This window comes from Mastigoproctus giganteus, chromosome 12, assembly GCF_048544385.1.
Source record: "Mastigoproctus giganteus isolate SK-2022 chromosome 12, ASM4854438v1, whole genome shotgun sequence".
NCBI lineage: Eukaryota > Metazoa > Arthropoda > Arachnida > Uropygi > Thelyphonidae > Mastigoproctus > Mastigoproctus giganteus.
The window spans coordinates 6,070,144-6,186,352 of NC_143586.1; the positions used below are offsets into that span (position 1 = coordinate 6,070,144).

General features: G+C 36.7%; 1 protein-coding gene across 1 annotated transcript; it reads left to right on the top strand.

Annotated features, from left to right (window-relative positions):
- The first annotated feature begins 11,956 nt into the window (after positions 1-11,956).
- Positions 11,957-88,151, top strand: Cox10 (Cytochrome c oxidase assembly factor 10). The gene is made up of 7 exons (XM_090386592.1): positions 11,957-12,050; positions 16,956-17,103; positions 29,713-30,325; positions 47,748-47,872; positions 57,432-57,502; positions 69,948-70,180; positions 87,742-88,151. The coding sequence occupies exons 2-7, from the start codon at positions 17,002-17,004 to the stop codon at positions 88,149-88,151; spliced, it is 1,554 nt and encodes a 517-aa protein (XP_090242718.1). The 5' UTR covers positions 11,957-12,050; positions 16,956-17,001.
- Positions 88,152-116,209: the final 28,058 nt, after the last annotated feature.

The window sequence follows — 116,209 nt, forward strand, 5'->3', positions numbered from 1 at the left end:
TAGGATATTAATTGATATTTAAATAATAATAATAATGTGGTAACTGAAAGTCTGAGGCCTTTAAAAGAAAGAAAGAAAGGGTTTAGCAGTTTTTAAAAGTTTATGCAAAGTTACTGTCAAAACACATCAATTTATTGGGAATGAAAACATCACAGCAATCATTTAATTATAACATAAACCTTCAATTATTTTCATTATTAAAAAAAAATATATATATGTGCTAGTTAAATATTTTAGAAAATAATGTCTAGAGGTTTTTAAATTAAAAAGATTATTTAAAAATTATTGCGAATTATGAAAATTAATTGGAGACATTATTATTATTTTTTTTTAATTAAGAACAGGTCTCTAATTGAACTATTCTTCCTTGTATAATTGATTTCATTTTGTTAGAATCATTCAAGAAAATTCACTCATTTGGAACAAAGTTTGTTATTTCTTAAAGGAAGGACTGGGTTTCAAACTGTTTAGTATTTGTTTACTTAGTGGTATTATAGCAATATAGGTAATCATATCATAATGATGCGTAAAATTATTTTAAAATAAATTACATTTAACAACAGCAAAAACTGATTTCTTATTTCATTTGGATTTCGATAATTTTTTTTATTAATACAGTGGATTCTGGTTATTTGAGCTACCGGTTAATCGGGGCAGCTGTTTATTTGGGGCAAATCTTAAAAAACAAAAACCAATCAAGAAAATAGCCAGGGTTTACGTCACTTAATTGGCACAGCATGCTGTTTAATCAGGGCAGGAGATATTACCCTACGATTGTCTCCGACGGTACCACGTGGTTCGGTCGAAATTCTGGAGGTCAACCATAAAACAATTAGCAGTCACCTGTTTATTGGGCTTTTCTGTTAGTGAAATCCATCATAAATGGGCAGTAAACTCGATCTTACTGAATTTGCGATAATACCGACAGCTGGAATTCTGTGGGTTATTATGGCAAAATGTGTTTACACTTCCATGAAATCTTCAATCATATAAAAAAATAAATTTTCAGATCTTCTCTTCATTCCTATTTTTAAAGCTTTGTAACTCGTTACTCCGTTCTCACTTGCACGTATCGTGTTACTTGCAATTTGTGTGTGCTGTGGTCTTTGTTATTGATTGCTTATCTTTTTACTGTTTTAAATTTTAACCCCCACCCACAAATGTCAAACAGAAATGTCAACTAGTTCGTATGTACATATTACAGTACGTGTTAATTATTCCGATTATCACATATATTCTTCATGATATCACATATCATTTAATTTTTTAATTGGTAAGGTAATAAAGGGAAAATTTGTGCTTAATATATCTTTACTTTTATAGCCTGCGGATAATATTCCTCCTATTTTCTCTAATTAGAATCGCTGTTTAATAGGATTAAAATTCAATTCACAAACGTGATCACAATGACTGGTGCTTACTACACATCATATAGTGAACGGTACTTTACTATGGTGAGTTTGTCATAATGTGATTTGATTGTACAGTGAACTAATTGTAAAGGGGGGGTACATTGTATTTTTAACTATTTACGTGAAACTTCGGATAATTGGGGCAGCCCCTTAATCGGGCCAAAATGCACTAGTCCCGATGTGTCCCAAATAACTGGAATGGACTGTATTAAACTACTTTTCAGAATCAAAAATTTTCCATTTAAAATATTTTTGAAATCTGTTTTTTCATCTATGAGTGAGTTATCTATTTGTTATGAACACTAGCTTTGTTACAGGGCCACTTCTAACTATATAAACAGCTTAAGGTTTGTATTTATTTATTTTTATCAACCACCTTACAGAAAAAATTCCAACCTTGGTGGAAACTATACAGATATTATGTGCAAATATGAGAAAAAAAAATCCTTCAAAGAGATATGGAAATTATGCCTGTAATTAAATTAGTTTCTTTTAAAATTGTAAATTAACATGTAGAAACTCAGAATAAAATGACACACTGCAGTGAGTCAATACCTACCAAAATTGATTTGTTAACATTTGTTTCTTCAGCTTCAATTAGTAAATAATCTGTGGCAAATCTGTAAGCTTAAGTGTGTTGCTCTTAAAAAATTGAGTTTAATTATATTCAGTTATAGAAAATTTAGTCTTGGATATACATAACTAGCTGTACAATGAAATTTGTAATACCTAGCAATCTAGAGTCATGAATACTTTCCGTTATTAATTTATTCATCAGACTAAGAGAAATTAAACCAGTTTTTTCATCTCAATTCATATGATAGGGGAATGCCATATCATCTCAATTAATATGCCACCCTCCCAACTTAAACCATAAAAATTTAACCATGTTCTTTCAAACTTTTTTTCAATATCATTTATGAGTTCAATCCTGTATGGAGATCAGGCAGGAAAGTAGAAATTACATTATTTTATCCACTTTCAACGTGAACTTAATACCTGTAAAATTGAAGATTTTTGTTTAATTTTATGGCGATCTTTATAAGTTATGCATACATATTTGTCCTGCTATCTGTGTAAGCATGTAGTTTAGAATTACTTTTTCAATCATAACTATGTCACATGAAAATTCCAAACAGTAGAGGCCCGGAGCAAAACACTGCAAATCCTACCCAGAGTCGCTATGTATCTGTGAGGTGCCTTTGTGCAAAGAATTATTGTTGTCCACCAAAAAAACCTAATAAATAATTCTTGACAGTAATTTTAATATATTTCGTAATAAACAATGAATATGTAACAAAATGCATTTTGGAATTAATATTTGTAGAAGAATAAGAGAAATTCTCCCCCGATGGTATTCTCCACCTTGTCACGGTGGGGGGGGCTTGCGTGTCCCGATGACCCAGAGAGCTAAGTTGGCGGTAGCTTAGCTACTGGTAGGGCCTCCCAAGCCGGACAGGTCAAAGGGTAGGGGCCAGACTAAGAGAGATACCCCGGCCGTCCAGGTTGGGGGTTGCTGCAACGGGCTAGCTCCTAGTTCAGTGTAAAAAATACACAAATGCTAAATGACCTACAAGTGAAAATGGACTGCACTTTCGGAAACAACTCGCCAAACAGAAAAGGACTATGATTTTGGGATGCTGGAATATTCAAGGCCTTTCAAATAAAAGAAACTTTCTTTAGGATGAACTGCAAAAATTCAATTTAGACATCGTGTTATCAGAGACAGAAAAAGGGATGTGGAGAGGAAATAATGGGAGAATACTACCATATTTGGAGTGGAGTTGATAAAAGTGAAAAAGCAGGATTTTCTATTGCTGTTAAAAAGAAATTGAGACACAACAAAAACGCAATTTATTAATGAAAGAATGATCTCATTGGAACTGAAAATATACGGGAGAGAAATATGTATTTTTGGAATATATGCCCTGACTAATGACACCTTGAAGGATGAATTTTGCGAGGATCTGAGAGAACTAATAGAAAAAATTCCTAAGAACAAAGATATTTCTAATGGGAGATTTCAATGCAAGAGTAGGAACTGAACAAAATAGCAAAGTTATTGGAAGATTTGGAGAGAAAGAGAGGAATGACAACGGAGATAGACTATGCAATCATTGTGAACAGTTCGACTTGAGAATAAAGAACACATTTTTCCAATAAAAGGATATCCATAAATATACTTGGTCACAGGAGACAAGACAAATTAGATCAGTTATAGATTACATTATTTCAAAACATTCAGGAACATGTATTGAAAGATGTCAGAGTTTATAGAGGAGCTGAATGTAGATCTGACCATTTTCTTGTTAAAACAACACTGAGGTGGAACTGGATTAACAAAATGTGTGGACAACCAACAATGCAGGGAAGGAGAAATGCTACAAGTGGATCAATTTAACATTGACATACTCCTGGACGACAGCATTAGAAACAACTTCACCCAAAGACTGGATGCTACAATTAACATAGAGATAAAAGGTAATACTGAAGAAATCTACGAATATTTAAAAAATACTGTTAAAAAAATAGCTCATGAAATCCTAGGGAAAAAGAAGAGCCAAGGACCAAAAAAGACCTGGATTACAGAGAAAGTAAGAGCTGCTGTAGAGGAAAAGAAACTTGCATTTCCGAAATGGTTGGGTGATAAGAATGATGCATATAGGAACATTTATGTTGAAAAAAAGAAAATAGCCAATCGGTTGGTAGTAGAAGCGAAAAATGAAGAATGGCAAAGTAAATATGCAATTATTAATAGTAAATTGGGCTTCAAGCAATCAGTGGAATCGTGGAAGGTCCTTAAAGACCTGAGAAAACAATAAACAATGCTGGTTTGCAATTAATACCTTTGAAAGACTGGACGGAGTAATATAAAGGACTTTTAAAAGAAGACCGGGAAAAGTTCAAGACGATGGAGGATTTTGGTGTAGAAGACTCGGGTTTAAAAGTTTCTGTTAGGGAAGTGGAACTCCTGCTAAAGGAAGGAAGGAAGGAATGGCAAATAACCTGGACCTGGAGGAGTTTACATGGAACTTCTGAAATATGGAGGAAGAGGAGTGGCTGTTCTGATACAAAAACTGTTAAATAGCGTACTGAGAGGAGAAATACCGAAAGAAATGATAACAGGATATATTACATCAATTTATAAGAAGGGCGATCGGAAAAGCTGATCAAATTACAGAGGAATATGCGTCCTGAACCCGCTGTTAAAGATCCTTGGAAAATGGATCAGGAACCATTTAGAACCCCGAATCGAAGTATCAGAAGAACAAAGTGCTTTTTCAGCTGGGAGGTCATGTATAGATCATATCTCAACAGTACGACAGATCCTTGAAAAATGCCAATCAAAAGGAAAAAAAATCTTTATGATTTTCATTGACCTGGAAAAGGCATATGACAGTGTTCCAAGAAAACACTTATGAGAAGCACTGAAAGAGGCAAATATTGATGGACAACTGATTAACATTATTAAGGCAATTTAAAGGAATAATAGATGCAGAATTAAAGTGGGATCAGCTTTGTCACCTGAATTCCACACTTCAAAAGGCTTATTACAAGATGGTTGCATGTCACCAGCACTTTTCAAAATTTATATCGACATCTGCCTAAGATCCTGGTCAAAAAAATGTAATAAAATGGAATTGCCGATTAATAAGAACACCTATATTCACAATTTACTTTTTGCAGATGATCAGGTAGTGATAGCACAAGACTTAGAAGATGCAAAGTATGCATGTCGTCAATTGTTTGAGGAATATAAACAATGGGGTCTAAAAATCAATTTTAGCAAGACTGAAATGTTGTCTTCAGGGCAAGGATATGTTCTAAATATTCCAGGTTTTAAAATCAAACAAGTCGATAAATTCAAATATTTGCGATCAATCTTACAAAGTGATGGATCATCCCAAGCGAGATCAATAAGAGAATTACAGACGGCAGAAAGGCTATTGGCATGTTAAACTCTGTTCTGTGGAGCAAAAATATCCTAAATAAAACAAAGAAACTTATATTTCAAACGATTGTTCAAAGTCTTCTATTGTATGGAGCGGAAACCTGGACATTGAATAGGCGAGCAGAAAACAAATTTCTCTCCACAGAAATGGATTTTTGGAGACGCTCAGCAGGAACTTCTAGAAGAGACAGAAAACGGAATGAAGACATAAGGGAAAAAATGGAAGCGAAAAAGACTATTATTGACACCATCAAAGAAAATCGTCTAACATGGTATGGACATGTAAAACGGATGCAAGTAAACAGATATCCAAAGGCTATCCTGGAATGGATACCTCCTGGAAGAAGGAGAAGAGGAGGACATGGATGGATGGAGTACGGGAGTGCATGATAGCCCGAGGCTTAACCGGCCAAGACACCTTGAACCGCACTTTATGGCGGGAAAATTCCTAACAAGAAATAACTTTTAGGCTGAGGAAACCCATTGTAAATGGAAACACTCCTCTTGAAGAAGATAAGAGAAATTGACCTCAATATGATAGGTAGAACACTTCCGTATGATACTTTCCAGAAATTAAAACAAATAAGATTAACGCAATATGATTACAATAAAAACTCAATTTAAACATTAAAAAAGTAATTAAAAGTTCGAAAAACGAAATTAATTAACGTAAATTTAGAAAAACGATTTTTCTAATTTACTTTATTTTAATTTTTTGAATTTTTAACATTTTTGAATTTATTTTTTTTACTGTAATCTGTAATTATTTTGCATTAATCTTTTGTTTGTTTTAATTTCTGGAGAGTATCATACAGAGTGTTCTACGTACCATATTGAAGTAAATTTCTCTTATTCTTCTACAAATGTTGATATTAATGTAGAATGTATTGAGTATCATAGCTACAAATTTTGGAATTAAAAAAACAAGCCATATTCTAACACTTTAAAATGAAAAAATAAATGGCTTTTTTTCATAATGTTTATCCTATCATTATACAACCACTCCCTGACTTACGTAAGGGTTGTGTTCCACAGAACTACAAACCAAAGCAACTAAGCAAACCCTTAGCCATAATTATGAGAGCATCCTTGGACTCAGGGGAGGTCCCCACGGACTGGAGATGTGCAAATGTATTCCCAATTCACAAAGAGGGATCGAAGGGTGACACGAGTAATTACAGACCAGTTAGTTTAACTTCTGTTCCGGGTAAAAGAATGGAGTCACTGGTTAAAGATACATTGCAGGATCATCTAGACAAGACTGCAGCAATAATTCAGGCATAGCATGGGTTTGTTAAGGGAAAGTCTTGTCTGACAAATTTGATAGGATATTATGATGTGGTTACAAAGGAACTGGATGCAAAAAATAATTTTGTTATCACATACAGTGGTGCCTAGCAATTTGACATACCGCAATTCGACAGTAGGATTTCGCGGGCCGATGCAAACGCTACATGATATTGCACGATAGAATTCTTTGCTGGATACGTAGCTGCGTTTAACGTTATAAATAACGCTAAATAGTGACGGTTTCTTCATACATTTTAACCAATGGTATTAAAGAGCGGGAGTAACATTTAACCAATGATAGATAAAGCGGGATTAGATCCTACAACCTTTCAGCTACGTTAGCCGCTCTCAAAGATAGCTACAGGTATGCCGTCAGTTCTTCCTTAGTTATGAGACAACATTATCTCGTTAATAATCGTAGTCTGAGTTCATGTTTGCTCGAGTTTTTTGTGTTAATTTATAATTCTGCATTTCTCATAAAGTAAAAAATTTTGCTTTGGCAGTTATTTTTTGAGTGAAATTTGATAATGGGTCCAAAGAGAAGTGAACAGCATAATAATTCTGGAAAGAAATACACTTGGTTCAGCATAGAAAAGAAGAAAGAAATTCAGAAAGGTAGAACAATTACAGATGTAGCTCTATGGCGTTGCTAGGTCAACCGTGGCAACTTTTTGGCAACAAAGAGACAAGATTATAGGTGCTAGGGTGTTTGCTGGAGCAATAAAATTTCTGACCGAAACAGATCTTTAACAATGAAGAAATGGAAAAGCTGCTCCTTACCTGGATTAGAGAAAGACAGATGAAAGGAGATCCAGTAACTCAGGCAATTATCTGTGAGAAGGCTAGGTTAATTTTTGAAGAATTGCAGAAGAAAATTCCAGGACATATCTCAGATCAAACTGATGACTTCAAGGCAAGTCTTTGAATTATAAGATAATCACATTATCTTATGACTCTTGTGTGTGACATTCTGGGAGAAAAAAAGGTCTAAGTACAAATCCTGTTGATTGTGAAATTTCTAATGGGCATTTTCATTCCATGACTGAGTTGGTCATGAACAAGGACAGTAAGATGTTTATTCCCCAGAAACTCTGGTTTTTCATACAATAAAATGGGCAAACTGTCCAGGAACACAAGCAATTTATGGACAATAATACACATAGGTGAATGATGGTATTGCTATTATTTTCTCTGATATTTCTAGATATGAAATACACACTTGAGACATGGTGGATCTTAAAACAGTTTTTCAAAAAAAAAGCATCATTCTCTTGAAGCTACTGGGCAACATTAAATAAATTTTTCAAATCACTGATCTATTTGGAAACTAATCATATAGATTATTTTTTGAAGACATTTCTTGCACTCATTTGTTACGTGAAACACTGCAAGTTTTCAGTTCATAAAACATAACTATATCATGAATGTCACTTTCATTTTGATTTTTATCAGGCAGTTTTAAATGTAAATCTTTGCAGGGTTTTGTCTATTCTTAATTTATTTGTTATGAATAATGTGAAATATTTCACTGTGTGCTTTTAATTAACAACTAACTTTTTTTTTTTTTGAACAATGCATCTAGAAGAAGCGAATCATTCTCTAAAATATCATTTGCTTAGCAGAATTGATAATATTATCCAAAGTTTGATCTATTCTGTGCTCTTTAAAGTGATTTGAAACATTTTCGAGATGCTTAATAACTGTGTACACAAAATTTAGGGTCCTACATCATTTTACTTATATAAAGTTATATATTGTTATATATTTTGAATAAAGTTTCAATTTAGTTCCATTCAATTTTAGTTAGTAATCTAATTACTAAAGGGGGAAATTATGTGATTACAAAAGGTGATATTGTTGTACACGTTGGTACTAATGATATTAAGAGTAGGAGAATGGCAGAATTACTTAACAAGTATAGGTCATTGTTGAAAAAAAAAAGCTGTGAATTAGGGTTCAATTGGAAAGTGTCTGCAATTCTGCCCAGACACGATAGGAGGGAGTATATGATGAGAGCCTTGTCGATCAATTCGGCCCTGGAAAGATTGTGCAAGGCCCAAATGATAGAATGTTTTTCAGCCTGGTCTGTACACGTTAACAGGAGAGACTGCTTCTACAGGGATGAGATACACTTAAATAGAAATGATGCAAGGATATTTGCTGATGCTATTGAGGCAGTGTTGGTGGGTCAGAAAACTGCTACCTTCGGGGGAGACAAGGACTAATAGATTAACAGTAGCCACTGGCAGAGGTGAAAGTGATTCTTGCACCGCTTCTATTGGAATGAGCAGCAGCCTGGAAAACAAGGTGCAGGGTATTTCAGAGACTGCTGGGTATTATTGCAGTACAAGTAAACACATGGGTTGTGTTAGGGTAACTAAGAGTAGAAACAGGTGCATGTATACGTGCATGTACACCAATGCTAGGAGTTTGGTAAATAAATTTGATGAATTTGAGGTATTGCTCAGAACATCAAAGGCAGATATTGTTGGGATATCAGAGACATGGTGTCACGCAGATATAAAGAATGCAGAACTAAAATTTGGGAATAACAATGTGGACAGGATAGGAAGGGAGGAGGGGTTATACTATTACTTAAGAAGCACACAAAATCCAAGGAAGTGAAGCCAGCCGACATCGCAGGACAGTACAGTGTGAAGTCAGTTTGGTGTGACATAAACGTTGGGAGATTAAAATTGAGAGTAGGAGTGTGCTATAGGCCTAATGACTCTGATGAGTATAATGAGAAACTGTACAGGGAAATAGAGTGGGCCAATAAATCAGAGAGTCTTATAATGGGAGATTTTAATTTCTCAGATATTGACTTGAATTTGTGGTTTGGTCACCACACAATAGCAAGGCTTTTGTGGATTTATAGGATGATTGTTTTCTACATCAGCATGTTCGGGAGGCAACTAGAGGGAGTAATATTCTTGATCTGATTATCAGTAGTGATTCTTCATGCATTACGAATCTGCAGATAAAGGAACCACTAGGTGACAGTGATCACAGTATGCTGGATCGGATTTACTCAAAGAGGTAACTACCATTAGGGTTAAAGGGAAGAGTTTTTCCTTTCGTAAAGGCGACTACGGTGGTCTGAGACAGTATTTAAATTCTATACGGTGGGAACAACTGATGATGTTGCCAACAGCAAATTCAAAATGGGAAGCATTCAAAGAATTTATCTTGGAAGCTACAAGGCTTTACATACCAACTAAGACATATTGTTCAAGGTTTAGGCCTAAATGGATGTCAGACGATCTAATGAGACATATGGCATGTGACTGTATCATAGTATCGAATCAAATTGGTCAGGCAAGACTTTCCCTTAACAAAACCATCCTGTGTCCGAGCAATAACTGAAATCTTGTCTAGATGATCCTGCAGTGCTTCTTTGACCAGTGCCTCCATTAATTTTTTGGAACAGAAGTTAAACTCACAGGTCTATAATTACTTGTGTCAGCCTTTGATCCTCCTTCGTGAATTGGCGTCACATTTGCACATCTCCAGTCTATGGGTACCTACCCTGAGTGCAAAGAAGCTGTCATAATTATGGCTACGGGTTTGCTTACTTCCTTTGCTGCCTCCTTTAATGTAACTGATAGATCCCATCCACCCAGGGTGCCTTTTTTATGTTTATCCTCAACAATTTCTCCTCCACTTTCCTCTCAGTTATTACAAAATCGTCTAGCTCACTGCCAGAGTTTAACTCACCTCTGGCTTTCCCCTCCCTGAATAACTCCTCGTGGGTGAATGTAGATGCAAAATACTCATTTAGTTTGTTAGCCACTGAGCAAGATCATCAACAGTTGAACCATCAATATCCAGTGGACCAATCTGATTCATCTCTTTCCTTCTGGAGTTTACATTGATAAAGAACTCTTTGTTGTTTTTCTTTGCATCCTTTGCCGAGGATTTCTCATAATCTGCCTTTGCCTTCCTAATCTCTTTTGTGACTTGGTTACAGACCAGCTTATATCTATCATAGGCTTCCATGTCAGCCATTAATTTATATGTATCCCATGTATTTTTCTTCTCTGCCATATGTCTCATTAGTTCCTCTGACATCCATTTAGGCCTAAATCTTGAACAATATTTGTTGAAGGTTTAGGTTCACGGTTCAAACCTTGCACACCTGACCTCCGAAACGATCCAACATATCACTGCGGGATGTAAGGTGATCACCCAGACTGAATACACTCATAGACACGACCCCGTAGCCAGGATAATACATCAGAAGCTAGCAAGGAAATACCAGTTGGTCGAAGAACGTGTACCGTTCTAAAAGTATGAACCCCAGTCAGTACTAGAACTCCAACCCACAAGCTGTACTGGGACTGCGCCATAATAACGGATAGGACAATCCTGCACAACAGACCGGACATAACCCTTGTGGACAAGAAAGAAAGGACTACCTATCTGTTTGACATAGCGGTACCCAATACTGGCAACCTGCAGAAAACCCATGGGGAAAAAAATCAGGACGTACGCGAACCGAAGACAGGCGATCAGAGAGATGTGGCATTTTCAACAAATAACGACCATCCCGATCATCGTGTCAACCACACGTATGGTGCCAAAGACCCTACATAACAGCCTAGCAACAATAGGTCTCCCAGTGAACACCTACAAGGATCTCCAGAAAGTAGTAATCCTGAACACCTGTAGGACAGTCAGAGAGTTCCTCGACCAACAGTAACACCAGACATAACAACAACCACCCTGTGTACTTGGTAGGAATACCCGTCACGAGGGAACCCCCAATCAGGGAGAAATAATATAAGAGAGCATCAATAATAATAATAATGTCTTATTTCATTTACTCTAGTCCTTCAGTTCCAAAAAAAAAAAAAAAAACCCTCTGAACTTAAAAATAAATATTTAATTAGTTTTCGGCATTGCATTATTTTACTTTTTTTCATGTTTTCTATATGAGCAAGCTTTATTTTACTATTTCATAATTTTTAATTTCATCCTCTCTTGTTAGTATTGATAACAATATTTATAGGCAGTTCATCCCATTTTCATTTGTGTACGGTGCAAAAAGTTGATCTTCTCACAAGGTCATGAGTAGTTTTGCGGTTGTTGGGTTTAGCCGGTGAAATTTGTAAGCAATGGGTGGGAAATGCAGAATTAAAAAATATTCATTTATCAATTGATATTTTTTAAGTATAAGAAGTGATCTAACTGTATCAAACAGTAGTAGCCTTTAGTGAAAATGCACTGCTAGGCCTTTAACACTAATTATATTTTACCTACTCTAAATTCGCGTAGCAGTCACATTTCTTTCATAATTTTAAAATTTTTATGCTTTCATTAAGAGATATGCAATGATTGTGAAGTGCCTTATAAACTTCGAAAAAATCGTCTTTTACTTGATTTTTTCTGCATACGTAAGTATTTTTAATTACTTGAGGAACAAGGTATGAACATAATTTTAAATCGGTACAGACGACGTGCGAACCATGTGAGTGATAATTGTTTTTCACAGCTGCAATAGAGGCAGAGTCCTGTTTCTTATTTTTTTCTTAAGCTGATTGCAAATTTTTCTAATACCCTTTTAAGGCAAGCTGGAAATAGCGGATTTCTTTCAATATCGCTTGATTTTATTAGCTAATTATATCTGGTGTTTAATGATTTAGAGTACATTTAATCATATATGGTTAAATGCTCTCTGGTCAACGGAGACCTTGCTGTGAATTCCGCATAGATTGGTTTTACTAATGGGAGCGATTTCTAAATGAAAATTAAAATAAAACCCAGGACAAAAATAAATTCTAAAAAAAAAAAAAATACTGATTACTTCCCTCTAGCAAAAGTTGCAAGAAAGTGAATAAATAAATAAATACATTTTCTGTTTATACCTCAGACGATCAATACGGTCAGAGCAGAACTGACAACCTAATCTAACCAGTGTATATAAAATAAACGAATGCCCTGTAACTAGTGTTATATATATTATACTATGTATATAATCATTATCACATTGATCGTATATTATTACATTGTTTAAATCATTAGTATTTTTCATATTCTTTCAGCATCATCCTACTTTATAGTTCTGCTTTCCTTTTTTTAGTACTTTTAGTTTGGCATGCTGCACGGTGGAACACTTCAACTTAATATTCTGATATCACATATTTTTATATATATTAAAGTTAAAATATAATATTTTAAGTGACACTTTTTGTTTATTATTATTATTATTATTATTATTATTAGCCATGTGGTGCAAGGAAGCCTGAGACTTATGCTGCACCAGCCAAAAAAAAAAAAAAAAAAAATTCCCGAGTTACCCTGAGAGAGAGAGAGAGAGAGAGAATAAAAGCAGAAAGGAATCACCAAGAAAGAGAAGAATGATAATATACAGCTCAGGACCCTGGGTTTGCCAAGCCCATACTCACCAGATGTGAGCCCCTGGGGTTATATATCAAGTGAAAGTAAGTTATGGACACCTTCACTCCTATGCTGCTAACACCAGGGGCTCACATCTGGTGAGTATGGGTTTGGCAAACCCAGGGTCCTGAGCTGGATATCATCATTCTTCTCTTTTCTTGGTGATTCTCCTTCTACTTCTGACTCTCTCTCTCTCTCACACAGGGTAATTCAGAATTTTTTTTTTTTTTTTTTTCTTTTTTGGCTGGTGCAGCATAAGCCTCAGGCTTCCTTGCACCATATGGCTAATGACAATAATAAAATAATAAACATCCACCCATACAGTAATCATTATCATAAACTATTTCTACTGATATATATAACTCATATAATTCATGTTTAATAAAGGTACATAAATATACACTGGTTAAGTTAGACTTGTAACTTATATTAGGAGGGTATATTAACAGGATACATACATTTATATTTTTGTCACGTGCATTTTATATATTTATTTGCCCAATACGCATTTATATAAGATTCTTTTGTCAGTATTGAATTCTCAGTCAAGACAGAAGACAATTTATTTTTTTACATTTAATGTTTGTTGGACATGAAAAAGCTTGTTCACAGAGGTAAGAAGTTGAACATTGGAGTAAAATGTTCACTGCTTTTGTTGAGATTACATGATACTCTTTTCTATTGAAATCCAAAACATGAAGTACAGAATGTTTTCTTTTCTACTCTGTATGCTGGTGTTCACGCTGTTTAAGTACTGATATATATATACCTACTTAGTGGGCTGGTTTCAGCCTCCATTTTGTATTGTCAAGAAAATTAGAAAAACTATTGCCTTATACTATGGGATTATCACCTCCTTATCCCTGCTAGAAAAGTTTCTGTATATCATTGACAAAACTCCATGAGCTATCCTAGCAGCATTTGCACTGGTCAGAGAACTCCATATCTGACTGCACAATTATCACCAGGGCTTTTTCATTTTCCACTTACTCTGAGTGGTGTACCACACATTTGGTTTGTTATTCGAGGGCTACTGCTACCCATATGCAATACTGAGCATTTTTCAGTGTTCAACTTGTTTTCATTTCTCCCTATCTGCCTAACTTTTCTAGATTCTGTTGCAGTAGTAGACCATCATTACTGTCATTAACCATCCTGCCAACCTCTGTATCATCTGCAAACTTGAACATTAAGCCTGATATGCCTTCATCAATATCATTAATAAATATAGAAAACAACAATGGGCCAACACTTAACACTGGGAGACTCCACTAATAACATTAGTCCACGAAGAGCAGTGTCCATTGATTACCACTTTGTCTTCTCCCACTCAACCATCCCTTTATTCATAGCAGCAAATTGCCCTTAATGCCACAGTGCTTCAATTTGTACAGCAGTCTTCCATGTGCAGCAGTATGAAAAACTTTCCTGAAATCCAAGAGTATGATATCAAAATTAATTTTTTGCATCCAGTTCCTTTGCAACCACTTCAGGGTGTCCAATAAAAGTGGTCAGACAAGATTTCCACTGAATAAACCCATGCTGTGTCTGAACTATAACTGGGGTCTTGTCTAGTTGATCCTGCAATGCTTCCTTCACCAGTGACTCCATTATTTTCCCCTGTGAACAGAATTTAAACTAACAGGTCTGTAATTACTCATGTCACTCTTTGATTCACCTTTGTGAATTTGGGATACATTTCCACACTCTAGTCCATGGGGACCTTCCCTGAATCCAGTGATATTCTCATAATGATGGCTAAGGGTTTGATTACTTCCTTTGCTTCCTCCTTTAATATAACTGGATAGATCCCATCCACCCTGGGTGCCTTCTTATGTTTAACTTTTGTTTGATAAATGTCTGGCTTCCACTTCCCTACAGAATTCCTCATGTGCAAATGTAGATGCAGAATACTCATTTAGTTTGTCAGCTACCTGAGCAGGATCATCAACAGTTGAACCATCAATATCAAGTGGACCAATCTGATTCAACAGTTTCCTTGTAGAGTTTACTTAAGTAAAACCTTTTCACCATTAGATATATTTTTATTTGAATGTTAATGTTTTAGACATGAATAGTGTTTATCTTTTACTGCTTTTAGCCGTCAGACTAAGCCCTACACTTAGTCAGATACTATATGGGTGTAATTGTCTTTAGCTGGTTTAACATGTTTAGTTTTATTCGAAATATACTCTTTTATTACATATACTTTTAGTACTTATTTATATAAGATTCATACCTCTTTTGACAATTCATTTATAATTCTGTTCTTGAAATAGTGACCCATTTTCATGGGTCATTGTAATATTTTATAGTCTTTGTATCTTTTACTATTCTTATATCTGTTTTTCATTCATTAATTGTTGTTGGTGCATTATAGTCTATGTTGCTGATGTGCTAGTAAACTCCAGACTAAATTCAGTAACTACCACCCACCAGTGGATGTACAAGCCAAAGCTAAACAGGTCCACCTTCATAGCCGAGAAGTAGAAATATTGAACATACTGTATCAACTGTGGTCTAGGATAAAGTCACTTGCATTCAGACCTTAGTCTGAGGGGTCAGTTTGGAAACTTGGAGACAGCCGCCCGAGAACAACAGTTGAGAAAGTGGTACAGTCCCCATATGGCTACCACTGACACAACTTGAAGGACAGGACCACCCAGCCCAAACAACTGGAAGCACTTCTGCACATGTGCTAGGGCTCCTCCGTAGCCAGGTGGGAAGGAGCAGCAGCAGTGCGTAGCACACGCTTCTTGATTAGACTGGGGTTCGAGTCCATCACCACCAAATACGGAGGATGCGGAAAGGTAAAGGGAATGGCCACCGCATATTCCTGGAGCAATATGGCCTTAGTTGCTAATACTCCTAAAAACCAAATAACAAACAACAAACAAACACATGTGCTAGTGACCACCCAGGAAGGAAGTAAGAGCCAACAAGTGCATCATCAAAATGAATACGTTCATGTGAATATACTCTAGTAAACCAAATTAGAAACCGGTACGATAATGTACAGGATGGGCCTTCACACCAAGTGGTTAGTTTGCAGGTCCATCTGTTCCCTACTGTTCGGGTTGCAGAACAGCCCAGATGTGGATCATTGGCATGAAGAACCTGATAGCACCTGCAGTCTTGTAAAAAATTAAGCAGGATAAGCCAACTATAGAGAATGAATATGGAGACAGCTGAAACAGATAGAGGAGGAACAGCAAATACAGAAGTATTTACAGTTCTTCCTTTCGAATTTGGCTCTATCCAGTACAGCTGAAGTGGAAAGAGACAAGGTTGCAATATTCAGATTAGAAGGCGCTAGCAGAATTCGAGGGACTGGACCCCACAACGATCCACACCATACCAAAGTAGAGACCCAACAGAATCCTGTGGCAAGTTAAAGACCCATTAGGTGAAGAAAGTTATAATAATCTGTTTTCTTTTTATGCAGTCATTTAAATTCAGTATGAAGTGATAGGGACAATGATTGCTAAAAATTTTATACAAGCAGGCACACAGTGAACTTCCATTCAGTATACCATATTTGCCAGACAGTATGATACACCCAAAGTTTAGAAAGAGAATTTTGGAAAAAAAAGAAATGCAAAATATATGCACTATTTTATTGTATATATTTGAAATAAAATTCACAATTAAAGGTATGATTGTTTTAGTTGAAGGAGAACCAAAATATATTTTAGCTGGTAGAACACTTTCAATTTGAAGCTAATGGTATATGAAAACTTTTGTCTTGTACCCAGCCATTTGTTAGGAATATAAATTTATAACAAATTAAAACTATTGTACTGCACAAAACAAACACCTAGTGAAGAATTCAGCTTTTTTTATTATAGTATGAAAATTAAATAACTATTTCACATAAAATATATATATTTTATATTCCATAGACCTTGCATCATGCTGCCTTTGAAGCTCAGGATTTCTAGTTGATAAATGTCATCATTTTTGGTGCTGCCATTAAAACAGCCCTTTGTGGTGAAAACAAGGGGTTGTATCAAATACTATAAGTTCATTACAAAACAATCTCTAAGAGAGGTAAGAAAAAGGATTAGATATGCATATATGTATGAAAAGATAACATGGTTTTTTACTTTTAATTTTACTGAAAGGATATGTACATATAATCTAATAGTAAATATGCAAAAGGTTTTATTAACTTTAATTCACTCCTCATAATTATTGATACATATAATCTTTATTATATTTTCAGTAGGTACATCCATGAAATACACTGATCCTTCCTGGTCTTGGCATCTCAGAATTAAAAAAAAAAAAAAAAAAAGTCCAGGGAGAATCCAGTTCTAGACAATAATATGATGTACAAGTGCAATCATTACACTACAGCACCATGCAGTGGCAGATTCAGGGTGGGTGCATGTGCCCCCCCCCTGTCATTTTTCGGAGAATATACATCAATCGTTTAAATTCCCTTTACCTACAAAAAAAAAAAAATATTTTTTCATTGTTAACATAGGATTTTGTCTATTTTTGCATTGTGGCTCAGCTATTTTCAGCTGACTACAGTTGGCAACACTGATGCTGATGTGATCGCCATTCTACTTCATGGCATCATGCAGTTTGGTTGTGCGTAATGTTTATTTCAAAGTAATGCAGACTTTAGCTGTGTGCCTGTGTCCGCCAGTCACATTATGTTTGAGTGTCATATTTGTTTTGTTCTGTGCATTATTTTGTGCACAAACAAGGCACAAAATGGTGCCCCTCCTGTCATTTTTTTCTGCATCTACCACTGGCATTATCCCTGTACAAACCATACAAAAAAAAAAATGTTTTCTGTTTTAATTTCTTATATTTGCTAAATTATTTCACTTAAAAGGATCATTTCTGATATTACAGCACTTGTGAAAAGAACTGTATTTGCCATGAATGGGCTTGCTTGATGGAAATATATATTTTTTTCCTTTTGACTCCCAATAAACATGAAGGTTTGGTATAAAAGTGGCCTTGATGGACTTGCATGTTGTCGTCATGAATGACCGATCCAACATTTTCAGCAGTGAAATCGCATGCTGTACTGTGCATCTTTCTGGATGCAAAGGTATCTTCATGACTAATATAAGGATTTTCTATGGTCATGACATGCATATTTTGTTTTTTGATGTCCATTTAAGTGAACAAAATGTCAGCTATACTTGTAGATGATATAGCTCATGTTCTTAATGCATCATACAGCAATTTTTATGCAATACTTTACTTGTACAGAACCATCAGCAGGATTAAAAACATGCAGATGGAATATGTTATGTGAGGTAATGCAGTATTCTCAAAAGCTGAACTCCAAATGGGTTTTTCTTTTGAACGTAATAAATAATTATTGTACATTTCTTCTCTGTTCTGTGACAAAGCTTCAGCTATTAATCAGGAGAATACTTTATGTAGTGAAATAGATACTAATGTATTTTACTCAACATTAATTGATATTAATTATAATAATTGATTAATTGACATTAATTGATGTTAATATGGTGGCCACTGTGCCAATCAGGTGTAGATTGCCAGATGTCCTTTATTTCAAAGGACAATCCTTTATTTTAGCCAAACTGTCCTTGTCCTTTATTGAAATGAGAAAGGATGCAATTTGTCCTTTATTTTCATTTTTCAATGCCTGTGCCTTGTAATGGCAGTGGCAGATTTCTGCAGGCGTAGGAGGTGTATACTTCAAACCCCCCCATGTGCAGGGCCCCCAGACTGACAAAAAATTACAATTTGGTTTCAAAGCTTTAACAGGGATATGTTAAAAAACCCCTCAAATGCAAAATCCACGACTGAGAAATGAATCATAAAGAGATAATCTTAACCTATTCTAGCCTCTCTGGCTCATATATGTAGTTTCACAAGCACCATGCACTTAACTGCATATTTCTTGTTGAAATTATATTTTTTGACAAAGTATAAAAACTTCCACCTTATGTGGCCATGATCTAATTTTCACAAAAATTGTGCGACTGGTAGGCAATTAATAAAATCATAGGTATCGGAAAAATCACTTTTTATAATATGGAGTTCAGTGACTTTGTTTAAACTGTTTTTCCTATAACTTTACAAAGAAAAATTTATCAATTTCATTTATATGGTTATAGGAACCTACATATTTCATGTTATATACAAACATATTTCATTTTTAAGCCATCAAAAATGTAATTTCCCCCAAAAAAAAAGAAGAGCCTTTGTTCTTATAACAAAAATTGGGAGCAAGAATACGAATGGCTAGCTTCAACAAATGATCCTCATGAGGCGAGATGTCTCCTCTGTACTTAAAGTTGGTTATATGAGCATCTTAGCAGTTACTCAGCATAAAGACTCACAAGCTCATAAATCAGCAAATTCTTCAAATCTTGATAGGTTTCTTGTAAAAAAGAATATGAAAGAAGAGGATTTAGTTACTGCAGCAGAAATAACTCATATTTATCATTCAATTAAGCATCACCATTCTTTTAACTCATTAGATTGTAGCATGAATTGAACTCTAAACTTTAAAATTATTCAAAAATGGCACCAAAAATATCAGGTGGAAGAACTAAATCTGCTGCCATTGTTTGTTATGTTTTAGGTAAAAATGCATTGCAAATTATTTTGGGTGGTTTAAAACTTTATGATCCACCATTATTTTTTTGTTTAGAGATTGATGCTTCTAATAGAAAGAATACGAAAATGTTTCCTTTGTCAGTTCAGTACTTCAACAAAGAATATGTTCCTACAAACTATTTAGTTGATTTTTTTGAAAATGTTGATGAGAGTGCAGATGGAATGTTTGAGTGCCTAAAAAAATTCAATGAGTAATTTAGGATTGGATATGCAAAGGGTATCTAATTTCAGTGCAGACAATGCAAACTATAATTTTGGGAGTAATAAATCCTTATTCCAAAATATTAAGAAATTAAATGAAGACATAATTAAAGCAAACTGCCATGCTCACATTATTCATAATTTAGCTAAATAATATTTATTTATATACTTTCTGTAATTTAGATATTGATATAGAAAATATTGTCTTGAAAATATATGGTCATTTTTCTGTTTCAGCTAAAAAAAAGGATAACCTTAAAGAATTTAAGGTTATCCCTTCATGAGTTTGCCGAAACAGAGTTTAAAGAAATTTTAAAGCACTTATTTTAAAGCACTTAACTAGATGACTTTCTTTACAACCATGTATAGAGCAAATTTTGTTTTTATGGAAGGCTTTGAGCCTTTATTTCGTAAGCAAACCAAAAGACTGTTTCTGCTGCATGCCTCTTCTATAGATATTTCCAAGGGCATTGTTCTTCTGAATTGGCTTCTATAATTCCCGCTCTCTCTTTCAAAACAGTCCGAACACGTGCCGCCACAAGCCAACATCCATTTACTGTCCAACTTCAAACTCACAGAGCCAACTTTTCATCTTCCTCATTTATTCATTCAACTGCCGTTTTTCTGGAACAACCTTCCTTCATATGTATTTCCTGAAAATTACAGTCTACAGAAGTTCAAGTCCAATGTCAACAAATATCTTCTTTCATCTTCTCAACCTCCAACCCAAGCATGGTACTAAGTACTGTAGGTTCTAATTCCTCTCGTATTTGGGGTTTACATAAAAAAAAAAAAAAAAAAGAATCAAAATCCATATCCTTCCCCATAGAAAGCCATGGTTTACCATTAAATATTTTAAATTCTAAATTAAACTAAAATTTGTAAATATTTATAGTCAATATGAAAACTATAATTTTTAAACCAAAATCTAAAAAATATAAACAAAATGTTTAATTATTAACTAAAAAATCATTCAATTTTCCTTTTTTTTGGGTGGAAGGGGGTGGAGTGAGAGTTGGTGAGTCAAAGGATAATGAGTCCTCATTATCCTTTAATTAATGTTTAAAAATCTGAAATATTTCCTTGGTTTCTAAATGTAGACGACTTATTGCAATAGTTTTTTTCAGTGAATTTCACAGCATTTCCAAAATAGTTAAATATGTGCATCTTGTCTGGTGTGGTGGTTGTGCTACCACCTGTGCAACTACAGTAGAGTGTTGATTATCTGGAATAATTGATGTCAGACCTCTTCCGGATGGTCAAATTTTCCAGATAATCAAACAAAATTTTCCAGTAAGATTAAATAAATTTAATCTTACCTTACGATTAAATTAAGATTAATTAAATAAAAAAAAAATTATAAACCAATCTCAGAAAACAGAAACATCCATCCAGGCATTTTTATGATTTTTATACAAAACAGGAAAATTAGAAAGATTTTTAAATGCTCTCGTTTTTTTTCTATTTACTGTTAACGAGCATGGACAATGTGCGTCCCAGTGGCATTTGCACACACACAGCAATTGTAACTCGCTCTTTTCTCATCTTAAAACTTGGTGCAGGCATTTCTATTTTAGTGGCTGGGGTTTTTCTCTGTAATGATTTCTATAAGTCCGTCTCATCAACATTATAAACGTTTTCTTTCTCTTAATTTGCTATAACTGAAGCAAACTTACTTCTCAGAGGACACCACTGCTGATTTGTCTGCAGAAAGTTTCTCTCCTTGAATATCTAGTTCACGTATACCCTTGTCTTAGTTTTTCAGCCAACTTGTGCTTGTCTTAGTTTTTCAGCCAACTTGTGCTTGTCTTAAAATCTTCATTACCTATTAATTTTCAATTAAAATCCAATGTTTTTTCACCCAATATTGGGCCAGACTTGTTCACTTAAACTTTGCTTCTGAAGAAACCACAAAGTACACACTCTAAAGCATTTTAGGAAATCTCTTTGGAGAGATTTCCTAAGTTTTCACTTATTAGAATCGAAATTCAATTTGCAAACATGACCACTATAACCGGAGCCTACTGTACTACCCTCAATAAAAAAAAAAAAAAAAAAAGAATGAAAGATCAGCCTTTCAAATTGTTCCAGATAACTGATATTCTACTGTATTTAAGTGAAGAGTGGCATTAAACTTGATTGTCAGTGACATCACTATGAACTTTCGAATTCCATGCTTGTTTTCAGTTCAGGGTATACTTCTCACACAAGTGTTTTTGAATGATTTGTTTTTTGCATAAATAAAGGCGAGAACATGAAATGCATTCAGTGAAGAAGTTTACTATTCTGTGGGAAGTGAGGTGGGTATGATGATTCAAGTGTGGAATAATGTAAAGCATACCAAATTTGAAATAAATTTGAAAATGGAAGTGAGTAATAGTATCTAATACATGTGTATATACATATATTATTTAAAAAACAATTTTTTTTAAGTATTTGTACCCATTTTTTAAAATGTGTACACTTACAAAAGTGTATGAAAGTGTACTTGACCTTTTTTAAGTTTTTTGATTTTTTGAATTTTTAAAATTCAAATGGCATTTTTTAAATATTTGATTTATTAAAAAAGTGACATATCTTTTCAGCAAACAGAATTCAAAAAATCCAAAACTTTTCCAGAAATAATAATAATAAAAAAAAAGCACTTGTCACATGCGATGCTACAGTGTTTGCTACACTTTGGGGTGCTATCACTGCTATATTAAAATACATTAATTCGTATTTTGTATTTTGTGGATATAATTAATTGAAGCATAATTAAAATAAATTTGCAAATTAGTTGTATTCGTGTTGCCATTGGTTGCTTCTATCTGGTGGCCACTTTCCTGAACTTCCCAATCTACAAATGATTGGAATCAGTTTTTACAGCTGAATGTGTTTCCAAACCACAGTCCATGGTGTGATAGGACTGTATAAATTTCTTTTTATAATAGTGTGAAGTATTTTTGCATATAATTTTGCGTAATGTTGTGACTTCAGTAATAATTTTGAAATGTACGTATACTGCACAAGTGCAGTGGCTGCGTGCTAAAATATTTTTCAAGATTATTTGTATATTTTATTTCTTTTATTATTATATATTTTTAGATTAAAAAGGCCACTCTATTGATTTGATTGAGACATCCTAGCACTTACTGATACTTGGCATCAAAATTCTACTGATAATAACCCTCCACTTTTGCCATATAATACAGTCCATTCCGGTTATTTGGGACACATCGGGACTAGTGCATTTTGGCCCAATTAAGTGGATGCCCCAATTATCCGAAGTTTCACGTAAATAGTTAAAAATACAATGTACCCCCCTTTACAATTGGTTCACTGTACAATCAAATCATGTTACGACGAACTCAACATAGTAAAGTACCATTTGCTATACGATGTGCAGTAAGCGCCGGTCATTGTGATCACGTTTATGAATTGAATTTTAATTCTATTAAACAGCGATTCTTATTAGCGAAAATAGGAGGAATATTATCCACAGGCTATAAAAGCAAAGATATATTAAGCACAAATTTACCCTTTATTACCTTACCAATTAAAAAATTAAATGATATGTGAAAATCAGAAGAATATACATGATAATCGAATAATTAATACATACTGTAATATGTACATACGAACTAGTTGACATTTCTGTCCACTGACATTTGTGGGTGGGGATTAAAATTTAAAACAAACAATAAAAAGATAAGCAATCAATAACAAAGAACACGGCACACACAAATTGCAAGTAACACAATACGCGCAAGTGAGAACAGAGTAACGAGTTATAAAGCTTTAAAAATAGGAATGAAGAGAAGATCTGAAAATTAATTTTTTTATATGATTGAAGATTTCATGGAAGTGTAAACACATTTTGCCATAATAACCCACAGAATTCCAGCTGTTGGTATTATCGCAAATTCAGTAAGATCGAGTTTACTGTCCGTTTATGATAGATTTCACTAACAGAAAAGCCCAATAAACAGGTGAGTGCTAATTGTTTTTATTGTTTTATGGTAGTGACTTCCAGAATTTCAACCGAACCATGTGGTACCGTCGGAGACAATCGTAGGGTAATCTCCAGTGCTGCGGTCTCCTGCCCCAATTAAACGGCATGCTGTCCCAATTAAGCGAAGTAAACCCTGGCTATTTTCTCGATTGGTTTCTGTTTTTTAAGATTTGCCCCAAATAACCGGAATCCACTGTATTTGTAAACTATTTATTATTTTAATTGCATATTCATTGAATTATATTGTATAGGGCATGTATAAAGTCTGGAACCATTATAAACATAGATTTAATTTAAAGTTTATTTTCTTTTTTTTTCCTGGTTAATGTTGCCCATGTATAATAATCATGTTAGGCTTATAATAGTGCACAGAAATTGCCTTGTTTTGAGGATATAAAGGGGTGGACACAGAGAAATAGCAGCAGAGTTCAGTAACCATCATCTAGAAAAAAAAAAAATCCCATATCTGAATTTGTAGTAGTAAAACTTTTGTTAAAAATTTAAAGAAATGGGTTCAGTTACTGATAAACCTCATTCTGGTCATCCCATCATTCAAGAACTAATCATGGCAAAGGTTATTTACAGTTGAAAGTTTATTCTTTAAAAATTACAGACTTGCAGCATCTTAAGGATAGACTAGTACAGATACTTGGATCTATCAATGCTGATATGTGGGAAAATATTAGCATTAGCAAAGGCACATGATGCAAGAAAGCAAGCTTATATAGCATCAGCCAAAAAAAAAAAAAAAAAAACCCTTATTTCACCCATCCACTCGCTCCAAATGTTTGTCAAGTTCTGCGTGGAATCTATTTAAGCTATCAACTTCTACAACGACAGATGGAAGTTTGTTCCAGCAATCAATCACCCGCTGGCTAAAGGCAAACATCCACACATCTATCCTACAACCATCTTTCCTCAATTTGAATTTATGCCCTCTTAGGCGATTATTTTGAGCAAGAGGAAGAATATCGTCATTGAGCATGCCCAAACCATTCAAGGCTTTATACACCTGAATCAGATCACCTCACAGATGCCTAGTCTCCAGACACTGTAATTTATCATTAGTGCCAACGTGTACAACAATATCACCCTTTGTGCCCTTAAAAGATGATATCTGCTCTACGGCATCAACCTTTGTCCCTGGCAGACATGCCTTTTTGCACAATATGTTCCTGTTTCCCTGACAGTAGTCACGTATAATATTCCTTTGGAACCAACACATTCTGCCTTGGGGGTTGCCATTGTGTTGCATGATGTCCAAGTGATGCTCTGGCATTGATGTGGGCAGTTGAGAGCTTGATGGGCCCTTCAATTAAATCCTTTGAGGGCATCCACCCAGTCATTCAAGCTCTCATATAAGCCCATAACAATGCACGTGACTTCCTCACACTCCTTGCATCGCACACACACAAAGACATTCCCTGTTTTAAGAAACACATAAAATCTAAGGAAGTGCATCCAATTGATGTTGGTGGACAATGCAATGTTGAGTCTGTTTGGTGTGACATAAGTACTGGGAAAGGAAAACATGTTGTATTGTGTACAAAAATGTTTTGAAATTAGTGGTGGTCACTCTGACCACAGGTATTGAAACTAAAATGTTTACATTGATTTCAGACTTTATGGATGCTATATTTTAGTATTTCTTATGGTACTCAGAAACTCCAGTATCTGATCTCGAAAGATAAAAGCAGATATTTTCTCTAAAGATAGTTTCAACTTCATTAATATTTAATATATTATTAACTGTGATTATATTAGCATTATAGCAGTAAGTAGTGTGAAAATCATCCATTACTATTTAACTTTCACTTATTTTAACTTATTATTTCACTTCTTGTAACTCACTGTCTAACTTTCACTTATTGTATCTTACTGCCAAAAGTAGTAATATGTGGACTAGGATAAAAAATCCAACCAAAAAAATAAAAAAAGTAAATAAATTAAAAAAAACTCATAAAAATAATAAATAAATAAAAAAATTTCCATTAAAAAATTTATATATAAAACAATTTTTAAGCATTTTTAAGTATAAATATTTTTATAAACATTAGAGTTTTCATTTCATTACATGCTATTGCTTCTTATAATTTTGAAATACAGTCAGAGCTTTTTTGTAAATATTTATTTTATTTTAATTTGTAAATATTTTAATTACAGTAAATACTTATTCTCATGGTTGGTGTATGAGCTGATTTATGCTAAAATATGAATTTGCCCAACCTCAGAGGCCTTTTTCAGGATATCAAAAACTACAGATATGTGGTTATCCTTTATAAAACTATTGTTCTGCCAATCCTTGGAATTCAGTTCACCCATCTGGAATCCTCACACAAAGACTTTAACTAACAAAATTGAAGCAGTCCAAAAAAATTTTCTTCGTTACCTAACGTACCACAATCCTCTATTCTTTTACTCAGTGTATTATGAATTGCTGTGTGATTACTTTCATCTGAGGCCTCTGTGCACCAGAAGAGTTACTGCTGAGATCACCCTTCTAGCCAAATTAATCATTGGAACTTGTGAAGCATCTGATATCCTTAGCAAAATCAACTTCAGTGCTCCTTGTAGACAAGTCAGGAACCTTACACCGTTTCGCCTTGACTCTGCCACCACGGACTTTATGAAGTTCAGTCCACTGAACAGAAACAGCAAATCAACCTCTCATTGACTTCTTTGACAACTTCCAGTCACTGATGAACTCCATCCACAAGTTTGCCTCTTCTCTTAAACTGCAAAGTGACTAGCTCTGATCTAATTATTGTAGTTTATTAGTATTATGTGTTTTATTATTTTTCTATTCTCTAACTGATTAATATTACTTGTTTTACTGTAACTTAACTTAATGCAGTCCTCTTTTGTACATATGATTTTAATGTTTGAATCTATATAAATGTTTATCTTCCTGTTGGATTTCATATTATTGTTATTATGTTTATTGTTCTGATCTCAGATACACTGTTAATGGTTACTTGTTGTGTATCTTGTTATTAATAAAAAAATAATAATAAAAATAAAAATAGATTAAATGTAATTTTTAATGCAGTATTGTTAGTTTTAGAAAGTCTATGCATGATTTGCATGTATTGTTGCACAAGCCTTGTGAATGTGATTGTTTGTAAAGAAATATCTGTATCTAGAGAGAAAAGGGACTTAAAAAAAGTAGTATGGAAGAAGAGTAATAAACTAAATGGCTAAGTTACAGAACGTAAACTGATAGTTTTAGCATTCTATAAAGTTATCTTAATTAATTGATAAGGAGATAATTATATTTACTTTTCATGTCTATTAATCATGGAAAATTAAAAATAATCATTTGATTTAAGAAAAAAAATTGAACATGCCTGAAACGAACTCAGTGTGCTCAATAACTAACTTGTTTTTTTGAATTGCTGTCAAATAAAATGCTTATTTAAAGGTGTGAAATGTGGCAGAAACAAAAAAAAATAAATAAATAAAAGACAAAACAATAGATTACCTTTCTCCTAGTGGCAAACATACCTAGCACAGATAAGGTTCCTGTTTAATCAGTGGGAAAATCCAGAAGCCCCATTGCTTGATATGTTTGAAGCCATTGCAGACTATGTATTGAGAAAACCAAAATGTTCTTGGATGTCATCTAAAATCTATGAAGAATGGATCAGAGACTTAAATGACAAGGTGAGTGAGAAGAATAAAAAAAAAATTGCTGTTTCTGGATAACTGCTTCCCTCACTGCCAGTGAATGGTCTTTGTGAAATCACTGCAGGGTATCTGCAGTATAGTGTGACATCTGTTCTTCCACTACTCGATGAAGGTACAATCCAGAGCTTTGAAGAAAAACTATCAAAGAATGCTTAAACAAAATTTTGCTTTTTCTCTAAAGCAAAAAAATGCAAAATGGGAAGCTGCATGCATACTGCCTATTTATGTGTTTCAGTATGAGATGAAATGGAAAAAAAAAAAGGTTATTACCAACTGCTTCAAATATGCTGGATTTATCACTTGGAGTGATACAACAAATGATGCTTCACATGCTTCTTCCTCTGTTAATTGCAAAGAACAGGCCAGTTATAGTGAAGAAAGTTTTGAGGATATGCATCATCACCTAAATTAGACAGGAAACATGTTTTGAATACTATGTTTAAGAGAATACAGAAATTGGTGTTTCTAGGTATGCACAAATGAAGAGGTTTTGGGTTCCACATATGTCATTACAGGCATAATGGAACCTGAAATTTGTAGTGATTAAGAGAGGAACCTACTATGGTTGAGCAAGAAGTTTCATTTGAAGGGCTCTCATCAGGGGTTAAAACTTGTACATAATTTTTTTCGAGCATAGCCTAAATATGAAAGTGAATAAACTGCTTTCATGCATGGCTTATTCACTATTCATAATTGTCTTTTAAAACCTGCTCTGCCACTGAAACAGAATGTTTGGACACATTATTTTGAAATCTGAAACCAATTCCCCTGTCTATAGTGAGGCCTTTATATATATGTAAGTGTGCACACATATACATAGATACTGTATATAGTAATTACTGTATACATATGTACAATTGTAGATAGTAATCACTGTAAATATGTAATTTACAAATTAATCTTCCCTCACTGCCAAGTGAATGGTCTGTGTGAAATCACTGTAGGGTACCTGCAGTATAGTGTGTGACATCTGTTCTTCCACTACTGTACAATCTATCCAAAATATACAATTTTCATTTTCTTGCTTAATACTGTAGTACATATTATGAAATAGATTATACTATGTTGTATCAGTAGAATTAAATTAAATGTTCAAACATTGTTCTTTTTTGAACTATCGATAAAATTATTTGTCATTTCCTGGAAGGGTGCTATAAAGAGCTTCAACTGTGTTATGTTTTGTTATACTGTACTTGCAGTACTGTATTTTAAAAACTTGCCATATAGTTCTCCCTCTAGAAGAGTGTTAGCTGACCTGCAGTATATGCTGCTTATGTCAGTGACAGACACAAAAAAAAATTTTATTGTATGTTTATTTTCAATCTGGATTATTGTCAGAAATTATGACCAGAGTTTCAACGTGACAGTTTCAGTGTAAATATCAAAGAATGCTTAAACAAAATTTTACTTGTTTAAGCATTCCTTGTGGCCTGTAACCATAGTCTATACATATTTACTACCTTTTAGTGTTTGTTTAGTGAAAGTATGTAGGATTGTTAATGAGCTCGTGACATCAGTTCTGTAAGTACAAAAAAAAAGTTATATGAAATTTAATTTATAAACATAATCTTTTCTGGATTTTTGTTATTTCAAGCATTTAACATAAAATTCCATTTCATAGTTGGAATAGGGAGATTATTGATTTTTTTTAAGAACTTTACCTAAAATTTTTGGCATGGTATGTTTTTGTTTTTGCAGTAGTCTCCCCTGCATCTCTGAAGGGGGAAGGTGAACCTTTTATGCCACCCAAGACAAACTGAATTTGCCTTAGGTGGCATGCAATGCATTTCCACCATAATATGTGGCATGTTGCAGGAAAAGGTTGCTCATTAATTCTCTAGAATATAATAAAGGAATTGTGAAAAGGAATGGACATTAAAGTATTGTTTCGTATGAAGGTAAGCAGGATAAAATCATATTTGAGCTTCCTGCTTGAAGCACATATGTAAGCTGCCATCTTGCAGAACTCAAACAAATAAACAGTAAGATGCAAAAGAACCAAAAATGCTGAGACATTAACTTTAATGTCTCACAGCAGTTAATGTTACATTTTATAATTAGCTATAATTTTTTCCTCTGCTTATTTTAGTACATCCGCTTTGGTAAATATGATATTTCTTTTGTGAGTAAAGCTGAGTCCATTATTTTCTTTAATTTAGTGTAACAGTGCAACTCCAAAAATTGTCGTGAAAAGAGAAGCTGTTTCTGTTGCATCTGGAGCTGTAGTCCCATCTTCAGTGACAGAAGATATTAATACTTGTTCACATCAGAATGCCAAAGAATATGTGGAACATGTATCACCTCATCACAAACTTCATTCTTCAACTGAAATCCAGGAAAATTTAAGCAAACCCAAAATGGTCTCCGATTCAAATTATCCTTCCGTCCACCTAACAGATATTTTGAACTCTCTTGCACATGATATCCCTAATGAAGATCAACCCCTCTTTTTCATTCGAAAAGCACATAGAATTGTTGATTTCAATAGCTTAAAAAGGTTAGCAGATGATCCCCATCTAACTTTTCACTCTGGCAAATCAACGTATGTAACAGGATCAAGATTTCCTACTGTAGATTGTAACCAGTTTCCTCAGCAGCAAGTAAATAACACTGTAGAGAGAGAAGAGTATAATAGTAACGTGACAGATAAAAATAAAAAATTAGTTCTTATAAATACTGTAAACCCATCTGGTCTTCAGTGGCACGAGGAAACCATTGAGTTAAAATTTCTGCCATCATATTATAAGAGGCTTTCAAAATTCCGGCTTACAGGTAAGAAAAAATATATATTTTTTATTTTTGTTTTAATTATTTATTAAAATTCATTTTATTTTGAAAATTCAGTGGAAGTGTTGTAATTCATCATGCAGGAAAACTAATTATAAACTGTAGTCTCCCCATTTCTCTATGCACAAATTGGATGAATTGAAAATTGTAATAATTGGAAAGTAAAGTAAAGTAACTTGCATTAATTTTAAGATCAAAAAGCAGCCATTATTTCCCTCTGGATCTTTCACCAGAATTCTGAGTGGATGTAATTGAAAAATGACAATTCAATGTAGATGTTGCAGTCTTGTGGTCCATATTATCCTGAAGAATTGTAGCAATAGATCCAGGGGAAATATCATTTGCTGCCTTTTTGATTTTTAAATCTACGTAAGTTATTTTAACTTTCCAGTTATCATCATTTTCAGTGTTTAAAGCAGCATTTCTCACACTTTCTGAGCCCATGCCTCCCTTGACCTGTACAATTTTCCCGGCACCTCCCTTGAAGTAAAACATCCATAATTATGCAATTTCTAGTTCTCTGGCAAAACTAGAGTTTCTCCTATTGTGTGTGGTGTTTTGCATTTTGCGATTCTTTAAGAAACTTGTTACGATGCTAGCAATGCATTTGATGGAACAGAAACTATTTTTTTGAACATTTGCTTTTGTTTATTAAACTCATCTAATTAAATTAATTTAATCTAATTTTAATTCTATGGGCTTACCAATGTATTCAGAATGCATAGTTTTAAGGTGCCGTTTTAATTTGCCTGGTCTCATGCTATCTGCAGCCAAAACTTTTGTACAGAACAAACACATTGGTTTTTCCAAGCCATCTATAATAACACTTGTGAATCCTAATGATAAATAGGATTATGATGAATCATATTTTCTTGTCTTGGGAGTTCTACCTCTTTGTTCCGTGTTGCTTGTATTCCCTCTACCTTTACTTGTATCAGCATCAGTATCTTCATTATTAGTGGATTTTCTCTTGTAACCAGTCAAAAATTTATCCATTTGTCTAAAAATATTAGGATTAAATTTGTATTCAACTTATATATTCAAATTCAGCATTATATTCAACAATTTATATTCATATTTATATTATATTCAACTACTGCTCATCTCAGATGCCCAAATTATTCGCTGTATGATTCCTTTCGCCTCAAAGGTGGTACTTGTACATATGTCCGTTCTGATATTCCCTGTCAGGGACTTGGAAATTTGGAATCCCCTCTCTTTGATCTTCTCTGACTTAAAATCTCTCTACCTCATTGTGTCAAATTCATCTGTTGTCTCTACCGTTCTCCCAACTCCACTAATCACTTGGAGCTCTTTGACTTCCTCTTTTTGCAACTTGACTTTCTCCAGTCGAACTTTCCTAACAGTGAGGTAATTTTCCTTGGTGATTTTAATGTTCACAACTCCAGCTGGCTTCCGTTTTCTAGTCACACCGACCCAGCTGGTCGAGATGGTGAGGCTTTTGCAATTACTAATGACCTTGTACAGATTGTTCATTTACCTACAAGAATACTGGACAATCCTAATCATACAGCTAACACGCTTGATCTTTTTCTCACAAACAACCCTTCTAAGTACGCTGTCGAAATGAGAGGTCCTTTAGGCACTTCAGATCACAACTTGGTGATTGTCTCTTCTCCAATGGAACCTTTATCTCATGGCTATTCCCAACCTCGTGTTGTTTGGCATTGCAAGAATGCAAAATGGGATGACCCGCGAGATTTCTTTTCCTTGGTCGGATTACTGTTTCAAAAGTTCTGATGTCAGCGTTTGCTCAGATCGTGTCAGTGAAATTATTCTTGCACGAATGAAATCCTTTATCCCACACTCCACTTTAAAATCTCGTCCTTTATCTAAACCTTGGTTTTCCAATAAATGTGCTAAGACTGTTCAAAAAGAAGAATGTTGCATATTGTAATTGATTTGTTTCTAATTCTTCAGTTTCATTTTCTGTCTACACCAAAGCTCGCAACAAATGTAAAGCCGTTATTAATCAGTCCAAACTAGAGTTTGAACAGGCTAAGAGTAGAAAACTTGCTTCTTGCCCTAATGGTAGCCAAGCATTCTGGTCTCTTGCCAAAGCTATTGGCCGCAACTTTTGCACATCTCTGCTCTTACCTCTGTCCAAACCAGATTGTTCTGTTGTCACTTCAGCTAAGGATAAAGCTGATCTGTTAGCATCCCATTTTTCTTCCGACTCATGTATTAATGACCTTGGTAAAACAGCTGCCACCATTTCCAACACGCTCCATTCAATGCCTCCTGTGGTCTTCTGTCAAAAGGATGTCAGAAGGATTTTGATGAATCTTGATGCTAAGAAAGCTCCTGTTCCCGATGGTATTTCTCCACTTGTTCTCAAAACCTGTTCTACTGAACTTACTCCTGTTCTATGTCGCCTTTTTTCATTTTCTTATTCCAAAGGTGTTTTTCCTTCTGCTTGGAAATTTGTTCATATCCAGCCAGTTCCCAAAAAGGGTGACAAATCCCTCCCATCCAATTATCATCCCATTGCAATTACTTCTACTCTTTCTAAAGTAATGGAGAAATCAATTAACCGCCAACTCTTAAACTACCCAGAAACCTTCCATCTGATCAACGATCACCAGTATGGATTCCGTCAGTGTCGATCCATTGATATTCTGGCTTATGTTACCCATTTATGGACTAATTGAATGGAAAGGTTTGGTGAAACACAAGTAGTTGCTCTTGACATCTCAAATGCTTTCGATTGTGTTTGGCATAAAGGTCTTCTAAACAAGTTTCCATCTTATGGTTTGCCAACTGTTTTTAGTAATTGGTTATCCAGTTTTCTCTCTGATCGCTCACTGAGGGTGATGGTAGATGGCTCTCTGTCTTCTAACTTCTCCACTAATGCCGGTGTCCCCCAAGTTTTAGTTCTTTCCCCCACTCTTTTCCTCTTGTATATTAATGACCTTCTTCCATTGACTGGAAATCCCATCCATAGTTTTGCCAATGATAGCACATTGCATTCCACTTTCCATTTTGATAAACCTTGTGCTGCTCAATCAGCTTCAACTTCTTGAAAATCTGCCACCAATTCCTTAAATGCTGATCTTCAGGTAATTCTCCAGTGGGGCAAAGACAACTTAGTTGATTTCAGTCCTTCTAAAACTCAGTCTTGTCTTATATCTCGCAAAAAGGATTCTTCTACTCCTATGCTTATCTTTAGTGACACTCCGATTTCTAGGCGAAATGATATCTCTTTTGGGGATTACCCTGACTTCTAATCTCTCTTGGCACAAGCACATTGCAAATATTGCTTCCTCTGCATCTAAAAAACTTAGTTTTCTCTTTCGCTCTCAGCATTACCTTTCTTCCAAGCAGCTGCCAACTCTGTATAAATCGCAAATCCACCCTGCCATGGAATAATATTCCCACATCTGGGGTGGTGCCCCCAAAACCTCTCTCAGGCTTCTTGATTCCATTCAGAAGAGGGCAGTTAGGTTAATTAATGATCAATCTCTAACAGGGTCTCTCCACTTGTTGTCTCATAGAGGTATTGTTTCTGCTGCATGCATCTTCTACAGATACTTCCACGGGAACTGTTCTTCTGAATTGGCTTCTATAATTTCCACTCTCTCTTTCAAAACAGTCCGAACACGTGCCGCCACCAGCCAACATCCGTTTACTGTCCAACTTCAAACTCCAGAACCAACTTTTCATCTTCCTCGCCCCTCGACGTGGGCACCTGTACGTGGTGAGGGGACCTCCCAGTGACGCTGCTGGACTTCCAGACTAGCATCACTGGGATCCAACGCCCACAGCCTAGGTTCCGGGCTTACATCAATGGAATCCGGCGTGTTTGCCGTGCGCTGCGACCCGTGGAAATTCGGAAAGGGGGATCCTGGTGGTTGAGGGGCCCAGCTTCAATACACCACTTTGGCCCCTGCTTCGACAAGACGGGTGGTCCTGGAAGGCCCGGCTAGGATCAATCGGCTAGTAGGTTCGCCTGCGAGGGTCAACCGTGTCAATGCCACGCCCCTACCCTCATGGTCCGAGGGACAGGATTCAGGCTGGCGGCGGTGCGGGTATAGTGTCTGGGTAGCCCTGGCGTTCCACTCCCGAGCGCATTTATTGCATGCCGGGTAGTGGGCGTCCCTTTGGGCTCCGTGGTGGGTGGGGAGCCCGGGCACTGAACAATAAAATAAACTCTATGAATCCTGAGAAACTTACTTCTTCAGGGGCCCCAACCCGGTCCCTATCTGAAAATTTAGACGGAGAATCAGATAGCATTATTGCTAATAAGAGGCAGCGAACTGAATTACCATCAGGTCCTATCCCGCGGTTTTTAATCATGCACTCCACCAATGAAAAACCGATTGGAAAAATGTCACCTTTCTTTATACAGAAAGGATTAGATGGGTTAGCAGGTTCTCCCAAATCAGTTAAGAGGCTCCGCTCTGGAGACCTTTTAATTGAAACTAAAAATGACAGGCAATCTGAACATCTCCTCCGAACAACATCAATCGGAGGAATCCCTATAACGGTGACACCACACAGAACACTCAATTCATCGAGAGGTGTCATTTCGGAGTGGGACCTTCTCGACGTATACGAGGAGGAAATCTGCTCCGAATTAAAACCACAGGGAGTCATTGCCGTCAAGAGAATCACTGCGCGAAGGGATGGAAAAATTGTTAAAACCAGGAGCGTTATCCTGACTTTTAACACTCCTAAACCTCCTGATGAGATTAAAGCTGGATACATCAACTGTTCAGTGCGTCCATACATTCCGAACCCTTTACGGTGTTTCAAATGCCAGAAGTATGGACATTCTCAAATGGCCTGCCGTGGAGTCCTTGCATGCGCTCGATGCGGTGCAAAGGACCATGAAACAACAGCATGTTCAGCCCCAAAACCCACCTGTATTAACTGTGAGGGAGAACACCCGGCCTACTCAAGAGCATGCCAGAGGTGGAAAGAAGAAAAAGAAATACAGCGGCTGAAGGCAGAGCTAAACATTTCGTACCAGGAGGCAAGGAAAGCGGTGAAACCGCTCAACATCAACAAGCCTACCTACGCCCAGAAGGTAGCAGGGAGGTGTTCCATCGGAACACAGACGGACATGTCCATCCCTCCAAAGGAGTCTTTCACTCCCATCGCGCGTTATCTGTTAAGTCCGCAAAAACCTGCACAGAAGGACCAATCAACTGCCACTCCTGTATCGGTACCTCCTAATGCTCCTAAAGTAACAAAGGCAATCACCAAAGAAAAAAATAAGAAAGGTGAAGTACCTCCTACTTCCCAAGAAAACATGGAGGTCGAACAGAAGGAGGTACCCGAAGAGTCAGTCTTGGAACTCTTTGCGGAGGAGGAAATGGACACGGGACAGCGTCCATTCTTCCCCAAAAAAGATAAATCCAAGACTGACAAAAGTAAGCCCTCAGCACCTCGGAAGCCGCCTGATGGACCCACCAAGCCAAAATAATGGCTAAATTCCTACAATGGAATTGTCGTGGATTCCGGCGAAATATAGATGACATCAAGGCCCTCCTGCAAAAGCACGAGCCAGTTTGCTTTTGCTTGCAGGAGACATATCTAAAGGCAAATGATGATCCCACCATGCACAACATCACAGTTTTTCGAAAGGATAGAATTGCGGATGGCTCTGTACATGGGGGAGTGGCTATCCTGGTGGGTAACCAGACCCCAGTGCAGCCCTTGCTAATTACAACCAGCATAGAGGCTGTTGCAATTCGCCTTTCAGTGGGATTCTTATTAACTGTATGCTCTATTTATTTGCCACCTGGGACTGACATCTCCCAGGCAGACCTTGATGATCTTCTAACGCAGCTGCCTCCCCCTTTCTTACTTCTTGGGGATTTTAATGGACATAACACCCTGTGGGGTAGTGCTAACATCAATGGAAGGGGACGAGTCATAGAGCATATGCTCAATGACAATGACCTTTCCCTTCTAAATACTGGAACAAACACCTTTTTCCACATGCCTACCCGTACTTTTTCTGCCATTGATCTCTCTATCTGCTCCCCTTCTCTACTCCCTTCACTCACCTGGGAAGTGGAGGAGAATCCATACGGTAGTGATCACTTCCCCGTGATAACCTTGCTACACAGTGGGAGACCATGTCTTCCCTTCAGGCTACCGCGGTGGAAGATTGATCAGGCTGACTGGACTGCCTTCCAACATCAGGCAAATTTTGATCTTAGTACAGTCAGTCAAGAGCCTATCAATGATGCAGTTAAGTACATCACAGAAACTGTTGTCCAAGCAGCTGCTAATGCTGTCCCAAAAACATCAGCCCGGTTCCCACCATTTCCTAAACCTTGGTGGAATTCACAATGCACAGCAGCAAAAAAGGCTCAAAACAAAGCGTGGGGGATATTTCGCCGATATCCTACCACGAACAACCATATAGCCTTCAAACGTGCACGAGCCAAAGCACGCTACATCCGTCGTCAGAGTCAAAAGGAATCGTGGATCCGTTTTACATCATCTGTTAACCAGTCTACCAACTCTAAGGTAGTCTGGGATAAAATCCGGAAAATGAAGGGAAAATATACATCCCATCCTTCCTCAATCCTAGATTATAATGGATGCACTGTTGCAGATCCAACTGCAATAGCCAATTCTCTTGGGGAAACATTCTCTAACATCTCTGCAACATCTTCGTATTCCCCAGAGTTCCTGGTCCTGAAACATAAAATCGAAAAACTGGCACTTAATTTTAAGTCTAAGAGCGTCTATCCCTACAATGGGTCATTCACTTTACAGGAACTGAAAAGAGCTCTTATTCTCTCCAAAGCAAGTGCTGTTGGACCAGATGGCATCCATTATGAAATGATTAAGCATCTTTCACCAAAATCTATGGATTGTCTGCTCCTTCTGTATAACAGAATCTTTACTGAAGGGCAGTTTCCGGACTCCTGGCGAAAGGCAATCGTTCTTGCCTTTCCTAAGCCAGGAAAGGATCCAAAGGTCACCACCAATTATCGTCCTATTGCTCTGACTAGCTGTCTGTGCAAAATCCTGGAGAGAATAGTTAATTCCCGTTTAATATGGTACTTAGAATCAAACGACCTTCTCTCCAGAATCCAGTGCGGCTTCCGAAGGAACCGGTCCACTTTGGACCATCTTATTAGATTGGAAGCATCCATCCGGGATGCTTTCCTAAAACGCGAACACTTGGTGTCGGTGTTCTTTGACATGGAGAAAGCGTATGACACAACTTGGAGATTTGGCATTTTAAAAGATTTACATAGCCTAGGCCTAAGAGGGCATCTGCCCTTTTTTATTCAAAATTTTTTAGCCAATCGATCTTTCCAAGTTCGTATGGGATCCTCACTCTCTCGCTCCTTTCGCCAAGAGGAGGGAGTACCACAAGGATCAGTCTTAAGTGTCACGCTTTTTGCCATCAAAGTCAATTCCATCATAGAACAACTTCCTCCAACTGTAAACAGTGCCCTCTTTGTTGATGACTTTAGCATTTTTTGTCAGTCGTGCAGCATGAGGGTTATTGAAAGACAACTGCAGAAAGCCATTGATAATCTGAATGTCTGGGCACTTGCCAATGGCTTCAGGTTCTCGCCGGAGAAGACCGTTTGCGTACACTTTTGTCGCAAGCGTAGTCTTCATCCTGAACCTGAATTAAGGCTCGGGCAAAATGTTATTCCAGTAGTGTCAGACACAAAATTCTTGGGACTTGTGTTTGATAAAAAGTTGACCTTTCTCGAACATATTCGTCAACTTCGTACAAAATGCACGAGGGGTCTCAATATTCTCCGCTCTCTCTCCTCAACGCGTTGGGGAGCAGATCGATGCACCCTGCTACGGCTTTACCGTGCACTTGTACGCCCCAAATTAGACTACGGGTCCCAGGTATACTCCTCAGCTAGAGATAGTGTCCTCCGATGGCTGGACCCTGTCCACCATCAGGCTCTCCGTATCGCTACTGGAGCTTTTCGAACATCTCCTGTCCAGAGCTTATACGTCGAAGCAAACGAACCATCGTTATCCCTTCGACGTAAGCAGTTGTCTTTAAACTATGCTTTAAAGTTGAAATCCCTGCCAGACCATCCTACGTGGGCATCCGTTTTCGAGCCACGTTGGGAAAACTTGTATAATACCCGTCAGACTGCCAACCGACCTTTTGGTATTCGTGTCCAAGAGCTAATCAGAGAGTTTAACATCATGGTAGACAAGGTGGCAGAAACACCAAAAGAAACTCTTCCACCCTAGCATGCTCATCCCCCACCATGCGACTTTTCCCTTAAGAAATGGGTAAAGTCTGAAACCTCGTCATCTGTCTACCAGAAGCTCTACTCTGCACACCAAGCTGAGCACTCAGACTTCCTGTCCGTTTACACAGACGGCTCGAAGTCTGAATCGTGCGTAGGATCTGCTGCTGTCTTTCCAGACACTATAATATCTCAGCAGATTCCTCCTGAATCCAGCATATACACTGCAGAGCTGTATGCTATAGAGCTAGCCTTGGATCACATTCGAACTTGTCAATTCCAAAGGTCAATAATATATTCTGACTCTTCCAGTGTACTACAGGCTTTATTATCTCTGAGACACAATTCTCATCCAGTTCTTTGTCGGGTTCAGCAGAAGATACATTCTCTTCATGAATACAAGTTTGATATCCGCTTCTGCTGGATTCCTAGCCACATTGGGATAAAAGGAAATGATTTGGCTGACGCTGCAGCCAAATCAGCAACACCCACTCATAATTGTTGCCTGTCAGTCCCCTATACAGACTACAGGCAAATAATACGTAACAAGATATATTCCCATTGGCAAGAACTGTGGCACAGACAGAGAACAAATAAATTATACCAAATAAAGCCTGTAATAGAAATATGGCAGTCTAGTCTGCGCAGGAATCGGAGCGAGGAAGTTGTTCTTGCCCGACTCCGCATAGGACACAGTCATTTGACACATTCTTTTCTGCTGAGGGCGGATGACCCTCCTATGTGCGAGTCTTGCGACACCGTTTTAACTATAAAGCATATTTTAATAGATTGCGTTCATTTTACCCATGTTCGCAATATATATTTTACCGCTTTTACTCATTCGACTGAGCCTTATACACTCAGTCAGATTTTATCAGACAACGACCACGTGTCGGCAGTTTTTAAATTTTTAAAAGCTACTAATATATACCCACATTTATAAATAACAATTTGACGAGGTAACCTTTTTAAAGGTTACCAGAATTTATCTTTATTGATATTTTAATCGTTTCATGGCGCAGTATAACCTTAGCTGTTTTTGCGCCAATAAACACAAAATCAATCAATCAATCATCTTCCTCGTTTATTCATTCAACTGCCATTTTCTGGAACAACCTTCTTTCATACGTATTTCCTGAAAATTACAGTCTACAGAAGTTCAAGTCCAATGTCAACAAATATCTTCTTTCGTCTTCTGAACCTTCAACCCAAGCACGGTACTAAGTACTATAGGTTCTAATACCTCTCGTGTTTGGGGTTTACATAAAAAAAAAAAATATATATATATATATATATATATATATATTTTCTTAAAAAATATAACTTCTAAATTTCTAATGATTATTATCAGTAAGTATTCATGCCAAAAACAATAAAAAACACAAATCGCACACCGCTGAAACCATATTTTCAACCATGCAGCTAATGCTATACTATGCAATCTACCTATATGTGTCATACATAGTACGCAATAAATTATATATATTACATTACATCATATCAATCATAATTCATCAATCCATTTCAGCAAAATATAATATTTTTTTTCCAAATAAATGTTGTTTATCTTATGTTTATATCAAAGTTAAGAGTGAGATAGGTGGCGGTAAATGTTTTAAAAAATAAATTATAAAATTTAATGTTACGTTATGAAAGTTTATATGTGTATATGTTTTTATTTATATATGTTATGTTATGAAAATTACATTTCTGATAAACTTTTCGTGCCTCCTTTTTGCACTAGTTCGCGCCTCCCAGTTTGGAAATAGCTGAAACTCTTAAACCAGTTGTTTTTAACCGGGGGTGCCACAACAACATTCCAGTGGTGCCTCGTAATTTGGGTTTAAGTTACTTAAAATTATTATTATTTTTTAATTTATATGTTTATTTCATTATAAAAAGGTGTACAGTATCTTTTTAATTTTGTGGTGATCTATAATTGATGTTTACTTAGGAACAACCTAAAGAATAAAATTATATACTGTATATATATAATTTGTATTATGAAATGTAATTTTTATAATTATATTATTGTAATAAATATCATATAACATATATATTTTTTAATATTATATATTTATACAGATATATACAGAGAAAGAATCGAATCTAACAGGCAGAAAACTGAGTAGGAGTGCCGCAAAATAAAATAAAATAAATTTCTTAGGGGTGCCTTTATTAAAAAAAGGTTGAAAACCACTATCTTAAATTGTCAAATCTGTATGCAGTGTAAAGTTAAAAAAAATTTTAAATAGATTTTTATGAAAAGTGATTAGAATTAATTTATGCCATTTTAAATTAATTTAAAATGAACTTAAAGCTCTTTGCTTATCTATTTTTGAAGAAATTCAGTTCCCAGGTCGTACAGGTTTTAATCAATAAAATAGGCTACTAGCAAAATTAAAATGGAAAATACTAGTCTTTTAAGTGGTATTGATCTTCCCAAGGTTATCACAAGAATTTGCTTCATTGCTGTAGTACAAATAAACTCTGGTGTTTCTGGAATACATCCAGTCATTTTTTTTTGTTTTACAGATGTTTTCTTCTGTTGAGCCCAAGTTTGTGTCTTGAACGAACGTTGTGGTAGTGGACAAGTGTCTTCATCACTGAAAACAAGTAGTTCTGCCACACCAGTTCTCCTAATTTCTGTTACAAGCTGCAGAAAATCTTGTATTCACTTGCTTTTAGTTGTACTAACTGCAGTGCACAAGTTTTTAAACATGCACCCAATATTACAAACTAATATTACAAAACTGTTGTCTTATATATTGCTTATTTATTTAGCTGACAGTTATTTAAGTGGCCTTTTCACTTTTTGCCTGAAAGACTTAACATTGCACTATTTTATCAGTGGTAGGAAGATAACCCAGACTCTTCCTGTAGCAGATACAGTTGTGGCTTTCAAACTGTAAAAGGAAAAATCTTCACTTGTAAATTGTAATGTGTGTATATTGCATGGCCAACAGTGAATGTATGATGATGACCTGGTGAAAAAGTACTCTCAATTTCCTTCTGTGCTTTTTCTTGATTACATTCTTTTGTAATTGAATCAGAAGATTGAAATGATATGCTCCATTAACAGTCTGGTCTTTTTTGAGGAAATTCACCATATGCACATACATACACACAGAATAGTGTTTTTTTTTTTTTTTTTTTTTTTTTAGTAATGAGATTCTATTTTGATTCTTTGAATTAAATACTGAACAGGTAAATCAGTGGTACTTTTGTATAATATTACATGTATGAAAAGTACATAGAAATAAAGAGGAATTTACCTCAATGCTTTTTTGTAGAATGCTTCACTACAACACCCTCCTAAATTCAATCAGACGTAAAATTATTACTCAATGGTTTCCTTCCCTCATAGACATGAATGATCCAACGTATCTGCAGTCAGAAGTCAAGATCTCCCAACCCGACCACCACATAACCTTGAGAGTCAGAAAACATCTTGTGTAATAATAAAATAATTAAAACCATTAAAATGATTGCAGCATATAAAAGTTAAAATCTTTAAATTAGTTAAAATAATTGAACCCAATCTTGAATAACTTCTCTTCCTTAAGTGGACCAGGGCTTTTCGATCGTCTGTCTTGGCCACAGGATAGAAGTAACATGATGGGAAATTCTTAAAACTCTTCGAGATTATTTAATATCCTGGCTCTTGCACGCAAATGACCATGGGTGCAATATGAGAAATGGGTGATGTACATTAATGGAATTCTTGTGTAATTTGATTTCCAGTGCTTCTGCGATTAGTAATTTAGTGTAATTCCTCTGTATACTAAGTTTTTTGACTCATCAAATAAAAAGGTGTGATTCTCGTTGATGGCATGGAATGCTAATTATGATGAATCACATTCTTTACATGAAATGTTGTATACTATGTCGTTAATTTGTGTCAAAAATGACAAAAGTATTATTCGATTATTTAATTCAGACTTTAGTCTCTGCATGGGTCTAGACACAATTTTTAATTCCGTATCCCTGAAAAGTCTGTTAAGTTGTTTGTGCCAATTCTCAATGTACAGAACGGAAATAAAGTATTTCTTGGGATTATTGTTATGAACTAAAGTTTTCATTTGCAACTTATTTTTAGTTTGTAATTTAACGTGGTCAGTAATAGAAAGAGGATAGCCTCTATTGACTGTCACGGCCATATATGTCCGGCAGGGGCCACGTCAGACATATATTGCCGACACCCACTGTTTCAGTGGGAGCTGCATTGGCTGTATAATGCTGATAATTGTTGGAAATTTACATTATTTTTGAAAAGTGTGGCCTTTGGTGATACAAGTGATGAAATTTGTATGGTGCTATGAGAAAAAAGAAGCGAGTAACTGGTCATTATTTAAAAATTCTTTATTATTACAAATTTTATAATTACAAAATTATGAAGACTTATGGTGTTGTCCAAAACACTCCAAACACATGAAAGGCTGATGAGTACAGTCTGGGCAATACGTCGAAACTCTTTTCCCCTTTCTGCTAGCAACTGATCTTCCTTCCTACTCTTTAAATTTTGCATAACAAAAACTGCACATCCTTCTGACTTTCTTGTTGTTTGTGTTGGTTTTTGTCATTAGTATATGTGTGTTACCATATTTTGGCTTTTCACATTTTTCTTTCTGTTCTATATTTAGCAAATCCGTAACTACCTCTTCCCAAAAGCTTCTTATTTTTATTTGTTTTTGGGTGGCACTCTTGTATACCATGTACCCATTGACAACTGATATTCCGAGTATATACAGTAAACCCCCGCTATTCGCGGTATCTGTATTTGCGGTTTCGCGTATTCGCGATCGCCGATTTAATATAAAATGAAACCTAAAAAATGTGAATTTTAAAGCGCCGTGAATATTTTCCGCCATAAAAAAACATGGGCGTGGCTAAAATTATCTTTCCCGGTCAAAACAGCGCTCAGTGGGTGGGGGAGAGGGGTGACAAAATCGCGAGCGTGGATGTTTCTCGCTAATCCTTGTTCAGTATGTGTTATGCGCTTGTCATGGAAGGTTTCGTCGTTTGCTTTTAATTTATATGCTTATAAATTGAATAAATTTATCAATTTATAAATTGATTTGCTTACAAAAATGATAAATCTACTGTTTTGCAGTGTAAAACAGACTTTTTCGAGTGTGTTAACGGAAGAAAGTGACTTTATTGTGGACAAGTTCTTTCTAACCCGTACAAAAATATGGCTATGAATAACAATGGAAATGTGAAAAGATCAAAGGTGATGACATTAGCGAATAAAATTGAGTTATTAGACAAAATTTCTAATGGTGAAAGTGTCTCCTCAGTGGCAAAACATAAAATCAATGAGTCAACAGTACGATCAATCAAGAAGTCTGAAGAAAAAATCGGCCGTAGTGTCCGTGAAAACGCGCTAATTGCTTCAAAAATTTGCTCTGTAACTCGTGATGTTAAATTAGAAAAAATAGAAAAAGCTTTAAACATGTGGATAGAAGACTGAACTCAAAATGAAATTCCGTTAAGTTCACTCATCATTCGTGAAAAGGCAAAACTCCTTTATCAACACTTGAGCGAAACTGGTGATAGCACTGGCGGGATAAGTTTTTTTGCTAGCAAAGGCATATTACATTTAATATTAAATTGTTTCTTATTTTCATTTCGATGCCATATGCTTGCATTTCACTATGTACTGTCTATGTACATAGTCATATTATGAAGGTACATATAATACATACATAGAAAAAATTTTAGACTAGTTTTTCTTATATATTTCATACTTTGGAACGGAACCCCTTTATTACTATGGGAGCCATAACTCAGTATTCGCGTTTTCGGTATTCGCGACATTTCTCAGGAACGTAACCCCCGCGAATAGCGGGGGTTTGCTGTATTCTATTGCCAATTTCCGGTACCACTTTACTTCCTTTTTGAGTGGTGTGGCATACGAACCCATTTGATCCAACAGATCAATGTCGGCCTTTCCCGTATTATAAGCTAGAATAGGAAGTGGTGTTTTTTTTGCTACTTTCCGTCTTCCTTTACTGGTGGAGGATCCATCAACCATTTCTGGGGCATGCTTTGTTGTTAGTAGCCTCACATCTTGAGCATCTTGCCACTTTATAGCAATAATTATAGCAATCATCTCCCCTTTATTTAGCTTTGAGTACATGACTTATTTGGGCATAAATTTTTTATTCGCTCGTAATGTACCAACAACGTGAGTTTTTTTTTTTTTTTTTTTTTTTTTTTATGAAGAAACGATAACGCCAGATGGTAGCTGGTATAAAAATTGTCTACATACAAGGTGCGACCTTCATTTAGAAGTCCTTGCGATAACTCTTTTCAGCTAAACCTATGGATTTTATATAATTTTCAGATTTACCTGAATAGATCTTGCTCAACCAGGTATATCCTTCAGTGGAACATAACTTGAACAGCTTGATTCCATATCTGTGTGCTTTATTTGGACAGACTGATATTCTGACTTATCAGGTCTGAATATCAGCCTGCCCCCTCCAAGGAATAAAAGGTTCATCAATGAAATCTTTGCCGGGGGAAAATATTTTCTGTTATTTCAGCTGCAAAACATGTATCAGGTGTTGTATCTTACTGAGCCTGTTCCCTGGAATAGCGGTTTCATTGTCTGAAAAGTGAATGAGGCACAACAACAATTCAAATCTGTTGTGAGACATAATTTTTGTTACTAAATTATTTTTAGAGATAGGTTGGTTGACCAGTAAGATGCAATACTGCCCAGTCTTACTAGTCCCATCCACATAAGAAGCCCAAAAAACTTTCTCATCTCATCAGCAGTCGTTGAAACCCACTTTTTTGGATGACTCTGCTGCAAAGCTCGGGTACTCTTAATTTTCTGTTCAGCCTATCTGTTTGTTTCTGTTACAATAAAATTTATTACTTCTTCATCAAAAAATAATGAAAACGCCTCAAGATGAGTAATGTTTCTTGATATGTCTATTTGCAGTCCCGATTTGCCTGTAAAATCAAATCTTTTTTGGTGTCCTTCGTATTCAGTCCATTCAATAGCTTCATTTGTTTCAGTCACTTTAATCTCAGGTTCTTCAGTCTTTTCAAATTGCTCATCCATGCTTTCTTCTTCTATCCAGTCTTGAAGCACTTCTTCAATATTTTTCGGTATTTCAGTATCTCCTTCATTTGAAGAAATATCCCAGTCAGGACATTTTACCGAATCATCAGAGTCAATCTTTTTCATCTTCAGAACTACTACTAAGATTTTCTGCAATTTCTCTCAGTTCCTCTTCTTTTAGTAATTTTCTTTTAGCCATTGCTTTTTAGATTTTTTTTTTTATTATTTCACAACACACTTGTACAAACTTGTGGAGAAACACAACACAATAATAATGGGGATAATACGGTATGCTAATGAATTTATTTTCACAAAATCTTTAACAATACTGACATACTTATTGTGACGTTTGAGAGTTTATTTTATTGTGATTAGTTTTATTGCAGCGTGCGCAAAAAACTGTATGTGGCCAACGCTGCATCTCAAGAAATAAAGTAACCTACTGTGCCATGTCGGCCACATATATGCAACACAATAAATACTCTTTTGATATTTTAAATGAAAAAAACTGCATAACACTGATATTTCAATATTTATTTTAGAATTACTAATCAAATTATTTACTAAATATTTTTTGGCCTCCGGGAATTTTATTTCTTAAACTAGCTTGGCAGTCAACGTGTTAAACATAATGGGTCATTTTTACGCAAACGGATGATAGCTGTCATAATGAAGGAACATGCCTGTATTTTTCGGTTTCCAATAAATATTAAACTGAATACTGTTAATATGATGTGTCAGTGTAAAATTAAAAAAATTTAATGATTTTGCTTCAGAGTTCTCCATTTCAAGTGTGAAGCTCAGTCTCGGGTGGATGTTATTGAATGAACATAAGATATCCTGGATCATATTCATGTTAGTGATACATAGAATACTATCCAAGTGTCTCCCATTCCCATAATACCTTACATGTGGTAAAAAAGGGTTCAAATATACACATTCAATCATGGAAAGGTAAATTTCCAATAAGAGACTGCTAAGGTTTAAGCCCATTGGTAATCCAAAGATTTGTTTGTATACTTTATTGAGAAATGTTATAAAATTAACTTTAATCAGGAGTTTAATCATTTGAAAAATTTCTTTACCGGGAATTTTTGTGTGATTGATAGGTATTATGTTGTTACTCAACATGTCCCATATTATATCTAAAGTATATTCAATGTTTACATTCGTGTATAGGGATGTATCCAGGGAAAACTGGTTATCACTAATATGTAATTTACAGTCTTTCAAGCACCGAATAGAGAATCATAATTCTTTATGCCAAATTTAATAGATTTTCTAAAGGTTTGATGATATTGTATAAGTGGGTAGCAAGAGATGCGAACGCGGAATTCCTGTACGAGATGATCAGGCAAATAAGAAATTCTGTTTTATGAAGTTTTACTTGACCAAAAAGAGTGGGGATGTTAAAAGTCCTGGTTTTCAGTTCTCTTAATTGGGCTATAGTAATATTAAATAATCTCTAAGAGTTTAAGAAATTCCCATTATGCTACTTCTGTCCTGTGACCGAGACAGACCATCGAAAAGCCCTGATCCACTTAAGGAAGAGAAGTTATTCAAAATTGGGTTCAATTATTTTAACTAATTTAAAGATTTTAACTTTTATACGCTGCAATCATTTTAATGGGTTTAATAATTTTATTATTAGACAAGATGTTTTCTGACTCTTAAGGTTATGTGGTGGTGGTTTGATGTGTTGGTGGTCGGGCTGGGAGATCTTGACTGCCGATCATGGATATGTCAAACCACTCATATGTTTATGAGGGAAGGAAACCATTGAGTAATTAGTTTACGTCTGATTGAATTTAGGAGGGTGTTGTAGTGAAGCATTCTACAAAAAAGCATTGAGGTAAATTCCTCTTTATTTCTAGATATTAATACAAATGTAGAACTCATTGGGCATTATAGCTCTGTTTTATTTATCCTAAATGAATGAAAAGTCTTTTTTTTTTTTTTTTTTTTAATGAGTATACATAGTATACTCCATTTCAGTGAAATTGGAGCTTGTACTAGTTATTAAACCTAGCAAATTAATTAATGAAAAATAGTTTAAACTTGTGAATGACATGAAATATAGCAAGTTCATAATTGTCTGTTGTTTTTTTAGGCTTAGTGGTTTTAACAACTATGTGTGGCTATGCCATGGCATCAGCTCCATTTGATCCAAAGGTATTTTTACTGATTACTGTTGGTACTGGACTGACATCTTGTGCTGCAAATGCTGTTAATCAGGTGAGATAATGACAGCTGCACTTTTTTTTACTTCTGTATACTTCTTAACTCTATATTTGTATAACATGCAGGCATGTTATTCAGTTAGTAGTATTGTATAAATGTGTTTGACCCTTTACCTTCTATTCATATAAGGTAAGAAGTTGAGTCTGTATGTAATATTATTAGTGCCATGGTACCGAAATGGCAGTAATAAATGACAGCTTATTCTTTTTGTTTTTGTGGCATATCAGCTATTGAGGCTATAATGCACCAACAAAAGACAGTTATGGGAGAAACAGGGATATCATATTTCAGAGTATCACATTAGAGGATAGGTGTCTCATTAGTGATATGGTAGCAGTCATTGACTAAACATTCTTGCCTCTCATTTCTGGTAAACAAATGTTCTTGTCCACTAGAAAAATGGCAAATGTCAAAAACAATATTATCTGTGAAAAGGTAGTTGAGAAACTTATTGCTGGCCACTTTTGATGTACTACTTTGTCATGAATAAATTTTTAAATTTTAAGATTATGCCCTTACCATATAAGAAGAGTTTGCATTTCAATATTTTAGAGGAGAAATTATTTACTTCTTACCTCATGTTTGTTGTGGCATGATGTATAAAATTTTCTTCTTTCATGTCAACAATTATGCTATAGCTCACTAGTTAGAACACATTTAGTGTTCTAACTAGTGTTTGATTATCATTTAATAGTTTGAAGATGCCTTCTAATAATTTACTTTTTACTGAACTGTTATAAGGTGTAATTTACTTTTTACTTTACTATTTTTAATTTACTTTTTCCTGAACTATTATGAGACTTAACTATTTGTATATAGTTACGTAACATAACATACAGAATGAGGCATACATTTAAATTCAGAGGGGATAATTTTAAGGTAGACCTGAAAATTTTCCTTTAATTAAAGCATGATTGCTTGCTGGAATAACTTCCTGCCTGCTCTTGTGTAGGTTGGAATGTTATCAAAATTTAAGATTTGATAAACAAATAACATAATGTTGCTTCCTTGTATGATTTAGCTAATACAAATATTCTAATAATATATAATATATATATATATAATGTTGTGTGTATCAGCTGAGTGGTAAATTGATTAAAAGTAAAGATTCTACAGATTACCTTTTAGTTACAGGGTCTAGATTGCTCTGAAAATTTATTTTTTACTTCTGTGAGTGACATAGTGTAACTATTAATGTCAGAGATGGACTAGGTCAAAGATTCTTACCGTGGGGGGGGGGGAACTTGTAGCGGCCTTGTACTAGCATTTATGGCCAAAATCACACTGGCCTCCGGCGCACTGGGATTTCCCCGATAAGTTTTATGGCCAGTCCTCCTCTGGTTAATGCCTTACCAAAGGGAATAAAGACAACACATAAGATCCATAATAATATTTCTATTCAGTATTAGTGCAAATTCTTACAGATTTCATTCAACAAATCCTGAGATCTGCAACAATATGTTTAATTATTAACTGGAAATAAACTTGATATCGACCAACTTATATTCTGTTTAAAAAACCAATGTCGTTTGCACCTTTTGGACTACTGAACAGTTTTTAAATCTCTTTTATTTCACTGCTTAAAAATCAGTTTTCATTTTATGCCCTATTTTATTAGCAGTCACATTACAAAAAGTACATGTACTTAAAAAAAAAAAAAAAACCAAGAAAATATTTGAAATCAACAGACAAATCTGGTTTAAAAAAGTGTTTACATCTTTGATGAATAAAAAAATTCATTTGTCAACCAGTGTAATTGGCCAAATAACTTGCTGCTATTAATTTTGGTTAAGTGAATTTGTGTTCAGTGGGAAAGATTTTATCTATAGGAAATAATGTAAATAATTTAACCAGTTGACATAACTAGTGTTGACTAATTCTAAGCCACCTCATATATTTAAATGTAGCAGAAACATTTAAACCTTTAAATATAAGCTTTATTGCAATAAAACATAAATATGACATATGCTCAAGAAAATTTACCTTAAAATTATGGAAATGTGTATATTGTATTTACAGTAATAGCTTGTGATACTGTTAATTTTTGTATCGCTCAAAACCACAAAATGCATTGTAAATCTAGTGCTCTCCCAAAATCTAGACTTTCCAGAATGTTCAGTTTAGTTTCCAGTGACAAGGTTTTCCAATAGCATTTAACTTTCTTCACATTATTAGTGTTTGCTGACTCTTTGAGACCATTAAAAAAAAAAAGTTGAAACTACCTACACGTAAAGTCAGTCATACAGATAAAAAATACACATAAACAATATGTAAAGCAGAAGTGACTCAAAGCCAAAACTAAACTGAAAACAGCATTGCTGAATTGTGCACAGTGTGCATTTAAAGCAACTCCATGTCAAAAAACAGCAAAAGTATTTTTATAAAATTTCCTAAGGAGAAATTTTATAAAAAAACTTCAATAAATCAGTTAATTAGAACCACTGAACAAGTGCACCCATGACAATTCTGGGTTGGAGGATGTATAAAGTGTATGTTTTTTAATATGCAAGAAATGGCGCACGTGATTGGTTCAATATATTTTTCACCTATCGCATTGAATAGCTGTAGTATTTTACAGCCATGGACACCGGAAACTTGTTCCGCTACAAACAGCTACAGAAAATTAACACACATGTAAATTACTCATGGGCACGAAAAATAACCTTTGAGACAATACACAGATAAGTAGTACTTTCAAAGTTTCTCCTTGTCGTAAATTGGAAATGTTTTGCAGCATGTCCAGTTTGGCAAGCAATTCTGCTGTTTTCTTATTAATTATAATATCTTGTTAATAAAGAACACACCTTTGAAGGGGTGTAATAGTGCATCTCTTCACAATTTCAGTAGCTTTTCACCTTCCTCACATTATTAGTGTTTGCTGACTCACTTGATCTGTTTGAAGCCATTTAAAAAAAAAATGGGGGAAACTGGATAAAAAATACACGTAAACATCTACCAGCTACCTTAATTATTTTTGAAAGATTTATTATTTATATATATATACAAAGGGTACTAGGAAAGTTTTGCAATATGGCGCAACAATGAATCACAGGAAGCTGCTTGTTGCTGTATGTTGAGACATGTTCATACGTGCATAGTAGCCGCCGCGCCAAGTCGATGGGCTCAGTTATTCATTAGTAGTGAGAGTGTAAAGTGCTTGCGATGGCATTGTGGTCACGAAATGAGATAAGGACAGTTTTGCGGTATAATTTTGTGCGTGGTTTAACCATAGACCAGTGCTTAGAAGAAATGACTCTTGCACTAGATGATGATTGTCCACATCGTACAACGATATTCAGGTGGTATAGAGAATTCCAAAGGGGAAATTTCACTCTGGAGGATTCTGAGAGGCCGGGAAGGCCACGAACGTCAGTTACGGAGGAAAACGTTACTGCTGTGAGGAAAATGCTTGACGAAAACAGGCGAGTGACCTACCAACAGATAGAGGATACTTTGGGCCTAAATGCACCAGCAATTCGTTCGATTCTGCAAGATCATTTGCACGTGAAGAAACTTTGTTCTCTCTGGGTGCCGCATCAACTGACTGAAGAGCAGATGACACGACGTGTGACTTGGTGCCGGGAGATGTTAAAAAAGTTTGATAAGGGACAATCTCGGTATGTGAACAACATCGTGACAGGTGACGAGACTTGGCTGTACTATTACGATCTGCCGACCAAGGCTCAAAACAAAGTTTGGGTCTTTGATGATGACGACACACCCGTAATTGTCAGAAAATCCCGATCTGTAAAGAAGAAAATGATAGCTGTATTTTTCAAATCGAGTGGAATTGTGGAACGTGTCGTTTTGGACACGCAGAAGACAGTCACAGCTAAGTGGTATACTGAACAATGCCTGCCTAAAGTCATTGGATCTATGAAGAACCTGCGGCCAAAGTCAAGAATGGACACCTGGTACCTCCATCACGAAAATGCTCCAGCTCACCGCGCCAAAGCCTGCACCGAATATTTGACCACGACAGGACTGAAACTTCTCGAGCACCCTCCCTACAGTCCAGACCTTGCTCCCTGCGACTTTGCACTGTTCCCGCATGTGAAAATGAAGCTAAAAGGGAGGCGGTTTTCCAGTGATGAGGACCTTCTACGGGCTTGGGACAACGAGTGTGCTTTACTCCCTAGTGAAACTTGGGAGAACTGGTTTAAAGATTGGTTTCGGAGGATGGAGAGGTGTATTGAATGTAGAGGAAATTACTTTGAAAAAATTAAATAAACAAAGCTGTATTGCAAAACTTTCCTAGTACCCTTTGTATTTATTTGCAAAATAATAAGAGGAGTTTACCCCAATATAGTATATAGAACACTTCCGTATGATACTCTCCAGAAATTAAAACGAAAAAATCGAAAAACTTACATTAGAGTAACAAATAATTAAAATCAATTTAAAACTAAATTAAGTGTTCAATTGATTTTAATTGTGTTAAATTGGTTTTTAATTATTTGTTACTCTAATGTAAGTTTTTTGATTTTTTAGTTTTAATTTCTGGAGAGTATCATATGGAAGTGTTCTATGTACTATATTGAGGTAAACTCCTCTTATTATTTTGCAAATATTAATATCAACGTAGAACGTATTGAGCATTACAGCTCTGATTCTTACTATTTAATATATTTATATGCATAATCATGTGTATGCTTGTAATTTTACATACTTAATGGTCTTAAAAATGGAAAAGAATAAAGGATTAATGTTTCTACTTTGTCTAAATAAAATGGTTTTTTTTGTAATTTTCAGAAAAATTAATTTTTAATTTTTTTATATAAAAAATGTAAACACAGTATGTTTTAAAATTTTTAATTTTTATTAAAACTAAAAAAAAAAAAAGTACATACAGTAAGTATGTACTTTTTGTCTATTATAAAAAGATGAAATGTTAGCCTATTTAAGAAGAATTCAAAAGTCCCAAAACATTTTCCAAAAATTAAAAAGAAAGTTGGACACCTGTGAGGTGTTCTGCCACCATTTCTGTGACACTTTTGAATGCCATCACCATTACTACAGCCAAGTTAAGTGCTGATAAACATTGATAGTTTTTCTGCAAAACTGTCATACAATGTAATGGCAAGTATTCTCTTCATTATGCAAACTGCAGTGGTGTTCATATTATCATTTTTAATGAATGGAACGATTAAATGCCACTTCAGAAAACAAATGACAATTGAAACAAAATTACGATTGCACAACATCGCTTCAAAATCAGCCCTCTTCTACAGTAGCGAGACTTGGGTAATAAGAAAAATAAGAAAGATGTGGTGCCTCTGTAGCCAGGTGGGCAGGAGCAGCAGTGCGTAGCACACGCTTCTTGATCAGACCGGCGTTCGAGCCTGTGACCACCAAATACGGAGGATGCGGAAAGGTCAGGAAATGACCACCGCATATTCCCAGAGCAATATGGCCTTAGTTGCTAATGCTCCTAAAAACCAAACAACAACAATAAAGATGCACAAAAACTTGAAGAAGCACAAATGAGATTTTTAAGTCCATTGTTGGGCTTTAAAAGGCCTAAATCATCAAAGAAATTGAGATATTCATGAGAAATTAAAAGTAGAGAATATAGTAATTGACATAAAACAGTATCAGAAAAAATGGATCAGTTACGTAGAAAGAATGAACCCAAGCCGAATCTCAAAATTAGCATTTAACTACAAACCTACAGGCTAGAGTGTAAAGTGTGTTTTGTGTCAAACGGCACCAGGGATCCCCCCCCCCCCATCTCCATGTAGTATATGTTGCGGGTGTGAAACAAGAGCACTGTCATTGCCAGAGGTTTAAAGGTGTATGGATTTTGTATATATGTAGTGTTGTGTACCATTGTTTCTCTGGTTATTTAGCAGCTGAGCCCCTAATGTGACCCAAACGTTGCCCACACTCTGGCCCTTGGAGGCAAACCAGGTACACCAGTATTATAGTTATTTACTCTGGCAGGTTCTGCCATCTAATTTCCTGAGATTTCAGTGGCTAGGAAATAGGCAAGAGAGAGAGAGAGAGAGATGCGGGCTGATCAAGACCACCTCCCAAGAGCTCATCATCATCATCAGCCATTTTCAATCCACTGCAGGATGAAGGCCTCTCCAGCAACTTTCCAGTTCCTTCTGTTTTGAGCACTGGCCATCCATTTACTACTCAAAAACTCATGAATTTCATCTATCCATCTCCGCCTTTGTCTTCCAGATTTTCTTCTAGCTCCTCTTGGGTACCATTCTGTTATTTTCTTAGTCCATCTGTCATCATGTCTTCGAGCTATGTGTCCTGCCCAAGACCATTTTAGTTCTTTAGTTTTGATAAGAATGTCCTTTACTTGAGTTTGCTGCCTAATCCATGTGTTTCTCTTCTTATCTAACAGTCTGATTCCCAATATAATTCGTTCCATTCTTCGCTGTGTAGTTCTTAGCTTCTCTTCCATTCTTTTTGCCCAAGTTTCACTTCCATAAGTCATGGTGGGGAGTATACATTGATTCATTATTTTACGTTTCAGACAAACTGGGATATTGCTCTTCAGTATGTGACTATATTTCCTGAATGCTATCCATCCAAAATTTATTCTTCTCTTGACTTCCAGCCATTTATCATTATTACAGCTAATAACTTGTCCCAGATAAGTATATGACTCCACCTTTTCAATTACTGCTCCATCAATCATTATTTCCCTTTCTGTGGCATACTTGTTCATCATTACTTTTGTTTTAGCCATATTCATCTTTAGTCCAAAATCCTTACTAACTGTGCATAACTGATTAAGATTTTCCTCTAATTCTTTGGGATCGTGGCTTATGACCACAATGTCATCTGCAAATCGTAAATGGTTTAGGTACTCTCCGTTCACATTGACTCCTTTCTGCGACCAGTCTAATCTTCTGAAAGCTTCCTCAAGGGCAGCAGTAAACAGCTTCGGAGATATTGTGTCTCCTTGTCGAACTCCTTTCTTGATTTTAAATTTGCTACTGTCTTTGTCTAGTCTAATAAAGGATGTAGCACTCTCATATATTTTCTTCAAAATCATAATATATGGAGTATCTATGCCTTGTCTTTCCAGTGCCCGAAACATTGCCTTATGCTGTATGGAGTCAAATGCCTTTTCATAATCCACAAATGCCAGGCATAATGGTGTTTTATATTCATTTGCTTTCTCCATTAGCTGTGATATTACGTGAAGGTGATCCATAGTTGAGAATCCCGTCCTAAAGCCAGCTTGCTCTTTCGGTTGATTCTCATCAAGTATTCTTTCTAATCTGTTAGTAATGACCCTTGTGAACAACTTGTAGATATGGGATAACAAGCTAATTGGTCTATAATTTCCAATTTCTGATTTATCTCCTTTCTTATGCAGCAAAACTATGATTGCATTATTCCACTGCTTAGGCATCACACCTTTTCTAATGCACTTTGTGAAGAGCCTTGCCAGTTTTTGTGTTATGTCTCTTCCTCCCAATTTTAACAACTCTACAGTAACTTCATCTTCCCCCGGGGCTCTCCGATTCTTCATTTTCTTCAATGCATGTTCTACCTCATCAGGAAGAATATCGGGTATGTCGTATGTGTTGCTACTTTGCAATCCATCTTCCCCACTGCTGGTATCATTCCCTCGCTCCTTGTATAGTTCTCTATAGTAGTCTTCTGCTCTTTGAATTATGCCTTCTCTGCTGTTTATAAGTACACCATCGCTATTCTTCAGTTTCAGTATCATTTGTCTTTCTGTATTACTGCTCATGGCTGCTGATTTAAATCCTTTGTTTTCCCTTAATGCTTGTTCTACTTTTCTTGTGTTAAATCTTCTTATGTCCTCTCTGAGTCTCTTTCTAATGGCTTTGCATAACTCAGTATACTCAATTTTCTCCCTGTCAGTGTTTTTCTTGCTCTTCATTTGTCGTCTTTGGTTCATCATAACAAGTGTTTCTTGACTAATTTTTTCTTCTTTGGATTTCTGTTTCCCTATAGGTTTCTTGGGCTTTATCACTTTCAGAAAGTTGTAATATTCCTCATCAATATCTTGGTCCTGAGCAGTCTGCAGAAGCTCAAACTTGTTCTTAAGTTCCAGTACATACTGCTTTTTCTCCTCCTCTGTTATTTCAAAGACCTTTGTATTATTTACTCGAGTCAGTTTTTTCCTTTCCTTTCCTACATCTATATCAAGTGTACATCTTACCATTCTGTGATCACTTCCAACATTTACCTTATTCAGGACGGTAACGTCATTCACAATATATCTTCTGTTAGTGAGGATGAAGTCGATTTCATTAGTTGTTAATCCATTTGGACTCTTCCATGTCCACTTTCTGTTCACCCTTTTCTTGAAAAAAGTGTTCATTACTGACATTCCTTGAGATTCTGCAAATTCCACAAGTCTTTCACCTCTTTTATTTCTTTCACCAATTCCAAAATTTCCTATAGTTCCTCTTTCTGCGCTGTTTTGCCTTTTTCCAACCTTAGCATTGAAGTCCCCCATAATAATAGTGTAGTGGGTTTTCTGCTCATCTAGAAGACTCTCAATTTCAGTGTACATTTCTTCAACCTCTTCATCATCATGGCTCGATGTTGGTGCATAAATCATTATAATCTTTAGCTTGTACCTCTTAGAAATCTTGAGTATTAGTCTTGACACCCTTGGTGATGTACTTTTGAATTCCAAAATGTTGTTTTTAAAATCTTTATGGACCAGAAACCCAACTCCACCTTCACTCCTTTCACTGTTTCCATTGGTGTACAGCAGATTTCCACTTGATAAACTTATAAGTGATTCATTTCTTCTTGTTTCAGCCAAACCAATGATATTCCAATTCACATTTTCTAATTCCTTTTCCAGCTCTAATATCCTGTCTTCACCGATGAGTGATCGTACATTATAACAGGCCAAGTTCAATTTCCGTGCATGGCAGCCTGGTCGTACCCAGAGATTCTTAGCACCCTCTGCTTCCACTCTGATCCTCTCGCTGCCGTAAGAGGGAGAGTGAAAGCTGCTGGGGACTGAGGGCCATTTGTATTGTTGTGCTCTCATTGCTGGAGGGTTTGGTCTTTTCCTCTTCACGCTGACCAGGCGTCTTGAAGAGAACCACTCTACACGTTCGTTGCCACCTAAGTGACGTAACAGGGCTTACCATCGAGAAGGTGTGCATGAGTGGATTTTAGGGAGGCAGGCCAGCCGGACTTCTCCTAAATCTTCTGTAATAGAGAGATATTGGATCCATCAGTGTTTTAGGCTGAGTGTCTGATAACACACAGGATACCTGTTCCCCTCTAAGCCCCAAGAGCTACAATGGAACAAGTCTTAAAAGACCTAAGCCGAATCAAGTTCATGATGGTGATAAATAATAGATATTAAGATGTCTTTATTTCTTAGTACTTGAAATTAAATTATGAATCTTTCTTTTTATAAAATTAAGTAAGTTAGCTGTTAACTGGAATGTTAAAGCATATAATTTCTTTCCACGCATTTGTGAAAAAGTATACTTTTTTTGTGATTTTCTTAAATTTTATTCAAGTCAGACATTTGAAATATGATATTTGCTTGATCTGTAATTGGTATTTTTTGCTGTTTTAGTTTTTGGAAATCCCATATGATTCCCAGATGGCTAGAACAAAAAATCGTGTTCTAGTGAAAGGTTACTTAACGTAAGTGACTTAACACTATATAAAGATTGTTTAAACATTATTTTAACTCTTCATAAAGTTTCATAAACATTGTTTTTTTAGAAAATAAAGTTTTCATAGGTATGCTTTGTTATGTTATATAATACAACATACTACATTTCTATTTTTCAAGCTATATAAGGAAGCTTACTCTGAATTTATGATGAATGTGCTGTAAAAATATAATTGTATTCTTGGATATTTTGTTGCTTTAATAAACGGTGATTCTGTGATTTGATCATTTCCTTGTGTTATTTACATTTATAAAAAATTTCCGTTTATAGTTGTCTCTCAGATTTAGTAATCCATTTTCTGCAAATTCTTAGGAAAATGGGCCAATCCTAAAAATCAACAAATTGAATTCTTGGGTTGGCCATGTGCCCAAACAGCACATTAGAGCCTTAGAAGTACAGGATGTAAATTCCTCAGATCCATAAAAGTTTTTACTGTGCTCCAGCCACGTGAGGAAATTCATGTAGAAGGATAGGGATTTTCTGCTGCAATTTGTAAACAAGATTAGTGATATTGAAAGTTTTGGTCCTTCAATTTGTATATCAAACATTAGGCTGATATAATGCAGTTCTCAAACACTTAAATAACTTTTTGATTGTTGTGTTTGTAAGACCATTACATTAACACATGGCTTTCATCCATTTGTATATGCCGACCGGGCTAGCCGAGTGGGTAAAGTACCTGCCCGGCAACCCAAAGGTCGCGGGTTCGATTCGCGCCTCGGGCTTGGATCAAAGTACTGCAAAAACCTTGGGAGGTGCAATATGGCCACAGAAGCCGATGCGCCAACAACTACCAAATCAAAAAAAAAAAAAAAAAAAAAAAAATCATTTGTATATAATCAGAAAAAAACAAAGAAAATTGAATCTTTCACATCTCTCATGTGATTATATATTCATATTAATAAGAGACAGTATACAGGTTGGAAGTTGCCATTTTGTAGTGATATAGAAGTTACTAAAGCAGTCGTTTTCATTTCAGAAAATAAAACTTGAAAATAATAAAAAATGTTATTATTTAAATGCCAAAATCTCCCATAATAATGTATGGTGTGTAATGTATATATGGTCTTTTTGAACTGGATTCAGCATTCATTTCCCTTTGTTTTTCCTTTAACATGTACATTTCTGCAACGATTTTAGAATCATTCCACCCCCCCCCCCCCAAATCAGAGTCAGAGCAGGTGTTTTAATGTTGTACTTGATAAAGAAACAGTATGGATATTATTATTTTAAAATATCTGGCCATTTGTGTGTTTTTTTTTTTTTTTTTTTTGATTTGGTAGTTGTTGGCACATCGGCTTCTGTGGCCATATTGCACCTCCCAAGGTTTTTGCAGCACTTTGATCCAAGCCCAAGGCGGGAATCGAACCTGCGACCTTTGGGTTGCCGGGCAGGTACTTTACCCACTCGGCTAGCCCGGTCGGCCCATTTGTGTGTATGTTCAATGACATATTTTGTTGAGATGGATACTACTGACTTCCTTCAAGATTGGGTACTATTATTCTTGAATACCAGAATCAGAGAAGTTGATGCATCTAATGTGCATTTATCATTTTACTGTTTCTGATAGTTTACATTAGTGTCATTCCATTTTATGTATAATGTAGACATGTTCCATTGTTGTTTTGAATATTTATCAATGATATTGATGAAGGTATATCAGGTTTAATGGCCAAGTTTGCAGAGGATACAAAGGTTAGCAGGGTTGTTAACGACAGTAAAGACAGTTTGCTACTCCAACTAGATAAGTTGGGCAAATGGGCTGAGAAGCAGGAACTGAAGTTTAACATTGACAAATGCAAAGTACTGCATATGGGTAGCAATAACCCAAGAGAAACGTACCAACTGTGTGGTACTACACTTGGGGAAGTGGAAAGTGAAAAAGACCTGGCAGTAATTGTGCACTCAAATATGAAGTTTGCTGAGCAGTGCAGACAGGCTGCCAGGGCAGGTCATGGAGTCTTGTCAATGATATATAGGAATTTTGCTAGCAGGGACAGGGAGGTGATTATCCCATTATACAAGGCAATGGTCAGGCCACACCAGAGTACTGTGTACAGGTCTGGAGGCCTCATTTTAGGAAGGATGTAGAGTTGCTAGAACAAGATTGGTGAGGGGAAAAAAGGAGTGATCTTACCAAGAAAGACTTAAGTTCTGCAAATTGCAGTGCCTGGAGAGTAGGCACCTGTGAGGTGATCTGATTGAGGTGTATAAGGCCTTGAATGTAATGAGCAAGCTGAATGCTGATGAGATTCTTCCTCTTGCTCAGATTAAGAACTCGAGGAGGCATAGATTCAAATTCAGGAAAGACAGTTGTAGAATAGATGTGCGGAAATTTGCCTTTAGCCAGCGGGTAGTTGATTGGTGGAACAGGCTTCCATCTTTTGTTGTGGAAGTTGATAGCCTAAATAAATTTAAGGCTGAGCTGGACAGGCATTTGGAATGAATGGAGGGGTTTAATGGGAGGGGTTTTTTTTTTTTGGCTGATGCTGCATAAGCTTGCTTTCTTGCATCGTATGCCTCTACTAATGCTAATGCTAATCTCCTGATATTAAGTGTTATAAATTTATTTCATTATCTGTTGCTTCTGAGGATATGCTTGAGAGTAAGTGTTTTTTATATTTCTACTTACACAATGACTTTTTTCCCCCCCACTGTTCATATGGGTATTATTTATTTTTGAGCATGAATGTGTTTTGTGAGTACATATGCCAGTGACTTCTGTAGTTTGTGTGTAATACTTGATACTGCAATTGGCATATTGATATGCATTTATTACTCTATTGCTTCCAAATGTTTTGCATTAATATCATTTCCTTCTGTGAATGGTGTTTCAAGTTGGTGAATTTGTTTTGTTATCTGTTTCTTTCAGAGCAACATTTGAAAGCAAATTATTTTTATTTTTATACTTTCATTAAAAAGGATACTTTTGGTATCCTTTAGTATATGCCATCATAAATATTTTTCAAGGTGTTAATCTTCAAATTCCTAATTTAATAATTTAAGAGAGCTATTATGTCTGGGACAAAGCACTCAAACTCAACACTTTTACAGCTGGGCCATTGTCTAGGTTAACAAGGTCCCTGCTGTTCTTGTCAGGGAACACATAGTACAAAATACTGGAATAATCATCATTATTCCAGTATTTTGAAGCTTAAGTTAGAAGTCAGTAGTTAGAAGCTTAAACAGCAAAGTGGAATTATCAGAATAGCAGGTATTACAGAAACAAGAGGATCAATACCAGGGAGCTGTAGCTAAACAACTATGAATTAATTTATTCTGTGTGAGGAAAGCATAGCATCTTTTGCATTAGTTTGAAAGATAGTTTAATTGACTAGGAAGCATTATCCAGCAGAGTTGCGTTAGAATTTAAGAATAGAAAGTTTGGCAATGAAAAAAATAAAAGGATGAAACAGTGTTATTTAACATGTTAGAAAGAATAGAAACTAACAACAAATAATAGTTATTGGTTGGATATTTAAATAGCAATATTTTTTGGTTTTGGTGCTTGATCCACCTTCAGGCATTGATCTACAAACAATAATCTTTCCATCTTTTATAGACACAATGATTTTATATGATGATATTCTTATAGCACTTTACTTTCATTACACTTTTTAAAATATTCTTGATTTTTTTTTTCCGCATTGCAAAAGTTGTACACTCATTTTCCTTCTGAAGATTTCTAACACGCAGTGTCAGTAGTGTACACAGTCTGCATTCTTCTCTTTTTAAATGTTCAGTCACATTAATTTTAATTTCCCTTTTAACTTTATAATCACTGTCATTACATGTTTTCTTCAAACTCATGATGTTCACTATTGGTTTTCCTTGTTCCAGTTGGGAATAAAGTACAGCAGCTGCATACTATCTGTAGTGTATTGGAAGAATGACTTCATGTGGCTGAGTGATCAATTGTAGATAAGCAGTAGTATATGCATTAGAGTTGATTATGGTTTGAGCCCACATCAGTGCTGAATATGATTAATGATAATATTGTCAACTAACTAGTTGTAAACTTCTGACCTGTGTGGTCATATTGGAATGTAAACAGAATATATCAACTTAGCATGTATGCTTGAAATAGCTCACTTAAACAAGCTAGTTGAAATTTGCACCTTCTTTCTCACTGTAATTTGAATAGCTCCAACATTTGGCAAACATTCATTCATTTCACAAATCCTATACAGACCCATATTAATAGTGTTCACTGAGAAAACAGTTGGTAAACAAGTGCATACCAAATCATGTTGCAAGCTGTTTCTTTGGAGGAAACAGGGGTTAAGGTGAGTTGTTCAGCTTCCAGGAAAGAGACTATTGGTAGCAGAACAATTTTGTTAAAAGATTTTGTTTAAACTTTTTAATACAATTTCAAGTACAGTACTGTACTTGTAGTTGTGTTGTGTTAAAAATTGAACTGTTTCATGTTTACTGAAAAGTTTCCATATAAAACGTATCTTGTAAAATGAAATCATTTTACATGATACTTTTTTATATAAATTTGTGTTAGATTTTCATAAATTTTCATAAATTTCTTAGATTTTCATACCATAAATTTTTGTTTTTATCTTCCTAATAAGATCCTTTTTTGATAAGTTCAGTCCTAGAAACTCTGTCTATGGCCCAATGGGTAAAGTTTTTCTGTGTGGTCTGTATCTGCTAATGGGAGACTGTTTTTACATGGATGGGATACATTAAATAGAAAGAGGTGCAAGAATATTTGCTGATGCTGTTCAGTTGGTGTTAGGTGGGTTTGAAAACCATTAGCTGGGGGATACACAGACTGATAGATTAACAGCACACAGTCACAGGTGTGTAAGTGGTTCATGCACTGCTTCTATTGAAACGTGCAGCAGCCTGAAAAATGAGGTGTTGGAGATTTCAAGGTCTGCTGGGGATCCACATCTACAAAGAAAATACATTGGCTGCATTTGGCTTACTAAGAGTAGTAATAGTAATAGTAGGGCATGGTGATGCAAGAAAGCAAGTGTATGAGCTTATGCAGCATTAGCCAAAAAAAAAAAAAAAAAAATCACACCATTCCCTCCAAATGCCTGTCCAGTTCCTCCTTAAATTTATTTAACCTATCAACTTCCACAACGAGAGATGGAAGTTTGTTCCAGCAATTAACCACCCACTGGCTAAAGGCAAATTTCCGCACATCTATTCTACATCTGTCTTTTCTTAATTTGAATTTATGCTCCCTTAGGTTCGTAATCTGAACAAGTGGAAGGATCCCATCAGAATTCAGCGTGCTCAACCCATTCAAGGCCTTATACACCCCAATCAAATCACCACACAGGTGCCTAGTCTCCAGCCACTGCAATTTGCAGAACTTAAGCCTCTCTTGGTAAGAGGATCCCTTCATTCCCCTCACCAATCTTGTTGCCCTTCTCTGTACACGCTCAAGCAAATCGACATCCTTCCTAAAATGAGGCCTCCAGACCTGTATGCAGTACTCAAGGCATGGCCTAACCATTGCCTTATACAGAGGGACAATCGCCTCCTTTTCCCTGCTAGCAAAATTTCTATATATCATTGACAAAACCCCATGACCTGCCCTGGCAGCCTGTCTGCATTGTTCAGAAAACTTCATATCTGACTGCACAATTACTCTCAGGTCTTTTTCATTTTCTACCACAGTAAGTGTAGTACCACACAGTTGGTACATTTCTCTGGGGTTACTTCTACCCATATGCAGTACTTTGCATTTAGCATTAGCATTAGCATTAGTAGAGGCATTTGATGCAAAAAAGCAAGCTTATGCAGCATCAGCCAAAAAAAAAAAAAAAAAACCCCACTTCCACTTCACCCCTCTGTTCGTTCAAAATACCTGTCCAGCTGAGCCTTAAACTTATTTAGGCAATCAACCTCCACCACAAGGGATGGCAGTCTGTTCCACCAACCAACCACCATTTGCAAAGGTTAAACTTTTTAACCAATATTAACCAATATTTGCAAAGGTTAAACTTCAGTTGCCACTTCTCAGCCCATCTGCCCAAATTTTCTAGATCCTGTTGCAGTAGCACACTGCCATTACTCTCATTAACAACCCTGCCAACCTTTGTATCATCTGCAAACTTCGACACTAAGCCTGATGTACCTTCATCAATATCATTGATAAATATACAAAACAACAGTGGACCCAACACTGAACCCTGTGGGACTCCACTAATAACATTAGTCCACGAAGGGCAGCACCTTCGTGGATTAATGATTACCACCCTCTGTCTTCTCCCACTCAACCATCCTTTCCTTTTATCCATTGTAGCAACTTACCCTTAATATCATTCTGCTCGAATTTGTAAAATAGTCTTTCATGCACAACAGTGTCAAAAGCTTTCCTGAAATCCAAATATATGATATCAAAATTGTTTTTTGCCTCCAGTTCCTTTGTAACAACATCATAATGTCCTATCAAATTTGTCAGACAAGACCTTTCCTTAACAAACCCATGCTGTGTCTGAATTATTGCTGCAGTCTTGTCTAGATGATCCTGCAATGCATCTTTAATCAGTGACTCCATTATTTTACCCATAACAGAAGTTAAACTAACTGGTCTGTAATTACTCGTGTGACCCTTCGATTCCCCTTTGTGAATTGGGGATACGTTTGCACATCTCCAGTCCGTGGGGACCTCCTCTGAGTCCAAGGATGATCTCATAATTATGGCTAAGGGTTTGTTTAGTTGCTTTGCCGCCTCCTTTAATATAACTGGATAGATCCCATCCACCGCAGGTACCTTTCTTGTTTAACTTCAACAATTTCTCCCCCACTTTGCTCTCAGTTATTACAAAATCATTAAGCGCCCTGCTACAATTTGATAACCTTCTGCTTAATTTCAAACCTTAATAACTCTTCATGTGTGAAAGTAGATGCAAAATACTCATTCAGTTTGTTTGCTATATGAGCAGGATCATCAACAGTCGAACCATCGATATCAAGTGGACCAATCAGATTCATCCCCTTCCTTTTAGAGTTTATATAAGTAAAGAAATCCTTGCTGTTTTTCTTAGCATCCTTTGCCAAAGATTTCTCCTAAAAATAGTTGCATGCAAGCTAATGCTAGGAGTATTGTAAATAAATTTTTTTGATTAGAAATATTAAGTCATCACATGTGGACATTGTAGAGATATCAGAGACATGGTGTCATTCAGACATAAGGGATGCAGAATTTGAATATGTGAAGTACATTACATTACATTTCATAGATGGTATGAAAAGCCTTTCATTCAGAAAATTATTCTATTATTAATTTTCTGAATGGTTAGAATTTATTGTTGGTAGTATCATTAATCTGTGCCACTGTATAGAATTTAAAAACATTATGAGACCACTGTAGTCTTCTTTACAAAAGCAAAAAACCTTTCCCTTTACCCTTTATAGTAGTTACATCTTTGAGTACATCCCACATCAATACACTGTGATCACTGCCATCTAGTGTTTCTTTTATCTGCAGATTCTTAATGCATGAAGAATCACTGCTGATAATCAGATCAAGGATATTGCTCTCTCTTGTTGCCCTTTGATATGCTGCTGTAGAAAACAGTCATCCAGCGAATCCACAAAATTCTTGATAGTGTGTGGCAGTGACCAACCCATAAGTTCGAGTTAATATCTGGAAAGTTTAAATCCCCTGTTATAAGACATTCTGATTTACTGGTTCTATCTATTTCTCTGTATGGTGTTTGTTGTACTCATCACAGTAATTTGGCCTATAACACACTCCTGTTCTCATTTTCATTTTTCCCAGTGGTTACGTTACACCAAACTGACTTAAAATTGCACTGCCACCCATGTCAACTGGTTGTACTGTCTTAGATTTTACGTGCTTTTTAAATAAAAGCATAACACTTCCCCCCCCCCATCCTTTCCTGTCTATCCTTTCTGTATATCTTATACTCCCCATATTCAAATTCAGCATCACTTGTCTGAATGACACCATGTCTCCACTATTCCTACAATGTCTGCATTTGATGATTTAATCAGTAGTTCAAATACATCAAATTTGTTTACAGTGCTCCTGGCTTTAGTGTACATGCACATGTTCTTACTCTTAATTACCCTTACACCTTGTATTCACTGGTTCCATGATGGCCCACAGTGGGTCTTGAAATCCCTGACACTTAAGCTGCTGCATTTTCCAGTAGAAGCAGTGCAAGAGTCACCTTCAGCTCTGCTTGCACCTCTAGCTAATCTATTAGTCTGTGTATCCCCTAAGTTAGCAGTCGTCTGACCCACCTATCACTGACTCAGTAGCATCGCAAATATTCTTGCACCCCTTCTATTTAAGTGTATCCCATCCCTGTAAAAACAATCTCTTCTGTTAACAAGCACAGACCATGTTGATAAAAATTCTACCCCCATGAGTCTTGTGCAATTTCTTTATGGATAGACTCTCATCATACACTCCTCCTAATGTGTCTAGGTAGAATTCTAACTAGACGCATTAGGAGGGGAGTACATGATGCACACTTTCATATGGAACCCTAACTTATGACCTTTTCTCAACATTGCTTTGTACTTGTTAAGGAAGTCCTCAGATTTCCTGCTCTTAACGTCATTAGTGCCAACATGTACAACATTATCAACCTTTTGTGCACTTAAAAGATGACATCTGCTTTACAATGTCATCAGCTTTTGTCCCTGGCAGATGCACACTGGTCCTGTTTCACCTTTCCTTTTTTGCACAATACATTTCCCATTTCCCTGAGAGTAGTCACTAACAATAGCTGCCTCCTGTGGGAGCTGACCGGGCTAGCCGAGTGGGTAAAGTACCTGCCCGGCAACCCAAAGGTCGCGGGTTCGATTCCTGCCTCGGGCTTGGATCAAAGTACTGCAAAAACCTTGGGAGGTGCAATATGGCCACAGAAGCCGATGCGCCAACAACTACCAAATAAAAAAAAAAAAAAAAAAAAGCCTCCTGTGGGACCAGCACATTCTGCCTTGGCAGTTGCCTCTGCATTGCCTCAAGCACAAGTGCAAGCTATGGTATTGAGGTGGGTGGCTGAGAGCTTGATAAGTCCCAACTTAATTCCTTTGAAGGCATATACCCTGTTCCTCAAGCTCTCATAGATGCCCATCACAATGCTGAGTTAACACCTAATATCCTCACACTTTTTATGTCGGACACACAAAGTATAATGTCCAATTCCAGACAGATCTGCAAATATCAACAAGCAGTATATCTCATGAGGCCATGAGTGGAAGATAACTTCCCACCAGTTCTCACCTGCTCCACAGTACTCCCACTACTTTGATCCCTTTGCTTTGCTGCTCTGGTTTGAGGCATGATTTTCATTCAAATTCAATTTAATTGAGAATACCAGATGAAAGTGCTCTCAAGTTTGCATTATTAAATATATATATTATGTTAATGAGTTTACGTATTATGAAATAAATTGTTCGCATTGCATTACTGTCATATTTATGATGACTACATTGTTTTTGAAGGAAGATGTAAAGAAAATGAATAATGTACTAATAAGGGTGTTGAGTGCAATGTGAATATTGTAAATGTCATTTTAATTCAAAGAATAGGAAAAGGCAATGTATGAAATTTTTTACATAAAAAATTTGTAGAGAGGCCATAAAACAAAAGCAGGCTTAAACAAACAAACCAAAAAAATAAGATGTAAAGTATGCTTATTATCCATATTTTAAAGATGGGAAGAAAAAAAATGGAAAGAGTTAAAAATAGGATGGTGACTTTTGTGAATGGATATTTTTAAATTATCAGTAAGGAAATTATTTTGATCACCTTTATATTTTGGCTTTTATAGAAATAGATATTGTGTTAAGTTTATACAGTAAACCCCCGCTATTCGCGGGGGTTGAATAACCACCGTATATCCCCGGAGCAATATGGCCTTAGTTGCTAATGCTCCTAAAAACCAAATAACAAACTTCCATGACAAGCTCATGATTTTGTCACCCCTTTCTCCCCACCCACTGAGCGCTGTTTTGACCGGGAAAGATACTTTTAGCCACGCCCATGTTTTTTTTATGGCGGAAAATGTTCACGGGCCTTTAAAATTCACATTTTTTTAGGTTTCATTTTATATTAAATCAGCAACCGCGAATAGTGGGGGTTTACTGTATTTCATAAAAAAATGAAGAAAGCTTGTTGCTTTTGGCTTGGAGCAGTATCATTCTGACATGTACATCAATTTTTATAGAATTTTCACAGTATAGGTTGTATGAAGTTTGCTTATGGGTATGTGGGTTCTTAGCACTATGAACGGTCCCAGTCCAGTCCACAAGCACTAGTCTTACTCCTTCTGTGAGCCTCATGTTCGAACGAAGTAAGTTATCTGTGAACTAGCATGAATCATTTTTCCATAGTGTTAGAATAACTTGCAGTACAGCTGTATATGCAATGCTTGTTATTGTGTTGCATTTGCAAACTGCATTTCTGTCAAGGAGACAAAGGCAGCTCCCTACAGTTAGTAGATACACTTATGCCAAACCTGTAATGTCTAGAATTCTGCCCTCACTCTTTTCCAGAATGACTGTCAGAATGATGTTACCCATTTGTCAGAGATCATTGGTCCTTTACTGAGGATTGTTGATTCGTTTTACATAATTTACAGCTGAATTTGGAAGATTCCAGTGGATTGCAGTTGTATACAGTGAAAGATGATTGTGGTGTTGAGGTTCTCATCTCTATACCCATCAGTGATAGGTTTGTAATCACTCTGAAACTGCAGAGGGATTACAAACCACAGCTGCCAGATTTATTCCATCTCCAGATGGAAACTCAGTCATTTTTACTTGACTTGACCCACCCTCACTATCACAATTATAGTTGGTGACAAAGAGTTTCCTCTGTCTTTTTGCAAAAGCTCTATTTATTTTTTTTAAATTTGGGAATTTTTATTAATGAATTGTCCATCAGGTGTGCTACAGTAGCCTATGTTGCAAACTAGAAATAAGCATAAGTGATAATAGTTTTGTTTTCGGTTATATACAGTAATTTCATCATTATTTATTAGCCATATGGTGCAAGGAAGCCTTGCTGTACCAGGCAAAAAAAAAATTCATGAGTTACCCTGAGAGAGAGAGAGAGAGAGAGAGAGAGAGAGAGAGAGAGAGAGAGAGAGAGAGAGAGAGAGAGAGGAGATGAGAATCACCAAGAAAGAGAAAAATGATGATATCCAGCTCAGGACCTTGGGTGTGCCAAGCCCAATGCAAAGAAAATTAACAATTTCTTTCAGTAAAATGCCAAAGAAATATGAGAAAATTTCATAGGGTATATGCAAGATTTTCCATGTATTTTAAAGTTTTAAAAATCATATGATAGATATGATTTTTCAGTTTCAAGGTGCAAGAATATGATGTAATCAAACATTTGCAAAAAAAAAATAAGCATAATGACAAATGAAGACCTATTTGTTATGCTTATTTTTAGATGTTGTAGTTTGTGGTGACAATGATGTCACATGTACTGAATGTTTATTTGCATCTTTTGTCATAGAATCTTCCTCTGATTTGTGCTGATCATGCATGTCTTCAGAAATGTTTCCTGACAGTGAAATAATTAAAAATAAATATGGTTGTGGAAGAACAAAAACAAAGGCATTGTTAGTGAAATTGCAATGAGGAAGGAAAAGGTAGTAATAGCTCTGAAAAATGGATCATTTTTGACTGTTACAGATTCCAAGTAATTCCAAGTTATATCCCATTTTTGTTATGACCTTTCATAACAAAAAAAAAAAAAAAAATTGGAAGTGGCTTTCTTTCAGGTCCAGCATTGGAAGTGACTACAGAGTACAACATTGGACATTTTCTGAACAACCTAAAAGGCAAAAAAATAAATAAATAACCTGTGAGATTTTTTTTTTTTTTTTTTTTCCCAAAATATTGTCTGGCATTTATTGTTGATAATGCACCTTTCATTGAGGGCCTAAAAACTGGAGTAACAAGGGTATTAAAGAGGAGAGTGAGTAGATTGGCGGTAATATGCTGTTCTTGTCAACTTATTGATTTCTGTACTGAATAAGGATCTGTAATATTTCCTGTGAAAGTGAACAAAGGCATTGTTAGTGAAAATAGTGAAACTTGGTGGAAATTTACTACTATCTATAAAAAAGCACTAAAAAGGAAAGTTAGAATTAAAACATTTCAACTGATGCATGCCACTTAAGTTAAAAAAAAAAAAAAAAAAAGACTCTGAAGCATGTATACGTTGAGTATCATTAGTTAAATGTGTAACTGGACAATGTGTAATTAAATATGTAATAAATGAAGTGGTGTGCAAATTAAATGTGTAATTTGCACACTACTTCAAAATGTGTAATTTTGAAGTAGTGTGCAAAAGGACTGGTATAGTATGTGTATATATATACTATATATTTTTTTTTTTATAAAAGTATTGGTTTACTATGTGCATAGTATTCTTTTGTTTTATTTAGGCCTCTTCATGCAATGACATTTGCTCTGTGTACCAGTTCGTGTGGTTTGGCAACCTTATATTTTGGCGTGAATAGTCTCACAGCATTTTTGGGTGCAGCCAATCTTGTTCTGTATACCTGTATGTATACTCCACTGAAAAGGTGTAGCATTTTGAACACATGGGTAGGATCAGTTGTGGGTGCCATTCCTCCCATGATGGGATGGACAGCTTGTACGGGATCATTAGATGGTGGTAAGAATTAATTTTAGATCTTTAGTTAATTATATGAATATTTGTGACCGTGTGAATTCCATACATTATAGCTTTATATGCACGTGCGTGCCTTTAGCATCATGAAAAAAGAAAGGAAGGAAGGAAGAAGTCTGCAGAAGCCTGCATATATCTATATGGACATACATTCATTCACATACATTTTTCATGGAAAAGTGTTTTGATCAAACTGTGAAAATAGGATAAAAAATTTAGAACTGTGAACTAAATTTGATAGTAGATCTCTAGTTGATTATGTTTTGTTTATTTAGGCCTCTTAATTTAGGTCTGCCACACTTGACAAGTTCAGAGTTCTACTATGAAATGATCCAGCAGCTTAGTGAAGAGTCACTGCTCATTCTGCTAACTTTTTATAATAAAATGTTTTTGGAAGGAATCTATTCAAATTTTTTTGAATTAGTAGCATGTCACAGTGCAAATGTAAAAGGTACAGTATAGCCAAAGAAGCTCTTGCACCAAAAAAAAAAAAACCTAAACAATGCCACTCTCCCAATCTTTACATTATCTGCAATTTTGACATCATGCCGACTACCTCTTTGTCATCATTTAAGAAATTCAGAAACAGCAGTGGGCCCAGAACTAATCCTTGAAACCTCTTGCTAATGTTAGCCCAATTTGACAAATAACCATTAATCACAACCCTGTCTTTTGCCTTTCAGACACCCAGAGATCCAAGATGTTCCAGCTTATACAATAACCTCATGTGGGACCAAGTCAGATGAACCACTAAAATCCAAATAATGTCAAAATGTCAAAATTATTTCTTACATTGAGCTTACTTATGAGTGGCTATAGAAGAACAGCCATTCAGGTTGTTTAAACATGATTTTCCCTTAACAAAACCATGTTGTGTATCAGAATTCTATTTCTATCTAAACATCCTAAAAATAGACAGCCAGGTAACATAATTTTACTTAACAAAACTAGTTGTGTATCCTTCAGAATTCCATTTCTATCTAAATATCTACTGTTGTTCACTGCCTCCATGACTTTCTCTACCAAAGTCTGACTGGCATTTTGTTCTCAGAAACAACCTTTATGTATTGGCAATACATTGGCATTTCTACACTTTCTCCTGAATCCAAAAGTGCTCTCATAAATAACATTAATGGTTCAGTGTGCCCTCCTGCTGCATCCCCCAAAATTACTGGATATATGCCGACCGGGCTAGCCGAGTGGGTAAAGTACCTGCCCGGCAACCCAAAGGTCGCGGGTTCGATTCCCGCCTCGGGCTTGGATCAAAGTACTGCAAAAACCATGGGAGGTGCAATATGGCCACAGAAGCCGATGCGCCAACAACTACCAAATCAAATCAAATCAAACTGGATATATGACATAAACTCCAGAAGTCTTACTTGCCTTTAGGTGTGAACATTTTCCTAACTAATAAGTAATCTTCTGTAATATTGGTATTATTAATTTCTTACTGGCCAGCCTCTCCTCACTATAAAGTTCCTTTTGCTTGTAAAGATCAATGAAAATCAATGTTCAGTTCATCAGTAGCATCAGCTGGACTAAAACTGTCCCACACCCATTACTCAAGGGTCCAAACTAATTTGTTTGGATCCTTGCAAAAGGGTCCAAACAAATTATATTTATATGTGAAAAACTTTGTCTGAATTCTTTGCTCTCTTAGCTAGTACAAAGCGATATATGGTAATACCCAGAGAGCAATTATGAATGTCACATTCATATTTTTTATCATAATGATTTTGTATATATTTAGGACAATGTATTATTTTAATTATCTAAAACTTCACATTTTCTAAAGAAAAACAACCATACATGAAAATCTGCCTTTTCTTTTAATCAGGATATTAAATTCCATTTCACTAATTTAAGTCCCTTTTTGTGTATATCTTTAAGAAATTAGCATTAGTAGAGGCATATGATGCAAGAAAGCAAGCTTGTACTGCATCAGCCAAAAAAAAAAAAAAACTTACTTTCCATTTCACCTATCCATTCGTTCCAAATGTTTGTCTAGTTCTTTCTGCCTTGAATTTATTTAAGCTATCAACTTCCACAATGACAGATGGAAGTTTGTTCCAGCAATCAACTACCCACTGGCTAAAGGCAAATTTCTGCACATCTATTCGACAACTCTTTCCACGGTTTCAGTTTATGCCCCCTCAGGTTTGTAATCTGAGCAAGAGGAAGATTCCCATCAGCATTGGGCCTGCTCAATCCATTCAAGGCCTTATAAACCTCAATCAGATTGCCTCACATGTGCCTACTCTCCAGATGCTGCAATTTGCAGAACGTAAGCCTTTCTTGGTAAGACCACCCCTTTATTCCCCCTCACCAATCTCGTTGCCCTTCTTTGTACTCGTTCTAGCAACTCTACATCCTTTGTAAAATGAGGCCTCTAGACTTGAACACATGGTGTCTGACCATGGTGTCTGACCATTGCCTTGTACAAGGGGATAATCACCTCCTTATCCCTACTTGCAAAATTCCTGTATATCATTGACAAAACCCCATGACCCCCTCTGGCAGCCTGTCTGCACTGCTCAGAGAACTTCATATCTGACTGCACAATTACCCCCAGGTCTCTTTCATTCTCCACTATCCTGAGAGTAACACCACCCAGTTGGACATTTCTCTGAGGTTACTGCTACCCATAAGCAGTACTTTGCATTTCTGAATGTTAAACTGTCGTTGCCACTTCTCAGCCCATCTGCTTAACTTTTACAGATCCTGTTACAGCAGCATACTGTCATTACTGCTATTAACAACCCTGCCAACCTTTGTAATCATCTGCAAACTTTGACATTAAGCTTCACATACCTACATCAGTATCATTGGTAAATATACAAAACAACGAGCCCAACACTAAACCCTGGGGGATTCCACTAATAATGTTAGTCCGTGAAGAGAATTGTCCATTGATTAACACTATCTTTTCCCACTCAGCCATCCTTATATCCATTGTAGCAACTTACCCTTAATGCCATACTTCTCCAATTTGTACAGTAGTCATCCATGTGTAACAGTATTAAAAGCTTTCCTGAAATCCAAGTATATGATATCAAAATTATTTTTTGCATCCAATTCCTTTGTAACCACATCATAGTATCCACCCAAATTGGTCAGACAAGACTTCTCCTTAAGGCGCCTCCGTAGCTAGGTGGGAAGAAGCAGCAGTGTGTAGCACACACTTCTTGATTAGACCGGAGTTCGATCCCATCACCACCAAATACGTAGAATGTGGAAAGATCAGGGAATGACCACCGCATATCCCGGAGCAATATGGCCTTAGTTGCTAATGCTCCTAAAAACCAAATAACTAACTTGTCCTTAACAAACCCACACTGTGTCTGAATTATTACTACAGTCTTGTGTAGATGATCCTGCAGTGCTCCTCCTTTAATCAGTGATTCCATTATATTTTCCTGGAACAGAAGTCAGACTAACCGGTCTGTAATTACTCTTGTCACCGTTTGATCCCCCTTTGTGAATTGGAGATACATTTGGACTGATTTCCACTGAATCCAAGGATTCTCTCATAATTACGGCTAAGGGTTTGCTTACGTCTTTTGCAAACCTGATCTATCCATCCTGGGGTGGATGGATAGATCCCATCCACCCCAGTGTCTTCCTTATGTTGAATTGCAACAATTTCACCTCCACTTGGCTCTCAGTTATTACAATCATTTAACTCCCTGTAAGAGTTTGATAAGGTAATGGTACCTTTAGTACTGTATATAGGTCTGGAAGCCTCATTTTGGGAGGGACGTAGAGTTTCTAGAACGAGTACAGAAAATGGCAACGAGATTAGTGACAGGGACAAAGGAGTGCACTTACGAGGAAAGGCTTAAGTCCTGCAAGTTGCAGCATCTGGAAACTAGGCACCTGCAAGGTGATCTGATCGAGGTGTATAAGGCCTTGAATGGTTTGTGCAGGCTCAATGCTGATGGGATACTTCCGCTTGCTCAGATTAAGAAAAACATCTATGGAACTGCTGCACATCTATTCTCTAGATGTGCAGCAGTTTACCTTTAGCTGGCTGGTAGTTGGTTGCTGGAATAGACTTCCATCTGTTGTTGTGGAAGTTAATAGCTTAAATAAATTTAAGAGTGAACTAGACAAATATTTGGAGTGATGGATAGGTGAAATGTGAAATGGGAAGGTTTTTATTTTTATTTTTTTGCTGATGCTGTATAAGCTTGCTTACTTGCATCATATGCCTCAAGTAATGCTAATAAATATCTGGCCTCTCTCTCCTCTTGAATAACTCCTCATGTATGAATGTAGATGCAAAATACTCATTTAGTTTGGCAGCTATCTGAGAATAATCATCTACTGTCAAGCCATTGATATCAAGTGGACCAATCTGATTCATCCCCTTCCTTTGTAGAGTTTATATAAGTAAAGAAGTCTTTGCTGTTTTTCTTTGCATCCTTTGCCAAAGATTTCTTATAATCTGCCTTCGCTTGCCTAATCTCCTTTGTGACTTGGTTACAGACTAGCTTATATCTACTGTGTTGCCTGATAATTTATATGCATCCCATGCAATTTTTCTTCTCTGCCATGAGTTTCATTAGTTCATCTGACATCCATTTGGGCCTAAACCTAGAGCAGTATTTCTTATTTGAAACAAAATGTAATCTAGTAGTTTCCAAGATTACTTTCTTAAATGCTTCCCATTTAGAATTTGCTGTTGGTAATATCATCAGTTGGTCCCATTGTAGAGAATTTAAAAAATCTCTGAGACCACTGTAGTCACCTTTACAAAAGCAAAAACCCTCCCCTTTACCCCTGATGGTAGTTACATCTTTAAGTAAATCCCACATCAGTACACTGTGATCACTGCCACCTAGTGGTTCCTTTATCTGTAAATTCTTAATGCATGAATAATCACTGCTGATAATCAGATCAAGAGTGCTACTCCCTCTAGTTGCTTTTCTAACATGCTGCTATGTTTGTGCATAGTCCAGCACTACAGTATTCCAACATCAAGAAAAACATAACATACAGTATTGTAGAAAGTAAGGCCTCCATAGCCGAGTGCAGTAGCACACGCTCCTTGAGTAGACCGGGGGTTCAAGCCCCTGACTGCTAAATACGGTCGATCTGCCAACCCGCACTGTACCAGCATGGCAGATTATGGTCCATTTCCTTCAACATGAATTGTTGAGGAGTCTTCCATCCTGCAGTGTTGGATGGAAGCCTCCTCTATTAGAGTAATATCAACAGTTGGTTGATAATGGCTGCAGTTTACATTTACATTTTTATTGTAGAAAGTAAAGACAGTAATATGTATAGTATTAGAAATTACGTAAAAATATAATTATTCCTTGCAAAACACACCATACACAGTTGAACTAAGCTGCATGCCATAAGCCTTATAATTACCTCACCAAAGTTCCATCGTCAACTTTTTTTTTAACAATATAACTAACCTCTTTCACAATACATTATGATGTGTGTGTGTACATCCTATGAACTACTGCAGATTTTATAGCTGATGTACAGTCATAAAGTCAATAATTTAACCTCCCAAGTGCAACCCAACTTATTTTCCAGCTACTTTTAGGAAAATTGACAAATCTGGCAAACTGCCTGAGAATCAGTAAATTTCCTGGATTAGTCACTCACCCAAGTAATGTCAGGGTTGATTGTGCTCAATCATGTTTCACCTCAGAGCTACAGCAGTGTTTACTGTGCTCCAGCCACATGAAATAGTTTGTTAGAAGGTCATAGGATTATCTCCTGCTGTTTATAAACAAGATTATTGTTAACCGATAGATTATTCAAGGTATTTCTTGATTTTTCGATTCATAAATAAAGCCATTTCTTTTTCCTTTGGCAGACCATTTAATTAAGGAGAGATAAAAATGGATGAAATTGCTGGTTCAATGTTGTTTGCAAATGCAACAGTCTAAGAATTTAGTGTTCGTTATAGGAGTTATATTATGTCAGCTTTGATGCTTTATGAATCACAAAACCATGAAATTCCTTGAATGATCTATCACTGTTAATTATTGAGCTGCCCACCTTGTTTACAAATAGCAGTAGATAATTCCATTAGACATTTTTCAGTGTGGCTCTGAAGTGAAATCACCACCCTGTGCATCATCATCATCAGCCATTTTCAATCCACTGCAGGATGAAGGCCTCTCCAGCAGCTTTCCAGTTCCTTCTGTTTTGAGCACTGGCCATCCATTTACTACCAAAAACTCATGAATTTCATCTATCCATCTCCGCCTTTGTCTTCCAGGTTTTCTTCTAGCTCCTCTTGTGTACCATTCTGTTATTTTCTTAGTCCATCTGTCATCATGTCTTCGAGCTATGTGTCCTGCCCAAGACCATTTTAGTTCTTTAGTTTTGATAAGAATGTCCTTTACTTGAGTTTGCTGCCTAATCCATGTGTTTCTCTTCTTATCTAACAGTGTGATTCCCAATATAATTCGTTCCATTCTTTGCTGTGTAGTTCTCAGCTTCTCTTCCATTCTTTTGGTGAGTGACCAAGTTTCACTTCCATAAGTCATGGTGGGGAGTATACATTGGTTCATTATTTTACGTTTCAGACAAACTGGGATATTGCTCTTCAGTATGTGACTATATTTTCTGAATGCTATCCATCCAAAATTTATTCTTCTTTTGACTTCCAGCCATTTATCATTATTACAGCTAATAACTTGTCCCAGATAAGTATGACTCCACCTTTTCAATTGCTGCTCCTTCAATCATTATTTCTCTTTCCATGGCATACTTGTTCATCATTACTTTTGTTTTAGCCATATTCATGTTTAGTCCAAAATCCTTACTAACTGTGTATAACTGATTAAGATTTTCCTCTAATTCTTTGGGATCATGGCTTATGACCACAATGTCATCTGCAAATCGTAAATGGTTTAGGTACTCTCCGTTCACATTGACTCCTTTCTGCGACCAGTCTAATCTTCTGAAAGCTTCCTCAAGGGCAGCAGTAAACAGCTTCGGAGATATTGTGTCTCCTTGTCGAACTCTTTTCTCGATTTTAAATTTCCTACTGTCTTTGTCCAGTCTAATAAAGTAGGTAGCACTCTCATATATTTTCTTCAAAATCATAATATATGGGGATGGGGTATCTGTGCCTTGTCTTTCCAGTGCCCGAAACATTGCCTTATGCTGTATGGAGCCAATTCCTTTTCATAGTCCACAAATGCCAGGCATAATGGTGTTTTATATTCATTTGCTTTCTCCATTAGCTGTGATATTACGTGAAGGTGATCCATAGTTGAGAATCCTGTCCTAAAGCCAGCTTGCTCTTTCGATTGATTCTCATCAAGTATTCTTTCTAATCTGTTAGTAATGACCCTTGTGAACAACTTGTAGATGTGGGATAACAAGCTAATTGGTCTATAATTTCCAATTTCTGATTTATCTCCTTTCTTATGCAGCAAAACTATGATTGCATTATTCCACTGATTAGGCATCACACCTTTTCTAATGCACTTTGTGAAGAGCCTTGCCAGTTTTTGTGTTATGTCTCTTCCTCCCAATTTTAACAACTCTACAGTAATTTCATCTTCCCCTGGGGCTTTCCGATTCTTCATTTTCTTCGAAGCATGTTCTACCTCATCAGGAAGAATATCGGGTATGTCGTATGTGTTGCTACTTTGCAATCCATCTTCCCCACTGCTGGTATCATTCCCTCGCTCCTTGTATAATTCTCTATAGTAGTCTTCTGCTATTTGAATTATGTCTTCTCTGCTGTTTATAAGTACACCATCGCTATTCTTCAGTTTCAGTATCATTTGTCTTTCTGTATTACTGCTCATGGCTGCTGATTTAAATCCTTTGTTTTCCCTTAATGCTTGTTCTACTTTTCTTGTGTTAAATCTTCTTATGTTCTCTCTGAGTCTCTTTCTAATGGCTTTGCATAACTCAGTATACTCAATTTTCTCCCTGTCAGTGTTTTTCTTGCTCTTCATTTGTCGTCTTTGGTTCATCATGACAAGTGTTTCTTGACTAATTTTTTCTTCTTTGTATTTCTGTTTCCCTATAGGTTTCTTGGGCTTTATCACTTCAAGAAAGTTGTAATATTCCTCGTCGATATCTTGGTCCTGAGCAGTCTGCAGAAGCTCAAACTTGTTTTTAAGTTCCAGTACATACTGCTTTTTCTCCTCCTCTGTTATCTCAAAGACCTTTGTATTATTTACTCAAGTCAGTTTTTTCCTTTCCTTTCCTACATCTATATCAAGTGTACATTTTACCATTCTGTGATCACTTCCAACATTTACCTTATTCAGGACGGTAACATCATTCACAATATCTTCTGTTAGTGAGGATGAAGTCGATTTCATTAGTTGTTAATCCATTTGGACTCTTCCATGTCCACTTTCTGTTCACCCTTTTCTTGAAAAAAGTGTTCATTACTGACAGTCCTTGAAATTCTGCAAATTCCACAAGTCTTTCACCTCTTTTATTTCTTTCACCAATTCCAAAATTTCCTATAGTTCCTCTTTCTGCGCTGTTTTGCCTTTTTCCAACCTTACCATTGAAGTCCCCCATAATAATAGTGTAGTGGGTTTTCTGCTCATCTAGAAGACTCTCAATTTCGGTGTACATTTCTTCAACCTCTTCATCATCATGGCTCGATGTTGGTGCATAAATCATTATAATCTTTAGCTTGTACCTCTTAGAAATCTTGAGTATTGGCCTCGACATCCTTGGTGATGTACTTTTGAATTCCAAAATGTTGTTTTTAAAATCTTTATGGACCAGAAACCCAACTCCACCTTCACTCCTTTCACTGTTTCCATTGTGTACAGCAGATTTCCACTTGATAAACTTATAAGTGATTCATTTCTTCTTCTCTTTTCAGCCAAACCGATGATATTCCAATTCACATTTTCTAATTCCTTTTCCAGCTCTAATATCCTGTCTTCACCGATGAGTGATCGTACGTTATAACAGGCCAAGTTCAGTTTCTGTGCATGGCAGCCTGGTCGTACCCAGAGATTCTTAGCACCCTCTGCTTCCACTCTGATCCTCTTGCTGCCGTAAGAGGGAGAGTGAAAGCTGCTGGGGACTGAGGGCCATTTCTTTTGTCGTGCTGTCATATGCTGGAGGGTTTGGTCTTTTCCTCTTCACGCTGACCAGCCTTCTTGAAAAGAACCACTCTACATGTTCGTTGCCACCTAAGTGACATAACAGGGCTTACTATCGAGAAGGTTTGCATGAGTGGATTTTAGGGAGGCAGGCCAACCGGACTTCTCCTAAATCTTCTGTAATAGAGAGATATTGGATCCATCAGTGTTTTAGGCTGAGTGTTCCCCCCCCTGTGCATAGTCAGCTCTGACATGGATGAGTGGCTACTTGGGCAAGTGACTAATCCAAGAAATTTACTGATTCTTGGGTAATTTGCTGGATTTGACAATTTTTCGAAACATAACTGGCAAATGGGTTGTTGAGAGGTTCAACTATTGGCTTTTATGTGCAAATCAGCTGCAAAATCTTCAACAAGAATTGATACAACTTTGTTGATTTATTTAAGTAGAATATTTCTCTGCTTTGGTTATGGGATTATAGATTTCATGTTGATATATGTGGCTTTTTCTAAAAGTGAAGCAGTAGCAAACAATCTTGTATATGCTTGGCAGAGCATGTTGTTAATTACATTGTGTGGTACAGTTCGATTGCATTAAATATTAGGATATGGATAAGAAGCAGTCACCCATCTTATTAGCTGAGATAAATACTAAGTGTTAACTAGACAGATCCCTACTTTTAAGTAGAGATTTGTCTAGTTGATTCTTAAGAATCAACTTAACATCGTATTTATGGGTTTATCGTTGTTATTGATGGGAATTAGTTGGTTTATTTCGGTTACACTAATATAATTGGAGTTACACTAATTATGCTATTAAATTACTCTAATATAATATTTGAGTTGATAAGAAACCTCTAGTAATAAAGTCGGTTAATCAAATTCCTTGTTACAAATTAGATATGAGGTGTTAACAGACGCAGAGATTTCTCTCCTAACAATGTATTTTAACAAGCTTAATTTCTTTTGTTGTTTGTTATTTAGTTTTTAGGAGCATTAGCAACTAAGGCTATCTTGCTCCAAGGATATGCGGTGGTCATTCCCTGACCTTTCCACATCCTCCGTATTTGGTGGTCACAGGCTCGAACTCCGGTTCGAGATGTGATGTGATGCTAAAGGCACTCACTTGCAGTGCATTCTAAGTGGCAAAACTTTTTAGATAGGTTCCTTGTTTCTTAACAGTGGAGTGCACTTAAAGATCACTAAAAAATATCTAGTACACTATGTTACTGTTGGCTTCAATAACCATTTGATTTTCTTCCTTATAAAAATTATGAATTTTTGTAAGGAAGAAAATGTAGAAAGCAGCTGATATACAAAGTGTTTTAAAGTGTGCAAAGCTATCTTTTGGGGGCTAGCTGTTATCTTGCCTGTTTGCTATTAAATATCAAGTTTAGCATAGATTGCCCTTATGTTTATTATTTGGACCTAGTTAAACAGGCAGATAACAGTCAGAAACAGATAGCCTTGCTAATTATTGGCAGAATATATTGGATGATGTTAGCCCTCGAAAAAGTGCCGTTCACTGTATCAGATTATCAATAATTAGCTGCATAATCATTATTTTATTTTATTGCTAATTATATGTTTATTTCTAGGGTATAGGCTATCTTAGTCTTTATAGGTTCTTTTGCCTTATGGCCAGCTTAGCACTTTTATGCCAATGCTTTAACACACTCTGAGTACCTATATAGTACAAATTATACTCTTACAGTAGTAATTATATATATTGAAATTATAAGAAATTAAAGAGGTATATTAAAGGATTATAATATGGTTTATGGACTAGAGACACTGCATTTTTTAGCAGAAGGTACCCAGTGACCATACTGGATATTGTGTAGGTTAGTGCAATTGCATCAGTTTAATTCATAGCTGTCTACCAATCTGTACCCTGATGTGGAGGTCACAGCGGAGACGAATAGGCAGTATTCAGTAGGGCTGTGAAATAAAAACCCTCCTGTTCATTCCACCCAACCTCATATAACCGATGAGTTCCTGTTGCCAATGCTGAGTAACTTCAAGGCTGTGCTACTAAAATGTGTACAATTGGAGTTTGATACCTTCTACTATAAGTGTTACGATCTCTTCTCTAGCAAAATTTGAGAGGATGTGAAACGCAGCATAAGTCATTCTATTCCTGACTCAGAGTGCTGTGGAAAAGCTGCAGAAATTGATCACTACAAAGAAAATATCGCATTCCCATGCAAAAGGCAATAATATACCTGCAACTGACACATCAAATGAAAAGGTAAAAATTCCACTGAGTGAGTATTCCATGTCCCTTCCAACCAGATGTAGCACAGCCATCACGAGTGCCTCACAATCTATACACGTGCACAACTCATCATACGGAACCGCTAGCTCACGATGCCGAAATTCATCGTAATAAAAAGGCCATCAGATCAACATGGGCAGGCATTGTGGCTAGATCTGAGCCCCATCCCACTCACAACACTCCATCACCAAAGGTCAAACAGTCACACGAACCAGGTGCGCGAATGAAAAATGCATGTGTAAGAGGCATGTTAAATTTTTCTAGGCTCATAGCCATCACACCAGATCGCAACAAGACATCTAAAAACATTTGCATTTCGAGGCTCATCCCCTAACAACTGAACAAGTAGCTAACGTCCTCCTTCAAGATCTCTACATCAGTGCAGAAGTCACTAAGCTACTTACCAATAGCAATAATTATGCTTCCTTCAAGTTATCGTATGAAGCAATGTCCGTTGAAGCTATCAGTTACCCTCCTCTTCCTGGCTGATTGGTGTGATTTTCCAACCGTTCTACCCAAGCAGCAGCAGCAGCATCAGAAAGAGAAACTGCAGAGCACGCATCAGACACGCAATTCAATGGAAGCTGACTCGAGATCCAGGCTCTACAGTGGTTGCGCCCCTTAAACCATACACAAAACAAGACATTCGGTTCTATCATCACAGTAGACAACAGCCCCCATTTTACCCCATAGCCCAAATTCTCTGAGCAAGCAAGACAAGTTATGCTGGCCGATCCCAACAGTGATCACGAGACACCCACGACCTCATGTGGTACTTCCTCCTTCGAGGTCCAAAAATTTAATTCAAGTGCATTGCTATGACACCGTAAGTTGTAATGTATCAGAACGTTAGGAGCTTGCGAAATAAAATAGACTATGGAGCAAATCCTGCTATCAGGCGAATTCGATATTTTAGCTATATCTGAAACATGGCTTGAGCACGAGCAACAGAACATAGTGATAGCTGCCCCAGCAGGCTGTGTGGCGTAATTCACCTCCAGGAGGAATAGAAGAGTCAGCTTCCATTCAAGTTAAGTGGTGTTGCTATGTTCTTCAAAGACACATCCTTCAAATTGATCATCACTATCTCCAGTGACTCACCAAATTTCGAAGTCCTAGCCATCACACCGCTCAGAAACGCATCCACATCTGCGTAATGTATATCCTGCCAGTACCCACAATTGATATCATTACTGAGGCAGCCAACTGGGCAATCCCCCACTTTCACCCCTCACCTCACCATGTCGCCATCAGGGATTTCAACCTCACTCCACAGCTCACTGCCCACAAGACAATCCTTGTGGATCGTTGAGGCTGTCACAGACATTCTCTCAGATATGCCAGATAAGCTGTACTTGCTGCCTGGGAGTCTTAAATGCTGGTGGAACTGATTTTCGGGTGACATTCAAGTCAAGTGGACCCAGTTTCGGCGAAGTCCAGATGGTCTGTGACAGCCAAATCCTCTGCTTGCACCTTCACGATAATGGGACTGTTAGTGATCCTAGGTATAACCTCCATGCACAAGTACACTGTGGGTGACCACCCAGGTGTGAACCAACGTAAGCAGGGGTTGAGGTGTGGCGCCCACACCTCTGTGTTACCAGGCAATACTAGATGGTAGATGACTCATCAACCGGTGCAATATCACCACTTTGCTTATTGGAAGCTTGAAGTGGTGGAACCCATGTTTAGTCTCCACAGCTAAGTTCCGATCAACCCTTCTCCATCTCTTCCATCATGCAGTATGACTGATGACTTTCGAGGTTATGATGAACATCAAGGCAAGATCCAATCTTCCTTACATTTCGAGGGTACAACTCTAAAATGGAGCTCGCAGGCCGGCCGCTAGTTAGTACACCAGACAGAACCTGTTGGTAACTCTTTAGGAGGTTTCCAGATCAGCTAGTGTATAATCTTGCTACCTCTACTCTGCCAGATAGTGACTGGAGGGAGTCCAAGTAGTGTGCATGCAGGAGGGCATTGTCGAGGCCATGTGTATGCCATATCATAATGCCTTTACTGCATAAGGCTTACATTGAAAGCCACGTCAATGTAAGCCTTATGCAGTAACAGCATTATGATACTTTTGATTTGGTATTTTGTTAATATTTGATTTAGTATGACTTCACTAATTATAGTTACTATTAGGGGCCTTGTAGGTTATGGTTACATACATATCTTAGGATATATTGTCTAAAAATAAAAAAAAAACAGTTCTTATATATATATGTGTGCATATATTTGATAATAGAGCTATTAAGTGCTCGATAATTCCTATATTCTATTATATTATGAAAACAACAGGGATTACCTTTGTTTTAGATATAGGATGCTTCTTTTCCAGCCAAATCTCCTAGTCCAACGTGCTAATAATTTTTTGGGAAGGTGATATCAATTTTACAAAAAATGTGGGCCATCTTCCCCACTGTCAGAACCGTAGTGTTCAGACCCCTCGGTTTCAACATTGAGTGCTCAAGACTTCTGTCTTCAAACACCATACCTCTGGCAGCAAGGAAACCATTATGTGGAGTGACATAAAATTAAATTTTGAAGGTCTAAAAAGCCTAATAAATATGGACCAATTATTCTCTTCGGTCCTGTAGCTTGACATTAGAATTAAATTTAGGGGTCTAAAAAGCTTAATAGATATGGGGGGATTATTCTCTGCATTCCTTAAGTCAGACTAGAACTTTTCGGGGTGTCATGTTCACAGGAATAGACCAACTCCTGTTGTTTTCATTATATGTATATATATACATATCATCAGCCATTTTCACTCCACTGCAGGATAAAGGCCTCTCCAACAACTTTCCAGTTCCTTCTGTTTTGTGCAATAGCCATCCATTTACTGCCCATGAACTCCTGAATTTCATCTGTCCATCACTGTTGTTGTCGTCTTCCGGGTTTTCTTTTAGCTACCGTTGGGTACCATTCTGTTATTTTCTTAGTCATCATGTCTTCGAGCTGTGTGTCCTACCCATGTCCATTTCAGTTCTTTAGTAGTAGTAGTAGTAGCAGCGGCGCCTCCGTAGCCAGGTGGGCAGGAGCAGTAGTGCATAGCACACACTTCTTCATTAGAACGGGGTTCAAGCCTGGGACCACCAAATACGGAGGATGCGGAAGGGCAGGGAATGACCACCGCATATCCTCAGCCTGAATTAAAGGGTGAGGGTTGGTGTCAGGAAGGGCATCCGGCCATAAAAATTGCATGCCAAAACAATAAAAAAAACGCTGACCCCATATAATAATGGGAAAAGGTGAGGACAAAAAAAAAAAAAAAAGTAGTAGTAGTGGCATGTGATGCAAGAAAGCAAGTGTATGAGCTTATGCAGCATCAGCCAAAAAAAAAAAAAAAAAAAAAAATTCACACCATTCCCTCCAAATGCCTGTCCAGTTCCTCCTTAAATTTATTTAACCTATCAACTTCCACAACGACAGATGGAAGTTTGCTCCAGCAATTAACCACTTGCTGGCTAAAGGCAAATTTCCGCACATCTATTCTACATCTGTCTTTTCTTAATTTGAATTTATGCCCCCTTAGGTTCGTAATCTAAACAAGTGGAAGGATCCCATCAGAATTCAGTGTGCTGAACCCATTGAAGGCCTTATGCACCTCAGTCAGATCACCGCACAGGTGCCTAGTCTCCAGCCACTGCAATTTGCAGAACTTAAGCCTCTCTTGGTAAGAGGATCCCTTCATTCCCCTCACCAATCTTGTTGCCCTTCTCTGTACACGCTCAAGCAAATCTACATCCTTCCTAAAATGAGGCGTCCAGACCTGAACGCAGTACTCAAGGCTTGGCCCGACCATTGCCTTATACAGAGGGACAATCACCTCCTTTTCCATGCTAGCAGAATTCCTATAAATCATTGACAAAATCCCCATGACCTGCCCTGGCAGATTGTCTGCATTGCTCAGAAAACTTCATATCTGCCTGCACAATTACTCCCAGGACTTTTTCATTTAATTTTGATAAGAATGCCCTTTACTCGTGTTTGCTGCCTAATCCACATGTTTCTCTTCTTATCCAACATTCTGATTCCTAATATAATTCATTCCATTCTTCTCTGTGTAGTTTTCAGTTTCTCTTCCATTCTTTTGGCGAGTGCCCAAGTTTCACTTCCATAAGTCTATTATAGGTCCATAAGTCATGGTGGAGTGTATACATTTGATCATTAATTTATGTTTCAGTCAAAATGGGATATTGCTCTTCACTATATGACTATATTTCCTGAAAGCTATCCATCTAAAATTTATTCTTCTCTTGATTTCCAGCCATTTATCATTGTTACTTCTAATGACTTGTCCAAGATTAAGTATCCACCTTTCATATACATATGAAATTAAAAAGGTGGATTCATATACATAAGTATATGAATCCACCTTTTTAATTTCTACTCCTTGAATAATTATATCCTTTCTGTGGTATACTTGTTTATCATTACTTTTGTTTTAGCCCAGCTTATCTTTAGTCCGAAATCCTTACTAACTCTGCATAACTGATTAAGGTTTTCCTCTAATTCTTTGGAATCATGGCTTATGATCACAATGTCATCTGCAAATCATAAATTGTTTAGGTACTCTCCATTCTCATTGACTCCTTTCTGCGACCAGTCCAATCTTCTGAAAGCTTCCTCAAGGGCAGCAGTAAACAACTTCAGAGATATCGTGTCTCCTTGTCGAACTCCTTTCTTAATTTTTAATTTGCTGCTATCTTTGTCTAGTCTAATAAAAAGGAGATAGCATTCTCATATATTTACTTCAAAATCATAATGTATGGGATGTTTACGCTTTGTCTTTCCAGTGCCGAAACATTGCCTTATTCTGTACGGAGTCAAATGCCTTTTCATAATCCACAAATGCCAGGCATATGCATAATGGTGTTTTATATTCATTTGCTTTCTCTATTAGCTATGATATTACGTGAAGGTGATCCAAAAAGCCAACTCCACCTTCACTCTTTTCACTGTTTCCATTGGTGTACAGCAGATTTCCACTTAATAAACTTATAAGTGATTCATTTCTTCTTCTTGTTTCAGCCAAGCTGATGATATTCCAATTCACATTTTCTAATTCCTTTTCCAGCTCTAATATCCTCTCTCCACTGATGAGTGATCTTACATTGTAACAGGCTAAGTTCAGTTTCCATGCATGGCAGCCTAGTCATACCCAAAGATTCTTAGCACTCTCTGCTTCCATTCTGATCCTCTTGCTGCCATAAGAGGGAGAGTGAAAGCTGCTGGGAACTGAGGGCCATTTGTTTTGTCATGTTGTCATAAAGTGCTAAAGAGTTTAGTGTTTTCCTCTTCACGCTGAGCAGACGTCTTGAAGAGATCCACTCTACATGTTTGTTGCCACAAAAGTGACATAACAGGGCTTACCAACAAGGTGTGCATGAGTGGATTTTAGGAAAGCAGGCCAACTGAACTTCTCCTAAATCTTTTAAAATAGAAAGATATTGTATCCATCAGTGTTTTAGACTGAGTGTCTGATAACACACAGAATGCCTGTTCCCCCTCTAAGCCCCTATATATGGGCTGAGAGGGGCTTAGGGTGCGCGCACGCACACACATATGTGTGTGTGTGTGTTTTCTCTTATTTTGGAATCTTCAATTTTTCTATACATATCTTTTAACCTTCTATATCTATATTTGTATCATAATGTTGAAATTCCTAAGCAGTTACTTATGCCTCAATCTGCCAATGTGTTTATCAGAAACCAACAAGAAAATATGCAATAATGATTAAACTAGCTAATTTACATTTATGAAAAGAAGCAGGCACATGCCAGCTGCTTTAAAAAATAAATAAATAAAATAAATAAAAATAAGAGATTAATGAATGATAATATAATATTTTACATAAAATATAAAATATGTATTGCTTGAGATATAAGAAGATAGGATAGAAAGTTAGAAGATATATCATACTGTATTGCTTGAGATATAAGAAGATTAAAAAATATCTTTTAATATAATAAAAGGATTCTCAGTTATTGAAGAAATTTGCTTGTTTTTTTGCATAATTTTTCTTATATTAACAATGCCTTTCTTGCCTGCCTCAGTAAAAATAAATATACACCCCTAGGTGTAAATTTATTTTGATTGAGTGCCAAGTTTTTATTGTAGTGAGATTAAAGTAAATAGAAAATGTAATTTACCATTAAACTTTGATTAGAAGTATTACTATTTATTTTTTTTTTTCAGGTGCCATATTAATGGGAGCAATTCTTTATTCATGGCAATTCCCACATTTTAATGCACTTTCTTGGAACTTGCGTGGTGATTACTCCCAAGCTGGATATCGCATGATGTCAGTTGTGAACCCTGCTTTGTGCCGCCGCACTGCACTTCGCCATAGTGTAGCTATTCTCGCACTCTGTACATTAGCACCTCTTGTAAATCTTACTACTTGGACCTTTGCCATTGATACTTTACCACTTAACTGTTATTTTGTATATTGTTCTTGGCGTTTTTACAAGGATTCTGATAGTGCATCCTCTAGGAAGTTATTTAGAATTAGCTTGATTCACCTTCCTGTTCTGATGATGTTAATGTTGATTAGCAAAAGTTATGACAAGACTAAGACTGTAGAATCAGGAGTAGAAAGTGTATAGTTTACAAAACTAGTTTAATTAAATAAGTTCTTTTCAGTACTTAGGGCATAATCAGAATTTCTAGATGATTTTATATAATTTATTTTTTGCTTTTTTAAATATTAAGATATTTAAAATGCTTAATTCTTTCTCCTCTGTTTTATAACCTGACACAAGGCCTCATTAGTTAGCTGATCTCAGGTAGAGGGAGTAAAATTTTGGCCCTGTGAGTTATTCTGAGTTTTTCAACCCATAACATGCAAATAAGACTGCAAACACTAGTATAAATATAATACATTGTTGGAATATGGCCTAAGATTCTGATGCCCCATGAAACTAACTAGCAATTGTTTTATGAATGAAATATTTTTATCTGAATAAAAATGAACACTAAATTATTTTAGCATTGTAGATCTCCCCAGTAAGTCTGATAGAGGTGTATAAAGCCTTGAATGGTTTGAGCATGCTCAATGCTGATGGGATTCTGCCTCTTGCTCAGAATAATCACCTGAGAGGGCTGATTATTCTGAGCAAATTGAGGAAAAAGATGTAGGATAGATGTGCGGAAATTTGCCTTTAGCCAGTGGGTAGTTGGTTGGTGGAACAGACTTCCATCCCTTGTTGTGGAAGTTGATAGCCTAAATAAATTTAAGGCTCAGCTGGACAGGTATTTCGAACGAATGGAGGGGTGAAGTGGAAGTTTTTTTTTTTTTTTTTGGCTGATGCTGCATAAGCTTGCTTTCCTGCATCATATGCTAATGCTTGAACAATTTATTCTGGATTTTTTTGGTTGATGCAGGAAAAAATCTTGATATTTGAGCATCATGGATGAAATATCAGTCTTCTTTACTTTTTTTTTCATTCAATTGAACTATATTCAGTTGAATGAAAAATTCAATTGGTCATCAATTGAACTATATAGAAACAGTTATTTATCTAATGAAAATGAAAAGAGGGTTTGAATTAGGTGCATCAAAAGAACATAGCCATGGGTTCTTTTGACACAGTCATAGCCATAATTATTCAGCTTTCAAAAATGTTGACATCTGAATGCTTAAACTTCATGCTTTTGCTGTACTGCCCAAAAAATGATAAAAAAATTAATTAATTAAAAATAAAAAATAATAATAGATAAATAATAAAACTACCTATTTGACATGCCCCTCACATAGGTGTCTATCCAGCTGACATTTGAATTTCCCTAAACTGTCAGCCTCAGTCCACAGAGGTAACTTATTCTAGTAGTTTTCTTGGCTAAAAGAAAACTTACTACAATTTAGTCTAAACTTCTTCCCCGTGATTTAAATTTATGGCCCCTGGTTCTGGAATCATTTATAAGTCAAAATTCCATTCTCGTTCAATTTACTTTCACTTCTCAGAATCTTATACAGCTCAATGAAACCTCCTCTAGTTTATTGGGGTTTGCTATTCTCCAAGTGTAGGATCTTACATTCTGTTGGCTTAAAATATTGCTGCCACTTTTCTGACCATCTGTGAAGTCTGTCTGAATTGCCCTGAAGGAGCTCTGCTTAGCACTGATCATTAACTATTCTACCAATTATGACATCTGCAGATTTTGATATGTCTTGTATCCCTTTGTCAACATCATTTAGGAAAATCAAAAACAGCAGTGGTTTTTATCCTTGGGAAATCCCTCTGCAGGAGGTAGAGGGATTTCCCAAACACTGGGTCCCTCTCCTAATCACAACCCTCTGTATCCTGCCCTGCAGCTATTCTGCAATCCATGTAAGGATTTTCCCTGTGATTTGAGCATGCTCTATCTTATGCAATAATCTGTTCTATGGGATTAAGTGAAATGCCTGGCTGAAATCTAAGTTGTTGTTGTTGTTAAATTTGTTGGTGCATCAGCAACTTAGGCTATAATGCACTGAAATCTAAGTAAACGATGTTGAAATTACAGTAGAGCATCAGTTATCCAGAATAATTGATGTCAGACCCCTTCCGGATAGCCAAATTTTCTGGATAATCGAACAGGAAAATTTTCCAGATAATTTTTCCGGTAAGATTAAATAAATTTAATCTAATAAATCTAATTTAATTTATTAAAAATAAATTTAATCATATCTTACTATTAAATTAAATAAGATTAATTAAATTTAAAAAAATTATAAACCAATCTCGAAAAACAGAAACATCCATCCAGGCATTTTTATAATTTTATACAAAACAGAAAAATTAGAAAGATTTTTAAATGTGCTCAGTTTTTTCGACTTACCGATAATGAGCATGGACAATCTGTGCATCCCAGTGGCATTTGCATGCATAGCAACTGTAACTTGCTCTTTTCTTATCTTAAAACTTGGTGGAAGCATTCCTATTTCCATAATAAGCCCATCTCATCAACATTATAAACATTTTCTTTCTCTTAATTTGCTATAACTGAAGCAAGGGCACTGCTGATGATTCGTCTGCAGAAAATTTCTCGCCTTGAATATCTAGTTCAAGTATACAGTGTCTCAGTTTAAAGTTTCTTTTTTATTAACGGTAGTTTTTAAATAAAACTACCGTTAATTAAAAAAAAAATCAAAAAAAAAAATCAGCCTTTCAAATTATTATAGATAACTGATGTTCTACTGTATTTTCTTTGTCCAGCTTGTGAGTGACTCTGTCAAAATAGTTAACCAAGTTAGTTAAATATGATTTCCTTTACAAAACCATGCCGTGTTACACTCAGTTTAGATAGAATTCCATTTCTGTCTAAATGATCCTGTATTGCACTCTTGATTTTTTCCTCCATGATTTTTCTTATCATTGGAGACAGACTGACTGGTCAGTAGATATCCACTTCACTCTTAGAACTGCCTTTATGCATTTCTGATACATTAGCACTTCCCCCGTTCAAGGAAATCACTCCTGAACCTAGTGGTGCTCTCATAATTAACCTTAATGGTACAATGCATTCTCTTGCTGCCTCTCTCAGACTTATTGGGTATATATGCCATCAATTCCAGGAGCCTTTCTCACTTTTAGGCTTAAAAGGTTTTCTAATAAATCTAAAATTTCAGTATTTATTAATTTCATGCTTTCCAGTTTCACTTGCACAGTTTTTCCTCACCTTAAAGGGTTTTTGTTTTGTAAGTATCAGTACAAAGTACCTGTTCAATTTGTCAGCAACATCAGCAGGGTTATCTCAGTAAAGTTATTTTCCTGCAATCATTATGCAAAGGTTTAATCTGATTTACTCTTTTCTTCTTAGTATATATGAGAAAAACTCCCTGTCCCTGTTCTTTGCTCACTTAGCCAGATATTTCTTGTGATCTGCCAGCCTAACCTTCTCTGTGGTATTATTACAGATAAATTTGTAGCTGTTATGGGCTTCAGTACTTTTTATCATTCTCTAACTTTTTCATGCCACCCTTTTCTGCTCTGCTAAATTATCTAGTATTAGTAATGGCCTAGTATCTAGTATTGGTGCAAGGAAGCCTAAGGCTTATGCTGCACAAGCCAAAAAAAAAAAAAAAAAGTAAAAGAGAAATAATAATTAAAAAATTAAATAAAATAAATAATTAACAAATAATTAAAGAAAAGGAAATAGACAACCTATGTGTTTCCTTACTTTTGCCTCTTAGAGCCTTAAGCACCAAAGCAAATTTCCTCTAAGTTGCATTTTCAAATTTCCAAACTGTGAAATCCACATATTTGAATTTTTTCCTAATGTGGATGCCCTTTTACCAGTCTCACCAGGTGAGTTACACATCTTTCGACCCTTTCAAGAAGCTCGGTCTTTTTTTAGGTGCAGTCTCCATACTTGAACAATATTCCATGGTGTTGTATCGATGATCGATAGGACACCATGGGCCTTCCGTGCAACCTGTCTACAATGCTCAGAGAATTTCATAACTGACTGTATTGTAACTACCAAGTCCTTTTCTTCCACTACTGACTTTAGTTCAATTCCACTAAGTGTATAAGTTATTTCGGGTTACTGTTTCCCAGGTGTATGACATTGTACTTTGCTGTATTAAAGCTGCCAATTTTTTGACCTATCTATCTATCTATCTATCAAAATTCTATCTATCAAAAAATTTTTTGATAGATAGAATTTTTTGTCGCTCTAAACCTAGATAGATAGAATTTTTTGACCATCCCTGAAGGGATGGTCAAAAAATTCTATCTATCTAGGTTTAGAGCGACCTCTATCTAGGTCGCTCTAAAGAATGATCATTAACTATTCTGCCAGTCTTTACATCATATGCAAATTTAGATATCACGTCATCTATTCCTTCATCGATGTTATTTAAGAAAATCAAAAACAGTGGTCTCAATACTGATTCCTGGGGAACCCCACTTCTTATATTAACCCAATCTGAGGAATAACCATTTATTACAACCCTCTGCCTCCTGCCCTGAAGCCAACCTGCTATCCATCTAAGGATTTTTCCTCTGATTTCAACCTGTTCCAGCTTTTAAAGTAACCGCTCACGTGGGACTGAGTCAAATGTTTTGCTGAAATCCAAATACACAATTTTGAAATTATTTCCTAAATCCAGCTCATGAGTGATCCTCTCAAAATAGCTAAACAGATTTGTTAAACATGATTTTCCCTTTACATGACCATGCTGCATATCCTTCAGAATTCCATTTCTATCTAAATGATCCTGAATTCCACCCTTGATCATTGCCTCCGTGATTTTCCCTACTACTAAAGTTAGACCCATCAGTAATTCCTCACATTCTTAGAACCAATTATATTAACCTTTATTAATATTATATTATCTTATGTTTTGGAGATACATTGGCCCTTTCCAGTCCAGTGGAATCTCTCCTGAGTCCAGTGATGCTCTCATAATTAGCCTCAATGGTTCAATGCACTCACTTGCTAGCTTCCTTAAAATTATAGGGTATATGGCATTAACTCCAGGAGCCTTACCCGCCTGCAGGCTCAGAAGTTTTCTCATTAAATAATCATGTGAAATTTCAATATCATTAATTACATATTTTTCAACTTCACTACCATAATTTCTCATTGGCATAAAGAGTTTTTCTTTTGTAAATATCAATGCAAATTAACTGTTGAATTCATCTGCAACATCAGCTGGGGTATCTAATACTATCCCACGTCAATTACATAAGGGTCCAGTCTGGTTTATCCTTCTCCTCTGCATTTGTATATATGAAGAATTCCTTATCCCCACTCTTTGTCAGCCTAACCTCTTCCGTGATATATTGCTAATATTATAGATTAATTTGTAGTTGTTATAGGCTTCAGTACTTTTTATTGCTCTAACTTTTCCATGCTGTCTTTTTCTGCTCAAAAAAAAAAAAAAAAAAGACAACTTCTTTATTCATCCAACTTGAAATCCTCCACGTGGTGTATTTTTTTTTTAATGTTATATATGCATTCAAGGGTTCTGTGATTAATGTTTTAAAAATTTTTACCATAATTCAATTGTATTTCTCTGTGAGATATCTACCCATTTAATAGAGGCCTTGAAGCACCTTAAACCATTGTAATTTCCTTTCCTGAAATTATAACCCATTCCTTTGCCTTTAACTTTACTGCTCCATCTCTTTATCGTCCACCTGTTCCTGGTTGACAGGTTCACTGGTTCCTATACTGTTGGCCCTATTATGTCATCTGGTTCATGGGTGATGATCAGGTCTAGAATATTCTTTGCCCTGGTACTCTTCCTGACTGTTGATACAAATAGCAATCATCTAATTGATTTAAAAATTTTTGTTCCTCATGTTGAGTTTCCTTCCCATTTTCTCCAATCGATTAGAGGCAAATTAAAATTGCCCATAATAATACACATTCACGCTTACTTGCCCATTCCATTTGCATGTAGTGCTCTCATCATGATCTTCACAATCACCTGGTTTGTAGATTACTCCCACTCATTATACCTTTGCTTCTAACTATCTCACTCCATACTGATTCTATACTAGCATACGAAATGTCTGAACCCGGAAAAGCTTTCATCGAACTCAGGCTACTTTTAATAAGAAGTATAACCCTACCACCTCTTCTATCTACCCTGCCCTTCCTAAGTACATTATACATAGCGTATTGAAACTCATCATCCCCTATCTCTGGTGGCACCGCCTTTCTGTAAGCCTTATTATGTCAGCATTACTTCTCCTGATGAGCAGTTCGAATTTACTCGTTTTATTGACGACACTTTTGACATTACTGTATAAACAGTTAAGACAGTGTTCTTGTATAGTTAATACCCTGACACATCCCTTTAAATTATTTAAACTCACTTCCCTGGCATTAGCTAACCGCTCATTTGAAATGTTTCTACCCTCAAAACATATTGTCAATATGTTCTGTTGCAGTAATAAACAAGAACTCTTGAGATATGTGCAAGTGTTACTTTGACCAATGTTATCAGATAAATGCGTATCTATATTACCCTTGTCCTCCCCCAAACTAGCAGTTTCCCTGAACCTTTAAGGTATCCCCAATGGTACTGGCAAAAACCCATGTACCACCTTTGTTTAAATATATCCCACCTCTACAAAACAGATTCTTTCTACCTACAAGTGCGAGTAAAATGCAGAGTCCTTCAACATCAGCTGGGGTCCTGAGTTAATCCACGATGCTTTCAGCATATAATCCCTCCTAGCGTGTCTGGGCCGAATTGCGGACATACAGACATTCTGACCTAAATTTCAGCATTTCTTCAGCAGCATGGTCCTATATTTGTCTAACAAATCATCAGATCATGTGTGCTTAATATCATTAGTTCTCACATGAATAATAATATTCTCCTTACTACCCCCTCTCCTTAAAATCTTGACAGTCTTAATTGTTGCTTCTGGCAGATGTACCCTGGCTCTAGTCCACCTGTCCTTATTACAAAAAATATTTCCTATTTCACTGACAATGGAGTCTCATAACAGAACTAATTCCTTCTGAATTAGGGCAGTTTGCACTTGATTATTCTGATCTGGGGCCCGAATCAGGAGTGCATCACTTGGTAGGTTACTATAGTCTTGAGTCCCTGGTGAATTCCCATTTACATTATTCTCTAGTGCAAGCACCCATTTTTTTCAGTGACTCAAATTGTTCTATCAATGCACCAAATTTTAACTTTAGATCAGTACACTCCGTACAACGGTGAAGAAAAAAATTGCCAGGAGTGCTATGATTATACACTAGATCAACCTTCGAATACATGCCACAGGTTCTGCTAACAATGAAATAATGATTCACCTGGAAATTGCCATCCGCTATATCTGTATGAATTATGTTATCCTATGATGAAGTATTCAAGATGGATCTTTAGCATAGCATTAGTAGAGGCACATGATGCACGAAAGCAAGCTTATACAGCATCAGCCAAAGGAAAAAAAAAAAAAAAACTTTCCCATTTCACTGATCCATTCATTCCAAATGTTTGTCTAGTTCTGCCTTGAATTTATTTAAGCTATCAACTTCCATAACAACAGATGGAAGTTTGTTTCAGCATCAACTACCCACTGACTAAATGCAAACTCCTGCACATCTATAACAACTACAACTGTCTTTCCTCAGTTTGAATCTATGCCCCCTTGCCTTGTACAAGGGGATAATCACCTCCTTATCCCTGCTCGCAAAATTCCTATATATCATTGACAAGGCCCCATGACCTACTCTGGAAGCCTGTTTGCACTGCTTAGAAAACTTCACATCTGACTGCACAATTATCCCCGGGTCTCTTTCATTCTCCACTACCCTGTGCATAACACCACATAGTTGGTACATTTCTCTGGGGTTACTGCTACCAAAGGTGCCTCCGTAGCCAGGTGGGAAGGAGCAGCACTGCATAGCACACGCTTCTTGATTAGACCGGAGTTCGAGCCCGTCACCACCAATTACAGAGGATGCGGAAAGGTCAGGGAAGGACCACCGCATATCCTTGGAGCAATATGGCCTTAGTTGCTATTGCTCCTAAAAACCAAATAACAAACAAAACAAACAAACAATGCTGCTACCAATATGTAGTACTTTGCATTTGTCAAAGTTAAACTTCAGTTGCCACTTCTCAGCCCATCTACCCAACTTTTCCAGATCCTGTCGCAGCAGCATACTGTCATTACTGTTATTAACAACTCTGCCAACCTTTGTATCATCTGCAAACTTTGACATTAAGCTTCATATACCTTCATCAAGTTCATTGATAAATATACAAAACAACAATGGACCCAACACTGAACCCTCAGGGACACCGTTAATAACATTAGTCTATGTAGAGCAGTACCCATTGATTACCACACTCTGTCTTCCCCCACTCAATCCTTTTACCCATTGTAGCAACTTGCCCTTAATGCCATACTTCTCCAATTTGTACAGTAGTCTTCCATATGCAACAGTATCAAAAGCTTTCCTGAAATCCAAGTATATGATATCAAAATTATTTTTTGCATCCAGTTCCTTTGTCACCACATCATAGTATCCAATCAAATTGGTCAGACAAGACTTTCCCTTGACAAAGCCATGCTGTGTCTGAATTATTACTGCGTCTTGTCTAAATGATCCTGCAATGCTTCTTTAACCAGTGACCCATTATTTTCCCTGGAAAAAGTTAAACTATGATGTCTGTAATTACTCGTGTCACCGTTTGATCCCCCTTTGTGAATTGGAGATACATTTGCACAACTCCAGTCCATGGGGACTTCCCCCAAGTCCAAGGATGTTTGTTTGTTGTTTGTTATTTGGTTTTTAGGAGCATTAGCAACTAAGGCCATATTGCTCCGGGAGATGCGGTGGTCATTTCCTGACCTTTCCGCATCTTCCGTATTTGGTGGTGACGGGCTCGAACCCCGGTCTAATCAAGAAGCGTGTGCTACGCACCGCTGCTCCTTCCCACCTGGCTACGGAGGCGCCCTCCAAGGATGCTCTCATAATTATGGCTAAGGGGTTGCTTATTGCTTTGCCGCCTCCCTTAATATAACTGGATAGATCCCATCTATCCCAGGTGCCTTTCTTATGTTCTTCAACAATTTCTCCTCCACTTTGCTCTCAGTTATTACAAAATCATTTAACTCCCTATTACAGTTTGATAAACATCTGGCCCTCTCTTCCTTGAATAACTCCTCATGTGTGAATGTTGATGCAAAATACTCATTTAGTTTGGAAGCTATCCGAGAATGATCATCTACAGTCAAACCATTGATATCAAGTGGACCAATCTGATTCATTCCCTTCCTTTTAAATTTATATAAGTAAAGAATTCTTTGCATCCTTTGCCAAAGATTTTTTATAATCTGCCTTCACTGGCCTTGTCATAACCATTGTAAAAATTACTAAATATCACAAAGTAACTTTTAAAAAATTATATAATATTATAAAATTAAATTTACAAACTGTTTCAGGAAAAAAAAAGCTTATATCAAAATAAACTCCCTGCACTTCCTGGGACCACTATGCAGACACATCTGCTCACTACGAATGCCAACAGTCGAATCAGTCTAGTTCACCATTCATCCATTCTTTCTTAACTGTATATCTGCATTTAAAGGTATATCCATAGTTCTAAAGAATTTGCACCTTGTTAATAGAGGCCATGTAGCCTTAAGCTGTTATAATCTCCTTTCATGAAATTAAAACCTTTTCCTCATTGTCATCATACTTGGATCTCTGCAGTCACTCTACTAATGGTTCCTGTATTGTTAGCCCTGTAATGCCATGTGATTCATCAGTTAATCAGGTCTAGGATATTTTCCCCACTAGTACTTTCCCTAATATGTTGATACGAATAAGTTCTGCAGTTGATTCAAAATTTTTTTTGCATAGTTTGTTTTAGGGACAAATTGATATCACCCATAATATGACACTCATTTGCTTTGCATATAGAGGTTCTCATCATAATCCTCACAGTATTTTGGTGTTTTAATTTTTTGCATTATCATTATACCTTTGCTTCTGAGTAATTCACACCACACACTCTATGCATGTATAATAGCATGCAGAACTTCTGAATCTGGATAAACTTTTGTTGCACTTAGGCTGCTTTTGATAAGAAGCATGATCCCACTATCTATTTTATCAATCCTGTCCTTCCTAAATACATCAGTGCGTAGCACACGCTTCTTGATTAGACCGGGATTCGAGCCCGTGACCACCAAATATGGAGGATGCGGAAAGGTCAGGAAATGGCCACCGCATATCCCCGGAGCAATATGGCCTTAGTTGCTAAATGCTCCTAAAAACCAAATAACAACAACCTAAATACATCACATACATCATATACACCATAGTGAAACTCATCATCATCATTCCCTATTATATAATATGAACTACTAGCGTGAAATAGTTTCATGTTACCAACGAAAACTGATAACCAAAAAGTTTAATAACAAAGACACCAAATTCACAACGTACACATCTTATTTTAATAAATACTTGATAATGATATGTAAAAAATAAAAAATTAACAGTTTACTTAAAATTTTAATAATTTATAGACTAACCTTTGTTTTCCAAAAACTTGGAACTAAGAGCTATATTCTACTGATTCAACTGTTGAGAAAAACACATCAAATCTTAAAATATATATTGATTTAATTGAAAAACAACTCTTGTTTATATTAACATGTGTTCATATTATGAATATGTGCTGCTATAAACAGGCTATTGTAACGTACACACATACAAACATAAACAGCTGTTGAAATGGGAGCTGTATCTTCTGTTTCTACTTCAGAGTTTCACTGGAACCATAGACCAGTTCAAGTATAAAATAGGGAAGGGAGAGTACATTAAATTGTGGAGAAAAAAGCACTTTAAGACAAAAAAAAAGTATTTCCAAAAATGTAAAAGTAGGCATTTTCATAGGAAAGAGAAAAAATGTGCAAATATGGTGACATGTTTTCTGCAGTGTTAAATTTAAAGGACTCACTGTGGCATGAAAAATGAAAGATAGGGATAGTAGATTGAGTTTGAAAGATTTAAAAAAAAATTTTTTTCTGGTTATTGGGGTTTTGGATAAAGGGAGATTAACTACATTATTACATATTCAGAAATTTACAGTGCTTTTGTAAATTTAGGATGGAGACCATTTTTTATACTTATAAGTTTAATAGTACTTACAATTTACTGATTTGAAGGGAAGAAAAAAGTGTATTGTACTTTTATGTTAAATAGGATAGAGGACAATGATTTATTGGTATTTGCATGTATATATTGTATATATTTGGAATTAAATTTGTTTTATATATATATATACACATACATATTGTGACTACAATCATGTATTATTTCACTGTGGCCATTTCTCTTTGACAGTGTCATTACTTATTTTGTTTTTATGCCTGTCATCTCTCTCTCTCTCTCTCTCTCGATTTATGATGGAGACTTTTAACTTGTTTTAATCCCTTCTCTGTCATTTACACAAAAAAAGTAATCTTTCACTTTGCATTAACAAAATTTTTCTTTTAAATTTACAAATGTCTGCTTGGTTTCATTGACAAATTGGGTAACTTTGGTTAGTTAACAAATTGGCTGTGAGATGTATACAAAATATGTGGAATTTGGAAACAGCATGTTTTCTGTGGTGTGAAACTAATCAACAGTGTTCTTCATTAGGATGTCAAAGAAATAAGATGCAAGATTTGATGTGTTACAGTATGTAGATGTCATTTTTCATTAGCAAGGAGCACAATGTAATCAGATATTTGCAAAGAAATAGCATACAAACAAATGTAGTGTGTGTAGAAATAAATGCAGAAAGAGATATAGCATTTCGAAGTTGAAGGTTTTAGTGTCATATCCGTAGCCTAGTGGTCAGGAGTGGGAGTGCTGTAGCACATGCTCTTTGAGTAGACTGGGGTTTGACCCCTGATTGCTAAATACAGTCGATCTGCCAACCCACACTGGACAAGTGTGGCAGAATATGGTCCATTTCTCTCAACATGAATTGTTGAGGAGGCTTCCATCAGTGGATTGATAATGGCTGCTGCATACCTTACCTATGTGCTGAATTTGCTTCATTTATCATAGAACATAATTTTCCTCTGATTTGTGATAATCATGCATTTCTCTATAGTGAAATAGCAAAAAATATGAATGTGGAAGAATACAGCAGATATTTATTAGTGAAATTTCACAGAGAAAGAGGAAAAGTAGAGGTATATAAAATTTACCATTTTTGATTGCTTATATCCAAGTGATACCAGGCTATATCCCATTGTGGTGGCCTTTCCTAATAAAACAAAAATTGTCAAAAAACATTCCAAAAATGGCTCTCAGTTCCATTTTTGGAATGTGACTTTACAGGGTACATTGGGTATCTTCTGAACAACTTGGAAAGCATTTGGGATTACTTTAGAAAATTGTCTAGCACTTAGTGTTGATATTTTTGTCTGTTATGGTAGGTGTATAACTGGGATGTTAAAACAAGAAATTGACCATGTGCTGATAAAAATGAATATTTGGTGGAAATTTGCTATTATCTAGAAAGAAGTGCCAAAAGGAAAGACAGATTGAAACAGTTTTGATTAATGTATGCCATTGAAGTAAAGAGATTTTGAAGTGCATGCACACATTGGTCATTTTTGAATAAATGTGTAACTAGACTGGTAGAACACTTGTAAACTTCTGATAGGTCTATTTAAAGAAAAGGTTGAGCACTCACTAACACTCTTTAAGATTGAAATTGAATTCCAATTTGGGATTGAAAAGAAGTTTTGATAAAGACAAACAATGAACTCAAGGAAAAGACTTGGCATTTTAATTCCACGTGGCAGTGCTGAGTGTTGAGAGATGATATTCAGTTCAGTGCAAAAAAACAAAAATGACTTTATAACTCTGGGGAAATTGGAAATGTCCTTGAAAGCAACTAGACAGTATGGCTGTTGTTTTAAACAACTTTAATTCAGCATTTCTAAAGAGGGCAAAGTCAGCAAGCATATTATCTATTTGAAGCTTTCCGGGCAGACTGTAGGTTGGACACCTTCGGACACGAATGTTATTAGTGGAGCCCCACAGGGTTGGGTTTTGGGTCCACTGTTGTTTTGCATATTTATCAATGATATTGATGAAGGTATATCAGGCTTAGTGTCGAAGTTTGCAGATGATACAAAGGTTGGCAGGGTTGTTAATTACACTAATGGCAGTATGCTACTGCAACAGGATCTAGATAAGCAGCAAATGTGCTAAGAAGTGGCAACTGAAGTTTAACCTTGACAAATGCAAAGTATTGCATATGGATAAAAGTAACCCCAGAAAAACGTACCAACTGTGTGGTACTACACTTAAGGTGGTAGAAAATGAAAAAGACCTGGGAGTAATTGTGCAGTCAGATATGAAGTTTTCAGAGCAATGCAGACAGGCTGCCAGGGCAGGTGATGGGGTTTTGTCAATGATATATAGGAATTTTGCTAGCAGAGAGGAGGTGATTGTCCATCTGTATCAAGCAATGGTCAGGCCGGGCTTTGAGTACTGCATTCAGGTCTGGAGGCCTCATTTTAGGAAGGATGTAGATTTGCTTGAGCGTATACAGAGAAGGGCAACAAGATTGGTCAGAGGAATGAAGGGATCCTCTTACCAAGAGAGGCTTAAGTTCTGAAAATTGCAGTGGCTGGAGACTAGGCACTTGCGCAGTGATCTAATTGAGGTGAATAAGGCCTTGAATGGGTTGAGCATGCTGAATTCTGATGGAACCCTTCCAATTGTTCAGATACGGACCTCATCATCATCAGCCATTTTCAATCCACTGCAGGATGAAGGTCTCTCAACTTTCCAGTTCCTTCTGTTTTGAGCACTGGCCATCCATTTACTACTCAAAAACTCATGAATTTCCTCTATCCATCTCCGCCTTTGTCTTCCAGGTTTTCTTCTAGCTCCTCTTGGGTACCATTCTGTTATTTTCTTAGTCCATCTGTCATCATGTGTTCGAGCTATGTGTCCTGCCCAAGACCATTTTAGTTCTTTAGTTTTGATAAGAATGTCCTTTACTTGAGTTTGCTGCCTAATCCATGTGTTTCTCTTCTTATCTAACAGTCTGATTCCCAGTATAATTCGTTCCATTCTTCGCTGTGTAGTTCTCAGCTTCTCTTCCATTCTTTTGGTGAGTGCCCAAGTTTCACTTCCATAAGTCATGGTGGGGAGTATACATTGATTCATTATTTTACGTTTCAGACAAACTGGGATATTACTCTTCAGTATGTGACTATATTTCCTGAATGCTATCCATCCAAAATTTATTCTTCTCTTGACTTCCAGCCATTTATCATTATTACAGCTAATAACTTGTCCCAGATAAGTATATGACTCCACCTTTTCAATTACTGTTCCATCAATCATTATTTTCCTTTCCGTGTCATACTTGTTCATCATTACTTTTGTTTTAGCCATATTCATCTTTAGTTCAAAATCCTTACTAACTGTGCATAACTGATTAAGATTTTCCTCCAATTCTTTGGGATCGTGGCTTATGACCACAATGTCATCTGAAAATCGTAAATGGTTTAGGTACTCTCCGTTCACATTGACTCCTTTCTGCGACCAGTCTAATCTTCCGAAAGCTTCCTCAAGGGTAGAAGTAAACAGCTTCGGAGATATTGTGTCTCCTTCTTGAACTCCTTTCTCGATTTTAAATTTCCTACTGTCTTTGTCTAGTCTAATAAAGGACGTAGCACTCTCATATATTTTCTTCAAAATCATAATGTATGGGGTATCTATGCCTTGTCTTTCCAGTGCCCGAAACATTGCCTTATGCTGTATGGAGTCAAATGCCTTTTCATAATCCACAAATGCCAGGCATAATGGTGTTTTATATTCATTTGCTTTCTCCATTAGCTGTGATATTACGTGAAGGTGATTCATAGTTGAGAATCCTGTCCTAAAGCCAGCTTGCTCTTTCGATTGATTCTCATCAAGTATTCTTTCTAATCTGTTAGTAATGACCCTTGTGAACAACTTGTAGATGTGGGATAACAAGCTAATTGGTCTATAATTTCTGATTTATCTCCTTTTTTATGCAGCAAAACTTTGATTGCATTATTCCATTGCTTAGGCGTTACACCTTTTCTAATGCACTTTGTGAAGAGCCTTGCCAGTTTTTGTGTTATGTCTCTTCCTCCCAATTTTAACAACTCTACAGTAACTTCATCTTACTCCGGGGATTTCTGATTCTTCATTTTTTCAATGCATGTTCTACCTCATCAGGAAGAATATTGGGTATGTCGTATGTATGTTGTTGCTACTTCGCAATCCACCTTCCCCACTTCTGGCATCATTCCCTCGCTCCTTGTGTAATTCTCTATAGTAGTCTTCTGCTATTTGAATTATGCCTTCTCTGCTGTTTATAAGTGCACCATCGCTATTCTTCAGTTTCAGTATCATTTTTCTTTCTGTATTACTGCTCATGGCTGCTGATTTAAATCCTTTGTTTTCCCTTAATGCTTGTTCTACTTTTCTTGTGTTAAATCTTCTTATGTCCTCTCTGAATCTCTTTCTAATGGCTTTGCATAACTCAGTATACTCAATTTTCTCCCTGTCAGTGTTTTTCTTGCTCTTCATTTGTCGTCTTCGGTTCATCATGACAAGTGTTTCTTGACATTTTTTTCTTCTTTGGATTTCTTTTTCCCTATAGGTTTCTTGGGCTTTATCACTTTCAGAAATTTGTAATGTTCCTCGTCGATATCTCGGTCCTGAGCAGTCTGCAGAAGCTCAAACTTGTTCTTAAGTTCCAGTACATACTGCTTTTCTCCTCCTCTGTTTTCCCAAAGACCTTTGTATTGTTTACTCGAGTCAGTTTATTCCTTTCCTACATCTATATCAAGTGTACATCTTACCATTCTGTGATGGTAAGGGTATGTCTGCCAGGACCAGGGTATGTCTGCCACGGGCAAAGGTTGATGACGTTGTAGAGTAGATATCATCTTGTAAGGGCACAAAAGGTGATATAGTTGTACACGTTGGCACCAATGATATCAAGAGTAGGAGACCGCAAAATTGCTTAACAAGTACAGGTCACTGTTGAAAAAAACCCGTGAAATAGGGTTGAATTTGAAAGTGTCTGCAATACTGCCCAGACACGATAGGATGGAGTATATGATGAGAGCCCTGTCGATCAATTCGGCCCTGGAAAGATTGTGCAAGGCTCAAGGGGTAGAATTGTTTTCAGCCTGGACTGTACTTGTTAACAGGAGAGACTGCTTTTACAGGGATGGGATACACTTAAATAGAAAGGGTGCAAGAATGTTTGCTGATGCTATCGCGGCAGTGTTAGGTGGGTCGGAAAACTGCTAGCTTGGGGGGGGGACAAAGACGAATAGATTAACAGTAGCCACTGGCAGAGGCGAAAGAGATTCTTGCACTGCTTCTATTGAAATGAGCAGAAGCCTGAAAAACAAGATTCAGGATATTTCAGAGACTGCTGGGAGTCATTGCGGTACAAGTAAACACATAGGTTGTGTTAGGGTAGCTAAGAATAGAAATAGGTGCATGTATACTTGCGTGTACACCAATGCTAGGAGTTTAGTAAATAAATTTGATGAATTTGAGGTATTGCTCAAAACATCAAAGGCAGATATTGTTGGGATATCAGAGACTTGGTGTCACACAGATATAAGGAATGCAGAACTGGTATTTGGGGAGTACAACGTCTACAGAAAGGATAGACTGGATGGGAAAGGAGGAGGGGTTATGCTATTAGTTAAGAAATACATAAAATCCAAGGAAGTGAAGCCAGTGGACATCGCTGGACAGTGCAGTGTCGAGTCAGTTTGGTGTGACATAAGCATTGGGAGATCAAAATTGAGAGTAGGAGTGTGCTATAGACCTAATGACTCTGATGAGTATAATAAGAAACTGTACAGGGAAATAGAGTGGGCCAGTAAATCAGAGAATCTTATAATGGGAGATTTTAATTTCCCAGATATTGACTGGAATTTGGGGGCTGGTCACTCACACACTAGCAAGGCTTTTGTGGATTTATTGGATGATTGTTTTCTACATTAGCATGTTCGGGAGGCAACTAGAGGGAGGAATACTCTTGATTTGATTATCAGCAGTGATTCTTCATGCATTAAGAATCTGCAGATAAATGAACCACTAGGTGGCAGTGATCACAGTGTGCTGAAGTGGGATTTACTCAAAGAGGTAACTACCATTAGGGGTAAAGGGAAGGGTTATTGCTTTCGCAAAGGCGACTACGATGGACTGAGGCAGTATTTAAATTATATACATTGGGATCAACTGATGATGTTACCAACAGCAAATGCAAAATGGGAAGCATCCAAAGAACTTATCTTGGAAGCTACTAGGCTTTACATACCAACTAAGAAATATTGTTCAAGGTTTAGGCCTAAAGGGATGTCAGATGAACTAATGAAGCATATGGCAGAGAAGAAACTTGCATGGGATACATACAAATTAACACATGACACAGAAGCCTATGACAGATACAAGTTGTAACCAAGTTATCAAGGAGGTTAGGCAGGCGAAGGTAGATTACGAGAAATCTTTGGCAAGGGATGCAAAGAAAAACAGCAAAGAGTTCTTTACTTATGTAAACTCTAGAAGGAAGGGGATGAATCAGATTGGTCCACTTGATGTCGATGGGTCAACTGTTGATGATCCTGCTCAGGTAGCTAACAAACTGAATGAATATTTTGCATCGACATTCACACATGAGGAGTTATTTAGTGAGGGGGAAGCCAGAGGTGTATTCAACTCTAGCAGTAAGCTAGAGAATCTTTTAATAACTGAGAATAAAGTGGAGGAGAAATTGTTGAAGATAAACACAAGAAAGGCACCCGGGGTGGATGGGATCTATCCAGTTATATTAAAGGAGGCAGCAGAGGAAGTAAGCAAACCCTTATCCATAATTATGAGAGCTTCCTTGGACTCAGGGGAGATACCCACACACTGGAGATGTGCAAATGTAACCCCAATTCACAAAGGACGATCAAAGGGCAACACAAGTCATTAGAGACCTGTTAGTTTAACTTCTGTTCCAGGAAAATTAATGGAGGCACTGGTTAAAGAAGCACTGCAGGATCATTTAGACAAGACTTCATTTATAGCTCGGACACAGCATGGTTTTGTGAAGGGGAAGTGTTGCCTGACCAATTTGATTGGATACTATGATGCAGTCACAAAGGAACTGGATGCAGGGAATAACTTTGATATTATATACTTGGATCTTAGAAAGGCTTTTGATACTGTTGCACATGGAAGACTGCTGCACAAATTGGAGCAGCGTGGCATTGGAGGCAAATTGCTGCTGTGGATAAAGGGGTGGCTGAGGGGGAGAAGACAGAGAGTGGTAATCAATGGACACTGCTCGTCGTGGAGTACCTTAAGTAAAGATTTTGTGGTTTTTACCTTCAGAAATAGTGTTGGTCCGTAAGTTTTGCACACCGGTGTATATTATATGACCCTATTATATTGGGCCCACGGTTTCAATTATAATAGTTCAGGGGACCCTATTTTATTAGAGTCACCTTGTCAGTGGTATTGCCAAAAACTAAAATAATAGTTTTTGACAATACCACTGTGTACCGGCTCAGACAGTTCGACAGCGAAAGAGAAAATTCAGTTTTTTAGATGCAGAAGAAGCAATATTTGTAATGTGCTCATACCAAGAGAGATTAAAAATCAGGGTAATCCGCCCTACCATGGAATATTGTTCCATGTCAAAGATAAGCATAGGAGTATAATAATTCTTTTTTTTTGGGAGAAATAAGATAGGACTGAGTTTTAGATTTGAAGCCAACTAAGTTATATTTACCCCACTGGAGAAATACCTGAAAATCAGCATTTAAGAAATTGGTAGTGGATATTAGAGAAGTTGAAGCTCTTTGTTCAGAGCAGGGTTTCTCAAACTCGATGGTGGAATGACATGTACTATCGTCAGCAAAATTATGGTTAGGATTTCTGGTCAATGGAAGATCATGAATATACAAGAGGAAAATAGTGAGAGAAAGAATCGAAACTTGGGAAATACCAACATTAGCAGAGAAGTTAGAAGACAGAAGGCATTTCCCATTACCCATTGTAAGCACTCAGAGAGAAAACTGGATACCGATTACAAAAAAACAGTTGTCCAATCGTAAAATGGAAGATTATTTAGAAGACTTTTACGTCAAAAACTTTGAAATGTCAAGTGAAACTGATTGAGTTTCACCAAATTTTTCCATTTATGGGTAACATAAGCCAGAATATCACCAGTGGATAGACACTGACGGAATCCATTCTGGCGATCGTTGATCAGATGGAAGGTTTCTTAGGTAGTTTAAGAGATGGGGTTAATTGATTTCGCCATTACTTTAGAAAGAGTATAAGTAATTGCAGTGGGACGATAATGGGATGGAAGTGATTTGTTACCCTTTTTAGGAACTGGATGGATATGAGCAAATTTCCAAGCCGAAGGAAAAACACCTTTCGAAAGAGAAAGTGAAAAGAATCGACACAGAAAAGGGGTAAAATCAGGAACACAGGTTTTGAGAACAAGTGGAAAAATACCATAAGCACCTGGAGCTTTCTTAGAATTATGATTGTTTAAAATCCTTCTGACATCCATTTTATAGAAGACCACAGGAAGCACTGAGTGAAGTTTACCAGGGACAGCAGGAGATGGTTTTCCAAGATCATCAATACATGAGTTTCGTGGCCCCAGGGGCTCACATTTGGTGAGTATGGGCTTGGCACACCAGGGTCCTGAGCTGGATATTACCATTCTTCTCTTTCTTGGTGATTCCCTTCTATTTCTGACACACTCTCTCTCTCTCTCTCTCTCTCTCTCTCTCTCTCTCTCTCTCTCTCTCTCTCTCTCTCTCTCTCTCTCTCTCTCTCTCTCTCTCTCTCAGGCATAACGCAATTTTTTTTAGCTGGTGCAGCAAAAGCCTCAGGCTTCCTTGCACCATAAGGCTAATTATAATAATAACAACAATAGAATAAAACTAGGATGTTAACCGGTCAGCTTTATCTTTGGCTGAAGTCAATGGAACCATTTGGTTCTATTCGACAGAGGTAGGAATAGAGATGGGCAAAAGTTGCGGCCAATATCTTTGGCAACAGACTAGAAGGCTCTAGTACTATTTACACAAGAAACAAGTTTTCTGCTCTTAGTCATTGCGTTAAAATTGTTGGGAGGATGTAGGCACAAAATGAACCTGAATTTTTGGATACAAGCCATTTGCGGTATGCAACATTTTTATCTTCAATAACATTAACACATTTATTTAAAAACCAAGGTTTAGATAAAGAACTAGATTTTAAGGTGTAGTGTGGAATAAAAGATTTCTTCCCTACAATAATAATTTCATTGCCAAGATCTGAGCAAACATTAGCATCAGAAGATTTAAAACACTAATCCGACCAAGGAAAAGAAGGGAAATCTCTCAGATCATGCCACTTTGTAATGACTGACAACATTAGGTTGAGGATGGCCACGAGAGAAAGGCTCCATTGGAGAAGAACCCATCACTAAGCCTGAGGTGCCAAGAGGACCACTAACCTCGACTGTGTACATGGGTTGTTTGTGAGGAAAAGATTAAAAGTGTTGGCTGCGTGCTTATGATTATGTGGTATTCTGGTAGGTGAATGAACAATCTGTGCGATTGTTCATTATTAAAAAAAAAAAAGTCATTAGTAATTGCAAAGCTTCTGCATCTCAACCAGCTTGGTCCGTGTAACTAGCATTAGTAGAGGCATATGATGCAAGAAAGCAAGTTTATGCAGCATCAGCCAAAAAAAAAAAACAACAATCTCCCATTTCATCACTCCGTTCGTTCCAAGTACCTGTCCAGTTCAGCCTTAAATTTATTTAAGCTATTAACTTCCACAACAAATGATGGAAGTCTGTTCCACCAACCAACCACCCGCTGGCTAAAGGCAAACTTCCGCACATCTATTCTACATCTGTCTTTCGTCAATTTGAATTTATGCCCTCTCAAATTATTATTCTGAGCAAGAGGGAGAATTCCATCAGCATTGAGAATGCTCATGCCATTCAAGGCTTTATACACCTCTATCAGATCACCTCACAGGTGCCTAGTCTCCAGACACTGCAATTTGCAAAATTTAAGCCTTTCTTCATAAGAGCAACCCTTTGTGCCATTCACTAATCTTGTTGCCTTTCTCTGTACCTGTTCCAACAGCAGAACATCCTTCTTAAATTGAGGCCTCCAGACCTGTATACAGTACTCAAGGTGTGGCATGACCATTGCCTTATATACGGGGATAATCACCTTATCCCTGGTAGAAAAATTCCTGTATATCATTGACAAGACACTATGAGCTACTCTTGCAGATCGTCTGCACTGCTCAGAAAACTTCATATCTGCCTGCACAATTACCCCCAGGTCCTTTTCATTCTCTACCACTGTCAGTGTAGACCACAGAATTGATACGTCACTCTGGGGTTGCTGCTTCCCATATGTAGTACTTTACATTTGTCAATGTTAAACTTCATTTGCCACCTCTCAGCCCATCTGCTCAACTTTTCTAGATCCTGTTGCAGTAGCGTACTGTAATTAATGTCCTTAACAAACCTGCCAACCTTCGTATCGTCTGCAAACTTAGACATTAAGCTTGCTATACCATCATAAATATAGAAAACAACAATGGACCCAATACTGAACCCTGACGGACTCCACTAATAACATTAGCCCACGATGAGCAGTGTCCATTGATTACCACTCTCTGTCTTCTCCCACTCTATTATCCCTTTATCCATATCAGCAATTTGTCTCCAATGCCACACTGCTCCAATTTGTGTAGCAGTCTTCCATGTGCAACAGTATTAGAAGCCTTTCTAAGATCCAAATATAAAATATCAAAGTTATTCCCTGCATCCAGTTCCTTTGTGGCTACATCATAGTGTCCAATCAAATTGGTCAGGCAAGACTTCCCCTTAACAAAACCATGCTGTGTCCGAGCTATAACTGAAGTCTTGTCTAGATGATCCTGCAGTGCTTCTTTAACCAGTGCCTCCATTAATTTTCCAGGAACATAAGTTAAACTAACAGGTCTATAATTACTTGTGTTGCCCTTTGATGCTCCTTTGTGAATTGGGGTCACATCTGCAAATCTCCAATCCATGGGTACCTCCTCTGAGTCCAAAGAAGCTCTTGTAATTTTATAAAATGGAAGTTAGCTGCAGCTGTGAACATTAAAATCGCCAAGGAAATTTACCTCACTGTTAAGAATTTTGGACTGAAGAAAGCTGTTTCTTCTGTCCAAATGTCATCTATTGCATCTGTTGTTCTTGAATTAACTATAGGTGCAATAGTTGATTTGGCAGAATGTGGTAGAGAGATTTGAAGCCGAAGACCGCAAAGAGGTGATTCCAAATTGCTGTCTCTTACAGAGAATATCAGAGCAGACATATGCTGAAGTACCACCTTTGAAATGAAAGGAATTATACAGAGAATAATTCAGACAACTGAGATAAGCAGTGGTTGAATCAATTGATAACTGGAATTCTGTCAGAAAAAGTACATGGTGTTTGGTAGACGGCAAGTGGAAATGGACCTCATTGAGATGAGAACTGAGACCACGTATATTTGTGAAATGAATGAGGAAATGTTTGGAAGGTTTAGATCTTTTCGCAGATAAGTTTGTTCTGTTGCTGCGAATAGCTCCGGCCAGTTTGACCGTTTGCTGTAATATTAAATACCGTAAGCCGGGGATACTTTTTACCCCAACAGGTAACTTTGCACCATCATACCATAAATTATAAAACTTCGATAGGGGGCACGATGGTTATGGGTCTGACGTTTCGTTTTTTCTCGAAGGTTGGCAACAATGGCTCCACTGTTCCATTGATAAAAACTGTGTAAGAAGTTTGTGTGGTGGAAAAATTCTTAACTGGAGTGAACACCATTGAATTACGTGAGGTAATTTGGTTTTAATATCAAGTGCATTATATCTGTGGCAATAATATTGCAGCTTTGAATTTTGTTTAAATCGAATGGTGTTTCATGAATTAACATTTCTCTTCTGTGGGGAAACTTTGCACCAGGAAAAAATAGTGGCTTCTTTTAACATATTTTAATAACTGTGAATGAGTAATCTAAGTTAAAACTAGGTTTTGTTTTTGTTCCAGTAATGGCAAGGAAACATAAGAGAACGTTCGGATCGCGAAGGTATCGTGATTATCCTACAGAAAGGTTGGCAGCATGCCTTAGGGCTATCGAATTGGGTGACGTCACTCTTCGAGAAGCAGAAAATGTTTTTGGTATCCCGAAGCGGACCATTTGCTAGAAGCGAAAGAAACAACATTCCTCAAAGCCTGGGCAACCACTCGTTTTTTCCAGTGAAGAGGAACTAAACTGTGCTCACTGCATAACACAGTTAAGCGAATTTGGGTTCCCAATTACCATTGAAGACCTCCATATGATAATGAAGTCTTATTTGACTAAGAAAGGCATCACAGTTGATCAATTTGTCAACAACGCACCTGGACCAGATTGGGTTAAAGGATTTTTAATGCGTCACCCAAGTTCGATTTGCTCATAACGTGAAACGGAACAGGGCAACAATTACGGAAGAAATGTTAACTAACTTCGTGGACAATTTGAAAACAGAACCTAAAGGGGTTGATCGACAAAATATATGGAATTACGATGAGTCGAACTTAGCAGATGACCCAGGAAACAAAAGGGTGATTACCAAACGATGTATGAAATGCCCTGAGACTATCAGGAATACCTCTAAGGCCAGCACCTCCCTCATGTTTGCCAGGAATACTGTGGGTGAACTTATTCCCCCTTTTGTGGTGTACAAAAGGACGCATTTGTGGTCCACCTGAGCTGAAAATGGACCGAACGGATGCCATTACTCCAACACACCAAGTGGCTGGTTTGAGGAGCAGTTCAGGTCACTGTTGCTCCCAATCTTGAAAAAACAATCAGGCAGAAAAGTGATTATTGGGGATAACCTTTCTTCACATATTTCTCCAGAAAATGATATAAAATTCATGTCTTCCTCCTAATAGCCCGCACATCTCACAACCACTGGACATTCCGTTTTCTCATCCATTAAAGATGGCATGGAGGAAACGTTTGGGAAGGTGGAAGGAAACAGATGGACAGATGCTGGCCGCTGGTGTCCTGTACTACCAAAACAAGATTTACCACGTCTTTTGAAAGAATTGCTCGAAAAAATTGAACGAAACAAGAGGAGCAATTTAATTTCTGTATTCACGATTCCCTTCAGTTCTACATAAATCTGCATTAGAAGATTCATTTCTTCAGAGACTTCACGAACATAGAGAGATGGTCACTGAGGGAGAGAAAGGTGGAAGAAGAAAGAAAGTTAATGTAGAAGCAGGAAGAAGTATTAAAAATGAAGACATCATCAGTTCAGATCCTCAGCACTCTATATCCACGTCTAGTGCTCATAAGAAAATGAAGGACGAGAAAAATTATCCAGAGTTGATGACCGGCGATGGAGAAGATGAAGAAATAAATGGGATCACGATTGACGGATGTTGATCTATAAAAGTACATTGCTAACGAATTACAGGAACCACATGAAGAGATGGAAGTCTACATAAGTCATGGAAGGGCAGAAAACATTAAGAAAGGTTCTACAGCTGATCGAATGTTTGAGAGTTGTTGGGGAACATGTCGTTTCCGAATATGAAGGGGAATTTTTTCCGGGCAAAATAGTAAGCCTAAAAACAGTGGGGCAGAGATTAGTTCAATCCAGAGGTCCATTAAGTCTTGGAAATGGCCTGAAAACCAGACATTTTGGAGTAACCATGGGAAGATATACTGGGTCATATTCTTCTCTTCTTCTTTAATGCTGCCGAATGGCGTTTGCGACTTCGTTTTGATATTGTTCTCTGTCTAGCGCTGCGTGTAGAATTTGTGCTGTTGTCATGTGAAGCCAGGTGTTGATGTTATCTAGCCATGCCATTTTCGGTCTGCCTGGGCGTTTCTTGCCTTCGATCTTTCCCTCCAGGATGAGTGGTAGTAGGTGATATTTTTGTTGGTTCCTAGCGATGTGACCTAGGTATTTGCATTTCCTGCTGATGATGGTTTTGAGCAGGTCCCGTTCCGTGTGCATGTCCTGCAGGACCTGTGCGTTGGTTATCTTGGCTGTCCACGGAATTTTCAGCATTCTTCGGTAGAGCCACATTTCGAAGGCCTGGAGCTTTTTTGTAGTGGCTGATGTTAGAGTCCAGGTTTCTACACCGTAGAGCAGTATTGGCCAGATGCAGCATTTCAATGTGCGTAATTTGAGCATGATGTTCAAGCTTCTGTCGGTGAGGAGGGTTCTCCATTTGGTGAATGCCTGCCTGGCTTGTTCAATTCTGCTTTTGATTTCGGCCTCATGGTTCAGCTGGTCATCAATGAGTACTCCGAGATACTTGAAGCGGTGTATTTGCTCTAATTTTTCGTTGTTTAGTTTGATCGTGATTTTGCTTGCAGTCCTGCTGACCTTCATCACCTTTGTTTTCTTTTTGTTGATTCGTAGCCCCCATGCTTGGCTTTCTATATCCACTTCGTTCAAGATGGTCTGTAAATCTTGTTCTGAATCCGCTATTAGTGCTGTGTCATCGGCATATCTTAAGTTATTGATGTAGTGTCCGTTAACTTTTATGCCGATGTTCTTGTCAGCCAGTGTTTGGTCGAAGATCATTTCCGAATAGATGTTAAAAAGAATGGGAGATAATGGACAGCCTTGCCGGACGCCTTTTTTTATTGGAATTGGGTCTGTCAGGTCGTTGTCATAGCGAAGCCGGGCTGTTTGATTCCAGTAGAGAGTTGTAATAAAGTTGATATCATTGTTTTCAAGCCCAAGTTTTCTCAGTCGGTCAATTAGGCGGTCGTGGTCTACTGAATCGAAGGCTTTCTCGTAGTCAATAAAACATATATACACGTCTTGTTGATGTTCATAGCACCTCTGTAGCAATATTTGTAAACAGAAAATTGCTTCTGTGGTGCCTAGTCCCCTGCAGAATCCGAACTGTGTGTTTCCTAGTGCACTTTCGCACTTACATCTTATCCTTTGCTGAATCACCTTGAGGAAGACTTTTAGCACCTGGCTCATTAGACTGATCAGCCTGATGGTTCTATTCTTTATTATTCTGACCAAATGTTGTTCTATTCTTTATTATTCTGACAAAAAAGTTGTTCTATTCTTTATTATTCTGACAAAAAAGTTGTTCTATTCTTTATTATTCTGACAAAAAAGTTGTTCTATTCTTTATTATTCTGACCAAAAGTATCTAAATAAAAGAGTCCATCTCACCGGATGTGAGCCTCTGGGGGACTCACATCCGGTGAGATGGGCCCAAGTCATGGTTTCATTGTGCTTACAAAAACTCGTCAGTATATCGCTATGTAGGCGAGCGCTAGTAGAGCTCCCCTGCACAAAAAAAAAAAATAATTATATTAGGACCAGCCATAATCTCTTACATATACCCATATATGTACTATGTCTGTAAATTGCGTGTGTTCTCTGGTCGATTTGCCTGTTTTGCTGGACGAAAAAACCCAAGTTTCTGGGGGCAAAACCTTGCTGTCTACGCCTGAGACCGACTAACGCAGCCACGGAGTGAAAAACGCCCCCTAAAGTTGTTGCCCCTCTGCACAGTGCTATACAGTATGTCAGCGTTATGCAGGTGAGTATTGACGTACTGGAGTGATGTAATTGTTCAGGACGCTTGCATTTCGCATGCGCAAATCAAAAAATGCCTCCACTTGGCCTATCTGCTTCTCTTAATGTGGGTCTTACCTTAAGTAACGCTTTTGCCGTTTTTTTTTTTTTCGCAAAAGATAAGTTTATCTCTACATCCCATATTCGAGTTTGTATTTCTTCGTTAATAACTTAAGTTATACATCAGTTTATTATTATTATTATCCACATGGTGAAAAAAAAAAAAAATGATTTACCTGAGAGAGAAAGTCGCCAAGAAAGAGAAGAATGATGATATCCACCTTAGGACCATGAGTGTACCAAGCCCCACTGGGGCTGCTCATGTCCCAAAAAATTTAAAATTTAAATTATAAATCTGCGGATTCCTCGTTGTGTGGACTTTCATTTGGATCCTTTTCAAAGGGTGCTGCGTAGATCTGAACGCTATTTACTTTTCGCTTTTGTGCATGTGTCAGGTCGCTACAGCCGCCATAGACTTAGCATAAAGGATCCATCAAAAACTTTTCTTGCTTGCCAAGTGTAGAATTTTGCAAATTTCATTGGGGATGGGGTCACCCCTATAGTAACTTCGGAGGAGAACATGTCCCAACAATCAGGTTCATCATACAGTGTTTCCACCGCTTCTGTCCCACAGACCAATTATCCATTTGCACAGTTCACTACAACAAAACATTTTGCGAAGCCATGACCCGTTCAATAATAAAAGACTGGTTTACAAAGTGTAGTAGTGTGTCATTAAGGACAAGTTGCTGCTATGGATGACAACTAATGACAAGTGCAACAGGATTTAGAAAAGTTCAATAGATGGGCTGAACGTGGCAACTGAATTTTAACATTTAGAAATGCAAAGTAGTAATGCGTACGGTTATAACGTCACGAGGCACGTTTTAAGCGAATCTGCCAGATCTTAGTACATGATATGTGACAAAGATATAATTTTCTTAATTCTGTGTCCGATTCATCCAAAATATGCTGTTAGGTTGAGATCACAGTTCTATGTTGGCCCCTGTAATGATTTGCCTTTTTCAAAGATTGTCCAGAACGTTCGTGTTTCGGATGAAGTCGTTGACTTGCCGGTCACTTTTATAAGCCAAAATATTTGGCAATTTTGTAATTCCAATTTTCAACAATCACAGGTATATTGTAGATTCTGATGTTGCAGCTGTTTTGTAGTGAATGAACAGTTGGTTTTCAGAAGGTGTATTGTATACAATGATAACGTTTTATTGAAAAGCCAACTGTTGATACATGTTTTGTTATTAATTCAATGTAGTTCAATTTTTCTTATTGATAAAACAATTTACACCGTGGAAATGTTTTCTAATAACTATTTCTTTTTATTAATTTTAAACTTCAATGATCATACTTTACATTCGAACAGTTGCAGAAATTTGCCATCTAGTTCAATAACCCGCGTAGCGTACCTCAGTGAATTTTAAACATCTTTAATCCTTACATCACAGAAACTGGTTCGATGTTTGTGAGGGGAAAACCGGAGAAATCCCGG

What these genes read in the sequence shown, in the direction of transcription:
- Cox10 (XM_090386592.1), top strand. Translation starts at nt 17,002, where the DNA reads ATGTCATCATTTTTGGTGCTGCCATTAAAACAGCCCTTTGTGGTGAAA. An exon ending in TTCAAAATTCCGGCTTACAG is followed by an intron (nt 30,326 to 47,747) that starts GTAAGAAAAAAT and finishes TTGTTTTTTTAG; the next exon opens with GCTTAGTGGTTTTAACAACT. An exon ending in CTAGTGAAAGGTTACTTAAC is followed by an intron (nt 57,503 to 69,947) that starts GTAAGTGACTTA and finishes TGTTTTATTTAG; the next exon opens with GCCTCTTCATGCAATGACAT.